General features: G+C 41.7%; 1 protein-coding gene across 2 annotated transcripts; it reads right to left on the bottom strand.

Annotated features, from left to right (window-relative positions):
* Positions 1–30121: 30121 nt before the first annotated feature.
* Positions 30122–140621, bottom strand: EEFSEC (eukaryotic elongation factor, selenocysteine-tRNA specific). Of its 2 annotated transcripts, none has more exons than XM_072347698.1 (7): positions 140483–140621; positions 113447–113654; positions 110580–110676; positions 107467–107631; positions 83236–83874; positions 71556–71712; positions 30122–33474 (listed from the first exon to the last, which is right to left on the bottom strand). In XM_072347698.1, exons 2-7 carry the CDS (start codon positions 113632–113634, stop codon positions 33290–33292), a joined length of 1431 nt encoding a protein of 476 aa, XP_072203799.1. In that variant the 5' UTR covers positions 113635–113654; positions 140483–140621; the 3' UTR covers positions 30122–33289. The 2 variants fall into 2 exon arrangements, with proteins under 2 accessions (XP_072203799.1, XP_072203797.1); XM_072347696.1 differs by lacking the exon at positions 140483–140621 and adding an exon at positions 139921–140333 and having other exon boundaries at positions 30124–33474.
* Positions 140622–144179: the final 3558 nt, after the last annotated feature.

Below are 144179 nucleotides of genomic sequence, written 5' to 3'. Positions count from 1 at the left end.
ATCCTCCCTCTTGCTGGAACGAGGACTGGAGAGGGGGAAAGCATCTTGGAGGGATGAAGGCTCATCCATAGAGGGGAGGGTTTCTTTTCTCTTGGTAGAGTCCACCCACCACATTCCCATCATACTGACTGCTGTAGCCCTGTCTGCTCTGCGGGCTGCATCAGATAAGAACTGCTCGCTCTATTTCCAAAGCTGCACTGCAGGGACCCCTCGCTGGCAGAGCCAGGCTCTTCCTCACCCGCCTTTTCCAGCTGCTGCTTCAATGGTTGCTGCACTGCTAGGGGTGATGCCAGAAAACCTGCTGCTTGAGAGAAGCAGACAGGAACCAAGACCAGCCAAAGGAAACTTTATCTTCCACTTTGCAGTTCTAAACACTCACTACCAAAACAAACAAACAAACAAACAAATGCAGCAGCAGCAAGAAATTCCGCTTTCTCAAAACCTACAAGCAAGCTGCCATCCAAAACAAGTTAAAGGTCTGCCTGATAGCCATTCTCTGACAGCAACCAAAGCTGTGCATCTCAGAAGATAACACAAATCCAGCTCATACCCATTTCTGCAACAAGACGCCCTCTGGACGGGAGAACACATCTCTCCTCAGCTAGCAACCAAGCCTGGGCTCTGCCAGCCTGGCTGCCAAGCCACTCCTTTGTTGACTGCCCATTTGCCATGACCTGGCTCTCCCTGCCTTTGTGCAGAGCTGGTTCATAATTATCCACACAATATATGCTTCGATCTGCCAGCCCAGTGAAGACCATTCAGGTCAGCAAAAACACTGATACTCCAACATTATATTCAGACTCAGCTTACAAGATAGCTACTCCAACCCAGAGGCCCCAGATGTGATCTGGGATATCCCATAACTCCTGAAGCTACAGACAGAGTTTGCAGGAGAAACTCAGCAAGACAAAACCCAGGTTATTTTGCCAGCACACCCAGTGTTTCAAGCTACCTGCAATTCAGTATGTTGGCACACACGGACACCCTTCCCACACTCATGGAACCTGCGATGATATGCTGGATAAAGTACTTAGCTGCTGCTGATCTATTACAGAAGGAGAGCAAGTAGTGGTGTCACAGTGCTCTGGCAGATGTGTGCTCACCAGATACTGACATACCGATGAGAGGAGTGAAAATAACAAACAGGATACATCCAGAGCTTCCACTGCTCCTCCTGCAAAGCAGCAGCCAAAGGTAATGTCAGTAGCAGTCCCCAGGGAGACTGCAGCCAAAAGGCTCAACCAGACAGTATCCTTCAACCTGCCTCACTCACGCTCCTGCTACAACCAAGCACAAGCAGGCTTACAGCCACTTCTCAACTAATCCACAAGCAAGTTGCACTGGGAAACTGCTGTCTGCTGCTGCTGCAACAAATAGGTTTCTACGCATTGTGCCCTTCGGGTTTACTGCTAAAGGTAAAAGAATAGCGTACTTGCTGTGCTGGAGCAGAACTGACTGCAGTTTCCAGCTCTGCATATATGACCTTGAAAAAGTCATTCAACTCTTCAATGGCTGGGCTGTTAACTGCAGAATGAGGCTCCTCCAGCTTTTGGCTGTCTTGTCTGTTTAGACTGTAAGCTCTTCAGGGCAGGGACTGTCTCCCATTAAGCGATCATAACTCTCTCTTAATTAAGGTCTTCTACACATCCAGGGCCCTCGCAAAAAATGTCATAAAACAAAAGCTTTCTAATAAATTGTGGGGAATTCCACATTCTGATCCAAAAGGGCTCAGTGGTTTTCCCTGCTGAATATGGTGCTGAATCCCTTGTTAGATTGTGTGTGGAGGGGGAGGAGGGAAGACTCCTTATAATTTAAAGAGACTGCATAAAAGACAGTTTAAGTCCTTGTGACTGTATATTTCTTTTAATTAGTTTATGCGCAGAGCATTTGCATGGGAAGATGCACAGCGTGTGGACGAACTTAATTAGGAGAACAATACGTTCCCTCTTAAGATAATGACTTGAGGATTATGAAAATTATTATTCGAGATCCATCCATGGGTCATTCGAGGTTCGGTATCCAGCGAACTTTTAAAATGCATTGAGGTCAGCAGTTTGGGTACTGTCAGTAAAAGTCACTTGATTTTAGTGCTGCTTAAATGATTAATTATGAACAGCGGCTGCATGCATCCCCCCAGTTACACAATAGCCCAAGGACTCACCGTGTTTTGCATGTGCCATCAGCTGGTCTGGAGAGACCAATGCGCTAAATGGGGCCCTGAGATTCGCTGTAGTCATCTGCCAGCAAAGTCTCCTTTGGAGCTCTCCCCTCGTCTTTCACAAGTCCTTTGCCTTTCTGTTCCTGGCTGGGGATGCAAGGAATTTCAGCCTTTGTTAAGGAATCTTTGTAGCTGAAGAACTAAGACAGTTAGGTGAGTGTTTAAGGACACAGCTCGGCAGCCCATGTGAAATGAGATACAACACATGCCATTTCACTACAAAGTACTCATGGGCAACCAAACTGGAGACATCACCTAAGTGTATCAGCTTTAACTCTGGCAGCTTGGTGGGTCTCCAGAAAGGTGTCTTTTCTCTCCTTCTCTCTGAATCACAATCTACTTCTTAAGGAATGAGCAAAAAATCTAAGAAGTGCTCCCACATCTTATCACACCAGACTGGGAAACAGCCCTCTTTGAAACAGCTTCCACAAGGGTTGTATTTCCCACAGTGAGGTCAGCTCAATGAATCCCAGGGCCCCATCCTGCCCTCCCTCTTCAAAGAGCAGCTGCCAATAGGTGAACACCCAGATGTGTCTTTCTCCTACCAGGCCTGCACGTACTGCACTGCCACTTCTGTTCTCACACTGCTGGAAGGGAAACTCTGTGCCTGGTGCCCAGACTTTTGAGAGTGGCTACCCCAGTGCAGGGTGCAGCACCACCAGCTGTTTCACAGTGCCCGTCACCAGCTATCTCTCAGCTGCTTTGCAGTACAACACCAGATGATGCACACAAGAGGCAGTGCTCAGCACTCAGCATTCCCTGCCCTCTTCTTTCTCACCGACACACGAGGCCAGAACTACACAGCAGAGCACCAAACCCTAGGCAATGGCATCCCAATCCACTTACAGTTAGAGAGCCCAGAAAAGTCAGACTGCTATGGAGATGGGGAGCAGAGGAAAGAAATCAAAACACACTATTAATTATAGGACAAAGAAAGAACAGCTCCTTGCTCTCTGCAGGGTCAGTAGATACAGTTTGTGAGCATCACTCATTACTCAGCCGCTGTTGTTGATAACGTGGCACCCAAAGCATGCTAGGCACTGTACAGGGCAAATAAAGATGTCCCTGCCCCAAAGAGATTAAAATCTAATTCAGATTTTACAGTCATATTTCAAAAGCATAGCAAGATCAAAGCCCTGCTCTCCTCCCCCAGGCTCTCATTCTCTCTAGTGGAATATATCTCGATTCATAAATCAGAGCAGCAGCACTCAGTGAATTCTGCCTCTGAGGACACAAAAGACGACACAGAGATGCCAAAAAGGTACTCCTACTATCACATTTGAGCTTGGGAGAGAAACTCCAGGAGACAGGAAAAGGGGGAAGCTTACAGTAGTTATTTTTGACCAAAGAGTAGCTTTGTCTGGGTGCCATGCCACCAGCAGTGACACCACTGAACAACGATGATGCTCTAGATCAGAAGATAAAAACAGAGATCACTCCAGAAACTCATTGAGACTTCAGAAAGCATCAGGTGAGATGGTCTGGAAATACTATCAAACTGGGACAAACAGGATACAGTAACATTTTATTTAGAAGAGGCCACCTTGAATTAGATTAGTAATTCCAAGGCAAATCCCAGCCCTCCTGTTTGTTGGTTCATTCACAGATAGCACTAGCAGCACCAGGGCACACTCAAGCATGCAGGAGTAAAGACAGGCACATCCCAAGCATTATCTCCACTACAACATCTATGGGCTTCCCCCTTAGAAAAATCTGCAATTCAAACACTAAATTTGCCCCGAACTGCTTAATCTGCAAGCTCCAGTGATCTGCCTGCAACGGGAGAAACAGGCAACAGATGTTCAGAAACCGAGCTGGCAGTTTGCATCACCTGAATGTGTGATTGGGAGCAAGACGGAAAGGATGCACATTGCCTGGGAACATCTGATAAGGCCGTGCCCTTCAGAGTTTGCACGTCGGTGAGGGGGCAAGAGCAGGGCTTAGAAATAACCAGAAGCTTCCTTCTCCTTCCATGAGTCACTCCTGCTTCAAGGAGCTGCAGCTTTGATTATTAACTGGGCTAGTCAGCTAGATATTTAAATGATTCCCAAAAGTCATTAAGAGCCCAATCAGATATGCAGTGCTTGACTCTAGCACAGGAATGCAGAGAGGGAATTATTTGCATAAACTATGCTTTAGAGAAAACCTCCATGTATTTTATATTTCAGGGTACTGGGGAATCTGATTTAACTGAGCCAAAGAAATGAAAAAGAAGCTTAAGCAATTTATGGGACCACATTAAACACAGAAGAGTTAAAAAATAAAAACATCAGCTAGTGCAATGGTTAGGAACAACAAAATATGATGTCAAAGCATTCTTCCCTCTATTCCCTAAGCAACAGGCAGCTCCTTTAGATTTCCCCTGACTCTTTAAAGAGAAAATTCAGCCTTAGAGTCAAACCACTGCCTGAAGACACGTGCCTGACCAGATCTCACTGACTTTCTGTCCTCTGCCCCAGCTCAAGATCACACAGCGCAGGGAAGTTATAGCAAGAAGAGGTGGGGAGGCTGGGCACAAAGTCCCCTTTTTGCTTAGAAGTAAGCTGACATTTACCCCTCTGCCCTGAGCTGAGACAGACTCATTCAAATCAGAAATTCAGTCACCCATGGATTTGTTTTTATGGGAAATATGGGATAGCAAGAAACCTACAGGGTTTAGTAGGTCGGAAGGCAACACCAGTAATATCAGTCTGCAGACCACCTTTTCAGGGACAGGCAGAGGGGTGCTTAGCATGGATTAGGAGCCTCCAGAAGAGCTAAAGCAGTCTCACACTGCGTTACCCACAGCAGCAGGCAGCTCCTGCTCCTGAACTGCATGGTCTCAGCTGTGATGGGCCTCGGGGCTTCTGCTCCAGGACAGGGCAGCAGCTCAGGCCCCTCTGTGTGGGGATCATACCCAGCACATGGCACCCTTCCCACCCTGGCTCAGAGCCATAACAAGCAAATCATCTCCATATCCGTAGCTCATTCAGAATTCATCCAAAACCAAGACTTGGGATGGCTGGAAAGCTGGGTTCAGCCTGGAATTTGTGACAAAACAAGTAGGGAGGGCAAAGCAGCTGTAACGACGCAATGTGGGCACCCATCTCTCCAGCAGCAGAGAGCAATCAGCTACTCGCACTAAAACCCTAATCCATGTTTCAGGCAGAAAACCAGCACTCCCATCAGCACCCTTCAGAGCCCACCTGTACAACAGGGCTGAGATATCCCACCTCCTGCCTCCCCTGCAGGATGGGAGCTGGCAGATTCAACACACTTGTGCCTGCAAAGCCTTCCCCAGAAACTGCCATGAAGAGCACAAAATTGTTATTGTTATTATGATTAGAAACCAAGGTCCTTCTGTGCAGTTATTTAATTAAACCATAAATACAAACGGATAAGTGTCTAATGAGCCAGCTCTACACTGTATGTTTATATTGCTCTGAAAAGAACAACGCTTAAACTAGTTGCAAATAATAGTGCTCTCCCCCAGCCTGCTATTCCCTGCAATCAGGAATCAGGCTGCACAGTAGTTTGCTGACAAATTGGTTCGTGTTATGAAGATAATGAAGGCATCAAATTACTTTGCTCTCTTTCCCCCTGGAAGCAGCGAGGCTCTTGCAGCGAGAGATTGCCAGGGCTTTATTTGTGCTTGCATGTGTGTGTCATCTGTGACAAGATGGGCTCTGAGGCCTGGCGGCCAAGGCAAGCCAGCTCCAGCCATGCTTCTGGCACAGACACGCTGCAGGCCCTGAGCTCCATCCATGGTGCATGGCGGGAGGACAGCCCCCCTGCTCCGGGGCTTTTCTTCCTGCAGGACCCACAGAAACACCCCCTGAGTGTTCTGGGGGAGCTTGTCGGGGTACCACGGGCTGCTGTGTTACATCAGGGCAGCTTTTCTCCACGTTTACAGAATCATGGAATTGTTTGAGTAGGAACAGACCCTTAAAGGCCATCTGGTCCAACCTCCTGCAATGAACAGGGACACCCACAGCTCCATCAGGTGCTCAGAGCCCATCCAGCCTGACCTTGGCTGTGACCAGGGATGGGCACCATCACCTGTCTGGGCAGCCCATGCCAATGCCTCACTGCCCTTAATGCAAACATCTTCTTCCTTACATGCAACCTGAATCACCCCTCCTTTAGACTGAAACTGTTTCCCCTTGTCCCAGCACAGCAGACCCTTGCTAAAGAACCTGTTACCTTCATGTTGATGCACTCTGCCTTCCAGGAACAGAGCCTGGAGCAGCAGATCCAGCACATTATTGGCCCAGGGGTTGGACAAGAAAACAGAGCTTCTCCAGAAACAGAGCACTCTGCACCATGGCTCGGGAAGCATTCCTGCCTTTCCTTGTCTGTCTGCTTGCTAATGGAAGGTTTAACTCCTCCTCTGGAGGTGGTTCCTGAAACTCAGAGCAGAGAGAAAAGCATTCCCACCCCAAGCTGTTATTAATAAATAATGTATTCTGAACAGGTAAGATTTCAGTAAAATGGATCCAAACAGCTTTTTAAAGCCCCTCCAGCCACTATGAGCATCAACAAGCCCAGCAAAGCTCTTTAGTGATCGTAACAAATGTGTCAGGCTTTACCCTGTGATTGATTCGCTTTTGGGAACATAAGTTAAGCTTTAAATCTATATTTCATATATAATCAAGCAGCCAAATCAGCCTTTTGATATAGAACCCAGACCAGCCTCTGTGTCTTTATCTCAGAAAGCAGGAGGGCCAACAAAGCTGCAGCCGGGGAAGTGACAGTTCTTCTTTATTATCCTCCCCGCTCGTGCCCATCTTCTCATCTCCCCTATCAAATTTCTGGGCCTTTTTGATAAAAAATAATATAAGAGCACGCTCCGCAGGAAGTGCACGAAGGTTACAGATTGAGCAACGCCTGGGAACCCCACTTTAAAAGGTGCAACCATAAAAAAAAAAGGCCTGAAACTGGAGCGGGATAACGTAGCCCCTTTTAGTGGCATGGAAAGGGACGTGGGGGTCAGACATTGCATAGGAAGGCTCTCCCCATACAGCCACAGACACCTGCTGCTGCTGTTAAACACAGATGAGGTTGGAGTCTCCCTGACTGCTCACTCACTTGTTGATGCTACAAGTTCAGCAGCAGTGGGGGAGCAGGGGATTGTGTTGCATCCATCTCTGCCCTGCAGCACACAATCCTCACCTGCAGCGCTGCTGCAGAGGTGCATGGCACCCACCCAGAGGGGAGCTGATGCACTTGTGCAAGAAACACACAAGGCTAAAGCAGGATTTCTCCCACTTCTGCAGGCAGATCAGTTCCCTGAGATGCTTTGTTGCACAGCCTCACAAACCCCTACAGTGTTGCCATCACGTGGGACATGTTGGGGGTGGGAAATCCTCCAAACCATGATGCCAATGAGTGGTTTTGCAGATGAAACTATGGCCTGCCTGTGACTCCCTTCATGCACTGTGATCAAATCTGAGCAGCATCTCCAAGTCCGCAATTACATCCAATTGTAAAAACAAGCAAACAAAAGCCCCTATAAACCAGACACTTCGGTGGCTAAGCCCCCAGTAAGAAGTCTCAGATTTGAGCTCCTCACAGATGCCAAGGGAATTTTAGGGTTTGCTGTAGATGCATTTCTCAGACAGCTACAGAAGTGAAGGAAAGGATTCCACTCATCTGTAACAGTCAACATGGGGTTTACGTTCAGAGTCACTGTTGAACCCCCTATGAATGCTGCTCAAATCAATGTGTTTTTCACTTGCATGAATATCCCACCAGTCAACACACAACAGGAAACTCAAAGCTGAGGCTGGCACCTCCATCCATAATTCTCACTGTCAAGGGGAAAGAATAGGAGGAAAAGGCCTAAGTGGCACATTTTGCACATCTGAAGAAAACTGGAAGGTTTCTGCCAGTCACCCACAGCCCTATCCTATCCGGACCACGTCTCTGTTACAGACCAACACGCTCCAGCACTCATTCTCAATGGGCTGCATTCACAAGTGCCAGCCCCTGAAAACCAGACCAGCAGAAAGACAAGGCTTCCCGAGCTTATCTCTCACACCCCATGCCAATTTCCCACCACTGCAATTTGCTTCCAAGCCAACACTTGGCATTTTATTACTTCAAACTTTTTACCTTAAAATAGTGCCATAGCCCTGGAGTTGGCATCTTGCCTTGAGGCGCCCAGTAACAGCACTCTGATGCCCTTCCCTCTGTGTTACAGCGTCCCACCACAAAAAACAGGAGAAAAGTTATTTTTCTCTACGGGGAAAAAAGGGATTTAATTCCAGATGAGTACATTGCGAAGGAGCTGTGTTACGGTTTGAGCTTTGCCAAATTCAGCTTGGATTCTTCACTTAAAATTATTTCACAAGACGCGACAATTTCAGCACTTCCTACGCCCCAAGCAAAACTTCTGAACCTGATATTCACAAGAGTGGAGTTGTCTGGCTGCTGCAGGTTTTAGAAGCCTTTTTTTTTCCCCTTCTCCCCCTCTAAGCATACCTTCAGTTTTGTCTGAGATCTCGGGAATGGGTAATTTGGATGACGGCTCACACCTGCAAGACGAGGCTGTTCTTGTGAGATTTTTCCAGTTCAGCTTAAGCTCCTAAGAGCCACGAGACATGGCAACCGCAGTTAGTAATGCACAGCTTGCAGAAGGTTGCTGGGATGAAGGGAACCTGTTTTAGGTAACTAACGTCAGATATTTTAGAAGAACTTCATTTCTTAGAAAGGGCCAATCTCTGAAAGGCACCTTAGGCCATAAACTGGGTAGCCAAAACCATCAGGCACTGCTTACAACGTCAAGTCTTTACAGACAGACAGATCACAAGGAAGATTGCTTTCCCTTTTGAACGCAGTAGTACTTATGGCCCGTATCTGTATTTCCTGTGACTCTCTGCACTCACCCAATGCACCCCAATCCTGTTCCTGCAGGATATTGCACTCTCCAAGCTCCAGCGACCTCCTCCCACTGCACCAGCACTCTTCCAGATCAGGTTTATGCATGCAAAAGTGAAATTTTGGGAGCAATGCACTGAGTTGGTTATTTTTGTTCGGTTTGATCACCCACCCCCCCTCACCTTCACCATACCCAGTAAGGTCCATTAGCATACAAGACTCTGAAATTCTCTTCAGCTGCAATTAAACAAGAGAAGTTTAACCCTGAGGCTTCTGACAGCAAAGCAGGCAGGGAAACAGAAACAACACAGGGGAAAATAAAACCAACCCTAAAAGCAAGAGACCCGCTTGTGCTCACTGTTACACATAACACACACAGGACCGCTCTGCCAGTGCCTTCTGCCAGACCTGTAAGAGCTGAGGACTCAGAATCATACAGTTGCATTTGGTCCAGTCCTAATTCCTCTCCCACGCAGATGATTAAAAGGTACAAAGAGCGATTAATTAGCACCTCATGTCACGCCTTTGTAACTTGTAGTCATCATCTAGCAGCAGCCACGAACACACACACGCAAGCAGGCACGGCATCCTCCCCCAGAACAGTCCCTCCTATGCAATTATAGCTGGGTGCCCCTAATTCTGATCTCTTGAGCATTTAATGCGTTGGCTCTGGGGTCTACACAATCCTGCTCTAATTTTGCCAGAGGCCTTTGTATCAAAGGCCTGAGCTGTGTGAAAGGTGATTTAGCAGAGATGGTGTCAGTGATTATTTTCAAAGGAACTGCTGCAGCCCCACCACGAGGGACACTGCAGCCTCCAGATAGGGGGCCCTTATCATATTTTCTATTCTCAGATAAGATTATGTTTCCTTTTTTCATCCTCCTTCCTGAATCTTCTTGATAACAATTGGGGGCCAGTTTAATCACGGAGGTTGAAATAACCAAAAGGGTTCCTATGGTGGCGGAGGGGAGGGCAGGGAATGGGGCCAGGTGGGTGGGGAGAAGGGAAGACGCTTACTGGTCAGAAAAGTTGGGTAAGAGCAACTCAGAAATAAAGCCAGCAGAAACAGGGTTATTTCAAAGGGAACAGCTGTTAAACTGCAACCAAAGGAAAAGCACATGCAGCCAATGTTCTTGTGGTCACCCATCAAAAACAAAAACAAAACGAGTTGTTCACACACCCATTCTGTGGTCTAAACAAATTAGAGTGAAAATGGGACCGGGACAGGGAGATGGATGACCTCAAAACAATAGGGACAGACCCTTTGTGAAACAGCCCTTTCTGCTGGTGGCGGTGGGGTTCTAAATGCTCACAGTGTCTTTGAGATAAGATGAATCGCTTAAGCATGATGTGAATTGGCTCCAGGGAGCCTACCCTAAGCCCTGGGGTTTGAATCCACTTGGGCTGAGAGTCAGAGACAGGAGGGAGCAGCAAATGCCCTGCCTTACTGCTCTCAGAAAGGGAATTCGGACCTGGAGCTGGAGATGTGCATGTGAAGGTGTAGCTCTGTCCAATTCCAGAACACAGTCACGTTCTAGCATGGTGGCTTCACTGCCACATTCTCAGCAGGTTAAAGGCCCAATTAGTGTCTGAATGAAAGATCTGCTAAGAAATGTCAGTCTAAGCTAGTCAGCAATGACACCGCGTCCTCTGAATCCATAGAGAATCTGCACCCTAAACGTTGCATCAGACAGCGCCAGGCTTCGAGAGTGGCAGTTAAGGGGCAGGAGGTGGGCTGAAGAGATAACGCCTTTCAGATGGGCTATAAATCAGAACTGCTCATCGCCCGTTATTGTTAAACACCCCCCTTCCATCTTTCCTGGTTGCAAAATAAAATAAAATATATATTGAAAAATCCCATTCTGCTTTGGCAGCACTGCCTCCAAACAAACCCTCAATCACCAGTGTGTGTGTTGTGTCAGTGTTAATGCTACCACATGCCAAACCACGGGGGACTGTTGATCCATCTCTGTGTAAAAGGAAACTGCTCTGCCCCAAAGGACTGTTAGCAGAGAGAAGCAAAGTGTATCTAAGACACCGAAGCAATTCCCGAGGCATGCCCTGATTTTCTGAGCTGGAAAACTTTCCCTAGGGGAAAGCCCAGAGAAGAGAAAGCCTTTATGATATTACCCCAGTATTCCACTGGCAGGGATTGGGCCAGCATAAGCCAGCCCTGCCATAGTCTCTAGTCAGAACTAGCAGAAAGGTCTGTATTTCCAACAGTAACATCCGGATGCACCCAAAGCTACCCAACTAATTAAGTCAGATGTGAGGCCCTCAAGGTGTCCATTCATTTTGGACATCCATGCTTTGCAGGTAGCCAGTGACCTGCTTTCGGTTACTAAAGGTCAGAACTACTTCCAGCCTACCTTTTGAGTCTGGAACATGACCAGGACCCAAATACTTCCACCAATGGAGCCATCAGAGCAGGGCACTTGTCCTCGAAGCCACTCGCATGTGGAGTTCAAAGCCAAGCCCGATGACTGGAAGGCAGCGGATGGCAGCTTACCACAGAGTTCTTGGTAATAAAGTCTATTTGAAGACTCTCAGTGAAAAGTGTGTTCCTAATAAAGGATAACATTTCATGGTCATTATGCGATACACTTAACTTTAAAAGGAACAAAAATGCTGAGAAAGTCATTTTCTGAAAAGGGCTCTCGGATTTCATTACTATGGGTCAAGTGCCTGGGGAGAAGAATTAAAGAAAAACACGAACTTGTGCACAAATTAATTAAAGATATTTCCACTAATAAATTGTCCCCATATCCCAAGGCGGAGCCTTCAGTTCGCAAAATGTGGTAATATTCAAGTTGTGGTTTTCTCCACCAGGCGAGAGGTTCAGCAACATTTAAAATCAAATGGACAGAGTTGGCCATGTGGAGTTTGGGAATGGGAGGGGATCACTTCCTCCTTCAGCCCATAGAAAATTTCTGTCATTTTTGCATATTTCTAAGAAAGAAAGAAAGAAAGAAGGAAAGAAAAAGCCTCGCTACCCCTCTGAGAGGCTAAAACCATGATGACCTTTTAACTTCTTATTTTTCCTTGATTCAGCCAATTTCCCCAAATAAGATCCCCTTCTCCACATTCTTTCACCAAAAAAAATAATAATAATGCAGAGGACTGCTCCCTTTGATGCAAAGACAGCGCCAATTGCTGTAAGAGGAGAAAACTGTACCACAAGGGGGAAAAAGCAAAACAAAAATCCCAGAAGGAGAAACAGAATCCACTGTCAGCAGCTTTTTGAATATCAAGCCTGGTCCAGCCCAATGGTAACGATACCCTTCCAACCACAGGAGCAGCTGACATGGCAGGGGCTGCATTTAAGCAACACTGGGATGACAGCTAAGAGCCCTGAGCTTTGACTGTTCCAACCTACGGCAAAAGATTTTTGGTCTTCTAGAGAGGCTTCCTATAGCCTATAAGGCCACTGCTGGCCAATGCACCTCCAGCTCTTAAGTCTGGCATTAGGATGCAGCCAGCAGGCAGCGGTGCACAGAAATTGCTGCTCGTCTGAGGTGCTCTGCACAAGGGGAAATGAGTTCACTCTCAGCCCCAATTTCTCATTGTTCTCAGCTACCACCAAAAACACCTTGAAGCTGAACTTGATTCTTTTGGATATTCCCCATTTAATTGCCTGCCTGTTGCATGCATTCAGAAGCATTTTTGGTGCTTTACATTGAGTAAAGGAAGGTGGGAAGATTTGCAAACCTGCAGAGATCAATGCTGCCTCACAGACTAGTTTACCCACAGAAGAGAGGAAGACCTCACTCCCCAAAGAACTGACAAATCAGAATGAACTTCCTCAACACAAATACAGCTAAACAGTCCTGCTCTTGGAGCGGGGATTGTTTGGTTTGTATTGACCTGATCCCATTTGAACATCCCTGTTCTCACACTGATCAGGGGCTGAAACGGAAGGAAACTGCTTCAAGCTTCTCTTTCCCTTTATTTTTTTTCCCCTCTACCCCCCACCACTTAAATTTCACAGGCACCTGAATCTGATCACAACTTCCTCTGTCCAGTGTAAAGTTTAGTCTGAGGGAGCGCACATACCACAACGCGTTGGGATAATATTAATGTATAGTATTCGAAGCCCCAGGGCCTGTATGTTTCATTAATTTCCTCCCCATTAAAGTAAAATGAGGATATCCTGTAGAGAATTGCAGTGAACCATTCGGACTGTGAAACTCGTCCTGACCCTGCTAAGAAAAACAGACAGAAGAGGAAAGAGCAGCTGATCGCAATGTACAGCCACCCAAACGAAACACACGGGCTCCTTGCTCAGCCCTCTTTGCACTACTACCGTGCAAATATTTAGCTTAACAGGATGTGAAGAGCTGGTCAGTAAGCGTTAAAAAAATACGCACTGATTTTTATTTGTTTAAAATGCGAAACATTTCCCGTACATTCTTTGCAGAGCATTAACCTCAGGCGCAATTTCCACTCTGGGATTGAGCAAGCCAAGGGACCTGGGTTGCACACGAAGAATTCAGATTACTGCATCTGTTTGTGTGTGGTTGGGATGTACATACCAATCCCTTCTCCCTAACCCAGTGCATTTGAGCTCTGCCAAACCCCAAAGGGCTGACATCCAAGAGAAACGGCCTCTTCCAACACAACTGGCTTTGGTGGTGCTCACTGCCAGCCTCTATAGAGTCATGAGGATTGGAAAAGACCTCAAAGATAACCAACTCCAACCACCCAATTATCGCCAATATTGTCTACTTAGCAGGCATCCCTCAGTGCCACATCTCCACAGTTCCTGAACACCTCTAGGTTTGGTGACTCCAGCACTCCCTGAGCAGTCTGCTCCAGTGTATCACTACTCTTTTGGATGTTTTTCCTAACATTCAACATCAACCTCCTCCCCTGGCATTCCCTCTTGTTCTGCTGCTGTTACCTGGGACTGACCCTCACCTCACCACTAGCTGTCAGGTTAAGGACAGATCCAGAAAAGCTCCAAGGCTTTTGGAAACACAATGCTGTATCTCTTTCTCCTTATCCTGGCATCTTGTCCTTGGTTTTGTTCCCTACCTCAACCCCACCGGCCTCCTCTGCCCACCCACCCACCCTGGTGTTGCAGCTCGTCTTCTGCCTGATTCATGCAGGCATTCACAGCTATGGCACCTGCACACAGCACTTCTGGGAAGCTGAGCACCCAAATTGGCCTAAATTGCCCTCTGCTGACATGAGACATGCTTCAAAAATGCAGCCAGGAAATGGATGTGCCCCCTCCAGTGCTAAAGGTCCCCTTTGAAGACTTAATTTTAGTTCCAAGTAATGGTTCCAAGTAATGGGATGGAAGCAGACATCATTAAATCTTGGCAGGACTGGGAAGGTATCCCCTGCCTTTTCCAAAAGGAATGAGGAAATGTGTTCAAGAAATGTTTAGATGTTGTACTGAGGGACACTGTCTTAGTGGGAAATGTTGGTGATAGGTGGATGGTTGGACAGGGTGATCTTGGAGGTCTCTTCCAACCTTGGCAATTCTATGATTCTACAAAAATCCCTCTATGCTCCTTTCCCAGAAGCTCCCCTCGAGCTGTGCATTCCTGGAGGAGTTTTGTGTGGGTGCTGAGAGCAGTGTTGGGATTCAGGTGCAGAGATAACGGAAGCGCAGCCTAACAGGTCTCTCCCAGACATCAGCCATTTAAAATAATCCCCAGCCTGAAACACTTGGAGATAAAGAACACCCCCCAGAATGGCTGGATAATTTAGCTATCCCCTAACATCTTTTTGCTCAGAGCCTCACATCACTGAATCTTCATAGAATCACTCAATCAATTGAGTTGGAAGCGACCCTTGAAGGTCATTCTAGCCCAGCTCCCCTGCAGTGAACAGGGACACCCTCCCCACAGAAGTCTAATTCACCATCTTTACTTCCAAAAGCTCTCATTGGTGCACTTTTCTGTCAGAGGTGCATAAGAATATCCACCCGCATCCGCTTGAGCCTAAAAATGTCACTCTCATTTCACACAAAGCCTTTACCTTCAAACTTCCATTTATTTCTTCTCAGCTACCTGCCAGCTCCTTCCACATAACCCCAGCACTCTCTCATTTGACATCACACCTCCCAGCAGCTTCCTACCTCAGAAGCACCTTCTATTACCTGCTCTCAGGTTCACAATTTAAACACATCCCATTAACCAGAGGCGGCCCTGAAGAGTGCAGGTTAAACACAGATCGGGCAATGTTTCCGTAGTGTTTGGTTCCAGGGCAGCAATTTGGGTCTGCCTCTGCTTCCAATGCCCACAACTGCTTGGAAAATTTACCTCTGGGCATTACAGGAACGCACACAGTAATTCATCACAAAAGGCTCCAAGCACCACAATGGGCCAGAAACGCCATTGCACCATTCGGATATAAAACAAGGACTTTCTGCTTGTATTTGCAAACTGCCAAGCCCCCATTGGAGGCAACATGCGTATCATTCCCTCATTCTGCACAGCCCTTTGCCAGTTCTCAGCAGAACCCGGTTGGGTGCAGAGGGGAGGACACACTCACGATGTAATATGCAACATCCTGATAATTGCTAATATTTCTTAATAAAAAAAAAAAAAAAGCACACCTATAAAAAAACAACAGCACCACCACAGCCCCCAGCTCGTGATTTGAATAAAGGGGAGGGGAGAAGGTGTGTGGGGGAAATTGTCTTAATTAAAATTCTCCCTTTCATCCTGGTAATTACATTCAAACGAGCGACAGCAGCAGCAGCATCGCCGCTTGTCACCGTGCCAAAAAAAAAAAACAAAAAAAAGAAATTGATTTGATCACCGGGACATCGTGTTGCGTTAAATAAAATCCTTAAAAATCTGCCAGGATTTCTTCTTTTTTTTTTCTTTTTTTCTTTTTTCTTTTTTTTTTTCCCCCCAATCTGTAATTGCTTCTGGAACGCCGCAACGAAGGGAGAAAACAGAGCAAAGAGGAGAAGAGGAGGAGGAATGGGACCCAGTGGCAGATAATACAGCAGTAATGATGGAAACACCTGTAAGCCAGCGCAGATCTCGCAGCTATCAGCTCTGGCTGCATTCCATATCCATTAGCTACAAGAGGCTGCGCGGGCTCCAGGAAAGGAGGGTGTTAGCTCTGACAACTGCTGAAAAGCTGATGAAAACATACCAAAGGGGCAGTCACGGCGCTGCCATTTGATAAAGAGGGAAAGAAAAAAAAATACAGAGAGGAAAGGGAGAAGGAAAAAAAGAACCAGGAGTAAATCAGTCTAATTAATGGCTTTGCTCATTTATCAGGGGCAAATGCTAATTATTCTTTTTAATCACTTTTCTGCCGCAGTTGCTCATTCTCTCTCTCTCTCTCTCTTTTTTTTTCCCTGCCAGCCCTGCTTAGTGAGAGAGGTTGGTAGGAAAGCAATCCAAACCTCAGGCTTATAATAAGGAAAGCAGAAAAGAAAATGAAAGAAGGGGTGAAATGATTCCATGCAATCCTACCAGACTTGGTGCAGCATCTCCCAGCACCCCGCCTGCTTTCCTGCCTTTGCGACCCACTGGCAGAAAACCAAAATGCAGAGAGAAAGCAGAGGCCAAAAGATCCTGCAAGACAGTTTTTCAAAAGATCTCTTCAACCTCTGAACTGCTCTCATAAACCACGTTTCTGTCCCTTATTATTCACTAACATCTGCATGAATGGCTTTTGTTCAACACCAGTCTATAGGAAACAGCTTTCTGCTGGTAAACCAAGAGCTGGCGTGAATCCGGGTGTTTAACTTTCCTGCCTGTCCTCAATGTGCAGGGTGAGGCTTTCAAAGGCAGCGAGTGATGTTGGTTGCACATCCCCACACACCTGAAGAGCTTGGCTGTGAGCAGGCAGCCAACGCACCGCTTTCTCAAGCCTCTTTAAGCTGGTTACCCGTAAAAACCACTAATTACCACCATAAATCTTGCTCTCATTCATCAAGTGGTAAGCAGAAACTTGGGTTTTGGTGACCAAGGAGACCATAAACACAGGGACTAAATCTGCAAACAAACCCACAGACTTAAAGAGATTCGACAAAACCACTCAAATTGTTAAAAGGACAAAGGAAAAAAAAGAAAGAAAGAAGCCTATAAATAGAAGCAGGAGCCAGTTTGCAAACAGATCTCAGCCGAAAAATAGGCTCCATTCATGGCAGTCTGTTTGGAGTAAGACGTGCTGAGCAGCAAAGAGATGAAACATCTGATGGGCTACAGACAGCACTGGGAGTGCATGGAGCAGAGCTGCTCCAACACAGCAGCACTGAGCACCTGTTTTTCCTTACCTTGAATCCAGCAATCCAGGAGGACACAGGCGAGCTGCTGGAAGAAACCCCAAATGCAGAGCATCTTCCTTCAGTCACAGTTGAAAGGTCTCCAGTAAGAATTTAATTCAACAATCCAGTTACTGCATAGTAAATCCCTTGAGTACTAGATGTGTGTCCTTGATAGCTGCTAAACCTCAGTAAACAAGTCTTTAATCATTCGTTGGTAATTAATTAGCAAACAAGAACTAATTGCAACTAGATAGCTTCTTAGATTCAAGACAGTTGTTTTACATTTATTAAATAGAGGTCCACAAGTTACACAAACACATTCTAGCCAACACAGACAGGGGTTTCTACAATGTGTTTAGGTCCCAATGGCAGAACTTCACCTTTGAAAACAGGTTACAGAAAGCTAAATTCAGGATGGTGCAAATACTGCTGGCTGTGAATGGTGCTCACAAGCACCAGTGGACACAGCAGAGAGCAGAAACATCTCCAGCATAACTACAGCCAGGGAAAAATGAGCACCAAGCCAGAACCAAGACATCAGCACTCACCGAAAGGCTGCAATATGCGGTGAATACATGAGGATACATGAGAGTTTTAGTGGGCAATATTGGTGGTAGGTGGATGTTTGGACGAGATCATCTTAGAGCTCTCTTCCAACCATAATGATTCTGTGAGGAATTTATACCCTACCACATTTGTATTCTGGTCCACAAACAGAGAGCTAAATTACTTCTTGAAAAATTATTTGCCTGGCTTTGATTCCAGCCCTGGCTGCATTACGTCTCATTTTTTGGAGATTAATTTATAACCTCTTAAAAACAAGCAAAACCTCAAACTGAGCTCAAGAAATCTTAGTGCAATAAGAGAAGTCTAAACCCTAATTTGGCACTGAAGACTTGGTGAAATCAAATGAAAGCTTGTCACTCTTGCTCTTCCAGGTTGACCTGAATTAGGCATTTTCAGGACCACTCCTCTCTGTCTCCAAAGATGTGGGAACCCTCCCTCTCAAATGCGCCCCTTACCTGCCAAGCCACATTCACAAGCAGTTAAGAATGGTGCTCCAGCAGCAATATATGGCCACATTTTGTCAGATTGGGTGGTGTTTGCAAGTATATCTGGAGAGGATGCGATCACTTACACTCACCTGGCTTTGTCCTGTGCCTTTCTCTAAAGCAGATCATTGATGTACTTCAGTTCAAGTTCATTGCATGACCACAGTGTCCAGCCTCATCCCTGGACAATAAAGCCAACAGAACTCAGCTGCCCAAACTCCTCCAAGGGGTGGCACATAGCTCCTTTCCAGGACAGGCAAAATCCACGCTGCATTGCAACCTCTTCCCTGCACCCATTTAGAAACATAAAATCATTAAGGTTGGAAAAGCCTTCTAAGACCATCTCTGCCAATGTCCAACCACTCCTTCGGGGAAGCGTTTCCTAATTTCCCACCTGAACCTTGCCTGGTGCAACTGGAGGCCATCACCTCTCATCCTATCTACCTGGCAAAGTCAGATGAACTTGAGGTAGAAGGAAAGAAAGATCTACTTTTGCATCTTATAGAAGGAATGTCCATTTATGGGCCAGAATGCACATTTACCAATACACCATTTATATATGTATGCCAAGCATATCAGGAGAAAGATTTCAAGGAAAAACACATCCTTCTCCACATACTGCAGGTTCCCCTGGTCTTTCCATTTTACTCTGCTTTATCTCAAAAATATATTAACCCCAAAGCCTGTTTCTATCAAAGTCTCGATTCCATGAACATTTAAAGATAAGGCTTATCTTATTACTGGTGTATTAACAACAGAAATCTAAAGGACTACCGCCAGTCATCTCCTTTTCTCTCTGTTTCTTTCACCCTTCTCAAAGCAGCTTTGCAGAAAGCACAACTGGGACCTTAGAGGTGTTCGGGAGAACCAAATGCATGCAAACAAGCACTGGAATGCCCTCTCCTCCCTCTCTGGTAATGGAGACACACACCTACTCAGAGGGTCTGGCCATGGCCTAGCATGAAACCAAATAAGGGTTGGATATTAGCAAAAACTTCTCCAAAAGAGTGATGATGCACTGGCACAGCCTGCCCAGAGAATGACAGAGACACCACCCCTGGAGGTGTTCAGGAATCGTGGAGATGTGGCACTAAGGGATGTGGTCAATGGGCCATATTTGGTGGTAGGTGCATAGCTGGACTAGATCATAAATTGTCTTGGGTTGGAAGAGGCCTCAAGGATCATCATGTTCCAACCCCCGATGATCTTAGATGTCTTTTCCTACCTTAATGATTCTATGATTCTATAAAGAGAAACTGAGCAGCATCAAGAAGCACTTACTCCAGACAGGAAGGAGCCCATTAGAACTTCCACAGAGATTCCTTCTTCCTTTACAGCACAGACCCTTTTGGTAGATGGTCTCCAAGCCATTTTCCCTATGTTGGCATGGGGGAAACAAAACATTGTAAAAATCCAAGACCCAGGGAGAATATCTAATCCAAAGTCAGAGAGGTCACCTTCATTCATATTTCCACTGCATCTGTCTATTATAACCTTTGCCTTGCCATTTGTAACTGCTGCTTTCTCCTGATATCTTGTTCTTTTCATATAATCTGTATAAATCTTAAATGGTTTTTACTAGGATGTTTGCATCAACTGAGGCAGTATCCAAGCATCTTGGCAGAGATGCTAGCTTGAGGTTTTGAAATTAAAAGGTTCTAGATTACATATGGAAAGCAGCAATCATTTTCTATATTGATCTTTTGCTGCAGAGCAAATCCTGCAGTGGACCTGAATTGCACATCACTGGGGCAATTAAAATATCCACCTTAATTCTGCAGCAACATGTTCTCCTTCCTTTGCATTTTTTTGGTTTTCTAATTAGAAGTTTTAATTCTGCAGCGACTGTCACTACGACCCGAAGCCAAAAATAACATCGCCTGTTCCAAAGGCCCTTTGAAAAGCTTTTCTTCTTAAAAACCAGAACAAGGCAGACGATCCAAGAGTGATAAATCTAAAGTTTTCTGAAAAGAGTCGAGGATAGCAGGAGGGCGAAGAGACGGCGAGGGCTGAACAGCACGCACTATGTGTCTCGTAGTAAAAACAAACTTCTTCTTATGGACATAACCATGAACTGTGCATGTCAGCCTCTAGTAGAGTTTTCACCAGGCTTTTCTACAGGCTAGAATGGTTGTCAGTACAGATCTTCAGGCTCAAAGCCTGACCCTTTCTAACATCAGCACCTCCCGAAACAGGCTTGCCATTTGCTTCCCCAGTGGTACAAGAAAGCAAAAGGTTTGAGGGACTTTGCCACGAGTTGTGACAGAAAGAGAAAGGATATCTCATGCAGGATTACCATCCTGGCTTTCCATACTATCGGTTAATGCCACAAGCAGCATCACAAAGTAGAAGTAAGAACAGGTTATATTTTATGGATGGTGGAGAAACAGAGGAATAAAATGCAAGTCTTAAAAGAAAAATACAGCATGGGGACATGAAACTTAACCAGGAGTACACATCAAATGTTTATACACGATAGGTGTTTATTTTTCAACCAAGTACATGTGCCCAGATCATGACAGGATGTTTGAACTATGCACATCAGGTCTTTTACCCACTGTTTATGTGAATGTCATTCACTATCTGGCCTTTGCGGAAGATAAACAGATAGAAGAGAGATGGGGACATATCTGAGTTTTGCATTGCTTCCGTCTCTAACTCTGCTCTTTGTGCACCATAAGACACGAAACCTCTTGAATGTCAGAAAAAACAGTGATGGGAGAAAGAGAACTGATCATGAAACAGGAGGCAGAGAACAGCACAAACCAAACACATCTTCCAAAACTCTCAAAGACAGGCAGTGCTAGAACAGAGTAACCCAGCTGGAAGGGACCTACAAAGACCAAGTCTGACAGCAAATCCAGCTTGGTACCATGAGGCACCCACTGCAACTTGATGTCTGCCATTCTCAAACCAGACCAAGTAGCTGAAGACAAAGAGAAGACATCCACTTACCCAACAGACAGCATTCAACATGCATGCCTGAAAAACAACTGCCTGGTCCTTGCTAACATTGAGGTCATTGGGCTTCTTCCCTACTCCAACATCTCTGATGTCTCAGAATCCACAAAGCCACGCAGTACACTTGGACCTATGCATGGTGCAGGGAGAGGGCTTAAAAGCTAATTACAAACCAACAAAAGCACCTGCATGGTTTTGCTGTACCCTATTCCTGCCACCCACTCCACCACCCCAAACCTTAATCTATATTTTCATTTCGACTTCCAGCAGATTATGGCTGAGGCGATTTGCTTCTGAAAATGCCACTCATGGGACACCACCTGGACCTTCAAACTGGAATTAGAGAAATGCTTCAATCTAGGTACCAATCTGGGTACCTAACACCTGGTGGGAAGATACAAACAAAAGGATATTACAGAGCTCATTTCCACATTCCATCTTTTAAAGCAATGTTGGTTGTTACCAAGAGGTCACAGAATAACTAAAGATGGACAAAAGGCAGTTGGGTAGAGGACCACTCCCTTTACACCCTGTTTCAATCCCAAGTATTATAAAATATAAGAGGATAGCAGGATTATGCACAAACCCTCAACAACTCCAGAACACTGGTGTCACTTCTGAATGGCTGACACACTCAGACTCCAAAAGAATACGGCATGTAATGAAAAAACATTAACAAAAGACAGCCTTGAGTTTGCAAGAAACAGCAAGTCACTGGCTGCACCAAACAGCTCTGCTGATGCAAACAGGAGATGGAACATGGGACAGACAGCAGCAAGGACAGGGTAGAGACATATGCACTGGCACAGGAAAACTGATGAACCTACCATTCAAATATCTGCAAACTCAGAGTGGAAAGACCACTTCCCTTGTGTTTGGGTTAGTACCATCCATTTCCCTTCACACTACGATACCATCGAAGCTCAGTGTACTTGCCATGGAGACATAGATACACACACACACGTTTTCTGCTTGGTGAGCAGCAAGAGCATCCAGACATCATTTTAGCAGCCCTGCTTACTGCAAGGTAATGCTGTAGGACATAGGCTTGGGCATCCTGGGGCAGAGAGGAGTATGTGGTTGCCTAAGGCATAAACCAATTGTTGAAAGGTGGATGCTTTATCAAATGGTTCCCATTGTATTCGAGCGGTCTCATGAAATCCCTGATGTTTCAGATGTGCAGTTCCTGGTTCACTATGTGGGGTACACATCAGCAATATGTACTCTCCATTCCTCTTAATACCTGCAGGTGAGCCACAGTCCTCACTTGTACTCGGCGTATTTCCCACATTGCCCCTGAAAACCAACCTTGTGTCACTACTCCTTGGTACAATGGCCACAGGGTAAGAGTAGAGTCCTAGTTTCAAAGCTTTTTGTTCCAGTCCCATCATTTCCCATCACCAGTTGGGTGTGGGGGGGGGATGAAGGCCGTCAGTCTGTCTGCAGAACAGGCCGGCTCTGTTTGCCCCGTGCCCCAGCAAACAGAGGTTGTCGACTTCTAATGGAGCACTCAGGTTTCTGCCGATGCCAGCTGCAGATAGAACAGCCCAGCGGCAAACAAATTCAGTTCCCTGGGGCTGCTCAGATTCCTCTTATTTGTTAGTTTACCTGTAAAATACAGTTGGGCTAATTCTTGCTTGCGTGGTTGCAAAGATACATTTCCCTCCTCTTTTTCAGTTTGTAGGGAAAAAAAAAAAAAGAGTGCAGTAAGGCTGATGGAGTGAAAGAGCATTTCCCAGAGCTCAGGCCATAGCAAACACGCTCCACCAGGAACTGTTTGTCTTACACTGAACATGGGTGAAGCCGGGCTGCTCTTCATCGTAACTCATTTGTTGCATGCAAAGGTGCAAAAGGTGTCCTAATAGCTACATGCTCAGATGGCCTGAAATCCAATAATTCCTCAGGACGTTAGCTAATTTATTATGTGCATATTACAAGGCCAGAAAAGGGGGGAAAACTTATCAAAGGACTTCTCTGATGATTAAATATTAAGAAAAAACATTTTAAGGTAATTTTAATATCATGCTATTGAAATGCGGCAAACACCCATTTAACGTGAAATCCCCCATTAATTCCTACATGAAAAAGACCCTTTTTAGGATTCATCTTTGCCACCAAACTATTTTTCAATTCATCTGCAAATTTTGCAGCTTCTCAGCCACAGTTTGCTGTGATTAAAACAAGAGAGCAAAGCTGCAGGGTTGGAACTGGACCCACACTGGGCCTGGACAGTGGGCACCTGGGTGTCTGAGGGCATCTCAGATATAGGGTTGTGCCTATAGCACAGGAGTCAATGCAGTGAAGGCAGTCTTGCAGGTCGGTTCAGAACTTTCAAATGCCTGAACCTGACACTGCAGGGAGAGCTTTAAGAGTAGTTATCACCAGTGCACTGCTTGGGAGGATATATTAAAAGCATGGTTCACAGAGGTCTGTCTTCAAGCTGAACTCATTCAGCACTTTCATTAACGATCTTGATGACTGGCTAGATCAGGTGTTAATGAGTATGCTGGAGGAAAGGACTGGGATTTAAGTCATCCTGACAAATTGGGTGAGTAGCCTGAAAAAATTGGAGGCTATTTAAGAGAGGACACAGTAATATATTGCACAGAAACGTGTAAGGGCAGAATGGAAAAACAAACACCTGTGCAACAGACCTGTAAAGCGGCATCACCACGGTGGCATCACCCTGGCTCTGCAAAACCAGCAGGCAGGGAAGCTGAAACTGGAAGACAGCCTGAGACAAAGCCAAAGTTAAAATCCTGCCGCCTTCAGTCAGTACTCACCAGTGGGGACAGGATGGCCTTTAGATCCCCTTCAAGCAGCGACAGCCCTGTCATTCTATATATCCAACATGTGACAACTCTGTACTGTAAAGGCACAAAGAGATACTTATCAATGACAGATTCAGAAGAGATCTTTACTAGCAGATAAAACAAGAGGATCTGCCTTCTTAAATTTTTTATATTGATCCTAAATCAGACACAATCCCCCACAACTCACAGAGTTGTTGGTTTAACATAACCGCTTCCCTTTTGAACACTGATGCACTCTAAGTTGGTGTGACGAAGCCATAAGATTCCAGCGACCAAAAAATGGGTTCCCTCTTCACACACAGAGCCACACATCAGGACGGCTCTGGCAGCACTGCACTAACTGCTGCACTAACTGCTGCACTAACTGCTGCACTAACTGCTGCACTAACTGCGTGCTGCTGCTCCCCATCCCTCCAGGAAAGGCTGCACACCTGCAGTTAAGTGAGGATTTTCTCCTCCCTCATAGTGCACAGTTCCTTACCTGGATTCGGTATTTGGAGTTTGGAGTGATTAGAAACTTTGATCCTGCAAGCACAAACAACTAGATTAGCTATAAAGACACACCTAATTTGCAAGCAAGGAGCCACAGGCTGTTTACATCAGTGTCCCAGCCATAAACGTTTAATTAAATCAGCCTTTTTTCAATCACGGCATATTTTCTACACCACTGCTCATTTTCTCCTTGGTGAAAAGCCTCTCCCGGTGTTCCTTTTCAAGGCACTGAAATGCTACATGGGGCAGAGGCCCAGAGCTGCCTGGTGCAGGAGGGGGTGCTGGCTGTGCTCAGCTGCCTGGCTCATTCCATGTGGTACCTACAGAAGTCTTTCCAGCAAAAAAACTCATTCATTCCGCTGTGCTTTCTGACAGTGCTAGCTTCAAGTTCGGACAAACAATGAACCCTTCAGTTTTCAAAGCACAAAACAGAAGTCGCTTTCACAACCAGGTGAAGAACACAGGAATTTGTGCTGATGCCTGAGCCAGCTATCTGAGGGCTAGCACTGCTCTGTTCAAAGGGGACAACCACGATGACATCCACTAATTACCAAGTGCTGATTCAGGTTCATCTAGCACTGTATGGCAAACAGAAAGGAGCACAATTTAAAACTATTCTAAGATTCTTTTTTCATCTCTGGTGGTTTTTGTTTGTTTTAAAAGCAGGCTGGGTACTTCATCCCATTTCTACCAATTGCCATAAAAATGGTTCACTGGGGAAGTGGACAATCATAAGACAACTGTTGCAATACTTAGCTGCATTACTGACTAAACTATTAAGACAGTGACATGCTAACAGAAATACCTACTTACACTATAGTCAGCTACCAAACACCACTGCTTTCTTCAAAGCTCAGGTTATGCATTCTCCTGGGATTACAGACTGATAAGCTTAGTTCTGCACCAGGTAAAACAATAAAACAAAAATCAAAACCATGTTGACTGAGATACAGCACCAAAAATGCAAAGAAGAATCAGGCACCTCTGAATATCTGCAAGACATTAAAGAAAATGCAGCAGCTCACACTGAGAAGTTGACCATACTCTTCTCCCCAGGTACCTGCAATAGGACAAGAGGTAATGGCTTTAAGTCTCATCAGGTGAAGCTCAGGTTGGATATTAACTTTTCTTCTTAGAAAGAAAGGTGATGTGCTGGCACTCACTGCCCAGGAAGTGCTGGGTCAACATCCCTAAAGGTGCTCCAGAGCCATGGAGATGTTGGCTCTGAGGGATGTGGTCACTGAGCAATATCAGTGGTAGATGGATGGTTGGACTCAATGACCTTAGAGGTCTCTACCAATCTTATTGATTCTGTATTATAAATCAGTAAAAGGACAGAAATAGAAGTCAGGCTTTAACCTAATGGAAGAATAACCTCCACACTAACCTCACCGCTGCTTAACTTCAATGACCTTCCACAAAAAGGGAAGAACACCATCTTAGTGAGATTTGCAAATAGCCCACAGCTAATTCAGCAGGGAGGAAGAGGAGGAAGATTTCAAGCACCACCAAAAGCTGGGCTGAAATTGAGTATTGACAAGTGAAAAGTAACCACAAAGAAAGAAAAAAAAACGGAACGACACCAATACATTAACACAAGCACCCGAGATAAAAGATCTGGGCATCACTGTGAACAGCTTAACAGAACATGGTCTCTCACAGCAGGACTCTGGGGGATGCAGGAATTAAGATGCTTTAGAAAAGAGACAGATATTACTGAAATTATTAAAATGCCACTGATCAATCTTCATTCTGAAGAGCACATTGATTTGATAAATCCATTTGAAGCACGGATAGCTTTCTATACCAACAGAGGCTGCAATGATTTGCACTTCTGAAGACAGATGAGTGAGATGAGATTTGGAAAAGGTAAACACGCCAGCAGAAAGGAATGAAAATCACATACTTCTGTTCCAACAGCACATAAAATTAACTGCAAACAGCAAATTAAAATTGCAGGTTCATAATTAGCTGGAGGATTAGAATGTCACAAGATAGCCTGGAAAATATGTTTCAGCAATTTTTTAAACGATTGGTTATTTGCCTGCAGAACAGAGAAACCCACACTTACATTATACAGAGCAAACACAGGAATCGTCAGGCTTAAAGGACATGAGATACCCACCAAGCGTGAGAGTCCGGGGAAACAGTTCCCTTACAAGTAGGTTATTCCATAATTACCCATGGCAGAAGTTTTTGTACTTTCTAAAAGTGTGATGCTGGAAACAGTAGATGCTTTAGAATCTATCCCTATCTTCCCATGAATCTGCTTTAAAGCGGGAGAGAGAAAAATGAAGGGAGCTTGAAGAACACAAAGCACATCTGCCCTCAAGGCTCCCTCATGTTCAGCAGCATGCTGTGCATGATGTGTTAGACAGCTGACATTAGCAGATCAAAGATGGTAAAAACTCTTTAGGCATCTCTCTTCTATGTTACTGGGCAGGACTGAAAATGAGAGCTCATAATAACTGATTTCCAAAGATGCAGACAGGGAATCTTCTCTGGCACAGCAAAGAAATGGGCAAGGCTGCTCCAGCGCCGTGGTGAAAGAGTCCAACAATTGACCTATTTGTCATTCAGTTTTGAGATTTTCTTTTCACCCTATCAATATATGATCAGCAAATCTCTAAATCTCCTCTAAACTCGTGTCCCTTGGAATGGACAAGACCTGATCAGGAAAATGAATGCTACCATGAAGAACATTTTCTGATGATTTGACTCAAGAAACAAAACACACCTGCAGGCAGAAGGGTGCAAGCTAATCCCTGCTGTGCTACAGCCCTACAGAGACAGCTGATCCTTCTGCAATTCCAAACTGCCAGTCAAAGCTTTAACATCTTAATACACAGCATGCAGTAATTAAAATTTCTAATTAAGGGGGGAAAAAAAACCACAACACTAACCACCAAAACTAATGTTGCAAATTAGCAAGCCTTATCCACAAACTGAAGGTGGTCTCTGTTGCTCTCTAACAGATCTTATTAGTATTTTAAGCAAACCGTTCTGGACAGAGCTACCCTTCTGCCCATTTTAGCTACCAGAGAAAGGCAATATTTGCTAGACAAGCAGGTGGGCACCAACGTGGAAAATCTTTGAGTAATCTGATGTTGTTTGGAAGAGCTGCTGAAAGACCTTGGCCTTTCCAGGCAATAAGACAGTGTTCTCACATGGAGGGTGCAGAGTCCAGCTGAAGCTTCTCTGTAATCAAATCTAAGAAAAACAAAATAACAGATTGCTTGTTTTGCTTAAAATAAAGAAATTTCAGCAAAAAAACACCATAGGGGACCTAAGTTTCAGCTTGGCCTTATGGAATGCTATTTTGGGGAATGAATTCATTGTGAGGACATGGATTTCTCCTAATTGTCAGGCTGAACCTAGGGGCACTAAAATATCAGTTTTCACAGAGAAGTGGTATAAAAGAACTGGTTCCTACACGTCTGTGAGGGCTATATAGAGCCTAATAAAAGCAGCTTTGCAGTCCAAGGAGGATGGAATCTGATTGACGTGAATGAGACCCTCGAGAAATCTAGGAATGAGCAACCAAAACAAGAAAACGACTGCAGGACTTTCAGTCAAAGATAAGGAGAAGAAATTGATCTAAACAGAACCTTCTAGAGCTAATGAACAGACAAGATTTCGAAGGGATTATGAATAATCACACCAGTTCAGCCAACACAACACTGCTAGTGGGCACCTCAGTCACTACCAGGTTTGTTTTGCAGCTTGCAAGGCAGACCTCAAATTATCTTTTGGTTAAGAAATGTGAACTGCAACAAATACAGGAATGTGCAAGTCCTCAACAGGCAAAAGAGAGTGAGATTGTTGAGAGAAAGCGGGACTGGGCTGAGATTTAGCAAGATCCTGCTGCTTTTTTCTGCTGATGTTTAATGAGCTCTTTTCAAAGCTGATCCTGAACATAAGCTCCAGAAAGAATGAGATGGGAGTCCCTCTCTGGCCTTCCATTACAAAAATTATATATATATTATATATACTACATATATATATATATATATATATAGTAGAAAGGTGCAGCAGTCTGGAACAAAGAGATCCCTTTATGAGTTCATCTTTTACAAGCAACAGTCATCTTAATGGGGGAAACCAAGGTTTCATTCTTGATCCTGGAAAAGCAGTCATTCACACAAAAATAAAAGAACTGTAACACCGAGAAATGGAAAACACATTCTATCCCAAACTCAAAGTCCACTAACAACTGGAAATAAAAACAGCTCTGCATGTAAGACAGATGTGGGACAGACCCTATTTTGGTACTGACCATAAAAAACAAGTGGAACCACCGTATTCATACTCTCCTCATACACAGTGTCTGTAGTGAAGCTACAGTCCTACTCAAACAGTGCCTCTAGCCTATTTTTGTGCAGAACAGTAGAACTGGTGGGGATTCCTGCTCCCCTTTCTTCAGTACCTTTCTTAAATCCAGCCTCCCAAGCCTTGAATTCTTTCTGGACGTCCACCATCTAGACTGGCTTCACTAGAATGTAATCCTACAGTTCTCCCCCTGCTCCCCACTCAGCAGGTGAGCTCCCTAAGCCAGGGTTTATTTTAAAATCATTCTGCTTATATACTCAGTTAATAAGTTAGTTAAAAGCTCGTGTGTTTGTAAATAAAGAACTCTTCAGCCCACTGGGGATGGCAACAGAAGGAAAACGCCAAAGGTTTTTAAAACTGCTAATAAGTATCACTCCTCTGCTGCCTTTCATCCTTCATTTCACAAGAACTCAGAGCTCTTTACAGATGTAACTACACAGCCTGCACACTCCCAGCAGTGAAATGCAACCTGTCCTGGGGTGAAGCATGGCTGCTGGAGGACACAGCATCACTGCTCTGCCACCCGATGGCTGCTCAGCCCTACGAGCACCCCAAACGCTTGCTGTATGCACCCTAAGAATCCTGCCAGAGCAGGTGGCTCATCATTGCTTCCATGGTCAGGCACTGCAATATATTGCCACACGTGGCAGGAAGCGAGGAAAAGACATTCCAACCACTTAATGGCTCTACCCCAGTAACCAGAAGCTCTGCAGCATTTAGTAGAAACTGCTCTTTGAGAGATGGCTTGCAAATTTTAATCTGAAATCTTCATTATCAATGGCAGCACATCCCCTGTTTCTTGGTGGGGAGATTCAGCTTTGGTCACAAGCAAAGGATGCCACCTACTGAATCTCAGCCACCACGACTGCATGCTCTGATCCTCTCAGTTCGAGACCTCTGGCAGGATCGCAAGGCAAGCTGCAGGACCAAAAGGAATCCTGAGGAAAAGCAGAAAACAGGCTTGGAAAAACAAAGCTTTTCTCACTGCTGCTCTCCCCACAACCCAGCGATGTATTACACACAGAACATCTGCACAGCCATCATAATTCCTAATTTTGCAGCACTGACAACCTTCGTAAAAGGAAAAAAAATAAAACAACCTCCTTACATCTTTATTCCATTTTGGATTCATTATAACGCAGTCTGACAATACGGTACATTCTGCAACATTTAACCCCTGTTCCCATTTGCCGTTCTTAACTTCACGGCTTAATGACACAGTGTCAGCAGATCACAATATGACCCTGTTAATATTTTTTTAATGCCATTTTTACAAATTACAGCATAATGTACTGATTACGAGGATGAAAGGTAAGTCTCTACGTCTGTCTGGAAACCAAATAAAAGAATGTTTGAACATCTGTTCATCCTACAAATGTCTTTAAAAGCTTTGATTTTCCCATAATCATTTTGTTCCACCATTTCACCCTTTTTCGAGTGTGTATCCAACAGCCTCAGGACAGCAGCCAGAGATCTGCAGTAACAGCACATTATAATCAAAGTTCTTAGGCACATATAAGTTCTCCTTTTAGAATTAAAGCTAGGGAAAAAAACAAAAACCAAACAGCCTCCACCAGATCCCTCTGCAGCACTCCATCCTACACAGATCTCTGCTGGGGGAGCAAAATGAGGGGCTTTTGTAGAGGAATACAAAGCACTGGGGCAGAAAATGGTGGCAGGTGAAGGTACTCACATGAAGTTTTTATGGTATATGTGCTGCCCGCATTTCTGCCTCCTTCTCCAGAGGCAGAAGTGGGAGATGCAAAATGCCTGGAAATAGGAGCAGCTGGGAGGAAGGCAGATCTTGGACTGAAGGGATGGAACAATGATGCCAAGTAAGTGTTCCAGACCAGAGATGATAGAAAAAGATTGGGGTACAGGTTAAAAAACATGCATTACAAAAGACTGGAGAAAGGGATGGAGGTACAGCTTTGTTAAAGGAGCGCCCCAAGCAAACAAACTGTGGGACGCTCCACACCAAATGACTGGTGAGGAGCCAAGCAGAGAGCTGCAGAGCTGTCAGCATGCAGCACTAAAGAGTTTTCAAACACATCAAGCTGTGTAACGATTGACTCACTGAGGCTGCTATGGACAGTCAGCAACAGAGAGGGAAAACAATCAGATAACGCCTTCTAAAAATACACGTGCCACTGGAACGCTGACATCAGGCCCCCTCTCCAGAACTGCTCAATAACACGCTTACAGGGTCTTGGTCTTTCTCATTTGTAAGGCAAGACCAGCAACCGCTGAGCAGCCAATGATATCCTACAGCAGGATACTTTTCAGGATGCGCATCCTTTTCTTTCCAAAACTCTAAGCTGAGTTAGAGGAATTTATTTACTCGTTTAAAATTTGGCAAGGACATTAATCTATACAGATAAAAACAAACTCCCCAATAATTCACTTTTGTTTTTTTTTTATTAGAGAGGCTTTTTAATACCCAGTAATTCTTAGGCTAACATAGTATGGCAATAATGGCATCCCTTCTGTCATCTGTTTCTCCAGCTTCCATCGCTGCAGTATCTTAAGCAGAAGCAACAGTGCAGGGTACAAAACAGGATTTGATAAAGGCTTAAATAGAAAGATAACAAAAAATATTCTTTCGAAAGACTGCCTTTAGGGGTGTCTGGGAAAAGAAGAGAAATAGGGAAGGAGAGGTGACAGAGGTGTGAAATGCATTTTTTTTTTCATTATAGAAGGACACATTTTCCAGCAAGGCTGGCAGCACAAGCCACGTTAAGCCATAGCTGAAGTTGTCTGCCTAATTCCTCTGGGATCACACTGAAAGCATACCCCATAATCTTATGGGATGTGCTAAAGCTTTGCTGGGACTCACTCAGCAGAAACTGTTTGGGATTATTCCACAAAGCACTAATTCTGTTCTGATTTAAAGGGGCACCATCAACCTAGTTTGAACACCTGACTTGCCTCGTCTCAGCACTATCCAGTTGTAAACACCTTCACACAATAGCTGAGATTTTTTGCCGTTTCTGCCCACTTTGGTTACCTGGATATTAAAAGGAAGTGAAAAAGGGAGAAAAATAGGATTATGTTAGTAAAATGGATTCATGCCCAACAATGGGTATTTGATTAATAACACTTTGATAAATAAGCAAAACGATCTGTTACCATTGCTTTATTCCACGTACATCTAACTCACACCATCGCCCATGGCTGGCTCCACTGAAGGTATCACGGGCTGCTATTTAACATCAACAGGTACTCGTTGTGTTGAGCATACAGGAGCTAGTACCTTCTGTGCTGCCAGACCCAGAATCCAATTTCTGTTCAAGACTTCCATCCCTGTGGAATTACTGTTAGTTTTTACATTACGGTGTTCTGTGATTTCTAAATAAGAAAGAAGGGATACTGCCAGTGCTCCCTCTCCTCCGCAGGACCCTAGGACATGAAATCCAGAGGAAGAACTAAAGCAGCCATGAAATCTCTATTAAACAACTAATGGTTTCTAAAGCATCTTGGAGATATTCATTTTACAAGCTTTATGCTGCAATCTTCTACCATTATTTTAATGAAAGAAAGCCCCCTGACTATTTCCAGAGGCAACTTCTTCTGTCAAACACAAAAAGGCATTTAGGTTACAAAAAAAAGAAGAAAATAAAAGAATTCCGGAGTAGGATTCAACACAGAAACAGCAGGAAATTCAAAAAAGCTACAGAAAAAACTCACCAAAAATAGGTTCTGAGCCTTTGGAACAGCAGACAGAACAATTAAGACTCTCAGTTATACGCATCATTATGTTTAATACGAAAAACATTTCTAGATAGAAATCATTTATAACAAAGATCCATACCAACTCTCAGATAACATCTTACATAGTTGCAGCTGAAGGAATCTGAAATATCCATTCTAGGTTCCACCTATTATATCACGTGCTTTTTGTCCTGCTCTTCACTTGGGGAAGAGAACCTAGGCAAATCAGCTTCACTTTGCAAGTCGCACGAAATTTACATCTTGACTGCATTTAGATCAACATTGATGGCAAACTTTCAGATTACGTGAAACCTTGAAACAACTCAGTAGAAAAGCACTGCTATTAGAATGCACACCCCAACGCTGCCATTTGGCAGGTGGCATTCTTCAAGAGGCCGTAAAGATTCACATCATCGAGATGACAAGATAAGCAGATCTTAACAGAATAAAAGCAGATTGAAGAGGTTTCAAAAGTGAACACAGAGTCACAGCAGGAGCTTCCAAGCTCTGCGAGGAAGGAACAGGTCTAACGCATTCAGGCAAGGAACACATTCCATCTGAATTCATTCCAGAGTCTGGTCTTTCTGGTGGGCTCGGAGGCCTCTTTGCTTCCTCAGGATTGAATCATTTTCTTCTGTGTGTCAAAGACGTATCTTTTAAAAAGAAGAGTGATGGTAACAGGTTGGGCCGAATCATTCTTGCTGCTTTCATCCTCTTTGTTTGCATCCCCCTTCCCTGCCTTAGATTTTTTCTTGGAGGCAGCGCTGAGAAGTGTCTTTGTCTCTGGCTTCAGCCCACCTGTTAAAAAACAAACAAGAACATACATGACCAAACAGCTCAACTACACATTGCAGCGTGTCTGGAAAAAATGAACAGGCAACTTTACTTCTGAAATCAACCAAGGAAAATATGAAAATGCATCTGATACATCAGGAAGGTAACATTCCTGTATCACACTCCTGGACTATGCTAAGTTACGTGACAAGAGAGGCATTCGAACACAGTTCACAACAGCTGTACCCCAAATCCAGTGCAAACTCCTCCATGATCACCCCCAGATCCATTCATTCCCACACCCACAACCTGACACACACCTCCCTAAACTGGCCAAGCTTTTCAAGTATTAAATACAGACCAAAATGTAACCAGGTCAGAATAACTTACCTGGCTGAGGTAAGCTTTTACCCAGCAGACCTTCCCTATTATTTGCATACAGTTCCCAGAGTTTCTTCTCATTACTGAGAGTATTTGTAGAAATACAGGTCACAAATGAGAAATAACAGCTAAAATACTGAAGTATACAGCCCTAAGACTAAGGTGCTTTAGTATCTTATTTCCCAGACCTGCCACTGGTTGGTTTTAGCAAACGATGCTCTCCTTTTTTGCTTGGCCTACAGAGCAGCTCAGGGTTACAGCTCACTTCTTAAGGGAACTGGAATTAACCTGCACATCTGGGGATCTGAACTCCAAACATCAGCCTTTCTCCAGCCACTCACGTGCAAACAAACATTTGTCTTTTCCCTCCTAGATGAGTCAGGTTGATTTAAATTTTTATCTTTTGACTCGATGGTGACGTTTTAAAGAAAAGCAAAATGCAAATATCCAAAGAAGCACCGTAAAATAGGAGATGCAGCTCCTACAAGACCACTCCTGAGGAACTACCTCTTTAAAGCAGAAGACAGCACCGCTCCTTGGGAGCACATTCAGCACCACCTGAGCACACCGAGACGTGGTTTTCAGGCATCAGGCCAAGTTCAGTTCAGGTATTTTTAACCCGCGGTGTCACATAACCTTATCTCAAACACTTAATCGGCTTCTCTCCCCTCATACTGAAATTCAGATGCGGATTCTCATATCGCAGCCTGACAAAAAGCTCGAGATGCTTATGATTTGCTGGAGACAGGAGGTCTACGCTCGCAGGTGATCAGCTCCGCTCCAGACATGCAGAGCACTTCCAGCTGGCTGCAGGGACACGGCTGCACAGCCCGGGCACTCACCCTGCAGGGCAGCAGTTAACTGCTCTGACAGCATCACCACCCACACAGAGAGAAGGTGGGAAGCAGGCAAGCACTGAAGCACCACCAGGGAGCTGCCCGTTTGCATTTCATAACCACGGCTTCTGAGAGCAGCCCTGCAGCACAGCCGTGTGGGGACCTGCAGAGTCTCTCAAAAAAAACAACAACAAACAACCCAAAAAACACAAAACGGCACAAAAGAGAAGCAACACGATGCAAGGGACTGAAAGTACACCTAGTACCAAGGCTGCAGAAGGCCTATGTTAGGCAGAACTGACATCGTCCTGTGGGGCCTTGTATCCTGCAGCCGAGTCAGCAGCAGATTTCTCTTTTCAGATGGTGCACAAAAAAGCAATGATTGTTTCATTGTGGAAATAATTGAGCCAGTTTTTCCTTGACGGTTGAGAACCCTGATAATGACCATTTTGCACGTGTAAGGTTCAATTAATCAAACTAGATAATATGATGTGGCTCGAGCACATTTATTATTTGGTTTTATTACATTGTATAGTCATGTTTGATGCAGCTGCTTCACTTATTTTTTTTAATCGGATGCTTTCATACAAATCCCATTAATATCATTAGCCTCACCATCACTCCATCTTCATTACGCAGAATTATTTATCATCACACGAAGAGTAACATCCTTCCTATTTGAAAAGCTCAAAGAACATCTCAGGTGCTGCTAGAAAAAACAGCAACAGTCGAAACAGAATCACAGAATTATCGAGGTTGGAAAAGACCTAAAAGATCATCCAGTCCAACCATCACCAAAACTTCTCAGCTAAATCATATGCCTATAAACCAAGCAAAAGAAAGCAAAAATGGCAAAAGGAGTGACCTCACACCGTCCCAATCTTTACCTTTGCAGGATTTATTTCCTACTGTACATTTTATACTGCTTTGACCAACCTTAACACAGTGCCCCTGAGCAGCATCTCCCTCCACTTTCCAAGATGCCCATTAACTTAAAAACACTGCATTTTGCTCGCTGGTTGGTTTCCCTTTCTGGCTCTTCTTATTGCTGCATTGCTGCTACTGGCACATTGCTGTTTAAGAAAGACATTTAACTCTAAAACCTCTCAGTGAGAGGCACTTTAAATTAACTTAAGGAAACAAATTCTAAAATGCTTCTATTTACATTAGAGGGCTTTGTGAGACTGATTTCTAAGATCACTAATTGATGGAAAGGAGAGAGGAAGGGAGAAGTTGAGACACTGACACGGCAGCCTGGGGTTTCTCTTTTGGGTGCATGGAGCAGAGTTCCTGCTGCTGAGATCCCCCCCAGGAGATGAGCATCTATGTCCCAGCACTGAGCACAGCCGCTCAGGTGGATAAATGAGGAATCCCACACTAGAAAATCCATTTTCAAGAACAACATACACTGTGTGTGGAACTGCACTGGGGAAAAACACGTTAAAACCAAGTGATCTCACCTCCTGCAAGACATCGCCTCAACTTCCAAATGTGGGGAAGTAAAAGTACCCCACCTGCAGCTGTTAACACCCAGCTGGATTTGAATACGGTATTCTGGGCAAGAAGTTTACAAAAAGAAATGGAAGAACGCAGTGGTTCCTATGAGCGAAATTATGGGCTGGCAGCCAAAGGCAGCTCAGGTATTATTAAATTCACAAGGTATCTAAATTACCTAATCAGATCCCACGGCCCACACTCTGCAAACAGATTAGGTGGCTGGCATCGTACCCTAACAAACGGCGTTTTCTGTTTCCCTGCTGCGGTGCCAGGAGGTCTCGGGGCTGGCGAGGCTCTGCGGCAGAGCGGCACAAAGGAGCAGGCAGTGGCAGACAGGCGCTGTAATCGCGGGCTCATCTACCTCCGCGCGTCTCTCGCGTTACACACAATGCACGCCTTGCGTTTTACAAAACCAAGGAAATGAAGGGAAATATATCTGTCACCAAAGAAGACATCAGACCTTTAATAGCTGAAATGACGGATATTTTTAGATGGAGGTCTAGTTTAACTTACTTACATTAAGGGTCTAATCTCTGCTGAACAATAGCTATGTTAGCTTGAATACATAGTGAGAAATCTGTTCCATTAATTAAGTGCTGCCTGTACTACTCGGATTTGTAGCAAATGTTAATAGATTTTTTTTTCTTCCTCTGTTGGACAATTACTTTATTTTGCCAAGTTGCTAATGGATTAAATTGAAAAGGTCCGCGTGTTAAGAAAGACTTCAGCTTCAAAGTCCTAAGAAATGCCTCGCATACAACTGTGGGAAATACCTATATATTAATATTATTAATGGGCAGTCCTCAGAGGCATAGAAAATATCTGAAAGCTTAGCAAATTCATTCCCACCCATCATAACCATGTCTGTAACAAGAAGCACCCAGGTCTTATGTAAAGTATACTCATAGCATCAGCTAACCCACGTTAGATACAGTATCTGGCAGGAAAATAGTTTAATGCAGCACGCTTTTAGTTTTAACTGTTACTAATAATTACTAATTAAGAACACAGACTCTGATCCTTTGTCTCAGCACAGCCCCAAAGATTACCCTAAACGGAGGCATTCACAAAACGTGCATTACTGAAACTCAAATGAAAAGCAATACCACACCAGGAAAATGCTTTCCAAGTTTAAGAACATTTCCACATGCAAAACATACGAGATAAAGACAATATTTTAAACAGGTTGAGCAAATAAAAGCCAACTTCCTAATGATTAGCAGTGTCTTACGTTCAAACGCTTCACTGTGATCCGGAGCTCTACTATCACTCATACAAGGAGTCGGATTGAGTTTGCAGGGAAACACAAAGATTTTAGCAATTTAGTGTCAATTTCACATTGTAGAACTCTTGTTTATAAATACTGGCTATCAATTTCTCACTTTTTTTTTCTTACATCTGAAGCAAAGACAGCCATATCTATGCAAGTTTTAAGGTTTCTCTAAAGTTTCATTTTCTCTTTATATGGAAGTTAACCAGACCTGTCTGCAATGGAGGATGTACAGTGACAACAACCCCACGCTGACCCCCAGGGTCCCCCACTCTGTGCCCAGGGGACCACCTCCACACCTGGCTGTTGGCAGCACCAGCCAGAATACAAATCACAGCCAGTGCATACGAAACATAAATAGCCACAGGCACCAAGATTTGCTTGTGCTTTGTTTTACCACCGCTGCTTCAGTTAAGTGGAAAGCTGGTGCATTCTCATTCCTTTTTCTAATCCAACTGCAGGATTGGATTAGATTATGGATTAAACCAATGCCATGCTTTTTCCCCTATGTATATTTTCATTTCATTGTTGCTTACAAGGTTAAGACTAGTTTCCTTTTGTGTTATTTCCTCACAACACATTCTCCTTCACTTCATGTTATCATTCCTTACAAAAGCCATCTTTTTTTTTCCCCTTTTGCCTCTTCTGCTCCTTGAAAGAATCATCAAGAGTGACCTGACTCCCAGTTCAGCATTTCAGCAGTTGTATCTCCTTCCTTTCTCAACTTTCATCTTCCAATTTCCCATTTCCAAGTTTCTACTTCCTACTTCCACATCTTCTCTCTTTGATAACCAGGAATAGCCCCACCTCCTTCAAAAACAATGAAATACTTGAATGGAAGATTTAGAAGGCAGAATACTAGACACACTGTGGATGAGAAGCCAGATAATAATATCTCCTTGTAGCCCAGCCAGAGACAGAAGTAATTTTTAAGCAACTGATAAACACATCATTGAAAACAGGTGCAATAATAGAGGTACTGGGCATGCTCTCCCACACAGCCAAGAATAATTTATTTCCCTGAACAGCTCCCTTCTCAGATGTACAGAGGCAGAAAAAAAAAGCTAAGTGCACTGGCCAGTGCTGAGGAACACAAAGGTATTAGCTAGCATGGATGACTGCAGTTTTCTTACAGAACTGAGAATTGTAATAGTAAAAATATATATATTTTTTCAAGATTTCAAGCCTCCTGAAAAGTTGGTTTCCATATGACAATAAAGAAACCCCCATTGACAGCAATAGAAAAATCAGTGAGTATATCTCAGTAAGTACCAGCAGTGGTACTTGCCATGGTTTGCTGGGAAGGTGTTGGCCCAGAGGAGTCATGATTCTTGCCACAGTGCAAGGAAAAAGATCGAATCTACATCAGTAGCTATCACTGGGATAGAAAACATTTCAGTTTGCATTCTCTGTTAAATGATTTCCTAGTCTGTTCTTGCTACTATTTCTAAACCTCCCCATCCATCCAGGAACAAGCGAGCCAACCTTGCTTCTCACTTCTGGGAATAAAATACCCTATTTCCTTCCTTCCACCACTGCAGCAGAAGACAAGAACTTGAAATTTCTTGTCTCCTGTCAACATCCAAATGTTAAAAACTGACAGAAACTCAGAGTTAGCAAAGCACACTTGAAGTCACAAATAACTTTCAGTCCAGGCAAACGTAACCTTCTATTATGACAGGCAGACATTTTTCTTTCTTCCTGAGAGAAGTAAAGAAAAGAGCAAAACTTGAAGCAGGCAAAGGTTTGGGGATAATCCTCCCTCACAATGGATTATTCGTAACAGACGGTCTTCACAATTTCAGGATTTCCTTAACTGGAACCCTCAGAGCCTGAGCCCTCATTACACAGTTAAGGAGTGTGTGACCGCACCAACGCTCCTGCTAACAGGGAGTACAAAACCCAGTTGACCTGAAAATCAGAAATGATCAGAGCCCCACGTAGGGGTCAGTCTGCTGTGCTTGGGACAGAACAGACTGGGCTCCTATCAAGCTTAGGGCAGTGACTGACCACTGAAAGGAAAACTTCTTGCTGGTACTGTGGGACTTCATAATCCAGCAGTTCAGTATAGCAGTTAAAAACAAACTGCTTGTGCAATTATCCCTAAAGTAATTACCCGGTGTTTTGAATAAAAAGGAAAAGGACCCCTCAAAAAAAAAAAAAAAAAAAAAAAAAAAAAAAATTAAAAAAAAAATAAAAAAAATCAGAGGATCTATTTAACCAAATTCTTCTGCTTAAACTTTTCTTTACGGTCAGATGGAAAAGATAACAGAAAACAGCACATCTCTTTGCATGAATTCTTTATATTACATTAGCAGAAAATCAGAGTTGCTACCCAGCAAAAATATCCAATACTCAAACTTCTCATTTTATTGCAAGCAAGGTGGCCATTTTTCTCCACTGATACTCAGCAAAGAAAACCTGAGCTGGTCAGGACATCTTTCTAGGCCTTCCATGAACAACACTAATATATTGCTCTGCCCATAAACCCTGTATTAGGAACATCAGATATGCCACATCACGACTAGTTACTGGCAATTGAGAGGCTGCTGGCCCTAACAGAAAGGACAAGCATCCCATCCACTTGTCATTAATATATGGTGCTTCAGAAAAAGCAGGGATGAAAACTGTGTCCTAAACTAATTAAGAGTCCAGGACCAGGCAGGAATTCTCTACCTGACGTCAGGGTCAGCAACCATCAGCCCAGCTAATCAAAAGGTTTGTGCACAATGCTCCTACTGGAGCTGGTCTGCCCTACTCCTAAGCATTAATCACCGTGATAACAACTGTAATTACAACCACCTAGTCAATTTTGATGCAATAGTTGACCATCACTCAAGAAACAAGGGATATTCCTGCTGCCACACTCAGGAGCTTGGAATTTAAGCCTCAGTTACTTCCACAGATCAGGCAACAAATTTTACTTGCATAAATATTCACAGTTCTCCAGTAATGCTCTTTTGAATTCACACCACCTTTTCCCACATCTCATCAGCTCTCTTCAGAAACATTTTGCTGGGGTTTCAAACTTCAGAATAGATCTATTTTTCTCCTTTGGCTGGTAAAAGATCTGCTATTATCATCTTGCCTGGCTTGTGGATATTAACACAACAACAACGTGAAGCTGGCCAGGGAGAGCATCAGCCTCCAAGGAAACCAGAAAGTGTACCCCCTTCTTCCAAAAGAGAATCACACTAATGCCTTGGGATCTACACAAAGTATCTGTATTCACTGTTTGAAGACAAAGATTGGAAAGAAAGTCTTACAGCCACTCCAAGCAGTAACTGCTCACCTACTGCCCAACCACTGCTGTGTCAGCCTGCAGAGCTGTCCCTGCAGGTTCAGCCTGGTGGGCTCTGGGTGGGAAATCCTCAACTACCAAAACGTTTTCCCATAAATTAGGGAACAGCTGCCCTGTGCCACATCCCAGATGGCTGCAGTTCAGTGCTGAACTGACCTGAGTCTTGTGTATCAATTTGTTAAGTTTATACAGGCTTTTGGACTGAGATACATGATTGTAAGAGGTGATAATCTAGAAATAACACGGATTTCATTATGGGCTCCTACTTAGTAGGGAAAGAGCTAATCTTCCTTGATGAGGAAGACAGAAGCTGTTTTAATTCAAGAGGCTGACCTAGGTGAAGCTGAGGCCAAAGCTGTATTTGGAAATCTCTCACGTCAGCTGGACACAGCCCTTTCAAGCTCAGTGCCAGCTCCACACAATGGCTTAAGCTGCGCTCTCCGGCAGCCCTTAAAGGCACATTTTGTATCTTGGCTTTTGCTGCAAGCAATCAAGAAAGAATGCAAGAAAACAAAACTGTTTCCCAAGCACTGTTTGCTGGTGCCATAATTAATATAATCAAACAATTCCACAAATTGCTTCCAATTGCTGGCGTCACTTTCATGTGCAGAGCCAAGCTTTCAAAGAAGGGCCCTTCTTGTCCTACATCCTTACACTGGTAACCCTTGCTTCACACAATAGTAAACAAGCCCTCGCTAAATAGTACAGGGTAATTTGTACTGTAATAGGTCCCCAAGGCACCATGGACACAATTTGAAACGCCATCTAATTTTTCTTTTTAATTAAAAAAGCAGTTACTATATTTAAGCAACAACACAAAAAAGTTCAGAGGGGACGGTCTGGAGTTTCCCACAGCTCTCTGGGACTTTTCTCAAGGTCAGGAAGAGTTTTATAGGCTCCATTGGTACAGCTTTTTTTCGTTAATTAGTCTGCCATACCCTCTGCATGAAGTCAGCGTATTGATTTTCAGTCTGATATTCTTTGTATTGCTAAACAGAGCCCAGGCTCCAGTGACACACAGAATCTATCAGCAGCCGAACGGTTATCAATATCACCCGTTCCTATACATGCCTTGCTTGTCTCTCCCTCTCCATCGTCCCACACTCGCTATCCAGATTGAGGACATTCAGTGTACCACAGTGCTGAGAGTGCGTGCCATTCATTTTGTCTTGTGCTTCCCCTTTTACAGCAAGATGCTCAGGGAATATTATTCATTCCCAAATCTACATCATGTAACTGTATTTTCACCTGGTGGTTCGTTTGTTTTTTTTTGTCAAAATTTATGACAAATAATTACTGTTACCTGAAGCCATCAAGTAGGACAGTTTTCTGTGCCCTACAAATACCCAGTCTATCATAGCCTTGCTATATGAGCACTTCATTAGATATGTAAACCCAGACACATTTTAGAAGCCTACCTGCAGTTCCCACTGTGGGCTTTCCAAAATACATCCTAACCCAACATACTCTTCAGCCCCAAAGCCCCAGAAAGTACCCCCAAAATGCAGTGACACTTGGGCTAGCTGGCCATACTGCAATGCACATCAGTCAAGAATATCAAACCTGACTTCGTCTTACAAGGTCAGCATGTATTTCAGTTGCAGTTCCATTGCATGACAACCAACATTTGTTGGCTACACCTTTCTGGGGCAACCTCCTAAAGAAGTCTTCACATTTTGCATACCTGGGACATAGCCCATGGTTTACATGCATCCTGCAATTTGTTGTTTCTGTTTGCCAAACATTAACACAGGTCACATCAGAGACTCCAGGGTGCTGCAATTACAAGGTCTTGGCTGTGCAATTTACATGTACACACACCACAAGAACTAACTGGCAGAGCTACAGAACAGCCACCATGGTAATCTTTTGATCTTCACACTGTCCCATTAGCCTTAGGGAGAGGATTTTCAAGGTAATATTTGCAGCGGCTATAGATGCGCTTTCAGAGCATTAACAAGGCTGCAATTATGTCAGTTAATTACTATACCAGCAATTATTCATAAGCTGTTTTCACTGGATGGTCACTCAAAGTCCATGCAGTCACTGAGGTCGTGCCCAAGTGCTACTCCAGTCATTGCCTCAGCATGCCAGCTGGAAGAGCTCTCCCAGAAAGAGGAAACAGGCAGAGCTGCTTATGTTGTTGATACTGTGCTTTTAGTCCACACATTCCTCAAACTCCCTGAAACAAAAAAGGCCAACTTGGGTGCATGGGAAATGCCCAGCACACAGCAAGAGCAGCTGAGAAAAAACTGAAGTAATAAGGACGTTAAATTATTAATACCAATATATGTAATAGGAATGTACACAGGCTCTTGGTACAAGTCAACCATTTGAAAATTACAGGTAGGTCAGCATTAACATCCATGACCATTCAAAACGCTCCAAGAGAGAAGTACCTTAAAATCACAGTTACTTGGACCAGGAGGAGAGGAAGTTTGCTTGTTTTTAGAACTGAACATTCTCTCTAGCAACAACAGGCATTTGGTGCTGTGCTGTTGTTGGGGATTCCTTTTTATCAAAGGGAACTCACCCTCTCTTTCAGAGAATCTCAGCTCCCCAGGATTACACAAGCACAATAAATATTGATGGTTAAGCAGCTATGCTGAGCTGTAACTTGCCCTTCATTGCTCACTATTCAGCACAGCTTACTTTTGTGCTCACATGCAGCTTTGTGATCCCTTCCATGAGTCCTGGCACAAATACTTAGTATAAAGTCACAAACTCCCATAGCACTTTTACATAGCCAGCTTGACAAGAAGTCTCTTTTTCATTGGACTCCATCACTAGTTTGACTCGCTGGATCTGGATATTCATGTATTCTGTTGTACATACAGCCACAACTGCGGCTCCAAGCTACTAGACCTAGGGCCCAGGCATATCCATGTCACTGGACCTCTATGAAGTATTAAGTCAGATGTGAGAGAGGGAAAGAAACACACAGACATCCACATGACAAGTAACTGGGCCACTGTTGTCCAAGACACTCCTTTACAAGTTTGGTCCTTGCTAATTAAATACTCAAGTGAAGGGGGAGAAAAATCACCCAGTGAGGAATGGGAGCTCTTGGGTCAGTCAGGCAGCAGTGCCCCAGAAGACATAGTTATCACCAGTACCCTTGTACCTATAAAACAGTAAATAAAAAGAACAACACCCATGCTCTGAAACAAAATATGTTCTGAATTCAACACAGGGGACTAAAATCCCATCCACCCAGTGAAAAAAGACGACAACTACAGTAAACACAACCAATACAGAATCTCCGAGAGCAGCCTTTCAAGAAGGCACACCGTATGCAAAAAGTTCAGGTTAGCAGATGTGACAGAATCAAAGGCAATTCATTACAAAGCAGCTTCAAACCGCAGTGCCGGATCCGCAGGCCGGGCTGTAATCCTCCCATCTTGATGTGCACGAGGCATCCGAGAAGCTCACTAAGCTGGACCAACTCTGCTGACTTATCCCAGGCATCTGCTGCTCGTACGGGTCCAGAGTTTAAGTTGGCGATATTCATCTTCCCCTGGGCTGCCTTTATAAAGCAATCCTAAACAATGGGACTTCAGAATAAAGAATAAAACATTTAATTTTTGTGGGCTTTTTTTTTTTTTCTCCTTCTTTTTTTTCAACTTCTAGGCAAGGGCCTTTAATGCGATTAGAAGGGGGAGGGGGATTGGATAGCTGCTTTTTTCTTTTTTTATGTTATGTATATTGTGTGTAAACAAATATGCAATTTGCTTTAAAAAGATAAGGTGATTAAATTTTTATCGGGCTTGTACTCTGTTGTCACCACAACAAAGAGAATTAGGAGGAGGAAAGAAAGGCCTTTTTATTTGAATTATGCTCTTACCAGAGGTTCTCTACAGCACAGCTGTAAAGCCACTCAATGTTCTCCAAACAGGCCCTTTGATTGCATTTTATTCAACTTGTTTGCATTTGGAGCAATCGAAAGGAAAAGAACGCTCCACATTTTGATGTCTTAATGTTCCTTAATACCTTCTTTAATTTATATTAAGCTTCTTAACTAGGGTGATGAATTCTTCAAAAACAATAAAGACCCAGCACAGAAATCTCTCACACACCATGAAAATTGAAATTATAATGTATTCATGGCTTTTCTTTTTTTTGTTATTTAAAAAAAAAAAAAAAATATTTAGAAGAAAGATTTTAAAGCAGAGAAAAAAATCCTGAAGTTGCACAAAAATTACTTGATCCACAGAAACAGATGAAAGTTCAAACCAATTATTACAAGGGAAATAAAACGTTGTCTGAGGTGGAATAGGAGACTTAGTATGAGAACATTGGGTTACTGTGAAGTTTTCGTTGTTTTAATAAGCTATAAACTCCTTCCCCACAACCTCCTACAAGAAAGGACTCTGGAAATGTGTTTAGTTTTGTTTGACCAAGACTGATTTGATGATTTTTCCTTTTCTTATTCCCAGTTTTCTTACCTAAAACAGCTCTTCAGGTTCACATCCATGGTTCATTTTCCCTCCTGCTGTCCTTCATGGTCTGCCAACACCAGCAGCTCACACCGAGACTGGTGATGGCCAACAGGGCACTGCAACACCCACAGACACAGCAGCTTCAGGGGGCACACTGAAGTCACTGGGTGAGGTTCCCAGAAATGCCATTCACAGGTGGATCATCCACCAAGGGAGCCCAGAGGAGGAGAGGTGATCACAGGTGGGAATTAGAAGCAGAGCCTGGTGCTGGGAGCCACACCACAGTGATGGGTGTGTGGGTACCACTGAGTGACAGAACGAACTTCCAAACAGGCATTCAAAATACCCTTGAAATAACACGTTACTGAAAGAAAACATATTTTCATCTGGATTTGCATTTGGTTATTTTCTGTTTAACATGAGCTGACTGCTCACCTCCTTTCACCAAGTCACAGTTTTAAGCAAGTCTCCAAATGCAAATCTTGTGATGAAGCCTGCCCCATTTACAAAATGCTTGTGAAAAAGCTCGCCTAGCTGTACCAGTAAACAACGGGCCACAACCATTAAAGCAATTTATAAAACAACACGGTGTGCTGCATCAACTACAAAGTAAAACAATACTGATCTTAATCTAATCCAACACCTCCCCATCCTGAGCAGGGTCACACCATGCAGGCACAGAAGCACCAAACCCAACCATTTAGGAGCGCATATGGATAACTACAGCAAAACTGAAGTACTGAGAAACTGTAGGCTGTCAAAGGCAGCACAGAAGAGCTTTGTAAGGTCGCTCTCTACCAAAGGGATGTACGTCACCACCCTCTAGCGCAGTATCAGGTCTTCTTCACATACGTCTGCCCTACAACTAATCCCTGCTTATGCAACAAATGGTGCTGAGACAAAGCAATGCTAAAATGGAAAATAAGCACAGCACAATATTAATCTTTTAACTGGCAATATCTAACGTGCCCCACCTATTCCAAAACTTCACATTTTCATAAGCGAGTACATAATTTGCATGTGCAACAACAGTATGTAACCACTTAGAAGCCTTAGTGGTTATATCTATGGAAGTTTGTGCCTTTAAGCAGAAATGATTCATGAATTTTAATTTGTTTTAAATGTTGAAAAATTCCATCCAAGTAAATTGAGTCAACAAGCCAACAAAGGATGAAGACATGGATCTGCTTTCTATTTAAAAGAAACTCAAGTCTATACGTTTCTTAGTCACCCACAAATCCTCCAGCGGTGAAAAAATAGTTTACAATAACTAAGTCTCCTGCATTTGTTCTAATTAAGACACTCTGCTTCTCCCCACTCAGCACATGCTAGTTGAGCACCACCGAGCCTTAACTGATTTTCTGTGTGTTATGGATCTACTACTATTTTCAAGTGTTCTTACAGAATTGAATCAGTCAGAGATCCTTTTTCTATGTGGCTGTGCCTTTTTGTAAGCTGCTTCAGCATCATGAATCTCAGAAACACAGGAAGTCATCTCCCTGCCCTCTAAATGAAGACATTTAAAACAAATATTAGTATTATTTTGAAAGGTATAACTGTTATTCGTATTTACTTTCGTAGTACCAAGAGTCTCAGTTCAACTTCTTAATGCTTTTTTTTCCCCTCAGTAATCACAAAGCCCAGAAATAAACCTTTGAATTCCAAATTATTTTTTTTTAAAGCTATTTTACAATACTCATGCTCCAAATAAACAGCAACATGAAGCCTTACACAGCCACACAGTGATATGTTTATGGCAAAGCAGACTTATCAAGTCAGACATTAACTGAGATAGCAGAAGTTGCAGAGATGGTGACAGATGGAGCACACAGTAACAATCGAATACATCCATCCATGCCACAGCAATACTGCCATTTTTCTAGGCAAGCACCCAAGGGCTGGGTTTCCTTCCTCAGCACACTCTTCCCAGGGCACAGACTGTTCTAAAAGCTAGAGAAATAAAACAAAATGCAGGTACAACTCCTGCCCAAGACCATGAGAAGCTGATTTAAAGCTTGGAGCAGATTAGTGCTCCTGAGCCATCCCCCAAAAAAGATTCTGCCCTTGCTTTTGAATTGTCCAGCTACTGATATTGCTTAGGCATAAGATATAGACAGTTTACAAAGCTCAAATGCAGAAATTATCAATTGTGACTGGTTAGAGAAGAAAAGTTACAGCAGCTTAACTCTGAAGACTCCCACCAGCAGTGCCAACCTGCTTCAGTGCCTGGATCCACAGCTGGCAGCGTGAGGGGAAAGGTTCACCACTTGTGTTTCAGTCAGTTCTGCAGACTGCTGACCTTCCCCAAGAGCCACTGCACGCCGCCAAAACACCAATTCATTTTGCACTGCAAACTTCCCCCAAAAACCTGGTGTTTGCAGGGAGCGCAGCACTGAAGGAAAGGAACGTTAAATTATAGAAGATGTGATACGACCAGCCAAAACACACAAACAAGTTAAAAATAAATTATCCCCATTACCAAAACCACAAAGACAGCATCTTGTATGATGAGTGCTGATTTCATTAAGTTTGGGTTCCAGTACAGTCCTTTTCAGGAGCAAGAGTTCCCACGCTTCAACATTTATTTTCCTTGACAAGTAACCGTTAAACATTTGCCTTATGCTAACATAACGTTTCTGATATACTATGTTACTCAATAACAACGCAAAGATATAGCTTAGCCTATTAACCTGAATTACCTGCAAATGACCCCAACAAAGCATGGAGCATCTTTCACCCACTTGTCCTGACAGAGGCTTTCCAGGATATTGGGATATTGAAGGGGAACAGAGCAGAGATGACACAAATTCACAACAAGTTTTCTCCAAAACCAATTCTGCATTTTCCCACAAGCTCCTCTTGCTCACTTTACAATACTACTCCAGTCAGCTCTGCACTTCACATCTACAAAGACACCCAATAAGAGGAAACAGGGTCCCTTTGAATACCCATCTGCAACTGTGTTCCCTATTCAGCCTCCTGCCTCAGGGTTACAACTCCATCCTCCCTGACTCTCCAGCTATAACCTCAGAGTTCCTGATGTCTCCACTTATGGTTGGGGGCAGAGCTGATCAACTGCAGGTTCTGCGAATGCAACCAAGAAGCCATTTGCGATTCCAACAGCTGGTACTGATTTTGCAGCAGCATCATGTCAAATCTGTGGTTCAAATTCACTCTCCTTATGCAGATGGGGAAAACAACCAACCAGTTAAAAAAAAAATAATAAAAAAAAAAAGAAATGGAAAATGTCATGGAAAAAACATCAGCAGCATAGGAACCATTGTAGCACCCTAAGCCAAGCCTGAGATTCTGTCTTACCCAGGTTCCTTCCTTAACAAGGGATGGCAGAGGAGGAACTGTGCAGTGCAAGACCACATCAAGCCACGTTCTCCTGTCAGAGATCTACACTCCATACAGACAGCACAAGGCAGAACTACCTTGGGTCATGCCCAGCAAGCAGGCACCTCAAGAAGTCCACCTCTGCATAGGTCAGCATGCCCACCCTGTGCTTTGTTAGGCTAGCTCAGCCTTCACAGGGCTAAACAGAAGCATCTAATATTCCCTCATCATCCATATTGAGGATGAGAGAACTCCAAGTGTTCACAAAGCGTTTGTTTTACATGCAGTTCATTGAGGCTGCTGGTCTACAGTAAGTTTACTTAAACGTTTACACTGCTGAAATTCAGGCCCTAGTAAAAACTATGTGAGGAAAGGAAAAGTTGAATCTCTGTAAAACATACCAGATGCGCCCCCTTCCAAACAGGCTCAAACAACGTGTCCTAGAGAGCTGTTCTCTATATGGCTGTCCTTTTTCCCTTTGCAGGAAGGTCTTCCCCATGGTCTCCTGTGCCAAGAGTCTGGCTCTGGAAGGAATGCAAATACCTCACCTGAAACTCACAAGTTGCTGGACTAAAGGCAGCACCTTAAGCCCCTCTCAAGCAGAAATCTGCCTTTGGGTCTTAAGTGAATGTATTTAAGACAACGTGGTATCCATGTCTACTGCAGGCACAATAAAAATCAGTTTGCAAACAGGAATTACTGAGTCTTCTTTCCCCATGTGGGCAAAAACATGAGCAAGGAGAGGCAAGTCAGAATTGAGAAGTACAAAGCAATGGTTACTTTCAGGGTTTGGTTTCACCTATACATGCATCTTCAATCTACCAACACCACTTTGCTAGAAGATACAGCAGAGGTTCTGAGTATCCAGATGAGAGCTGCTTGACTTCCAGCTCCAAAGTGTACTTTTAGCTAATTTCATGGGAACAAAAGAAAAATAGCCACAACATTAGAAGAAGGCTGTGCTGACTTCTAATGGAAGTTAGTTTGTACTTCGCAATCTAAAATTATAATGGACAGGCTGCTCTATTCCCACTTTTTATTCAGTCCTATTTTACTACTCCAAATATATACTACCTAAATTTGTATACTCTTTAACAGTAGTTAATCTTCAATTAAAATACCTAGAGCAGAAACTTCGATAACTGGTTTAAAAGGTAAAAGCTTATTGACAAAAACGTATTCTTCATATTGCCTTTTTTTAATTCTGCATATTAAAAATGTCATTTTTGTGACTTGAAAAAAAAAATCTTCAGGAATAATGAAGGCTAACAAAAGACTGAAGAGCAGTAATTTAAAAAGCTCCATATGTAGCATCCTGATTACTGTATCAGTCCCCTTTCCATAACGAAGGGAGAAGTCACCAAACTGCCGCCTGTCCTTTCCAGTGACAAGGAAGGGCGAAGCGGACAGAGTGTGTTCAAGGCATCACCCTTCAGGCTCTAAGAAAGAACAAGTCTCCTGCAGCACAGTATGTGGGTGTCAGCGTCCGGCACTCTTGGAATACGGTAACCCCGGCTCTGGTGGTCCCTTGCACATGTACTTAATTTGGGAGCAGCTGGGTTCAAAAGTTTATCCTCACTTTTTGACCCGCAAAGGTTTAGCATGTGGGCGTGCACATGAGTGTGCACATCATACCACACAAGCTGAAGATGTGCAGCCACAACATACACTGTGTTTACGTGTACCGCTTTGCACGCAGAACATATTGCACTTTTTAAAATACCATAATACTGTTCAGCTTACATTGGATCAGTGTGCACTACGTGCGCGGTCAGCATTCCCAACCCAAACACGGTGAGTTTGCATTTTACAATTCAGTAAGCTTCTGGAACGGTTTGGCATAATTTCAGGACACATTAATGACAGAATTTGCTAATTGCAACACTACCGACTTAGATTCAACATGCTGCTTAGAAAAATACAGTCACCAAACTTGCAAGCCCGACCAGATTAACGTCACTTACAAGCTCATCACTGGCATACCTGAGTAACAGATACAATGGCCAGAGAGTCATATTTATAGCTTTACATCACTGTCACAACAAGCTAAAGATGGGAGTGAAGCTGGGCTGCTCTAAGAGAAGCTGGGTGACCAGAAAGCACAACCTCTGAGAGCTTCTTGGTACTGGTGGAGGTTGTGAATTTATAGCACACTTGTGATAGGGTTTGAACATTCCAGCAGCCGCTATGACTGAGATAAACAGCAACTCATTAATCCACGGGAACGTGACAGTACAGCTGAGAGCAAGAGTTTTCACTGCACCTGTGTTACTCTGCAATCTTGAACTGATTGTTTACAGAAGCTCTTCACGTGTGCTGATAGCAGTCAGTGCTCTACATACCAGCAACTCTTCAATTCGCAACGTGCAGCATGTATGAAATAGTGGCTTGCTTTATTTGAAAGATAAAAGCAGCACACAATGGATAAATATTTCACAAATGGAAAAGAATTTCTCAAATGAAACAAGCGCTTTGTTGATAAAAGTTGTCATTTTCAGTCAGAATTACACAACGGTAACTTCATTACAAATCAGCTCCAAATACAACACGGGGAAAACACTGTGTGCAACACAAATCAACTGAAGTATGTAGGCATAATGGCATAGAAAATAAAAGTTTCTTAACAGAGGAGCCCATACATCAGCAACTGAAACTGCAAATTAAACCACAGGATGGTGCCCAGGGGGAAAAGCTTTGCACAAAGACACTACAGATGGCCAGTCTATGAAGACCAGACTACTTGGCCAATGCCAAAAAAATGCAAGTCTCCCTTCTAAGGTTGCAGGGACAAAAAGTGAAAAGTTAATGATCAGAGCCATTGTGCATTTCAGACTTTCTTACAACCCAAAAACCAGTACGGCTGTCCATGGACATTTTCAGTTTTCAACAGAAATGCTTTATGCAATGCTTTAACTTCAGATTCGATCCCTCAAAAGGTGAAAAATAATGGCAAAAGCTCTCCATGAAAATGACAATTGTGTTTCCATTGTCATACAGTAGTTGCATGTAGTGCAACAAAGGAAACACTTGTGAATGACTTTAATTCCAGCACAGAGGACCCAACTGCTTTTTCTTTTTAAACAATAAATAAATTGAATGTTTTTACTATAGAAGAGAAATAAAATTCATTGAGCAACTAAAGGACAATGAGAGAACAGGCTCTCCAATGCCATGCTAGCCCTCAGGCTGAGAGCTCTATGCAGGGAAGACCACCGCTTGCTGCTGCGCGTGGCAGGGACAGCACATCTATTCTCTTGTAAGTAAACTGGATTCTGCTAGCTTTTTAATGTGTAAATCTGGAGTGACTCTGGGCATTCAACGATTGAAATGAGAATACAATTGAACTAGTAACCGTTGGTTGTTTCAATGAAAGGCGAGGAACAAATACTGCCTTACAGATGACCCCAAAACTGCAATATAACAAGCTCTTGGGACATTAAAGCCTAATGGACAGACACTTGAGTTGAGAATTAAGAAACCTAGACCTAGTAAAAGTTTTGTGTAACTTATTAGCTCACAAGTTTTGAAGGTTCAAATTTTGTCTCAGTGTTCCCATGCACAAAAACGGGTTGAGAACACAGCAATTCTCTATGCAATATCTTGAAATATATGATCCTTTCTTGTTAAGTTACAAAATATCATTAAGCTTAGAGTACTGTTGTTGATAAAACTGCCAGTTCCTTTTAATTTCATGTTTAAACAACTCAACTGAGGTCTGAAGATTGTGATTTATTTCCGATTTTACAATTTTCTTTCCTAAAAGATTCTCCTTAGAAATGTAATTCATGAGTTCAGTGTTTCATCAAATATGCTTTTGTTAAGTGCTGTTGAACAGGCACATTACTCAAGGTCATAAACCTTAAGTCAAATCACAAGCAACTCCTGTCTGTTCTCTGTGGCTTCCATGCCTACCACAGAAGGCTAATTATTTTACAACAAAACTTGAGAAGTGTATTTTCTCCCCTAGAGCTGTGTTTGTTCATTGTTTCAGAAAGTTTTGTGCTCCCAGAGCATGAATACACGTCTGCAGTTCATATTTTCCCACCAAAACCACAGAGCCTGATCCATCCATACACCATCAAGAACAGTCACGCTGAAGGTAAATTACACACGTAAGCAGCATTAACTTAAGAGCAAAGCCAAATTTAAACCATGATGAAAGAAAACAAAGTTCAAAAATCAATTAAGAATCAGAAGCATCTCTTAACTTGCAGAGGCTGTAGGTCTTCCAAGGTTACTGGTTAAAAAAAAAAAAAATTAAAAAAAAAATCAACTCTCCAAATTCTTCATAATTCTTCAAGAAAATGCAAGTAATGCCTACTACCAATTTTGGTACCTGTAACCTTATTACAGCCAGTTTTGGACCATGGTGTCTCATGAAAATAATTCACCTCTCTGTATCATTGGAATATGGACAATACCTTCATTCACTGGGAAAATGGAGTGGAAGAACTCCCATCTGCTTGTGAAAAGTTCAGCTACTAGCAGGAGAAATAGCGCTACAAAATTACCTGGGAAAAGGACTTGAAACAATTGCTATCCATTACATTCGCACCTCCATAATGAATATAGCAATTATAAACTCACATACAAACGTGCAAAAATTCAAAGAACTCTACATTCAATTCCAGAATTTGACTTCTGCCAAAAGCCAACACCATGCTTTACCCCCTTTGGCTCATAGTGGGATAGTCACAGAGCCTGGCAAATTGAGTACTTAGTCTTCCCACACCTGTGGGTTTTTGTTGCGTCTTCTCCCCCCCCACCCCCCCATCATTTGTTTGTTTGTTTTTAATCTGTGTAACACTGGCAGAAAATCAGCTTCACAGTAGTTTCCTCATCCAAACAGATTAGATGGTGAGGAGCGGTGAGGATCTGAACCTCTAGAGAGCTGCGATGATTACGTCAGTTCCATTTTTAGCACAACTTCCAAAACATGCTGACAAAAATGACAGAAATCATGGAAATACAGGAACAAAAGCCTCGGGACATTGTTTCTAACCAAAATAGACATTTCTATTTTTAGGAATAAAAACAAACTAGAATACACATTGCTGTACAGTGACTGGTCTGGAAAGGGGAGTTTCCAGACTATACAAGACTTGTGAACCTCACCCAAAAGTAAAGAAAAATAGGTTCTGAAGTTCTTAAGATCAGTTGAAACCAAGTGACTCTGTTAAAGGAGTTAAAAGCTTGTTTTGAATTCCCACACTGCCCTGAATCACTGTTTTATCTTAGTCACTTACACAGTCTAGTCTTTCCCCAAGCCTCCGAAGCCCACTGTTACTTCCTACCACATGCTCTCTTCCACAAATACAAGTGTAGGGCCAGCGCACTGCACTGTGCAGAAAGAGCCCTGTCCCCTGAAAAACCTGGGATAAGAAAGAAGTTGCTACCAATAATCTCCTATGACAGAAACTTCTTGTTTGGGAAAAATCAGTGATCAAAAAGTAGCATCATTGTATACAGCTGAGTAAATGAAAAAATAAAGACTACATTTTGCTTTAGGCAATTACAAATGTGCCCAGTAAGAAAAACAGGGGATGTGAGCAAAAAGAGCCAGTAATGTGGAATACTGTGCCAGACGATAAAAAGTTATAAACATAATAAAAAGAAAAAATCCACTTTCCAAGATCTAGAAATGATGTGGATCATACGCAGCTCTCCCAGCAGCAGCCAAAAAAGTACACACAGTCTTGGGACAGTGTTTAGCAAAAGCCCACACTGAAATTCATGAAACCTCTTTGGACACAAAGCAGTGAAATCAAAAAGCATGGATGTTCAAATTGCAACTCTGTCTTCCTGCAAGCACTACACACAGCATTCCTTTGTATAACCTTGGCTGCAAGCCCACTGGTTTCACCACTGAATGCGGAGACGCACTGTAAAGCTTTTATATTTGTGGAAGCACGTTGAGAAACTGCCTGAGAAGTGCCAGCACGTCTGAAATGCCACCAGCCTGTACCATCTTAAAACCACACGCCACATAAAGGAGAGATTAATAATTAAGATGGGAATAAAACAGGTCTAACGAGCCCAACTTAATAAAGGAAATAAAATTATAACTACTGCAACCTCTCTCCTTTCACAATGACCAAATACGGTGCACTGGATCAGCTTTCAGCTCTGTGCAAGGATGGGGGAAGGGAAAAGGCTCATTTAACAGTTGGTCCCATTTAGTCATAGAGAGCTGGAAGGAGGCAAAAGGGTAGTAATTTAGTGATGAAGAAACTCCAAAGACCAGGAAAAGCATGGCAGCCTCCTGAGATGGGGTTTGCCAAAAGGCTATTTTGGGGACGGATAGGGGCTACAAAGCTGCTATTAAGCTTCAATCCTTAAAATAAGCCCATAAACTCAGAAAATATTTATCTGGAAGGGTGGCAGCCCAATAAAAGTTTTATGAATGTTTTAAAGCTGCCCTGTCAAGGGGCTAGCCACTCGGTCACCTCCCTCCCTCCCAAAAAACAACACATGCAAGAAAGCGGGCCCGTGTGTCAGGTTCCCAAGCAGGAATAACAGGACAGCCTGACAAACTGCCCTGGGCCTCCTGCAGTCCTGCACAGGGGCTCACAGCACACAAGCCTCACTGCCTCCACCATGGGGAGCAGGGCCACCACCCAAGCAGGGAATGGGATCCTCTGGGAGCCATCACCTTCCCCTCCTCTGTAGCTATTACTTGTTGGGGAAGTCAGTGTACATCAGTAAGGGACATCACAGAGAAACATGAAAAATCACTCAGAGAGGTGGGTAACAGGACAAAGGTGGAGGAACGAGGAAAGCCCACTCTGAACTTCCATGCATCTCATTATTGTTAACACTTAGGGCTGTACAGTGAAAAAGAAAAATCAAGCTGATGCCATGCCCGCAAAAACACTAACTTGGTTTAATAATACACAATTCATTTGTTAAATGGTACGTGAAGTCTGGCAGTTCCAGACAGAAGAGGGAGGCTGTTTCTCCCTCTTGCTACACATTTTCTCCTTTCCAACGTTCCCACAATTACCAAGTCAAAAATCCCATTCAGAGCTAGACTGGAGCAAACTTGGTACTTCCTCAAAATCCAAGGCAGACAGCCATCCAAAATGCCTCCTTTCATTTCTTCACATAAAATATACATGAACTTTAAAACACTGAGCAGAAATCACCCAACCAAGCCCTAACCACCCCAGGCTTGTGACAGAACGAGCCACCCGCCCTGAACCACATAATCATTAAGACTGGAAAAGACCTAAGATCACCTAGTCCAACTGTCCACCTACCACCAGTACTCCCAAATGTCCCTCAGCAATACATCTCCACATCTCTTGAACACCTCCAGGCTGGTAACACCACCACCTCCCTGGGCAGCCTGTGTCAGCGCCCAACCACCCTTTCAGAGAAGTTTTTCCTAATATTCAACCTGATCTTCCCTGGTGCAGTCAGAGGCTGAGGTGTGATGTCCTCATACACAACAGAGCACACGCAGACCTCCCTGGGCCACAGAGGAGATGTATGGCTATGGCCAGTCCAGGGGATGGTTGGTAAGACAGATGTTTCCTGTCACCAGTGTGATGTTTGCACTGTTACAGATATATTTCTTTATGTATTGTGTTACTCCAGCTATCTTAGCGAATTGCCCATCTTGTAAAATTCTTTTAATTATGTCATTTTCTTCTTATCTGCGTTATCTAAAATTATTTACAGTATTATCATCTTAGTTTCAAACACTGGTTATAAACACTGCTGCAGAAGTTATGAGATGAGGATCCATATACATACATACACACACCCACATACACACAGACATACAATTTACTTTACAACCGCTCTGAAATGCTGTAACATGATTTTGTTTTCTCAACTTTTCCACCACAAGGACTAGACCAAGAAGATCCAATCTGCCTTTCCCTGGGATCTCAAAGCAGCAGTCTTCCCCCGATGGCACAGCATTGTCCCGTATCTGAAGCCTTGTTGGCTGCTTCTTTCTGGGGGAGCAGCAGAGTCGCTGAGCCAGAGTTTGGCAGGAGTAAGTGCTCTGTTAGATTAAATTTCAGCATAATGTTCTCGATAGGAATCGGAGCACCATCCCTAAAGTGCAACGGGAGGGTAAAACGCCAACCTTCAAGACGGATGGTTTGTTTTTATTTTTATAGAGATTTTCTAAACCTCAACTTTCACCTCTTAGCCCCCACCCCCTCCTGTTCTCAGTCACCTCCAATCGCCCATCTGTCTGCTTCATTTAATAGAAACCTATATTTCCTCACTAATGGATGCATTTGGCTAAGAAGATAATCTCTTTGTGTTCGCTTCAGTTGTCACATTCCTGTTATCATATTAATACTGATTAAATACGAAACCCGACGTTTAAGTCAGACCCCACACATTATTCAAAAGCGACAAGACGTTCATATTTTGGCACTTTGAAAACCTCAGCCAGCATGGAAGTGGCCTCCCACTCCAAACACCTCCTCACCTTTGAGCCAGAATACCACCCATATGGATTTTTACAGGACAGGATACTTCAATAGTGACTTCCTATTTGAGATCAGTGAATAAAGTTCAGGTTTCCTGGAAAGCTCTAGGACTAATACAAACCTCTCCCAAGGAAAGTGGCACTGCAGGTCATGACTCTGGGGGTTACAAGATGGGGATGGTCAGCACAGATCTTAATGCCTGCTGAGGCATCCAGTGACAACTCGTAGCCCCCCATTTGTGCCTCAGTTTCCCCAAGTCATATGTTAGGATATTTCACAAGCACTGACGCTAGCTTTAATGTCTTTTTGGGTCTTCATAACTACATACTAGAAGCAAAGCAGAAAAATGAAGTACAAATTGACAGGCACCACATCAGCCAAAAGCAATTCAACAAAGTCAGGGATTTAAGACATCTCCATAACACATCACATGCGTAACAAAGCACATTTCTAACCCCGAGCAAAGTCATTCTCAAATTCCAGAACAGCTCTACGCATCAGAACTATGAGGGGTGCTCTGAAAGCAATGCCTCTTACTTTATTATGTTGGCCCACAATGTTGGTGGTATGGCAGCAGAGGCCAAATATTCCCATCAATATTCCATCATACTGTGTTGCTGTGCGGTAGAGGGCAGCAGAAGGGCAGACTGGTAAAATGGTGTTTGACAGTGAAATGCATATGAAGCAAATAGTGTTATTATGCTCTTTGGATCTGTCGTAGTTTCCATGGAAATAAATAGGAGGTACTACTTTCAGAGCAACCTACATTTTGTGTAGCAGAACCCAGTCAACCCAGTCCTTTCTCACTTCTCACACAAGTGAGCCATAGTGTCTAACTCATAGCACTGCTCAACATTTAACCATCACTCATTTTTAAATAAATCTAGTAGTATGGCTACTTATTTATTATTCAGGATTTATCTTATTTAATTTTAAGAACTACCATTGCCAAGTCAATAGAAGCAAAAACAAGCCAACTTCCAAGCTCTGGTGAAATGAGTTATATATTCTGCTGCTTTTCAAAACTGCAATTCACTAAGAGCCTAAGTTACACGTACTACTCATCTTTGTGTGCAAATGTCAAGTCTGAGTATGTAAGCGCATTAATTAGTTACATACACTACATGTGCAAAGTATTTATGAGTTACTGAAGACAGACTCACAGTGTTCCACCCCCTGCAGTTACATCACTTTTCCTAGAGACCAGGTACCAATTCCAGATGCTCCATTCAGCCCATACCCTTCTGAAGAAGGGACGCAACACCTCCTGACCAACTTTGGAGCAGATGAGGTTATACAATGGTCAGGAAAGCTCCCCTGAGATGTCAAGAAGGCTAACCTAACCTTCTGAGATCCGTACAAACAAACAACCGAACATGGAGAGCCTTGAACCGAGGGACTGCTGTTTACCTAACCCCTGAACTGCAAAAGACATCAATCCCTGCCTTATTAAAGAAATGCGTACGCTAGCCAGGCATGCCTGCTTGATCAGCTCTCTCCTGTTCACAGCTTCTCCAGGGTCGGAGGAAGTTCCAACAGGCCCTGTTCCATAAATAAAATCCTTCTGGCTGGCGATAACTAAATTGTATTAAGGCTGGCTCAGACAGCTTCAATTAGAAATAACTGACAGAGGTGGACCGAAATACCCTGTATCAATTTGCTTACAGCTGGTCTTCTCCTTTTCCATCTCCGCCAACCCATTCTAACTACCTGATTCAATGAAAGCAGCAGGGAATACATAACATGCTTCCACATACTATATATGTAATCCATATGCACGTGTCCTGAAATCAAAGGCACTTCCATCTCAAACAGGAGATTCCCAGCTATCAGCAAGGAGAACCTGGGCATTTCAGATTCTGTACACATATCCTTCCTCCACAAGCTTATACATTCCTCTTTACCTGAACCCTAAGAGTCATCATTCAAGTATAATACAACTCCCTCCTCCCTTTATGAACATTAGAGAAAGTTATTTAATCAAATTAATTCGCAACACAGAAAACTCTATAGCACAGTCTCCTTATGTATACCACTATTAAGATCTACAGCTTTATTAAAGACATTTAAGATCCGTTTTTAAGCTTCCTGCATTTTTCCCCCCAAATGTGAAATAAAGTTGATTTTTCCCCCACAATTTTAAGACACACGATCTAAATGAGAATCACTCCTGCTTATGTTCCAACATGTTTACTCTGAAACCTAGTAATATATTTAAAGGTACCAGCAAAATGTATGATGACCAACTGAATAGAAATAGTCAAGCTATTCTGTTTTCACAGGTGTAAGAAATTCATGAGATTTTGGCAAGTAGTAAAAAGATATAAATATCTTATTATTCACTCCAAAATCTTTTATTTCTATTTGGCCTTCGCCGTGGCTGAGTCAATGGAAAAGTGTTTTGAAAATATTCAACTTTTTAAGTAAGAAAAAGGGAAACAAAGGCAGAGGCTGAGTCATTAAACCTGCACTGAAATTTCACCCAAAGTAACAAATAAAACCAGCAGTAATTTACTGAATAAACTTTGTTTTTTCCAAGCTGCATGGTGTTGTCTCCATTATCTGAATGCTTACACAACCTGCACAGTTTTTCAGAGGCAAAATCCACGGATGTGGCTCAAGTTCTCCTTAAACTTCTCTTTTACAATAAGACATACTGAGGTCGCAAAACAAGAGCCATAACTCAGCATTCAGCCTCCAAAATGCACATAGCAAAGACCCAGAGCATGGAACACATGCTCTGTTGTGGGACAGAAAGCACAGCTGAGAAGAGCTGTGTCTATTTGAAATTGGTGCTTGTTGGAAAAGGCAGACTCCCCTTATGCATACTCCTTCAAAATTAATTATTCAATTCATGTGACAATCTTTTTCTTCTTCCCCCTCCTGTCTTTCTGAACAGTTCTGGAGCAACAGTTAATACCTTTTTTTTCCTCCCCCCACCAACCAGAACATCAGTCCTGCTCTGAATGTGAACAATCTCAATACAAAAAAACCCCACGGCATCACACGACTAAAACCAATTACATTATGTCCTCAAAATATTTACTTAGAGCATAACAAGGAAAACATGAAGAAAAACTATGAAAAAAAAAAGTCAGGGATCAAGGAACCAGGCATCCATTTCCACACAAACACCAGAGGGACTATAATCTCCATACATCTTCTCAGGAGGTACTTGTGAGAACAGTCGGTTGTAATGAGCCATGAAAAGAAAATCTCCAGTTCATGATATACAGCCTGCTTCTGTCAGGGGGAACTCTCATTTTTTAGCACATTTTCAGTCCTTGAAAATGTCTTCTTCCCCTCGTGCCAATACTGCTGCACCTGGCACACTCTGCTTGGCACAGCCCATGTTACCATTATGCTAGCTTGAAAAGATAATTCATTGCAATCAAAAAGTAAATGAGTATTCTTGATGCTGTATTCATATTGCAACACCCATCCTGATAAGCTGATACTTTACAATTGCACAAACGGTCCCCAGCCTAACGCATCCATACATTAACTGGGCAAAACAGAGAAAGGGAATGTTATTCTTACTTCACAGACTGAAAACTGAGAAAGTAAACAAATGCATTCAGAAGTAAATACGTAGCTGGCAGCAAAGCCATGTACTGAATTAAAAACCCTTAGGTGCACAGCAAAAGACTGTACCATACAAACAATGTTCTTCATTTATATACAAAGACAATTTTGGATGAAACAACAGAAAGTAATTGAGGGGCTGGCACAGCTCCATTTCCTTGGTTTAGGGTTCTATAGCTGTTAATATATTTATTTCATAACAACAAAAACCAGCTGAGGTTGCTCAGGGCTGTGTGGGCAAGGACAGCTGGCACAGGGAAGGACTGCTGGAGTCAGAAGAGTTACACGTCCAAATAAAGAGGGAATTGGGTGGGAAAGGGAATCAAGTACAGAGATACAAGGGTAGCATCAAAAAATGGAACTGTGTAGCTAATCAGCTGCAACAGCAATCAACAGGTTCTCCAAATTACCAAATTGTCTTGATTTCCTAACCTGGAAGAGTTAGAGAAACAAGGGGAAGAGGAGCAAAGGGGTTTGAGGGCTCAAGCTGTTAAGAAGCTGCTATGACAAGAAACCCAGTACAAACGCACACAACATGGAATTTTTGTGATTGAAGTTACAAGCTCAGATATTAGAAGAAAGACTTTCCTAGGCAGGATGATGGCTTTTCTTCTTTACGTGCACCTTTTATTACAGCTTTAAGGACTTTCCTCAGCTTTTTAATGGAATAATACTGTAGTTGGAGGCAGGAAATGCTTCTGTCGCTTATGCAGAGCATTACACAAAATCACGTTGCAGCAGACCCCCTATCAAAGCAGGTCTATTGAAGCTCCAGTTACTTCCTATTCTTTATTAAACACTGCAATCCCTTTGTGAAAACACAAACCAAAGACTGCTTTTACACAGACTTCCTTGAAATCAAGGCACACTATTAAGAAAAACTACTTCTTGTCCCCAGCCTCAAAACACAGATCAGCCTCATAAGGTTAGCGTCCTTGTCACATGCCATACCCACTAAACACCAGCCACTGTTCCAAGTCAATACTTCAAATAGCCTACAATCTGCAAACCACAAAGCTCTGTGCTTCCAGAAGTCCTCGTGGTGCATGTTTTTACCTGGACTTCAAAAAGATATTGGAATAAACACTTGCAAAAAGGAAAGGTGAAAGGCTGAAGGGATGAATGATCAAAATCAAGCAAATAAGCACAAACACCCTACAGAACAGTAGAGAAATTTCATTGTAAGAGAGCAATGTGACTGCATGATCTATCTTTGTAGAGATATTTAGCAGGATCAAAGTTAAGTTATGTAAACATTGGGAATATATGCATTTTCCAACCTAATACTGCAAAGCTATGAGTGAGGACTAACACCCAGAGATGCAGCATCCTAACTTGCACTTGAGAAAATAGAAAAAGACGTGGGAAATAATTCCCTCCTTAATAGTGTACAGACTACAGCACTGGGAACACCAGCTGGCTTTCATGGATTCTACAAGTGGAAGGACTCCTGGAGAAGCCTCACTTGAGGAAGGGCAGGAGGAGTTCCTCATGAGCAGCTTGTCAGGAAATCCCATGTGCTGCCTGGGCAAAGAGGGCTGTGCAGTTACCTCACTTGCACATGTAACCCTCCAAAACTAAACCCCATGTTAAGCATCTCAAAAAGCGGGGGCAGCAATTATAAAACGTGAAAGTCCCTGACATGTTTTGGGGGCATCATTTTGAAAGTCTTGGCATTTTGGCAGTCCTCTGTATGGAAATCAGCCCTGTAACTGGGATCCTCTGTATTGCTCACACTTAGCTGCGCTGACATCAGCTGAGTTCTAGGGAGATGGTGGAGTCCCCAGCCCTGAAAGTGTTCAAGAACTGAGAAGATGTGGCACTGAGGTGGGGGTGGGATGGGGTTGGAATTGGTGATCTTAGTGGTTTTCTCCAACCTTAAGGATACTATGATTCTCAGCGAGAAAAAGGGTTTTTTTTCCTTCCCACTGCTGCACTTACTTGAGCAGCAGTGAACTTCCATCAAAGCTAACAACAGAAATGCTAACTTCCCTTCCACCAGATGTACATGTTCAGTTACATTTTTGAAGAAAACATGTCTGGTCCCTTCAGTATGTCTTCTAAGGCATCCACTGAAGCATCCCAAATCTGTACTGCAAAGCAATAGGCTTTTTAAGCTGAACTAGATGAGAATTCAGTCAAAAATGGATACTTCCACTTGCTCTAGGAGATGATATAAGGTACCAGAGGATCCTTTATTATTATTTATTGATGCTCTAAGGTTGTCTAGCCAAGCTGTTCAGACACTTAATAAAAAGCAGATAGCTATTTTCTTAAGAGTAAAATGTTTTTACACTTGAAATTACAGTAAGAGTACTGAATCTACAAAATGAAACACCTAAAAAGGACAACAAAACCCAGAAAATAGCACACTACCAGCTCTTGTGCATCTAGCATAGCATTACTTTTAGTGGGGAAATAAAATTAAATATTCAAACGCAGGAACAACTTTGTCAGCCCCCAGCGTGATTATTTTCTCAACTTTCTTTCCTTGAAAAAAAATGTAACCTACTGCAAAAGAACTCCATGTAACAGAGGGTTTTCCTCAGTATACTGGGCAAGGCTCATGACAGTCAGATATTAGCATACATCAGCAATACAACGCAGAAAGATGGTAGATAATTTGGAAGAGTTCACTGGATAGATTAGTGGCGAAGTGGTGGCAAGCAGGAGCTCAGAACACAGCAGCTGGCTCAGCTACGTCAATCATGGATGCATCCTGCCAATGATCTAGACTATGCCATAGGGTCCAAGTAGCTTGCAGTTACTTTTGTAATTATTCAAGGATCAGCAAAGTAGCAGCCCTAAATACTCGCTTTTCTTCCAGGGAATGCGACTGTCCACAATAGCTACATCCCCCAAAATAACAAAGCCTGGATTAACTGGGAAGACTTGTGACCACAAGAGACCCTACAAAGAAGTAAGGTTATAATAAGCAGCAGCACTACCAGCTCTCAGTTTTACCACAAATCTCAAGATAAGTGCACTTCTTTTGAAATCCCAGATCCTAAACACATGCAACTGAGTGCAAATCTCAGTTTAAGTTAAGTATCAAGCTCTTGTGGCTTAGGAGAATCTCGTATATATGACTCGAGTTTATCTAAGAAAAGAAATAATCTTTACCTAATTTCTTTTTCTTTTTTTAATCACTCGTTGGAGGCTTACCAGTATGAGTACTTTGGACAGCTGACTGCCAGTGTCACTGCCAACTGAAATAACAACTGCTCAGTTTCAAAATACTTGTAAAACCTCACAGTGTGGGGAGTGCTTGGAAGACGACTATCTCATCTACATTTTATCCTCAAATTAAGATAAATGAATTCAACTACAGCGTCCTTCTGTTTTGTAATGGGATTTCTCCAGTAACAGCATTAGAGTATCTACAGGTCAGAAACAAATCCTCTCTCCCTTGCACATCACTACCACTGCATGAAACCGCTGGCAGAAATAGCAATAGATGGTGTTAGTGGCACAAGACCTCAGAGACCAAGCAAGATGGGCAAGGTGAACAATAGAAGTAAACTGGAATAAAGAACAGGAGGACGAGAGAGAAAGGGAAGAATATTACCAAAAAAAAAATCAAAAAGTAATTGGAGACTGGATGTAGATCAGCAGATAGTAAGAGAGAAAAACAAATGAATACAGGTAATCTTCAGGGATTAAAAGAAATATAGTAATTCCAAGTGGCACATGTTGCGTAAAGATAACCATCCTGTGGGCAAACAAATGCCATCTAGTGGAGGGGTTTTTTCTGATTAGGATTTTCCCACCCATCAATCACAGAAATTTTGTTCTTAGAGCAGGACTCCAATGAGGTGCAAAAAGTAAAGGCACTGATTACTCAGTGAGGAAAAACAGCACATGACTAAAGGTCAATTGCTAAGCACCACCCAAATACAGCAACATTTTACTTGTTTCTTTAGGTGTAGGGAATGCAATGGCGTAACCAGAGCTTGCATCAGAATGCCTGTGCACAGAGAGCAATGAAAACACTCTTAAAAAAAATAAATAAATCTATTTTATTTATTTTATTTATCTAGTTGCAAAATAAAGCATAAAATAATGCTGTCTTTTGAAAGCAATTTTCTTTGAGACAACACCTACGCCTGTACTGCTTTCAGAATACAAACCAAAGGGTCACAAACGTATGCTTTGCATGAATAACAACCTAAAAGCATAAGCACAAAAGCCAGCAAAGCCCAGAACTGAAGCTGGGTTTGCTCTGAGGCTAAGCTCACACCAGTGCAAGTATAAGATGCTTTGTCATGCAGGGCAGGAAACAAGATTCCAGGCATACTGCTCCTAAGCATTATTTCAGCATTGGTCACAGAGTAATGCTACTTTTTCCCCAAAGACCACTAACACTAATGGTCACTAATGTATGTGGTGAGTAGGGAGGAAACACAGGGTTTATCAAGTGGTATAGAACAGCTGGTGGTACCCCCATTATATCAGTGGCACCTTCCTACAGCTCCACTTACGTAGCCATAAATAGTGGAGAAGGCTGGGGGGGAAAATAGCTCCATTTCACTCTTTTCTGTTATGTTGCAAGACTAAGCCTATAGGATACTCAGTACAGGGACTTATACAGGAGTTGGACCTTCTTCTTTCCCAGTAGCCCTCATATTGATAACTTATCTGTACCTGATAATGTCATCAGCAGCAGGATCCCAGGAGATCAACCTGCTAAATATACACTCCAATGGCAATTTAATGTTCAAAGATGAGCCCTATTTATGCTAATGTACAATTAACCAGCTCCATCTCAAACCAGTACTGCAATCAACACATCACCTTTCAAAGCTCTATAAGACCTTGTCTCTAATGACTGAATTTTAAGACAAGACCAAGATCTACTGATATTGCCTTCAAAGAATCAGGCAGCTGGTTAATAAATTAATACTTCCTTGACTTACATTTTCATTCAAAAGGCATGTGTACAAATCTTGCCTTTGATACTGCAAAAACCACTGTAAGGTCAATAAAGCTGGACATCCAGCTCCAAAGGTCAATATGGGCTTACAGGCCATCACTGCTTACAAGGTAGGTTCGATTCCATCAGCCCAACCTCTTATACAAATGCAATGCAAACTCCCAGCTCCTGTGTGGACACCAAGACTTTTACATTGCTACAGTTTAATCCGCTCAAGAGAGGATCATGCAGGGAAGTGATGCTTCCCTGGCAGCAATCCTCTCCCAGCCTCTGCCCATGCTGCACCAGCCAACTCCCACAAAAAGGAAAGACAGAGATTTATGCTTGAAGTACCCCTTAAGGATTTTAGGTTTTGTTTGTTTTAGAGAGCAGGGGAAGAGAGACTGTGAAAGAACAAGCAGAGCTAATCTCCAGCTTTTAAATAAAACACAGCTACATAGATTCCTTTGCCCTTGGGCTTTTGTTTTTCCTCTTGACTGAAATCCTGCTCAGCCTCACCTGATACTGACAGGGATGGCAACCCACCAGACCCTTGCAGCCAACATTTTTTTTTTTCCTTTATTAAAAGAGAAGCCAGGCTGGGCAAGCGTGGACATTAAATGTACCTAAATTTCATTTGGCCTAAGAGAAGATTATCCTATTTTAGTGCAACACAAGCAAAGAATTCCAAATGTCAAGATCTTCCCCCCCGCCCCCCCCCAAAAAAAGTATGCTGCTTGGTGACAGGATGTTTAATTAATCTCAGTGCAAAGAAAAGGTTTAGCCTACTCCACTCCTGCTGATGTCAGTAAGGACTGGACTGCCCTCCACATCACAAAGCTGGGTAAGGACACTTACTTACAGCTGACTATTTAAAGCTTCTTTTAAACAGTTGTAGGAAAGAAGAAAGTACAATAACAAGGGCCAGGTGCATAGGTGTGCTGAGAGCTACCTGAAGAAAGTAAGAAAACACACCCATGAAAAAAATACATAAATAAAAACACATCACAATTTAGATATTTCTTACAGTGAAAATATGGGGAAATGCATTGTATGCATTGTTTTCCTATTGCATTTTTCCACCTTGGCATAATTCCCATTTCCCTAATATTATATAGCTAAAGCGATGCAGAACAGTGCTGCTGAGCTGCAGTTCTTACACCAAAACTTTCTGACATTGACATTAGCTACTTCAAAAGGTAGCATGGGATCCTACCCAGCATACTCAGCAAAATGGAAAGACACTAAACTACAAATACACATTATTCTCTGCAATACACCAAGGGGCAAACATTCAGCATTTCTGCCCTTACTTCCACATAAGGGTATGAAGGATTCCCAAGATAAGACACATTGGTTAATTCACACCAGCACTGCAGGATCCCAGAGCCATCGTGCCTCTGGAATTGAGAAACACTTCTGTACTATTACTGCAGAGAGGACACTGACCGCACATCTGACTCTTCCACCAAGGCTGACAGGAGACACAGTGGAAACAAACTCACTCTCTCATATACAACAACACTTACAAACGAAAGGCAGAAAAGTTATTGACAACAAAAGACACTGTCGCTAACAGGTTTGCCTTCACCTGTTATAAGAAACTTAAAGCCACTATTGTCACGTACAGGTAAGAACAGCAAAGTAAAAAACAAAAACCAAAAATTCTAATTTTCTCATTCATATCTCTTCATACGAAAAGTGTGCATTCTATTATATTTAAATTTGCTCGATTCAAAAACGCGTTCAGCTCTTATGAATTTCTTAGATATGCACTGCTTCTTTCACATTAAGAAATAACGTAGCTTAACTCATTTCGTGTATGGCAGTTTTCACTGCACTGAGACAGACAGAGACAAGAACTGCAGCCAAACACACTATGTACATCAGAAAGGAGAAATGGTTTATTAGCACCTAGACAGTAAGGACAGGCAGACAGTGAACTATGCCTGAGATACCACCTGCTCCAGTTAGACTCAATTCACTACCTTTTACAACAGTTAAACACGAGACAAACACAACATGTCAGGACCAACAAAACGAGCATATCTGCAGACAATCTTTTAAAAGACGTCGTGAGGCTTAGCAAACCACATTATGATTCTGCAGACCAAGCAGAGTTTTACAGGGTCAGTTCCTGGGTGAGAGACAGTTAAACAAAATCCACAACTAGCAAGAAGTTATTCAAACCACTCACTGAGCTCTCCTCAGAATTCATCTACCAGCATGACATTCCTGGGTGCAACGTATGTTGAAATAAGTGTTTTCCAAAGAATGTTTTTGCTAGCTTTTGTATTCCTTAGCATACCTAAGCATACAGCTCCTGCCTCCCCAAACTCGTTCTTGATCTCAAAGGTGAACAATACTTTTCACTCATTCACCTTGACTGTATAATGCAGGGTTCCCATTTACAAATAAAACAGCTGCCACGTATCACCCACCTCAGCAAGAACCTCATAAATAGCTCACTCGACCGCAAACACACGTACTGGCATTACTTACAAAGCATGGTACTTCAAATTTGCTTTTACATTCTGTTCGTTTTTTAAGTAGCTTGTTAAACTGGACAAAAATCTCTTGTTAGTTTAGAAATTATGTCTCCCTTTTTATGTACTTGATCACACAACCAGGCTGGAAAGCAAGTGTTGCCCTGTTGACTGACATGCCTTAGAAGTTATCTCGCAGTGGGAGCACCAACAGCCCCACAACCTAGCCCTACAGAACGGCAGGTCTGCCGGCAAATACAGGAGGGAGAAAAAAAAACAACCGAACAAACAAGCACTAAAAAACCCACAACACAACAAGGAACAACCAGATGCTGCTGGTAAGAGTCTTTACATTCAGGTAATAGAAGAACACAACATGAGTTATATCTTTTCACTGAGGGAACAGAAGTGCGGCCCAACATAAAACCAGAAACCAGCTGAAAAAAAAAACACATTGTACTACTACCCACCATCTTCTTTTTTGTGTTTTACCATGGAACAGGCACTAGCAAACATCCAGGCTTATCTACACAAGTGCTCTCCAAGTAAAACACTATTTTCCTCTGCTGAGATGATTTGGCAGCGCAAGAAACATCAGTCAAGTAACATCTCTCAATAGTCAAGTTACTCCGCGCTTTGCTTTATTTCTTGTTATTAGCTTCACTTCTACCTCCCTGGACCACCCTAAGGGATTTCTCTTCACTGTGTTCTTCAAATACTTGCAGATAATTGTATCTCCCACTTAGAAATCATTCAGCCAAGTTTCATGCGTTTCTTTTCATCTTCTTTCCCCCATAAATCAATCCCTTCAACCTCTTTCAGCATTTTTGCTGCTCTTCCCTGAACTTCTTCCAAACTGCTGACATCTTTCAGAGGCTGAGAAACTTCCAGTTGCATGCTGTACTCTAGATGTGCTTTCTGTGCTCTGAGGAAAGATAATTAAGCCTTTTCAAGAAATATTAATGCCTCGACTCTGGAATAAGTCTAAATCAGATTTCACAATATTTTAACAGTACAAATAGCAATTATCCCCATTTTACAGAAAAGCAGAGAAGTATCTTAATCACTGCTGCACATAAGCGGTGCCAGAATAAGAAACAGAGCCGTGCTCTGCCATTCCCAGCTGTGAGGTCTGCCAAGTTTCAGCCCACGGATGACGTAACACAGCGTTCCCAAGCTGTGATCCTCAAGCAAACATGAGTTGTTCCCAAGGGACAAGGAACAACACCGAGGGCCAATGTATCCCTCACAAGTGGGCACCAGTGGGACTGGAGCAGCACACCAAGGCACCTTGCTGTACCGCCACCTCAAGCCATCAGTGCACAGGTTTCTGATGCATTACCTGACTTTGACTGCTTTGTTTCTAAAAGCACCCCCAACTGCCATGAGGTTAACTCCCTGAACAAGCTATTCAATTCCAGAGGTTAAGGCTAGTTTTAAAGACAACAAGACAGACCGGGCTGCAGCAATTCAAGGCAGTTCCTAGCTTGCACGTTTCCTTCCCTTCCCTCCTGCTCCCCGATGCATTTGTGAAGGGATCACAGAGAAATAACTTCAGAGCAACTACAAGGAGCAATTCACAAAAGCAGTGTGTAACAGACTCCATGGAGGGAGGCACGGCCGAAGGATGAGGGAGAAGGGAGAAAAGAACTGGACCAGTTAAATTTAATAAAAGACTGGAAAACTCACAAACAGGATGCAGACACATTAAAAAAGCAACACTGACCTAACAATGGAATGTGAACTGCAGTTGACTTAAACAGCATCACAGCAATAGCCCTCCCCCTACACACATCCCTGCAACTCTTAAAGAAACAGTTATTCAAACCCTTCCAAATTTTGTTTTCTCCTGTTACACACTTACAGCTTGAGCTGATATTGAGCTATATTGCCTCTTTCCATATAGCAAAGTACCCATATTTGGCCCAGACTGCAGAAAAGCAAGTTACGTTGTATTATTCTGCCCATCTTACTGAGGCGTTAATTCTAGTATTGTCTACACATCCATGGTCTGCTGTTAAATGCCAGAAAAGTACAACCGTGTTTAGATACAAACACATTGGTAAAAGGTATCATTTCTTCCTACTCAGTCGGCAGAGCAATATTTTGTAAGGCTGTGTACAGTTTTCTTTACATGACTGCTGATTTTCGACTCCAGTTCCCGCTCACCATACACAAAGATGACAGCCACAAGAGCCCTTTTTAGGCTTCTCCCTTTCTAACGATAGAACAGTTTCACCAAAGTATAAAAATGCCACCATAAATGGCATCGTCCCATCCTTCTTCTCCTTCACCACATTTATGTCTCCAGGGGAGAAAAGTAACCAAGAACACCACTAGGTTTTTTTTAAACAAAACTTCAGCTTGAACCCCTGTCAGTGTTCAGGTCATTTGCACATCGTTTCACCACCTACCTGAAAGTAGAAAGCTCAGTGAATGCTTAAAAAGCTTTTCTATAATAGAAAATCCAAACCATACATATGCTGGTTGTAGCCTATTTCTTTAAACATGTGGTGTGCCTGTTAATTCAGCTTACAGAACTATTTGTTAAGTCCAGCACTTAGTGACAAAGCTACTATTACAGATAGGATAGAAAAGCAGAGTCTTTTTACCTAGTCAGAAATGCTGATTTCCAAGGCAAACGAAAGAAAATTCACTGGGAGTCAAAATGAATTCATTTGCATCAATCTGGTGTTAAACTTAAAATAGCCCATCTTTAGAAAGAAATCAGTTTTTTCTGTAGATCGGTTGTTATGTGACTGCTTGGTGCCACAGAACATCACAACCTCTTTTTTGTCCATCTCTCTAAAAAGGGTGGTAGATTAATAGTGACAAAGGGCTGCAAATTTGAGCGAAATTAAGTAATACTAGCATCCTTAAAACCATGCCCCATGATTTGAGTTAAATGTGGCACCTATTATTGCTTGTTGAAAAGGCTTGGAGCAACTTTTTCTGCTAAAAATTAGTAATGACACTTAAATTCCAGCACCCATCGTTTCTGATGCTCTAAGCTAAGGAGACATAAATCTTTGCTGCAACTCACCAAGGATGAAAAAATACAGTACTATATTATGCCATAAAACTAGAAGCAACAACAACAAAAAAAAACAACAAAACACCTTAAGATCTCTAAAAACTCATTTATCAAAGTGATTGTAGTTTTTGCTTGAAGGGAAGATAGATAATAACATGCAGAACCAAGACAAGTTAAGGAACTGGCATCCAGTACGCTCTATTTACTAAGTAGCTAGAGGTAAAAATGATTGCAGGTTTGTTTTCCTTTATTTGCTCAGAAGGGCTGTGAAGAAAATCATATTAAGAGAGATTTTCACAAAACCATTTTGGGCAGAGCATGATTTCCACGTTACTGACACTCAAAGAGTCATTTTGAGACCTGAGTTTATTCATACACAGATGTGCCTGCTGGCCACTGAGTCTCATAACACGGGTCACAGTCCCCAGCACTTAATTAGAAGTGGTACAATCCACCAAATAAACAGTGATCCACAACATTTCAAAGAACTATCGGAGACATTCAGACTTACAGTATGGAAAGATGCTCTATACTTCACATAGATTAGAGCATATCAGTTGATGAGCACCTACCTGGAATTCGAATTTTGAATTTACCGCTTTGTCCAAAACCTCCATCTATTATTCCTTCTTCTCCTGTAGATAGTTGGACTTTTAGACCCACAAAAATCTGGATGTTTGTTTCCTTTTTAAACAACGAACGACCAATCACGCTGTAATCATCCATCACCTGCAAAAGAAATAGAGCACTATGAATCTACAATCTGAAGCAACGAGAAAAATTAGTTTATGAGATACATTGGTGACTTCTATTGCTGTGCCATTGGAAAACCGTTTCTCCCCAAATGAATAAAAAACTCTTGATGACTCGTCTAAACTGCTGAGTTTAAGATAATGAGCATCCAAAAGTAGAGAAAGACTATGTGCATTCATATATTTCTGCTTTGACCTCCATCCCTTACATATAGGAAGACTAAAACACGCATCAGAACGTGCTGTAAAGGTCAGTCAATTAAAATCTTTCCTGCTTTAAAACCCTTCTGTAAAAGCCACTTAAGTACCTACGTTCACAAAAAGTTTCTTCCACTACTTATCCTACAGTTAAGTACATTATCTCCTACATAAACATTTCTCTCTCTTAGCTCCAGAACTGCACACTTTAAACGAAATGACAATTACTTAGAATTTCTAAATACAGCCTTTTAAATATTCACCTTTATGCACCCATTGATTTGTTAAAGTGAAAGCCTTAAAGTGAAAGCCTTATGACCATTGTATCCAATTTTAATTTCAAGGTTTGTAACCCAGTGGGAAGAACCATTCCAAGTCTGGATTCTTAATTAAGCTATCAGGAACAAGAAGCAGCAAGGTTGGCAGGTGAGGCAAGATAAACAGCCCTCCCTAAGGCATTACTAAGTATAAGGTGCAGCCAAGTGAGCCTAATCCCGTAGGTGTGAATATCCTTGTATACCTAATGTCTGGAGTTACTGTACCTCAGAGCAGCAGCAAGAACCTTTATTTACTTATCAAAAGAAATAAGAATATATTGCTTAAATCTCCCCATGATTATTTCTTTTTGGTCGCAATAGTTGCTGCTCTCCCTCAGATCCTAAGAGTAATTCCCATCCACAGGGTGGGCACAAGCCAGGAGTTGCCTGCAGCCCTTCTCTCACCCCGATAAGAGCAGCACAGATCTCTGCTTCCAGCAGCCAGAGCCGTTCAGTGCCTCAATGCCCACTGCCTGATGTGCACCAGGAGGTTCAGGTTCCGCTTCTTTTGGTATCTCCCCGCTCCAAACAAGCACTGTTCCAAAATACTTTGTGAACCCATAGCTGTACTATCACCGCTTGGCAACCTCTGGCTTAAATTTAAAACAGAACAATGTCTTTTACTAAAGCAACCAGAGGAGGTGGGGGGAGATAAGCTTGCAGGCATGCTGGCCTTTCTTTGGGTCTGAAGCAGCAGACTATCAGAAGCTGTTCATTCCAACCTGAAGCTGCACTTATATTCTCAAAACATTCATCCTTTTTCTATTGTATAAGTTGGTCCAATAAAAAAATACCGTTTCTTCCTATACTACTTTTATTCCTAAAACAAGGATTCAATACCAAAACACCTCCCCCTGCAGGCTGTGTGCTTCTTCCCTTGTGTTTCAGTCTTTTACTCCACCAGAGCTGTGCCACGTATCCACTATTCTGGTTCTTCTCCTTTGCAGTGACCTGGGAGGCCGACTTCAGACAGTATAAACATATTTTATTTGTCCAGGAGTGCTTCAAAGTTACTTTTAACTTAATTGAAACCTGAATTGGAGAACAATTCTACTCTGCCAGCATGGTTCAGTTCAGCCTCCCCACCAAAACTGTCCTAAGAACCGAGCAACCCCTATGAACACATGCTACAAGTATCAAGGACTTCCAAGTAAAGGAGCAAGGATAACCACAATCAACGCCTTTTCTTCCCCATAAGATGTGCTTTTTAAAGCACATACCCCTCCTTTGCCAATGGTTCATCTTCTGCTCATACTCCCATTATTCCCTGAACATCTACATACACCATCAGGAGAACAATCTCCTTAGCAGTGCTTAGCAGCTATTGGAATAAGACTCTCATGGGCTGAAGACAGCCCCATACATGAAGTACAACAGTGCCCCAGCCCCAAATCAGCCTGTCACCCATTTACCCCAGAAGACAACAAAGTGATAGGTCACCGACACAGGAGCTACGGTAACTAACTAGTCTTCGCAATAAAATACATCAGCCTGGAGGTAACTGCTGCAAAGGAAACCTCATTTACCCCAACTTTACAAAAACAACAGGAAAAAAAAAAAACACAACGCTTTTTAGTCTTTGTTTGTTAAAAGCCACAGAAACGTGTGCTGTTCTCTCCAATTGAAACTCACCACTTCCAATTATTTTACCAGCAATTTACCTCCCATCGCTGGATTTTAAGTTAATCCCCCCTGAGTTCTCAGAGCATCTACAACAGCAACCGCTCTGCCTGTTAGCTGAATGGCCTTTTGGGAGATCTCTGCCTCTCTCTCAAACACTTTTTTGTTATAAAATATTATTAACTTAAAAAGCCAAGCGCCGCAAAGACAGTAAGGGATATGCAGTCTGCTCCGAAGCAGCAGCAAGGGGCCTAGCAATGAGGGCAGACTAATTTTATTAACTTCAGGGAAACTTCAAAAAGCTTTAGGGCTTTAATGCCAGACAGAGACGACCCCAAAAGTCAGTTTAAGTGCTGCATAAACAAAGGATTAGGGCAAGAAAAAGCTGAAGGCTCCTTGCATTTCTTGTTTATATTGTCATATGACCTAGTGGGAGTGGGAGAGGGCTGCCTCTCTGACTTTAATCCCCCGTGGTGTACAGTGGCGTTTCAGTTCACTGACCTACATTACGATAATATTTTTATAAATTTATGGGCAGAGGTGCAGCATCAAACTCACTTAAGGACTTTAGAAAAAGAAAAGGGGTAGTGGGGGGGAAGAGAAATACCCTGAAGAGAACATTTTCTGGCTGGCGTAGTCTCCCCCTCTCCCTTAGGTTAGATCAGCAGCTTAGAGAGGGATTTCAAGTTCAAAGGGAACGTCTCTGTTACTCTTGTTTTATGGCTTAGACCAGAGGACACAATAGCACCGAGTTTATGAAATATCCCTTCCCACTTGGCTTTTGTGTTTGCAAGAAAAAAGTAAATAGTACTTTATAACCATCGGTGAAGTATGTGCATCTCTGGCATGTAACACTTCTGCTAATACCAAGAAGTGAGGCACCTCCTCACACTCCCCAACCATCAGTACTTACACTGCAGTGTATCACTTACAGAACTGCAGTTAACGTTACATCTGTCAGCACACGGTGTGAACCACAGCATAACAGCAAGGACGAATAACGATGGGAGTTCCCTTGGAGAGAGGTTAGCAAGCTGTATTGCCTACCCTGCTCAACCACCATTTTAAAGAAAACTAACTACTGTCATCTGAACTCCGTCTCAAACAACACATATTTTGTGTGCAAGTAATTCCACAACCAAGAAAAAATAAGTGGATCAGAACTGAAGCACACGCCTGCAAAGGGAACAGACCTGTGCCAGAGCGAGCTGAACAACGAAGATTTGAGACAGAAAAAGTAGAATATTATTTACATAATAGAAGCATGCAGAAATAGCTAGAAAAAGATGGAACAAGAATAAGCTGAAGTTAAATCAGAAAAAGATGATTATGTTGCTTTCAATCAGATAGCAAAAGAGAATTCTTTAAAAGTGATAAAGACAGGTCTGATGAAACTTAGCAAACTGAAAATATTATCCATTGAAATCAAAGCAGAGAACAGGACAGGAAAAAGAACATAGAATGCAAGATTAAATCCGAAAATACCAGGTAGTATTACAATTTGTTCTTCAAAAGAAGTACACTTGAGACATCATCATCATGATCAGTAACAGCTCGTTAGTTTCTACAACACTTTCAGAACACTTTCGTTCTGGGAACGTTTTGGAGGCTGCAAATTCCTGCTCTCCCTCCTTAAAATGTGGGTTTGTGCATTTACTGAACGGCTGTGCACATGAGGCTGCAAAAGGGCAAAGCTGAAAGGAACTGACAGGATTTCAGTGACGACTGAGTTTGCAGCTTTTTTAATTCTCCAAAGACTGTTCTTGCTTTTAGTTCATTACCAAGACCTAGGTGAAGGACTTGGCACAAATAAAGATTTGGTCAGCTACGTCGTTTTCGTTTCCTCAAGAGCTTACATCAGTGTGAAACTATTAAAGGCTTTTCTTTCTGGAATTCCCTCTGGCACCACAGGCCTGCAGTTGTGCACAGGGCTCCCTCTGAAGACCTTCTTCTCATCATCTTCCAAGCAAACAAACCAAATTTCTGCCTTTGAACATGCATCCAGGATGCATGAGAAGAACAGCTCATCTCCTCCAGCACTTCACGTCTCATTACTGCTGCTTTAACAGAGCAGGAACCCACCACAGGGTTATTAGCTTTGGCTTCAGATGTTTGCCCCCTTCTCTCCAAAGCCAATGCTTCTTGGATGCAAGAGATATCTTCTTTTATTTGCCTTTCTTTCTCTGTAAAAGTACAGCTGCATTTGAAATTTTCTAAGAGCTGAAAAAGAAGAACACATAGCATTTTCCCATCACTGCAACCTGGTTAAAAGCAGCACAGTAGTAAAAAGGATTCTTCATTATTGAACCATGTGAATAAGGCCTGACTGAACTTTAAAAGCTCTGTGCATACCAGTTCAAGTCTCCAGGCATGCACAGGTACAAAGAGAGCACTACCATCCTTCTGTACACCTTTACAGTGCAAATTGCATGCACCTCTATTTGGATTTCTGAAAGGCAGAATTCCAGCAAACCACAAGTGCTGAATTTTCAACATAGCCTAGTTAAGAACACATACATTTCACCATGAAAACAGTTGACAGCATGATTTTAATGTTCACAGCAACCTGCATTGTTCCCTTTATGCAAGAAAAGACATCATCAGAGCGGGAAAGAAGAGGTCTACACCACTCAGGACTTCCAGCCCCTTAGAAATCAGCTCAGTCTGGAAGTTACTAGAAGATTGAGAACCTGTAATGCTCACAGACCAAGCAGGGAAGGGATGAGCTGTTGTGCAGAATTCCTGACCCAAGCTTGTAGAAAGGACAAACGATATCATCACAACTGAAGAACCTCAAGAAGCTTTCTTCAACTATTTAGTAAAGCTCCGAGGTCTTAAACACTCGAAATACCAGAGAAGCACAGCAACGTTCACTTTGGACAATGCATTACTCTGGTGCACAGCAGCAGATCAACAGGCATAAAGACAGTAATTTGAATTGTTTGTAAAGGAAACTGCCTAGATGTGACTTGGGGAGGTTGAGAAAGGCAAAGAACAGAGGCTTACAAACTCCTCACTGGAAATGAAGCAGGACTGGACAGCAAAGGCCTGCACAGAGCAACCAGAGGCAAGGGAGAGGGCAGATATAACCCTGCAAAGACACCACACAGGTATATATGTGTCCCAATTCTCTCCTGATGCTCTCCAACCTGTGTGAGCCCTCTGCACAAGCCCAGCATCTGCCACTATCCTTGGAAAAGCTTCTTTCTGATGTCTGGCTAACAGTCTGCAGCAGTAAGCCGTACGAATCTATGCTATGCTGCTGACTTACTCCAGGCCTAATGAAGGCATACAGTAGAGGGATTGTTACAGTTCAGGAATACATGGGTTTAGTTTCACTTTACCTTTTTACTTTAAAAAATTCCCAGGAAATCACATTTATATAAAACTTAAGTTATTTAAGTTGCAAAATTGGGCACTTAAGAAGTTAAGAAATGCCAGATGTTCATACAGCCTTACCCCTGCCCCTCTTTGATATGCCCCACTATATAGTCTTCACATGACCGCATGCAAAAACCCCCGCCTTATTAAGAGCCCAGCATAGAGACACAGGGGAACAGAATTAATGTTGCATAGGCAACTGTAAATCTGGTATTTCCTAACTTTTAAGTACTTTCAAGTGATTTCGCAACCTAAGTAACAATCTTAATTTATTTTCGTATCCAATAAATAAAATGGTGCACTGGTTGCCTTGCTGACAAACTGATTCTCCCACAGGTGACTCTTACACAACCTCAGAAAAATCAAGACCAGCTGTCCATACACTTCCATGACCCAAAAGCATGTCTGCATTTTAAATTCAATAATATAAATAACAAGCATAGGTGTTACTCAAACCTTGCAAAATTATACTAGGCAGTCATGTGGAGCACGCCATTCTCTTTTTTGGTGAGCGAACAAAATAGCAAGGTTCTGTATAAGTAAGCAAGCAGATTCTATGACTTAGCTGGTACTCCTATGACAAATTTATTAAACTCTATTAATCCATACATTGTGTCAATCTAATACCAACACTTGGAGATGTTTAATGGAGACGGTAGAGATGGTACCTCTATTTAAAGAGCATACAGTCCTCCCTTCCCCCCCTCAGCTTCACAAAATCTCTTACTCAAAACCAGAACAAGAGCCAATAAATAAATGCATCTTTTATATCCCTATTTTACAGTGCATTTTAACTAGTGAATGTGCTGTGCACTTTTATTCACCTGATTGCCTTCATCTCTGTATTATTACTGTATTTAGCATACCATCAGCAGCCAAGCAGAACCAAACAAACTCATGTTCAGACTTCAAAGCAAGAAAAATATTAATTGTGGCGTCTGCATGTTTACAGTAGATGGAGTGGCATCCACCATCTCTCCCAGTTGGAGACACAGAGGTTCTGCAGCCAGCCCAGCTCACTGCCTGCAGGCAGCACCCAATTCATTTTCACTGTTCAGTTCGGTCTTTGCTACGCTGTGCTGGCAAGTATGGCACAGATAGATCAGTCACCCAGATTCTGTCTTTGCAAAGTGCCACTGCCTGACTGCTGGAGCATTTTACTTGCTATAGCACAGCTGTAAGTAAATAGCAGCTGAAGCATTAGCCCTAGTAAACCAAAGAAATGGCCTTTGTCTAGAAATAAGTCGGATATAAAGAATCAAAGTACCTGAGCAGATAAAATGTACTTCTCTTCATTCTGAGCAGCACTGAAACCATGCAACAGAAAATGCAAGGAGCTGTATTTTTGTGACAAAGCTTTACGTACAAGGTGTGGGCACAATTCTGTGAAACGTTCTGCTATTACTGATACACCTGCAAAGCACTCGGTGGAAAAAGCACTACAATTGCTCATACATGACCTCCTCCTTGGGAATCTTCCCTGACAGGCACACTCTGCTTTGCTCTCTCTAAGCAAAGACGTTCTCCCCAGTATGTGGCCTCATGCCCTCCAGCAACCCACGTCAGACATTCCCCCTTTGTTCATGGTCAAGTTCATTTTTCCTCCTTCAGCAGTCTAAGTGTGTGGCTGAGCTACTACAAACTTGACACGTACTTCGTAAATATTAAGTTGGTATTTCCACTCATAAAAAACCATATGGAATTAAGAGAAAATATTGCTGATAACTGCTAAAGCAAAGTTTAAAAATGCCATTTTCACAACTGCTCCACTTGAAGATGACTGCTTGGGAATACCAACTTGATAAATCATCTGGGTCATTGCTAGTAGTCAACAAACTTAAATGCTTCCTGCAGCTTCTCACCAGTACTCATCTCCACAGTCTCATCCATTCTTCACGAAGGCCAGAATATCTGTTAAGTGATGCTGATGAAACCTTCCGTATGACCACATGAATGTTCTCTGACACAGCTCTTGTTATTCTACTGTAAGAAGAGGAGAGATGCCAACACTTTTTAAAGATGCTGAAAGATAAGCTTTATATCTTCCATTCAGATGCTCTGTCACCCTGATAAAAATCTCAATAATTTACCCTGCTTTCACATCCCACTCTTGCAATGATGCTTTTCTCCCTGGGGACAGATGCTTAGATCACACCAATATTCAATTAGCAACATCTTGTTATGAAGCAATAAGTGATCTGTGTAGCCCATGAGAACAGGTTCAGTAAAGTCACTTATCCAGCAAGCACAAAATTTGGGACCACCACAGCTGTGAATAAAAACCTGGATGGCCCACAGCCGTGACACATGAAAGGGAACTGCTGAAGAAACAACTCTATTACTTTCATGTAAGCAAAGCCTGAAAGCAAGGCAAATAATAAGGAAAAGCACGTGACATTTTTTAAGTACACAGAATTCATTCTTCTTAATGTCAGATAATATAGAAAAGTTATCTTTAGGAAGGACAAGACCATTCTCAAAGAAAAACATGGTTATGCTCAAAATGGGAAACAATCACAGCCGAGTTATGCTTTTATTTTCCCTTACCAGGCTTAAAAGTGCAGTTCAAGCTCTGCAAACAAGGCAGAGTTTTCCTTCTCCTTTTGTTTCTTGCACAGAGCTACAGATTTACGAGCATCCTCCACAATAAGACCCTGTGACCGCCATCCTAAGATAAATCCTGCTTGTGCAAACACTTCTCAAAACAGGCAGAATTTCTGAGTCACGCAGGAAAGCAAGATGCACTTCTACAGTTCACCTTTCAACCGAAGCCCACTGCATTCAACCTTCATATCCAGGGAAGCCAGAGAGCAAATAACATGATAAACACAAAGGGTTTATCCCAGGAACTGAGTAACAGCTCCGTGACTCACGCTGGAATTTAGCTGTGATGCCACACAGAACAGAAGTTCAGAGAGGGAGATATTGCAGAGTTGGTTAGGATGAACACAAGCCTCCTTCTCCTGCAGAACTGAGCATCCAACCAGGGCCAGCAGTTGCTGTTAATCCTCACCATTTCCCTGTCTGCCTTTGAGGGCTGCTGGCCTGCCGCAGCTCCCCAAGCCCACCACAAAACCACTATTCCAAGGGACAAATTTTGACAACACGTCACCTGTTAATTTTCATTGCCAGGACTCTCACATCACCACCCCTAAAGTAAGGCTGCTATTTGCAATAGCACTCTCAGCCCCGTGTTTTACTTTAAATAAGTACAAGCCACCTGTTGCCAGCCTAGCACTTTTTCGTATTTAAAGTACATTTGTCAGCCAGCCAGTTTTAAAACTTGCCCATCGGGCAGGGCTCTGCCCCCACAGCCCTGCAAGCACTCGGTGCATCACAGTAAGAGCAAAAAGCTCAACCTCAGCTGCCTGACTGCTCCTGGGTCAATCAGCTGACTCCAATCCCAGCGAGCAGGGAGGTTGCGGAGCCCATGGGGCAGCTGGGGGGGCACTGCCCACTCCCCTCTCTCACAGCCTTGCAGGCAGCCATGCCACACCACCCCATTTCCCCCAGCAGCATTCTCTGGGAGGAGGAATTCACTTCTCGTGAAGGTAATGTGTACTTTTTAGTTTTACATTTTTAATGCCTCCCCGGGGACGCTGTGTGGGGAGGAAGGCTTCCTTACTTAACAGAGAGAATGAAATTTTCCTGCATCAGTGCCAAGAATAGACACCCTAAATTCAGCGATCCTAATCTCCAGCCATCTAGCAGCCATTCAGCAGCAGGGCGGGCCCAGCTGATTCAGACTTTCTATTAGCTAGTGACTTTGTGTACCAAAAATGTCACTGTACCACCCAATTGTTCCCGCTGCCCTCTGCTCCACGAAAGCACAGACATTAGAGGAGCTACCACAACAAGTGCTTCCCCAGCACGCCTTGCTAACTGGCACAGTCCTCTCCCCACCAGCCCTCCCCACTCCCTGCATGCCCCTGAATTTCCTGCACCAGTTTTGCTCCACTGCACTGCTGTGCAAGAGGAGAAACACCTCCAAGCTGCGCAGTAGCAAAGGAACCAGGACCTGAGAACAAACCCAACCCACAGACAGGCAGATGGCTTGGTGGCAGCTACCCCATACACAGAGCCTGTCAGTGTTCCTACAGACTGACTGGGACCCATAGGCAGGGAACACCATGCAACACTTAGGGAAAGGATAAGGTAACCTCCATAGCTCTTTAATTTAAAGGAAGATAGCAGGATTGTGCACTATACTCAGTAAATTACTGTGTTGGCAAAATATTCAACCTACATTCATTAGTTATTTTAACAACGTGAAATTCACATATGAGTAATCTGACTAATGTTATTCTACTATTTACATGCTAAAATCAATAGCAGAAGTAAACCGGTAAAGGATTTGAAGATTACACAGAAAACAAAACCCACTGAAAGCTTATGACCAAGGCTAAAAGTGCAAAGCCAGTTAATTCACATTCTCACAGCGCTCCCATATACAAGAGGGAGCAACAATAAAGAAAGAAGCTGAGACCGGTTCATTTTAGTCAAACAAAAACCAAACAGCATGTGTCTCCATGGGTCACACCAACTTCTGTTCCCATTCATATTCTTAACAGCCACAGAGAAACAACAGCACTTGGTAAGCCAGGTCTCTCTGGATTTTGGCAGCATGGTCTGGGCACAAGCAAGTACATTTTTAGTAGAGACGAAGGGAAATGTTTCATGAGTTCAGATTAGAACAATCAGAATAATAAAAAGGAAAATGAGCAGAACGGAGATCCAGACATTTACATTTGGTCTTTCTTCTCTGCAGCTTAGAGGACAGATTACCTGCAATTTGGTGTTCTAGTTCAGTATCACCAGCCAAAGAGAAAGGCAGCCAGCTATTTCAAACAAGGGAAACAATACACCTGACATGAACAGCGACTGCTGGTTCTGGCATCTCTTACAACCCATCTTAATAAAGAAAGGACTCTAGAAAGTAACCGATTCCCTCTTCTGCTAGCTACCTTTCTAGATACAAGATTAGCATCCAAAAAGAAACAGTTTAGGAATTCTGACAGTGAGGTCTCCTAGTTCATTTGAGAACGGCCTCTGGATTCAGAAGTGGAAACACGAAGGAGTAACTTTGCCCGAAAAAGCAAAAACATAAAATCCTCTGAGAGAAAGGGAGGGAAACATACATGGCCTATTTGATTAATATAGTAAAGCCTTTAGAAAAAGGAACCTCACTAACACAGAATCATGCCCTGAGAAGGAGCTTGATTTATTTTTAGTGTTGTATTAGTAAAGCAAACATAAAAGTATTCAAAGAAGTCTGTGCTATAAATTGCAAACATGATAAGCTATGTTGACAATTGTTTAGTCTCCTATAGCAAAGGAAGGAGGGACCTTATTCAATACTCAAAACAGTTGCAATGTTATTTTGAAAAGAAGCAGTGAGATTGCCCAATTATTTGAACAAAACATTTGATTTGGATAAGGAAAATAACAATAGTTTCTTACCCAGAAAGTTAATAAAACACCTGGAATACTAACTCATCAAGTAAACACTTGCTAAAACCTTCATCAGTTCTATTCATCAAGGGGTAAACAATTAAGTTATTTATATAGGTAGATGTATTTGCAGCTGGCATACATATTTGCAATATACTGCTAACTGTGTTAAACAAATCAGTGGAAAAGTGGGGGCTTTGTCAAGTGGGACAAGGACAGCTGACCCACTTAGGGAGACACACAAACAAGGCAAGTTTGCAGGAAGAACACAATGGCTAGAGCATCAAAAGGATCAATGAAAAACCAGTATCAAATTACTTGGTGCTGTACTGACCTAAATAAACTTGCCAGTCTTGAGGAATCATCTCCAACTCTTTGTCGACAGGAAATACATACTACACTAGGTATATAAATGTAAGAAACTGATATAATCTTGACTATAACAATGAAAACTTCAACAACACATCAATGTATGTTCTCACACAGAACAAAGATTCCCCTCTCCAATGTATAGCACTGAAAGGACAGCTTACCCTCTCCACTTGTCCTTCTTTGTGTTTTTGTTTGTACACTTTCAGCTTTGGAAGGAAAGTCTCTGCGTAGTTCTTGTCTTCCATGCCTTGGAGCAGAACCCCATGGAACGCCAGCCTACACGTATTTGCATGAATATCCGTGTCCAGCTTGGAGCCGATCACAAGGCACATCTTGGGGCAAGTGACGGGTTTTTCAAACTCTAGCAAAGCCCACTGTTGTTTTGGCAGCTGGACTTCTGATTGGCCATTTTCTTTATTCTCCTCTGAAGGCTTTGAGTCCTTGGACAAATACTCCTCTTGGTAAAGATAGTCTTTATCAAAATCAAAAACGTTTTCTTGAATTTCTCCATTGAAGTCAGCAGGAGCCGGGCTGAAAAACATCACTCTTCCCATGACTGTTTCATGACCAACTGTGATATGAAACTTGGCCTTTGTCTGAAGTGTTCCTCGAAAATACTGGATTTTCTTCAGGGAAATTATTGCAGCGTGGATGGTGTGAAGTGATTCTGGGGTACAAATCAGGCCTCGTTCCAGTAGTTTGGGATCAAACTGGGTCACACAGATACCTACTCTGTCACCCTGCATGGCGTATGTCACAGGAGTATGGAACATCTGCATAGACTTGACTTTCTTTGTCACCTGTTGATGAAAGAGCAAGAAGGAAAATGAAATAGAATTGCACAGGAGCACATCACAAGCACAAAGTCACATATCACACCGTTCTCACCTCTAAAGAGACTGCCCTTCTGGAAGAATCCAAAATTCCAAACTTAGAAAGAGAACAGATTGAGAATATGCCTCTATCAGTCACTTAAAAATACTAAGAATTTGAGCCTCTTTTATGAGTGTTTCTGCCCATCAAACTCTCCCCTTACAAAACATAGCAGTACAGCATCTAGCCACGTATCTGCCTCACTGCTTTCCCATTCCTTCCACAAAATCCTTTTCAGTCACTTTTTTGACTTGGTTAAAAACCATCAAGTGCTCAGAAAGAATTTATTTCGCTCAGTGTTTGCACAACAGTGAGCGCCATTACATGTTGGAAAGAATCACATCAGAATAATTAGTAAGACAAAAATCTAAGACTGCATCTCTCCATAGGAATGCTCTGTCCCAGAGATCATTTCTGTAGTGTTTTTGTCAATACGCAACAGATTTCTCTGTGAATGTGCACAGAAAAAAAATTGGTAGCAGATCTCCACTCTCAGTATCGTTTTCTTTTCTGCTCTCTTCCCTTTTGACAGCTGTGGAATTGGTAGTAAGAGAAGCTTCACGCCAAATGCTACTGTGCAATTCTCAGCATTCAAGCCATAATTGTGTCTTGCTCAGCTGTAACTATTCTCAAATCATTCTCAACCACTGTGTGCCCCTTAGCAATCCATCTTTTAATCCTTACCCATTCCTTTATTTTCTATTCCTGAAAGTCAGAGTCCAAAATACACGAGCAGCAATGAAGAGGGTTCCAAATTAAGGATTTAAGGATAAAACACAGCAGATCTGGGCTTCATTCTCAGTATACCGCACAAATTTGAGGACCTCATCTAGCTTAGACTACTCAGAACAGTCTAGAAAAGTTAACCTTATTAATCACAGAATTATTTACTAGCAGGATGATTCTGAAATTCCCCTCTTCTTCTCTTCTGTGTCTTGGATGCCATGCCTCACTAGAAATGAAACTGTCTTTCACCTTTTCCTTTTTCTACAAAGTCTGCCAACTCTGAAAGACCCAAATCTTTGGCCTCCCAACATCACCACAATAAGCAACATTAAAAGAAGACTGTAGAACAGAAGGAAGAAAAAGTGTCATTGGGGAGCTAATTGCAGGAGCTTAGGTCAAAATAGAGTAGACCAAAAGTTTATTGGCTGATCTTTAGTAGCTGGAATATAAAAGTTTTCCAAAGAAGCCAGGAAAAAGCGATCAAAAGCAACACACAAAGTTTGGTTTGATTTTTAATATAATCTAGTGCAAGTCCTACAGTACTGAAAGTTCCATATGAAAAACACCAGACCAAACAATAGGGAAAGACCATGTCATATGTGATAGTGCAGGTGATTAAACTTTCTATCTTTAGCAACCATGGACAGAGTGAATAAACAACAAAGCAATGCAAACTACAGAAGCTTCTATCCCTCTAAAACGAATTGAAACACTCATAGAATCACCAAGGTTGGAAAGACCTAAAAGATCATCCAGTCCAACCATGCACTTGTTACCAATAGCTTCCACTAAACCACATCCCTCAACACAACATCACCAGAGACCTACACAGCCTTCTAGCTTGAATGTGGAGACAAAGATTCTTCTTCATTGCAAACATTCTGCTTTATAATACTGCTATTTAGAAACACTTCAACACTTCAGCAAGTAGCTAAGTTAAAATGTTATAGAAAACATTTGCTTTTACATATCCATAATATCTTTCATTGATGTCTAATGACATGAATAGCACCACTTGTGTTTAAAACCAACCCACAGATGTACATATAAACTCAGAACATATCCTAGCTTTAAATTAAAAGAACAGCAGGCGTCTATGGAACATTCCTCAAACATGTTATGCCTACACACTTCCTTACATTAATGCCAATTATTAGGATAGATGCACTTGATATGCAGCTTAAAAATAACAACCACAGTTAATAAGTAACCTTAGAATATTCATTTCATGTGATTAAGCCTTTACAGAAAGTTGCAATTCTCAGCTATGGCATAGAAAGCAGCACAGAAGCAGCAGCAAAGTGAATCACTGAGTTGATCTGCACCCACTGGATCAAATCACAAGAGCTGAAGCAGCTCTGCATCACCAACTTCCTATTTTCTGTGAACATCATGAACAAAATCAAGCATAACTTCATAATAGACCTCACTGGATGCAAGCAATGTAGGTAAACATGGAATCGATTACATCTCATCACATAAATCAAAAGCCACGTGTTAAAATCTTACAATGTGCAAATTTAGTCTACCTTTCATTTTTGTTGTTATTTTAAATTTGTATAATCACTTTAATGTTTTAAAACATGACGTAAAGGACCATTGAAAAGGATGAGAGAAAGAAGTTCATGTGTTCAAATGCAGTCAAAAAAAAAAAAAAGCAAAATAAAACAAGACTACCCAAGGTTCAGCCCTTGAGATAAACATTCAGTGTAAGAGCATCTGGTATTTGAAGACCAAAGTAAAAGACCACTAAGATATTCAAAGCAGTTCAGCAGGCTAATAGAAAACAAGATACAGAAAAAGTCCACTAATGACTTTTCTGCAATATATATTCTTTTCCTTCATTTATTTAACTTGCATTAAGTTATCTGCCATATGCCGTTGCTCATAGCTTTTTCAGATAAGAACCTAACCCATCCTGCTGCCTCTCAGTGCTGCAAGTGCATCTTTCTGATACGAAAGATACAGCAACCATACTTCCCTGAAATACTGATGAGAAAGTGCAAAGTTGCAATAATTAGCATTAATATTCTAGTAGAGCAAAGACAAGATTAGAAAGCAGTGTTTATAAAAAGAGTATTATGTCCATATCACAAAAAGGAACCCTACCTCAAGAGCAGAGAACTCCAACTCATTTCTGTATAAATGAAGGATGGCCATCTACAAGCAGAATCCTACCAATGGGTGTACAGTGTTTTAGGTAAGGCAAGCCACTCCTGCTTGAGAAGTGCCAAAAGGACTCCTAGGCTATGAGCACAGGGCAGCAACAACAAGCATTCAGAAATCACAATTCAAGGCCCTTACACACATTCTCCATCCAAATCAACACAAAATATTTCCTTAATGTTCTGAGTCTTTGGGGTTCATGTCACAAACTGACGAGCACCAGGAGTTTCATGGACTTTCAGCCAGGACTTCAGAAAAACATAAGACAGGTATTAAGAGTTGTCAATAGCACATCACTGAACAGCAATAACAGACACTGCCCCGTGATCAGGCTGTGGAAAGCCATCTCTTCCAAGTCAACATCCCCATGGCAGCTAGGAACAACTGCAAAGAGCAGCAGCCTTGGTAGGAAATAACTCCATGACATACAGATGTCACCCAGATGCTGTGACTCAGTAACAACTCTCTGAAAGGTCTGGAATATTTCTAGAACCTACTCTTTGTCCATCACCTCACTTTGGCTCCAAGAAAGAAATATCTTTTTCTTCCACATGCTCTATATTTCACAGGGAATGGTTCTTTTACCTAAATTCTTAACTGAAGTTTTAAGTGCATCACTAAATGATAGCTGTGGTACTTATGTGATGCCACACACACGCTATCAGATTTTACTTGATATACTCCACAGCCTGAACAGCCAGCACTGCAGTATAGGAATAAAACAGTATAAAAAGAGGATAGGAAGATCTCCTTAGCTTAATTTCTTTCACAGCATCTAAAATATGTCCGTGCACTCAGTAAATAAAGAAGCGGGTCAATGATCATACTCTCACGCTGCTCTGCTTTAATGTTATATTTTTAAATTAAATTACATGCGTATTATACTCATTCAGACAATCACAAATCAAAAATTAGCACGTGCCAAGATTAAGATTTGGCACGCGATGTTAAGCGACCTTTAGTGCGTAGGCATTCTCCTGGAGCTTTTGAGTATATAACCTCAAACTTTTTCAAAGCCTGATCTACCCAATGCACAGGCTGAATGGAGCTCACTGAGTAAGAAATAGTCCTCCTTTCCTTCTGACTGGGCTGCCCTGAATTTGTTATTTGCTACAAACCATCAAATCCAAACTGTGCTGTATGTATTTCATCTTACTGCAATATTTCATCAATTAGTAAAGTTCAGTCAGTACTTCACCCTTGTGATATAACATGGCATTGCCTCTCACCTGCAAATAGAAAATTTCACTACATCATTTGTTACGGTCTCAATTCTCAAGAAAAAACACAGTGTGCAGCTTTTGAAAGCTAAAGGCTGATTTTTCAGTGCATTTCATGTTTCATAGCATTTTCAGCGCCAAAAGAGCATCTGCCATACAGGATGCACAGGACCTTAGGCAGAGAAGCGATCCCCATGCTCCATGGATGTGGTGAAGGAAGAAGCAGTCAGATGTCTAACATACATCCTCTCACCTAAAGAAGACTAAGATCTCTCAAAGGATGTAACAACAAAAAAAGGAATATTAAGATGCCAAGTAACCTTAAGTGTAAGCAGTATTGCGTGTGCAGTCCATCACTCAGCAAGGTATGTACTTTAAAAGCATGTACAATGCTATTGAATTTAGCCATTAAGTATCTACACACAGAACATCAGACCCATAGTACAACTGGGCCACGGAATAAGCTTAAAATTTACATACCAATTAAAATTTCTGCAACTTATCAAAATATATTTCAATAAGTATTTTTCAAAGAAAAGAAAAATCCAAGAAGAACTCAAGAACAGAACAAAATGATAGGTTAAAAAAAGACTGCTTGGAATTTTCTTCCAACAAAATGAACTGAATTCTTTTTTCCCCTCCAAATAGATTTTGGTTTAGAACAATAATAATACTTTTATCTGAAGACTTCAAAGTCACATGCAAAAGAATACATCACAGTAAACACAGGGTTGAAGGTTTTATAGAAGAACTTCTGCTGGGATTTTTTTTCCCTTCTTCTTTAAAAGAAATTTGTTTACTGTTGGTCTTTGAAAAGCATAAAAGGGGGAAACTATAGGCTAAAGAAGTAAAACTTTTACATGTAATGAACATTTGGAGCTTTGTGAAAAGGCTGATTTTGGTAGAATGTGTGACATGTAGCCCTGTGTGAGTAATATTATATCTCAAATAAAAATCAGCCCATGAATATACATAATCCAAAAGGTAATTCTCCCAATCTCTGAAATGTAATGGAGCCACTCTAGATCACTGAGGCATGAATATTTACCGTATTCAGGCTTTACTGCTCTCGATCTGGGTTCAATTTTGCAAATTAAAATGAAGGCTCTGTGGATAGAGAGATTAAAGAAGAGCATCCCAAAGCCTGCCCGTTTCCTTGGTGTGGTAGCAGTGATCTGGTTACCCTTCTGTTAGGTTATTTCTTTTTACTTAATGGAGTAGGTCAAAAGCAATTGCGAGTGGAAAGAGGAGGTCATTATTAGGTCACAACCTTGGAGTTAAAGGCTCACTAAAGAAAACAAACACGGAGTGAACATAAAGCTGAATTTAAAAATAAAACCTGTAATGAAAAATAATATTTTCAGGTCTTTTCACTTCTATTTTGACAGGTCAAGAGGAAAAAAAAAAAAAAAAAAAAAAAAGTAGAATAAAGTAATTTTTTGTGAACAAAATTCTCCTGTTCCTCCTCTAAAATAATCTTGCTTATAGAAAATGTGATCTACAGAAAATGAAACGAAAGCGATGAATAATTACCTAAGAGATCTGGTAGGATTCATTAATGATGGCAAACATTAGTACTAATCATTACAGTTAGTGCATTTTCTCAGAACTACTTGGAAATGAAACAACAGCGCTCTTGGTGCAATGCACCAACAGACGAGCAACACAAGTATGCAGATCTGAACAAATCAAATGACATGGTACTACTCCTAGCGAATTCCTTGCACTAATTACAATCAAAACAAAGGCTACCTCTTGTGCGAGTTAGTTTGTGAAATAAAAAACAATTGGTATACAAAGATCTTTAAGCTTTTCCTCGAGGAAGGTATTTTTTGGTGGTAAATTTTCAAGAGCTGGATTGTAGATCAGTTTCTAATCCAAGACAGTAACAGTGATTAAGATTAGATGAGTACACTTATATCACATATTTTATATTTTCAAAGTCTGAGCATTTGAGTCTCCAGTAAAAAACAAACAATTTAAATTCTGAGCTATTAAAGGAAGAAAGCAGTGCAAAGTTTGGCACAGCAAAATCAAATCCTAATGCACAGTTACACGGTAAAAACAAAGGTCAGGTTTACAGCAGTGATTTTGATGAACCCATTCATATGCAGCTGCAGGAATAAAGGGGACAGAAGGACAGAGAAATAGAGGAGGAAAATGGCATGGAGGAGATAAAGTGACCATCTTATGACATTGGAAATAAAGCCAAAACACGGTGGTCCTTTCCTAGCAAAACCAGCACCAAACCATATGAGGTGCCATGCAGTTAGAAAATAATAAGTTCACACTTTTTTGCACTTCTGAGCTACGTTCTGGTACCAAAGGGTTACTGTACTTCAAAATCTCTACCAATGGCCTTACTAAACGTTTAATATTTTTCTTTCTGCTTTCTTAAAGGCCCCAGATGTGTTCTTGCAGATCAAAAGAGACCAACTTATAAAGTTAAACGAAATCAAGGGCTTTTGTTCCTAGGCATCGTTGCTGAACTAATTATTCCTAGATGTTGTTTAATGAAATAGTGGTGCTATATATTAAAACAGTTAACAGGATGAGTTGCATGAGTTATAGGAAAGGTCTGATCTGGGATTATAAATTTAAGTTTTTCTTCAAAGGAGATGAAACAAACTACTCACAACTCCCCAGTACTTTCTGTCACAGGAAGACTGAAATAAAGGAACCCGAAAATGTATGAAAGCTGAAATATCATTCTACATATTTACTCTTCCTTGAATGATAGAGAGCAAAAGATGGGGGAGTTGAAAAAAAACCCTGAGATTCTTTGAGGTGGGGAAATGAAGATCTAAGTTATCCTGTCTATTCCCTGAATGCTGCAAAGCACGAGTTAAAGTAAATATTGGTAAGGTCTTGAAAGCAGCTTCATTTCAGAAATATGTAGGCAAAACAAGAAAGGACCCCCATCTTAAACTCCCATGTTCAAAGCAAAGAGCTACAGAGCAATTAAGCATTTTTATTAACAGGGAAAAAAAAAAAAAGGCAGAGAGGGGAGGCAAAGGACTATCCTAACAACTAACTATTAGAACTGGATGTTACACTGCACAATTATTATTAGAACTGGATCTTTTTACAGCACCCAACCATGCCATATCTTTGGCAAAACGTTTATTTAATCCTCCATTTACCTGAGAGAAGCAAGAGACTCTAGAGATCCCTAAGGACATCTCAGGCTAAGAAGGCAACTTTGCAGAACCTATTGCTCGTATACATTCAGACAATAAACACTTCACTTTCCTACTGATAGTCTCTCCTTGTTTGTGTTTTACAGCCTGACACCGGCCAGCCCAACACTTGACACCTAATTAACAGGCCTAGGAGCTGGAGGTCCCTATATTGATCACACTAAATGGGATTAGTGTGAAATAAAAAGTTCAAAGGGTCTTGACCAAACTTCACCACAGCCCAGCTGTGACAGCTGCTACGAATTTGTGCATCCAGAGCCCCACATTTTTATTAAGGGGTCTGGCCCACGAGAGCACACCGCAGCCTACGAGATCACGAAGGTTCACCAAACAATGTCAGGCTCTGTACTGAGGACAAAAATCCCCTTGCTTGTTTGCATAGATCTTTTTGATTAACTCCTGAAAAAGGGTCCCTCACCTCTGATACAACAAGCTTTTACAACAGATGTAGAGTTGCGACTTCTTTGCCTCTGAAGGATTTGTTAGCTTGCTACAGGAAAGCTGTCCAACTTCAGTAAATCTACATTTGAGCATAAAAGAAGTAATTCCTTGTACCTGCTGCAAAGCACACTTGGGATATTCTGACAGTGACAGCCAGGGGGCTGTCAAATGTATGTAAGTGACAGAACTCCAAACTGTTGTCTTTTTAAACACACTTTCTGGTCACCTGGGCCTTTCAGTTGCCATCAGGTAAATAAATATTCCTGTGTTTCACACCCTCCCAGCAAAAGCAGGGACTGGGAAGCACACCTCAGCATGGCGTAACAAGCAGATGTGCAGTGCCACCAAGGCACAGTCAACATACAGCAGGACACTCTGGGATAGCGTCCTGTTTACTATTCGGGGTGAATAAACAAAATGATTTTCCTTTTCTTGCCAATTTTATGGTTTCATAGAGTCACTGTGTCAAGATCTTGTTATATATTGTTTTAAACCTCAAGGAATAAGTACTCATTGGGCTCACATACCAAGGAAATAGCAACACGAGAGCCAGCACACAAGGGCTTCTGACAGGAGACCACTGCCAAAGACAGAAGCTCGGTGAAATTAAAGGGGGAACTAAAGCCTATGAGAGAGGGGACTTAACAAGTAATGGTATTCACACTTGCACAGCAAATAAACCTTTTAGCACTTTATGCAGTCCTAGCGCACACCAAAACCACCTTTTCTTGCTTCTCTTCTCTGTGCATGCACATCTCTTCTACTACATTTCTTTCCTTCAACCACTTCTTGCTTCCATCTTTGGGTTTTGCACTCACTCCACATCCTGCTGAGAAAGCCTTCTGTGAAATGGCCAATGGCATTTTGATGCCCTGCAACCAGGCCACAGAGTTAACACTGCAAGAATTGGGGAAGGCTATACCACATCCCTACCTGCAGAGCCGGGGCTGTAACACTGCAACTATCACTCCTTCAATCTCAAAAGCTGGACCTTTTCTTTTTACATTAAAGCTGAAGTTACACATAATCCAAGAGGTACAAGCCACAAGAAGTTCTTTGAGATGACTGGATGCAATCCAAAGGAAGCTTATCAAACTCACCAGTTCTTTTACTTTTTCCCCTTCCATATTCACTATAATTTTAAGATACATATATATTTAAAGCACAGTATTTTTAAATGTTCCAGATTTTAGTACTATTTCTCCACAATCTGATCTCCTCCAGTTTTTTCCACAGTAGTTACCAAATTCCAAAGCCCCCCATCACCCAAAATTCTGGGACTAAGTGCTTCCTAAATAGCACAAAACCTCATAACCACTTTCTCTCCTGATGCATTACGTGTTGTACCTTCCCAATTTTAAATGATTGAGAAATGCATAAGAACAACTCCCCCTCATACACTATAGATACCTCTGGAAAAAAAGTACAAATTACAAGTACCCCATTAGGTCTGCTCTCTGCTAAGTCTGGGCAAGATAACTGGTATCAGAGAAGTATTTTCAAAGAAGACAAAAGCAAGAATTATCAACTGAAAATGTGCCTTGCTGTAACACCAGAAGTCACTGCTGCCTTTCACAGTGTCCCTGCTAAGCAGACCTCGCTGCACCAGCCTCTACATTTACCAACTGGTCTTCATTAGCCAAAGCATTCTTCTCTCAAAAATCAAAACAGCATTTGCTCTTATCTTTGACAGCAACGTGACACAGAGGATATCAGCCTTTATCTCAGCACAAATCAATGCTAACGTTGGACTGTATATCCAGAAGGCTCGCTTAAATACAGCAAATACACACTGTCTTACTAGGTCATGAATTTATATGGTCTTTATTTCAAGAACACATTGAAATTCTTCCACAGTATATACGGACATAAAAGATACCCATCACAGTGAGATCTGGTGACTTGCAATTTTAGGACAATGGACTAAGATAAAATATGGAACTATATGGTGCATCCCTGAGCTGAATGACTTCTTTTGCACAACTGATATGGCTTGAAAAAGATACGATTTCATTTGAAGTGCTGTTCTCCCTAAATAAAGGTACCTGATGTATTACTAGAAAGGCCCACAGTAAGTCAGGAGTGAATCCAAAACCAAGAGCTGATCACAACACTCAAAAGAAGAACTTCTATATCAGAAACTCCTACCATAACCAGCAGCAATCAGAGAAAACTAAGTACCAGCTTGCCAGTACAACTGGTTGAAGGTTTATCCCTATGTCTCAACAGGAGGAGTGGGATAAGGATAATTTAAGCACAAGAGAGAAATAAGAAACGCCTTTTAACTGGGTCAATAAGCCAAGTTTCCAAAGTTCCTGGTTGCTCTACTAGAAGGACTAAGAGGACTAAAGGACTAGGACTAAAGAGACCTAGCCTCAAGGATCATCAGTGCAAACATGAGGAAAAAAGTCTGTGCAATATTTAACTATACGATTATATACTATTTATGCTGTATTCTATGTAGCATTTATACCTCCCATATTCTTTCAGACCTACAGATGGAGTGTACAACTTTTAAAAATGAAATTTAGTAGTTTGATGAAACTGCCACCATGAATCACTAAAACTTTTTTTTCCATCTTTACTAAGAAAGCAAATCAATGCTGAGCCACCACAGTACTTAGCCCAGTTCCACTGTTTCTTGCATATCCCTCGGATATCATTTTATAACTATAGCAGATTTTTTTTCTGCTCTTCTCCAGCAAAAGGCAGGTCCCACTCAGTGCTCTGGGTTTTTATTTTAGGTAAGTGGGATACATGACATACTGTTTGGAAAACAGTTCAACCCCCTTACTTTCCTAAACATACTATGCAAAACCCCAACAGGATGTTAATATTTTCCAAAAGCATTGGGTTAGCCTATTAGAATATCAAGTCTGACACGTTATCTAAGGCAACAGCTTATTTCAGTTGCTTCAGAGGAAAAACATGAAACCTCAATACCTTACCAACTCCACAATAATGAAAATGATGTTGTCATGAATTCCAACCTAACCCTCAATAGTGGGTTCCAATTACTGCACTCAGAGGAAAAGTAGAAATATTGACAAAATATAACACGGTTTCTCTGATTAAGTGGTGAACAATGCTTCAGAAAACCTTTACACAGACATAACTCCACAAAGAAAATCGGGTTCCCACTTATCTTTTTAAGCTTTTTCAGTTCCCAGCATACAAAGGAGTGAGCTTTCCCTCTTGCACAGAGGCAAGGCTCTGAAAAGGGGATGCTGCTATGAGGTTTAGCAGTGCTGCTGTATGTTTCAGTAGAAGCATTATTAAACTTAGCGGGCTTTGTGGTTTAATATATATCAGGACAAGTAATTTTTCTACAAGCCTTTGGCTCCATCTGCTGACTTTTAATATTAAAAAATAATTGATGATGCTGAAGACATTCATGCTTTCAAAACACAAAGTCTACATTTTGGTAAGTGCAGTTCTAAAGGTATAACACAGAAAAGCTCAAGTGTTTGGCCCAGAAATTTTATCAGTTAAAAAGATCTAGAAACAATGAGGAACCAGCTCTGAAAAGGTACCTGAGCAAGCCGAGGATACACAAGAGGTAAGCAAATGTTTGCTTGGAAGGCCGATGAGATTGGATCTATGCAACAGGTACACATCTGGATATTTGTGACTGAATTGCCCAGCAATTAAGTCCAAAAAGAATAAAGATGTTTACCACAGCCAGAGTGAGAGCTCACTGGAGACATTTGCTCAACACCTGCCTGGGCTGATTTGGGCTTCTCCTGTTTTCATCGAGCCATCTGCTTCACAGAAACTAAAGCTTGCTGTATTTACGAATAAAAATATGATAAATTCCTCTGAAGGTTCAAAAGCCCCAATACTTGAATGTTCCAGCACTGATGCATTTTTCATTATTGCCGAATTCTGATTGTTATCAGAGTGTTACGAACTCCAGCTAGATAGAATTTCCACACACGCACACGACGTACATGAGAAATAGATTTAATATGCTTTTAAATCTAGCAGAGAGAAGTCAGACTTAACTTTAACTGGATGAGGGGAGGTGGAAGGGGGGGGAGTAAAAGCTTTCACAAGTATCAAAAAGAGTCACACATACAAAGCTTCAACATTCTGTACACTTCTTATCAATAAATAAAAGCTTCCTGATTGACATGAACACTGGAGCTCTGGTGGTGGCTGCAAACGGTACCAGGTGGTACCAAGGATAACCAGCAGCTATAGAAATGTGTTTCTCCCATTTCAATCCTAACTGTAATAACACAAACCAACACTCACAACTTGCAAGACCTCCTATGCCCTCTGCAAAGTGCTTCCCTCTTATTATTAGTGAGGCAGCCATGTCAGCCCCTCACACAAAATTCTGCTAAACTTACTAGATATGATGAAAGTTTTTATTATGCCATTCATACCTTCTGAGTCCAGCAACTAAAATCTTAGTATTTCAGCTACAGGCACATTAAACACAACAGATAAAATCCAATGTTGTTGCTAAAAGGAGAGGCGGGAGGGGAGTTAACACAAAATGAAGCTAACTCTGTTGAAGCAGAACCTGAACCAAAACCTAAAGCTGATTATCACGAAGGGGTGAAGGAAACTCACATTTATAACTTTTTCTATATAAAGGGGCACATGTCTATATTTTTATATACATGTATTTTATTTATCTACACATATATGAATGTATGTATATATTAAAATACATATATTAAGTCTTTTCTGAAAATATTAGAAGAAAACACCTCTCACATAGCATACACACCACAGGTACTGCAGTGTCCAACAAGCTTTTTTAAACGCTATTAAATTCTTACAGTTTTCCCCACCAGAGCTAGGACTAAAGCTACACAATCCATCACAAGTGCCCGTGTTTAAAAACTGAAAGCAAAACAGGTGAGTTAAAAATCCAAGTAAAGGCTCCCAGGAAACGTCCACAGCACGTGAAACATTAGGAAGATTCAAGAATCATTTTTATGTGGTCATGTTTAAATACAGGCATAGGACCAACAAGTTCCAAAATCTACCTGCGCTAAGGTTCACTTCAGGGAAATAATCACATCACACACCTGGAGATTTAAACATATTAATGAATACTCAAAAACAGTCACGTTTAAACTTAAAACTAACATTCTTTCATTTTCTACATGCAGGGAAACAGAAAGAAAACAAGCATGCATACTGTAAAGCACTGAGCATAATTATAAGTAAATTAAATCACACCACTGCATTCTGCTGAAGCCCAGCCATGTTCTGACTCAAGTAAAAAGCACCAACTGGTGACACTGCAGCTACATGAAACTGAATAAAGAAAAGGCAGGTTTAAAACTTCACTGCTGAACTAATCACCTTGCCCAGCACAGAATGAATGCAGAACAGAACGCAGTACTGATTTGTGGAGTTAACTCAGCATGCCAGATAACTCCAACATCACAGACTTTAACTCAGTCCACCACAGGCTGCAAATATCTAATGCCTGTTTTTACAACTGTTTATAATGTATACGTCAGCTGAACTTTCTGCTGTGAATTACACCATAACCAGAAAGCTATGCTTAGATGTGACCATCTTACTTCTTTTCCCTTCTTTTCAATATGACATAAAGACACTTTGCTCACCTCTTCTTATATCTGAACCTTTAAAACATAAGCAATATTAAAGTACATGCAACCCGATGGATGAAAATTGGAATTTCCCTTATAAAAAAAAACTGATCATGCTTCTGGTTCTTTCATAATCAAATTAAAACAGGAAGCTCATATGCAGCAGGGGGAACAACCCCAAAACAAATTAAATCCCAAACTAAAACAATTCTACCCCATGGATAAAACCCCTACCTTCACATTCTCACTCTTATGTTTTAAACAGTGCTATTACAAAGCTCTTTAGCTTCCTCCCAGTAACAGCTGTCCTTTAATGAAAAAAACAATAACACAGGAAGCCACACTGATGAAAACAGCATTAATTTTTGTAGGAATCCACAAAGTGAAAAACATTCAGCTTTGACACGTTTTAAAGATAATATGTAAGCTGAGACAACTGAAGACAACGGTCTTCCTTAAATATTTTCTTCCTAATCCCATTAGCTCTAATGGATTTCTACCATTCCAAAAGCAAATTGGAAGCTTGCAGCAAAGATATTTTTTTCAGAGTGATGTCACAGAAGACTACTATTTATCTGCATACAGTACAATGCATTTGGATGTAGAAGCATAATACCACAAGCAACAAGTCTGGGTGGGAAGTATAAGTGAAGAAGAAAATAGAGATGGCGTACAAATGGTAAGAAGGACTTGAAAGCAATTGGAGCTTCACTAATTCCTAACACTTGGTGCAAGGAGGAAGAACAGACATCTTAACTTCTACCATCTTGGACATTGCCATCATTTTCCCACTATTTAGGGAACTGCATGCCTGAGAAATATTAATACATCAGAACAAATTACATTAAACTTCAGTCTAAGGTAGCATCTCAAGGTCACATTAAGCCTCTTGGGAGAGCTCCGAGCAAAGTAGGAACCCACTACATCAGAGAACTTCCTTCACCCATAAGAGATTAAAGACAACCCAAGTTACCCAAGGCAAATACAAATTCTTAATAGGCTCCTCTAGAGCCCCGGCAATCAAGGAGCATTTCATAACACTGGAATGAAAGATAATTGGATACATTCAGTAGAAACAACTGTTTCTCCTCAAACAAGGGCACCGAGTCAACAACAGAAAATCTGAGATAGCAGCACTGGTACCTTGTGCAAAGCACTGCTCTTTGTCAATCACTGCACGCCTTCAGTTCTCTTCTAAAACACAGGGACAAACACCTCAGGTTGGGATTTTGTGTTTTAGTGCTGTGCAAAGACTTGTGTGCTACTTTGCATTTGCACTAAACTACCAATTGTAATTTTGTGCTGATTGAAGGGCAAACTGTGCTTGTATTGTAGCCTTATTGGGCGTCTAGTCCAATCTTGCATAAAAATTCATATTTTCAATATACCTTTTAAAATCCTCTTTCCTGTGGTTCCACTTGTGATTGTGGTATACCTGCATATTCCTCGTTCACTAAAGACTTCACATTATTGTCAGGTAATCTTTACAAGTAGGATCAATGTCTTCTAGACAAAGCAAACAGCACATGAATAATACCCACCTTTCAAAACTGAACTGAGTTTTAATAGTATATTTGCTTCCCAAGCTATCATTTAACTTGTTGCAGTTCCACATACTAGGACATGTAAGACAAAAACAGCTCTTCCAGGAATGATCAGAATAGAAGCTTATTGAAATTGCTTACATAGTGAATATGATATTAAGAAAAAGCAAACAGAACATATTGATTGAAATGAAAAAAACCAACAAAACAAAGCTGTGTGGTCACATGAATATTGATGAAAGGGCAGAGAAACTTCAAAAAGTGTTGAAGGCTTACACTGATTTTAAGTGACAAAAAAACCCACCAAAACTGTGGCATAATTTTCAGTACTTCTATCCCTTTTTCACTGAAGATATTGATGCCTCCACACATAACAGGATCCTTGTTTCCAATGAGTTCTAATTGCAGATTTCTACTACCTGAACTAAACAAACAGCAACACCAGGCAGGAAAAATAAATAGAACAAGTGAACTACATAGAAAACAGGTCAACTACTGGGGCTAAGAACAAAGGCTTTCATAAGGGCCTTCTAGTTTATGTTCCCAGGTTAGGCATCTGGAGATGTACTAGTTACTGTGACCCCTTACCAAAACGCTATTTGACCTTTTCATTATGATTTCTTAAGAGTGAAACACTTATATTTGATCATTTATTCATTTAGAAGAGGAAGAGAAACCAACTAAGTTTTACAGCACATGCTTTCAAGCTAATCTTTATAACCATGAAGGATCCTGAGAGTTTGTAGTTTTCATTCCAGCAAGCTGCAAATGAAAATCTGTATCAAGGCATTTGTATCGTGTTCATCACAGTACTATCTGGGCAGTGCACATAATTATATTACTCCAGCAGATACTGGAAATATTGGCTTTCTCCAGTATTACTTTTTCCTTTCATCAAAGTGCACGGACTATTACAATATAGTATTATGAGAATGCCACAGAGATGTCTTACATTTATTTCCAACAATACGTGTTATTGTCACAGGCACAGGACAACAGATTCATCTGATGAGCTGAACAAACGTTTAAAGAGCAAAGTCAATTCTCATGCAATTTTCACAGCAATATCAGAATATTATTTACTCTTCTGAAGGAGGAGGAAACCTGCTATCTCAGGAAGACAGTACAAGGCAAGAAAGCCATAGGACATCCTATAATGTAATAACATTTCATGTTATGTTTTCGGCTGGGATAGAGTTAATTTTTTTTCCATAGAGACTCATATGCTTCTGTGCTGTGGATTTCTGATGAAAATAGTGGTGATAACACCGATGGTTCAGTTGCTGCAGAGCAGTGCTTACACAGAGCCAAGGACTCTGCAGCTTCTCACAGTGCCACAACAGCAAGGAACTGGGAGGGGACACAGTCAGGACAGCTGATCCAAATGGGCAATAGGGATGTTTCATATCGTGTGGCATCATGCTCAGCAAGAAGAACTGGGGGAAAGTAGGAGGAAGGGGGAACATTTAGAGTGATGGTGATTGATTCCCCAAGAAAATACTTTGCATGATGAGCCCTGCTTACCTCATGTGGCTGAACACCTCCCTGTAAACAGGAAGGAGTGAATTAATCCTTTGCTTTGCTTGGACTCACAGCTTTATCTCAACCCATGAATCCTTACATTTATACCCTACTGATTCTCTCCCCCATCCCACCTGGGGAGTGTGGGCAATGCTGAGTGGTGCTGAGCTGCCAACTGGATTACATCATGCTTCATCAAGAAAACACTGATGATAGGCATGTTAGATTCCTGGGTACTAAAACCCCAACCCATACTGTTCTACCTTTAGGTCAAATCTAGCAGAAGTTCAACTTCAAGGACACTGGTTAAGTAAGATTTTCAAAACTCAAATCCACTTTTTTTTTTGTCACTGCTCAGATCCGATCAGAACTTTGCAATGCACAGAGCATGATTACTCAACACAGCACTGCCGAATAGCTCTACTTCTTAACAACCTGATCAAATGAGGAATTGCACCGTATATAGATGACCGAGGAAGAACAAAAAGTGACATTCCTTCCTTCAATTCTGGTTACTGAAATTTTGCCAAGGCCTCCAGCATTGGAACTTAAAAATTTGAAACATGAAAGTTGTTCATTGCTTTTACTAAGCCTACTCCAACTAAAATTACATTTGCAGCAGGAAGTCCAGGTGAAAGCTATGTTTCCCATTCAGGAGGTTACCTTTCCCACTACTACTCAAGCATTCCAATAATACTTCTGCTCAAACGAAATATGTACATGCATGTGGGTCTGTTTTCAATTAAATTGCACAGAGAACAATTCTACCCAACAAATTAAGAGAAATAAAGTTAACGACCCAGTAGAAGCAATACTTAAGCAAAGAAATATGCAAACAGAACAACCATCCCTTGCTTTAAAAAGTTACTAAAAACTTGAAACAAAAAGGCATTTGGATGTTGGTTTGTGATTACTAGCATTATGTCCATTAACTTATTTTCAAACTAACCTCGAACTCCCATGTACACAAACACCAGAACACAGCAACTGATCACTGGGCTAACAACTGTTACATAGGAAACATCCTACAAAGTCCCACAGTAAAAGCAGGTTTTTATTAGTTGCATCCCAGACTGAAGCCATCTTAAGGCCCTTCTCCTGTACGCAACTTAAAGGACGTTGCTTGGAGCACATGCTTTGGACAGCTGCAGGGCTTCTTTTTAACAGAAAATAAAAGACTTTAGTCTTAGGATGAATATCTGGCAGATCCTTTAGAGGAAATACTGGAACCTACTCGTTCATCAACAGAAACTGCTCTTTAAAAAAATAATAATAAAAATAAAGTTCACTATTTATTCATGTCTCATCACATTCCACCAACTAACAGGTGAGAAACCTCAGGACAGCGTGTTCAAACTCGTTTCCATCTACCTTGCTTGGTACTGGCTTCAAAAGGATGGGGGAAAAAAAAAAAATATGGGGAAAAAGCCTGTGTGTTTCCTCTTATTCAGTTCAGTTTCTTTCCTGTCTTGTATTTCTATAACAACATTTTTAAGCCTCTTTTTTGAGTTTTTAAAAAATTTTATGAGACAAATGTCCTGCTAAAATTTGAACAGAAGAAACAAGATTTGATTTCCCCAAGAAAATGAGTCATGGTACCCAAGGACAAACATAAGGTTCACGTACTCAGACACAGCCAAGACAAACCTGTATTTCCTTTTCATTTTGAATCCCACTGAAGGGAATACCAATTCTACCCAACAGTACATCTCCACACTTTCCAACTGCTAAGGTAAAATTATCTGTGTGGTAACACCATAAGCACCATACTTAAAATCATGTCATCAGTTAACCACAGCCAGTCAACATTGCAGATATTCCTTAACAAGCAATTAACATCAGAGAAATACTGCAGAACTTCTATCTCAGAGAACAGCACAGTTTCATCAAGGCTGCACTTTCTTGTGAATCCCAGTCACTTACGGACATTGTAAGTGGACAGATGCAACAAGTTCATTCCTTTTCAGCTCCATCGTAGGAAGAAACACACAAAAAAAATAAACTTCCTGGATAATTTTTCCTTATACATTAGAAGGCAACCTGCAGCCAAACTGCATTTCCCTGGCAAGGAACACAGGGAACAATCTAGACCCTCCTCCAAATAAAACTGCACTGAAAATGAATTTCAGTACTTGAAGAGTTAATTGGCCAACAATGACCAGGCCACTTTTCTGCTTACAGAGATCACATTAGACACACAAGCTCCAAAAATACAGTGCGTGGTTTGGATTAGCGCTGCTCAGGTTGGCTGCTCTCCCTCTGGCTGCCTTCCCTTCTGCTCTGACAAACTAAAAAAATAAGAATTAAACCCCATGATATGCACCCAGCTCCCTCTCTTTCATGTCTTATCCCTGGTCCTGAATAGAATATGCCTAACATAAAGTCCTGATCTTATTCTCTCTTTTTACTATACACATACTATTCTCAATAAAAATCACAAGAGATACGAGCTACTGTACTTCACTATTGAGTACTTAAAGAATAGAAGCATACAAGTCTCTTTTTAAGCCTTTTCAAAGCCTGAGGTTCATTACGAACCTTTCTTTCACAATGAAAATGCATCCCTTTCTTTTATGGTGTTATCCCTTTCCTTCTGTTTGCTGTTTTTATTTTATTATTATTTTTTTTAAGTTTAAATAATGATAAACAGCAAAACATTATAAAACCATACATTGAAAATGAGGGAACTGATCTTTAGAAGAGCTCAGCATCTGCTCTTTCTGTTCTCTCAAGAGATCAAGCCAAGAAGATTTGAGAAGTTTTTATTGCCAGATCTAAATTTTATTCCACAGGCACCGGATCAGGTCTTTAATCCTTTACTTAACCACAAAGAACTGTGCTGAGGAGTTTAATTCTTCCAAAACAACTGATAATATCCTTAAACGTCAAAAGAATACTTTCTAATATAAGCCAAATCCCGCATGTTTTGCTTTTAAGTAAATGCCACAGCAGATGCAAAACCAGTAGGATTCACTCTGATCTTTTCTAGGAAAGGAGAAAATCTCCAACAAACACAATCCATGCTTTAGAAGTGCCAGACAATTAAAGAAACAGTTCAATACTTGTACTGAATTAAATTGCGTGTATAACATCGCGTATGTTTAATTTATTGATTTAGGATTTGAGATTCTTATATTTTATTACCCACATATTTTAATATGTATTACGAACTGCCTTCTCACCAGGAAGCGATTTTACTGGTTACATTTCATTCTTTCCCCCCAGACACTTGCAGATTTTTCTGAACTGCCCTTCCTCACAGCATTTTAATGAGAAGGAAAGTTGGCTGAGAAGTTCCACAGAACAAAAATAAGTTATAGCCAAGTTTCAAGGGAAAAAGCAGAATCGAAGTTTAGACATTTCATGCCATCAGAGAAACTCCGTTCTAGAACAGGTTCCCAAGAACAGTGAAAGAAAACAATCAGTCTGAAGTAGATCTCACTAACTTTTTGCAATATTATTTGACACAGCTGCTACGTAGTTAGTGAATTGCATTCAGTGATGAGGTATTTTTCTATCACAAACCTCTAGGAAGGGGAATGGAAGAGATTTCACAAACAAGCCACGTCCAAGGTGAGCGAGGCTTCTTGCCTAGCATCTTAAAGACCAGTTCTGACCTCACTGTGTAGGGAAAATCCCAGAAGCCTCAGAAGAAGCAGGAATAGAAACAGAAGTCATATATATTTAACAGAAAATACAGCAACGTCTCCTACTTGCAGTAGTAAACAACATACAATCAAGACATCATGAACTTTGGACTAGGCATGCTTTGAGGGCTGCAGAACAGAAGATGAAAGTAGCAAACAGATACCTAAAATGTTATCATGAAATTCTATATACATGCATCTTTGTGATATCAACCTCATTTTCTGAGATTTAATTATTGAAATGTGTTCTCTGACAAGACTTCAGTAGGACAACTCTGTATGACCTTGCAAAAAAAAAAAAAAAAAAAAAAAAAAAAGTCCTTAAATATATTGACATCAGAAAACCCCTACTCATTGAGCTTTAACATATAGATGTAGTAAGAACTAGTTTCAGTTAGGCTGAAGTAATCATGCAAGAAAAAGCTGAATTATCTGTTACAGTCTGAATAACTACAGCAGCTTAGCTATTTGAGTTACTTTAGCAGACATGGGAGAATTTCTTTATTGGTTGAGCCATAAAGCTACAGAATGTCTGCCTGAAATTGGACCAATGTTACTTAGCCAACAAAGAAGCTTGAAAAGATCTCTTCATATCATAGAAGCATATGAATCCATGAAGTTATGCCAAGTATCGCACTTGGAAAATGAAACATCTTACAAGTTCATAAAGTCAGTACAATCTGACAACAAACAGGACCTTGTCAAGACAAGATCTACTACTGGCTTCAACTGATATTCATTTACTACAAGATTTGACTAGAAAACAGAAACAAGCTTCTTATTTTGTTCATACTTGATATCTCAGATGACCTCTCAAAAGTATATCAAAGTACCAAAACACCTGGATGAGTGCTCTCCAGCTACAGAGGAGCACTTCATAAACAGTCTTGCCACTTTGAAGAAATACTACAGCAATGGTGCAAACATCAGGGTATGTGAAGGTTGGACTCAGCGTGAACATTCCTCTTTCTGTTAATGGTAGCTGCTCAGTCACACCTAGCAGATCAGAAATCAGACATCAAAGGCGCACCTCCGAGATGCACCTCCCAAGGAGGGTCCATTACTAGTGGCCCACAATTCTATTACACAAGAAATAACCTTGTATTCTATTAAACCAGACACATTATTCAGCTCCAGTGCACAGCAAAAATCCACAAATGATCCCCTAGAGATAGGCACCAATCATTTACCAATAACTCAGCTCCTTAGTCATCAAATCACTCACAAACTTCTGACAAAATGCATTACAAAATGGCAGCACACTTTATTTTTATACGTGTTCCAGTGAAGCTGTTAACATTCACCAGGCACGCAGCGTGGATCAACTTGCAATAACATTAAACAGCAATTACACTGAACAGAACAAATGGGAACTTGAATATAAAGTAGAAAGCAAGTTTCTACTACTTAGAATTTCTGGGAGAAAAAAAATAGTGGCCTTTGTACCTAGCTCCCACATATACGTTTTGTGAGCACTACATACCCATGGTGGCCAATCACAGCTGAGATAATACTGGATTAATGCTTTCAGGACGTTACCAACTGATCAAGAGGCAACTCTCCTGATTTAAGTAAGCAAAAGTCTCAGGTTTTGTCACTCGCATTTTTTTTGTGTTGGCCTTCTATGTGATTCCTGTTCTAAAGCTTCTATCATTCTCTTCAGCTGTAAGGAAGACAAAGATACTTCCCACCATTGAAAAAAACATCTTCCTTTCTCAATTAATGAATGCTACAGAAAGACACAAACTCACAAACTACATTCACTAAACACAATATACATCGCTCAACATTTTGAAATCATGAGGGCCAAATCTATCAGTAAAATAAAATGAATTTGCATTGCAAAAAAATAAAAATCCTTCCTTTTTAACTCCAGGAAGTTTTATAAAGGAGAAATAAAAATGTCACAACTTGTTACAGTTTATATACTGAAAGACTATAGAGATTGAAAGACCACTGAAGTAATCTTAACGGACATTCAGAGCTCTGCCAACACTATGTTTTTGCTGTAGAAACCCTGGGTTCATGCTCTTCAAGGTGGATTTCAAGCACTAGTGAGCAAATACTACTAACTCAATCGGATAGCGAACTGTTTGCTGTGTCAAAGCTTTTTGCCAAACACACATATATAATTTTTCTTTTTGCTGTATGGATAATCAACCCCAGATGGCAATTTACATAGGCAACAGCATAAAGGAATCCATGCACTGCTGGTGCTCTCAGCCTCAATCAGAGCAAGCACGGGCGTTTGAGAATGTCACTGTTTATTTTTAATTGCTGTGTCCCTCCTTTGTGCAGGTTCAAGCGGTCAAAGATGTCGAAGTCCATTAGTAGAACTGGAAGATGATGCCACTTCATTTGGTGAGAGGGTTCCTCAAATTTAAAAAGCAGATGGTTTGTAATGTCCCTAAATGCCCAGTGGGCACCAGCTGTCAATCTCAGTTACCATAGGGTCAGGGCAAAAAAGGGTCAGAGAGAGTCATAAACCACAATGTGTTGTGAAATGTGCTTCCTCCATTATGTTGTAGGCCTGAGAAAGGTTTGACCTTTCATAGGTATCCTAACCCAACTCCACATGATGCTAGCAGGGGTAAGTACAACACGCAATTCAAACTTACAAAAGTTGCTTCCTTCAACTGTGCCTTGGTTACCTGCACACCGTGAACAGTCACATTCACAAACTGCTCACAGCAAAAAGTAAAATCCTGCTCGCCACTATTATAGCTGAGATGTATGGCATGACCGCTATTTCACACAAGGCTGTGGAAGGATAAGTTCATCTACAGCAACTGAAAATAGCAAACTTTGAGGCAAACTGCTAACGCTATGAGACTCAAATGAATCTGACCTCTCTGTGTCAAAGACTCATTTATCTCCAATCTTAGTCTTTCACTTCTCTAGAAATAAACAACCCACCTGTTGTTACTAAGCCCATTGAAAGACCTCAGCTTTCTATAGGATCTCTTATAAATCCCAACTACAGCAAGAAGCAACTCTTCCAGAACATGCTGACACCAATTAAACTCCCCAGCAAAGAAAGAGAATGTGCATCAAGCATTTCACTGCGGCCTTCTTGCCATTTCCTTCGCTTCCAGACATCTCAGGGAGCCCACCCAGTCAGACTCCTTTGCAAGCCTTCTCACTGATGCACAATGTCTCAAATTAAAGTAACCTCACTTAAACATTTTTTTAAGTCCTTCAGTACATCCCATCTTAGAAATAGACTCACTTTGCTTTCCTGAAGTTGAAAATCTAAACACTACGTCAGTCTTCTTTCTTCTTCATTTAACTAAAATAGAGCAGGTGACTTCACTGGCTATGTTAACTAAAAAAATCTCCAAGTCACTCACTATTATTAGCTTAGATTATATTTGAGTATCAGAAAAATAATGGAATAATTTCAGATTGGAGAACACTCTCTTCTTTGTCAAGCACCTCTTTCTATTAGGAAAATTGAGAGGAGTGAGAGACTCACCTTCAGGGCAGGAATCTCCACATTGTCACCAAGGCTAACGGAGCCAGAAAGAATAGTCCCTGTCATCACCGTGCCTTGACCCTTGATAGAGAAGCAATGGTCAACTGCCATAAGGAAATGACCCGAGGGGTCTCTCGATGGCAGGTAAGCCTGAGACTTCAGGACCTGAATAAAAGATAAAAGCAGAACCATGCCAGGGTGAAAAGTCATGACAGCCATACAGCGAAAGGAAGGCAAGCGGATGATTGATTGAACAGCCTTGCAGCTTTACTGACTTCAAGCATCTCCCAATGAGCTCAGAACGCACCAATGTCAAATTAACTGTGCGTGCCATAGAGTAGATGTACAATTAGCAGCAGGAACAGTTCGATTTTCTGCCTTAGAAAGATTTGGTGCTGCACATTTAGCTTGGTTAGCAAAACTGCGCTGGCAATGAAGTTGCTGCCAAACTCAATTTAGACACTGCAGCAAAGTAAACGAAAAAAAAACAACCCTGTATCCTTGTCTTCCCCCTTCCCACCTGTCCCAAAGTACAGTTTCATAGCGTATTTTGCTACTTCAGCTTTTTTGATCTAGTGCAAATTAAATTACATAAAGGTATTAGCACCCCATCCCTGCCTCCCTCCCAGAAAAACTATTATATTCAGGTAAGTTCTCTCAGTCAACTTCCCTTTCAGATTTATGTTAACGCTTGATGGAGGATCAAGACACTAAGAAAAATAGCGGAACATTTTTTAGAGAAATTCTCCAAGTTTGGGATTTCTGTTTTGCTGACAAATAACTTTCTTCAAATCCATCATCACTGACATCAGGCTTTAATGATAAAAATGCAGTCACACACTAACAGTGGTTCAGAGGAGCTGGTTCACCTCTGTCTCCAATCACTTTTGATCTCTGCCTGTTACAGTATCTGCATATAAATGTAGCACTGCTTTTAGTGTCTGTTTTTAAGGCCAAAAACTGTAGGTTAAGTCAAAGTCTTAATGGCAGAACAATGGAGAGGAAGCCTCATCAACAAGAAAAAGGGCAATTCCTTGAAGCTCAATGGCAGGGCTCACAGAGCATTTACCAGCTCTACTAATACCTCTTAATATTTATTCACAGAAGAGATGACAAGACTGGTACAAGCCAAACCCCTCATCTACCTCTAACAGCACTCCTAAGCATCCTGCCCTTCACTGCATAAGCTACGTGTCAAATAATTTACCATATAATCCATTTTTCCTTAAAGCCTCAAGAATTATTCTCACAAAAAATACAAATTCAGCACTGCTAGAACTAATGATACCTCTGAAGCATTAGCTTGCATTACAACCGTCTCTTGTTCACATGCATTTGATATAGTGCTAGTTATACCATTAAACAGCTTTTTCCACGCTCTACCTCATTCGGTTACAAGACAAACACAAGCCATGCACATTATCATTTGCAGAAGCGCAAGGCATGTAGTAAACAAGTCACAGTATCACAGAGAAAGAGTTTCATTCTAAGGGCAGGTGGGGCTGCTCTAGAGAATGGATTCTACACTTACTAGCTCCAGAACCCCCACATATCATCATGACCACAGGTGATCATTGGTTGTATACCTCAGATTGTTCAAATGGAAACCTCAGACCTTGGTAAACTGTATGGGAAACTGTTGATCACAGCTTGAACCTCTGATCGACCACCTGAAGCAAGCAATGAGTCAGCTGCATAAGCACAGGTAAAGGTAATTCAGCTGTGCTACTGGAAGGAGTGGAGCCTGGCTGCACCTCTCCTAGATCCTATTTAAGGGCTGACTGCCACTGAGATAACTCCTTTGGGGAGTTTACTGTGAGCCTTCAACATCAGTGAGCATTTCTATTTATTACAGATTATCTTTCCATCACAATAATCTTTCTTAAAGAAACATCTGTTTAAACCTTTGTTTACTTATTGACTGTACAGTAAGCAGAGCACTAAGCACTCACAATTGCAATCAAAACTGGCAAGTACATTCCAGAAGTGGTCTTTACTGCTTTAAATTTGGCAAGCAGTGTTAGTAAACTCATTGGACTTAACTCCTCTGTCCCCCAGCATCCCAATCTAAATACAGGATCAGTCACCTCTACACTTCCTATAGGTCTTTTCAAAGTAAATTTACTATTTGCCAAGTGTTCAAATAATCACTGATGAGTGCCAAAGAAAAGACCAGAAGGAAATTAAATATTCTAACAGCAGAGCAGTATTTGATCGGAGGTAAGAGGCCACACAGAGGATAACGAGAATTAAAACAAAATGCTGACTGTCTCCTCAGTAGCTCAGCTCTGTCCACCCTCCACAACGAGGCATAGGTGATTTAGAAGAAAGAATCATAGACTTAAACCCTATCATAGCACCCCTTTGAAGGAAGGAGACATTTACCTATGTTCAATTTCTGAGTGCATGAATTCACCGCTTCACTGTTCTCCTAACTGAGGTGCACAGGGAAGGAGATCGCAGATCACCACTATTAAATTACCCAAAAAAGGGTGATAGTCATAATCCAGTTAAAGAACAAAAGATTTGCTTAATCATCCCAAGGATCAGGGCTTACCAAATACTCCAAAAGGAGGAATAGTCCAGCTAGAGAACCTTCCCTTGAGGCAGCCAGCCCTTAAATGAGGCTTAGGGAGCATGTAGAACCTTGTTCCGCCCTTTTCAGTTGCACAGGTGAATTGCTTTCATCTGTGCTCTCAGAGCTGGCTGTGTCCTTTCCCCAGGTGCTCAATCACTGGTTCAGGTCATGACTTAGCAATTCCCATTTGTGATGTAATTCTAAAGTAACACCTAGCAATGATTTGGCAGGATTTTAAAGCAATTTTTATTTATTATGCTTTGTAATTCCTGACAACTTTAAAACATTTCAACATGTTTGATAGTGGCTTCCTAAGACAGGTATTCAAAGAATGTGAAGTTGGAATAGGAGATCCACTTTTGGGGCACAGATCTACAAGTCCTCCACCCACTGAAAGGAATCCCTGATCAATTAGGTCCTATCAAACTGAATTAAGGCAGTAGTTCTTCAGTCCTGGATACTAATATAGCGTGACTCTAACAAGACTTAAAGATGCTCAAGCACATTTTACAGCATTAAGTTCTTCAGCAAGTACCTCAATTAATTCAGAAACACCAAGTGGATTCTCAGACTCTGGAGCTTCCGGTCCACCAGGCTTTGCTGCAACAGCAACAATAGGACACCCACAGAACCTGAAAGAGAGGAGGGACTCCCACCATTAGACCACAGATCTCCCACATGTGTAAACCAGACTGTGAAGGCAAAGAAACTGTCTCAGAACCTGATGTATCTGTTCTTCCCTCTTAGTGAATAACAGACAATTTATATATATATATATATATATATACACACATATATATATACACACACACGTATAGGACGTATATATACACATGTATATATATATATTTTTTTACTTATTTATTTAATTACTGGAATTTGTGCTACTGAACTTCACCATGAAATCTTTAACTCTGTTCAGCATCAGGACACATTACCCAGTTTTATCAGAGTAGCTCTGAATTCAAGCTAACTTACCTGAAGACTAACTCAGTTTTCAACTTTCAGTAGAACAATTACAGTCCTGGCTGTACAGCCATAACCTTCCAAACAGGAGCCAAATGCAAGATGACACGATATCTACCTGAGTGTGCAGACAGCGTGCAAGGTTTGCAGACAGTGGGTCTAATTCTACTGAAATGAAAATTTATATAACAATCTCAAACATGCAAAGCTTCTGAAAAGAGCAGAACTGCTGACCCTGCTTCAGCTTTTCTCTTGCAATGAATTCTATTCTTCAAGTCCTTAATATTCAGCAGCTGCTTTGTTATTTTTTAGAGTCCGCTGATTGAATTTGTGACTTTTGCTCCCTAGAACACAACCTATAGTTCAGCTGATCTGCAAGCTTGCTTTGCCTACATTTTGGAAATGGAAATCAGATTGTAAGTCAGGTTATTACTGCATTTTTTCAAAATTCAGGATTAACCATGTTAAATACACATATTTGTTAAAGTAATGCAACAATAATCAACAGTAAAAAAAAATAATTAAAAAATGGCTTGGCTCTGAAAGATAAATGACTCTTATTTAATAGATTCAGACCAAAAGTCGTGAGTGCTGTCAGCCTCGTGATTCTTCCTTCACCTCAAATCATAGATTTCATCTCAAAAAGGGAATGAACTACAGTAAAGAAAAAACACTAAGTTCTGTACAGTGAGCTCAATGAGTAGCAAAAAGAGAAACCAGTATATTTTCCTCCAAAGCATCTGGGAACAGAGGGTGAAAAAACGTGCACTGAAAATTTTTGTGATTTACCAATGAGACTTTCAGAACTTTTATTTTCATAGAAACTCTTTAGGACAACATATTACAATAAGATCTATGCATCACTCCATTTCCCCTATGCCAGAATAAGCTGTAGTAACTATATACTGATGTTAGAGGCACTTCCAAATATGATTAAGACCTACTAAAATTGTCACTCCACAACCTGGATGTGCTGTCAGCAGTGTTTAGATCCTGTTCAACAAAGACACAAGGTAGCATGTGCCAGAAGTTACAATTAAATAGAAATTCCATTCATAGGAACAGTTTGCATTTACTTATGGCACCACAAATTTTCAAACTACTACATGTTACTTTCCTCTGCCTATAATAATAATCAGCAAGTAAACTAGTCCTGGAAAACACCCCATTGACAAGTGTCTGAGGCCTGAGGCAACTGTCAGATGGTCTCAGCATGTGCCCTGCTGTCCAAAGTAGTTTAGAAATACAAAAACAGTTAAGCATGTATTTGGAAGTTTAAAGTTGAGTGGAAAAGAGGCTGTCAAGAAACATGTGCCCAGCATACAATGGGATGGGCACTTTGCAATCAGCCCGGGGTAGCAAAGCTTTCAATGCATCATAAAGGGCAGGCTATTCTTACAGAAAAGGAATGTTAGTTATGAGAACAATACACAGGCATGTCCGATAAAAGAGCATTCCTAGGATCCGGAGTTCAAATGAATAATTAAAACATTACGACAGACCGTTTTTCTCCATGTGGAATCACAGCTGTTGTTATCAACTGATGCACATCCTTGTTTTTAAAGAGAGCTGGCAGAAAGGACCTCCCAGTTAACATGTCCCATGCTTCAAAAACTCACTTCCCCCCCAGTTCTGACAGTCTGCTCGTTTTCAAGACATACCTGTGGGACTCAACTGTACTTGATTCTCTCAGTTCTCAAAATCAAAATGTGACCTTCATGCTGTAAACCTTGGAGTCTTACAGACCCCCAAGACCCTGGACAAAGTAAGCTCTGCTTCTATTTGTGTAAACCACTAAACTGCATAACAGCTATAAGAGTTTCTGCTTTATTGTCCCACCTCATAACAGCTGCATTTTCCATCACAAATTTCCCTGCACGTTATTATTTTCCTCAATTATTTTATGCAAAACAAGACTGAAACACCAGCCCAGTCAGTCAAGCTGCATTATAGGAAACTTCAGGAACATTGTCAATCAGATTCTTGCCCATACTGATCTGTGGCAGATGAATATCACCAGAAGCTGCCTTTATCTCCCTAGTTCAGGCAATCACATCTTTCACCCTGGGTTAAGGAAAAGGTCTAACTCTTTCTTTTCATTAGAGTAGAAAAGGAACTCTGGAAAACAAGAAAATTTACAAGCTCACAAACTAGCAGTTCTCCTTCACCCAGCCTTTCTGGCTTTGTTTTATCCAATCTGAATTCGAAGCAGCCCTTTAAACTGAAAAGTTTAATCACACTAAGATATTTCTATGTACATGATACTTCCAAATCCAGGGCTGAGTTGGAATTTCTGGTAATGTTTCCGCTCTTCTGGTCTACATCTATGACTCATTTAGCAGGGGCCAGACAGATGAATTCAGCAGAATACTGAAAGTGAAAAGTGCTTAAAGTATTTATGTTACAATTCAACTGTTAATGTTACTGTTAACTTACTTTGTATTTTCCAAGGTCTTCTGCATCTTCTTAGTCATCTTCTCAATGGCACTTTGTCTCTTTGCCTCTGGAAGGAGATCTATTTTGTTCAGAACTACCACCATCTTCTGGCAGGCAATCTGCCCGATCACCAAGCACTCTGCTGACTGCGTCTGCATCCCCTTTGTCACGTCGATGACAAGCATCATCAAATCAATAATCTGGGCACCTGGAGAAGAATTCACAGTCAGTACAGCAGCAGCATAAAGAGGCTCAGGATCAGTTTCTCAAATAGCTTCCATAAAAACTCTCTGCATATGTACACGTGCCCAGAATTGTGAACAAAGTACAAATCAATGCAAGCAACGAATGCCTGGCTCTGTTTGAAAATAGGAATTTAAGCCCTTATATAGTACTCTCAGATTATAAAAATATACTAACCTATGATTGTTTACATGCTCCCCCACATTAACAGTGCAAGGACACTATCACTGCATTTAAAAATAAGGGTGAGATTCATTACAAATCAAAGGAAATTCACAAAAGCTTTCAGTATGAAGAAGAGCTGATTTAAACCCTTCAATACATCAGCATTCACTTCCAGTTCATTTCTACATCAGTGATAAGCATAGTTCATATCAGTCATAAACAACAGATTTTTAGATCTGCTCTACCTGAAAAAAAACTCCTAAATTTTAGGCTACAGTTACCAATTGCGCCTGTGGGTTATTCTGTAAACAGTGTTTTCATGAGCTCTTTAACCTCTGACTGAAGCAACTCAAATTTCATGAATTCAGCTTCATTTTCAAGGAGGTTTTGGCGAATGTTGGGCCTTCCACTAACAGCATTCAGGAACTGCTTTACTCCAGGGAACTGAAATAGTCTGAACAACCAAAGCAAGGCTGCAACAACATCAACATAACAATGTTTAAATACGAAGCAAGAAAAGAAACGTAAAGCTCAACTATCAGGAAGGCAAAAACACCCAACACATTAAGAGATGTAATAGAAGAAATCGTGTAAAACTGCAGCATTTGGAACATAAGTGCTTTTAATATTTGTCTCAAGCTTTTGATCAGAAGAACATGAAATTGATGCGACGGTTCCTTGTTCTTTTGCCCTCTCCAACCCACTTCATTTTTTTCCCAGTCTTTATAATGGCAGTTACAACAGCCACCCTTGTTCCCAGTTCCCATGAACTCTTGGGATAGGAAATCATTCCGAGGCTGAAGTGCATGGGTGAACGAGTGGGTGGGAACGGCGACAAGAAAAAGGTTATGGTTACAAATGACTATTTTCAACCTACCAAAGCTTTCATCTTGGAATAATGAATGCTAAATGTAAATAATGGATGCCTCGGAGGGCTGGCTGGCTTACGACGACATCTGCAATGCTCCTGCACAACTTTTCAGCAGCCATTTCAAAATACTCTCCAAGACAAACTCAAGATAAAGTTTATCTCTTTGAAAGTATTTTTATTTGTATTGCTTCAAGAACGCTATTAATTTAGAACTCGCCTAAATTCTAACAGCTCTCATCAGGGCTGCACGAAAGGCTGGGATGTTCCAGGCCACGCTGAAGCACAGAGCTGGAGAACAGCAAACAAGGGGAAACAACAGCATGAAAATTGTTCAAGTGGAACAAAACAGCAAACAATCAGCGTGCAGGCACTGTTGTGAGTGTATCCAGCAGGGGTTGGGTTTTTTGCATGTAAAACTTAATGCCCGTGTTTTGTATTAAACTACTCCGCATGGTAATTCTCCCTGCACAGATGACACCTTTAAAAATGAAAGGGAATTAGAAACTAAAATCAAACCATGAAGTTAAATAACATTAATTCCATAAAAAGCCCGCTCATTCGTTCAGTGAAATAACAATATTGCAGCTTAAGTTTTAGCTAAGCCTTGTGACTGCTAGGGTATGGCACTCTGTGCTCCGTAATGAAGTCAAAGCAACCAGATCTGATTCTGGTCCTGCAAAGGGTGGCTCGTGTGATGCATTATGTATGGTGCAATATCTCTTCCCTCCAACAGGAGACAAAATCTGCGCTGAAGCTGTTACATGCAGTTTCAGTACAAGGGCCCCTTTATCTTGAAACACTAAATTAACTGCTTTGAACACATTTGTTACAAAGCAAATACTTGTAATTGCTGTATTTATGAATCTATTAGTAACACTTGAAAAGAGCGACTAAACTCATCAGCCCAGTTGCTAGAGGGTCAAGAATGTCTACCTCAGGGCATTTCACAGCAAAGAAAAGATGAACACAGGAAAAATAACTGTACAGCCCATGGAAAAACTCCAAAACCACCAGAAAATGAATCAAGACACACTGCATTACAGCCAAGGAAACTGCAATATAGCCAAACTAGCAAGTATTCGGCTTAGTACAGCTATCATGAATTTTGTTTTACTCTATTAACCATTTCCTTAGTTGCCCTTCATCCATGTGTAATAGTTCATTAAACACTTAAAAGTGAAGTAACCCAGGGAGATCAAAGCAAAGTATACAGGGATAATAGTAAAAGTTAACAAATCACTTATAGGAAGGTGACTAAACCACAGCCTCAGCACACACATAACCTCTCCAGAGCCTCTAACACCCCATTCAGAACGGCTCTTCTTTTAGTATGTAAATAATCATAGGAAATGCCTACAATATGCTTTAATTAAATTGCAAATATGAAGCTCTCTTTCAGATTATTAAATCAACTTACCACCATGTTGGATTTTGGTCAACAAAAGGAACAATGCTCCTGAAGAATATTTCTACAGTGGAACAAGATTTAACTAAGAAAAGCTACAGTAAGAAAGGATTGTATAAACATGTTCTTGTGTATATATGTGACCTGGAATGACCTTTTAATCAATGCTTAAAAATATTACAGCCATACCAAGTAGAGGCTCCACAACCAAGAATAAAAAAACAAGGTGATGATATCACACTGTAAATCTGCACTGTGACCACAGAAGGCCTGCCATGGGTCCTGCAACAAATGGAACTAGAAGGAAATGAAGAACTTTTTCTCTCAAAGCAGGACAGAACATCATCCTACACAGTCAATACGATGTACAGTCATTGCTTCCATACCAAGCCCTTGAAGCAGACAAGCAGGATGGGAAACAAACCTGAATGAAGGAGAGATGCATGCAAAGGATGGGTTTGCATACAAGGAAGCACAGCAATAAGAAAAACTTCACTGCACCAAAGTAGGTGACATAGAATCTAGAATACAGCTGAATTAAGGTATTCAAATGACCTCCCACACGTTTCATCTACGAAAGTGGTGTTGAAGAACATTAAAGAAGACAGTTCTCATTGAAACCTATCCACTATCAGGGTATCCTTCTCATGATCACAGCGCTCAACTACAGCCCTGCAAGAAGGAAGTGAAACAAACTAGTTGTCACCAGACAACACAAGGGAGTGGGAAAGATGGGAATTATATTGCACAGTAAGAGGCTAAACCACAGTGGAAAAACAAAGTAAAGAAGTAAATGGTCTGCTGAGTGAAGGAAAACAAACACAAAGATAACACAAACAGAGGGAGTCTGGGTGACAGCCAGATATGGGGACAAGCAAGAAGGCTGGCAGCACTGCATCAGAGAACAGCCTGCAAGAGCTGTGGCAGCTGGGACTCGGGGGCACCAGCACTCATCTGTACCGCAACACTGACAAGAATCACAGAACTAAGACGTTAACAAGATATTTCCAGAGAAGAAAAAGTCTACCCTAGCTATACTCTACTCTGGCTTCTGAATTCTGGGGAATATCTGACAGCGATCATCATCAAGGAAGTAACTCCTCACTGCCACTGCTTGCACATTAAATAGGATCCACGCTGTCAGTGGGACTGCAGGCCAGCCCCCACATCAGGCTGTGTTCCCATCAGGCACAGTGGGCTCCTGAGAAGGCTTTCACAATGTGAATGGCTTATTGTTTCAGAAAGCCAAAACCAAAAAAGTATTAAAACCAGATCTGTCATACCGTATCCATAGGGAAACATCACAGGAGTACCCAAACCATAGACTGTACTTTTTATAAACTGCAAAGCACTGTAATTGCTGTGTTTATTTTGGCACAGAATATCACATCTTACATGGCAAATCCCTTTCAGCCTCTGTCATCAAAGCCACAGCAACTCTGCAAGTTCAGGAACTTAAAAACCTTCCTGTTTGTACAACCTGCTGCACACACCTGCACATTACCTCTATACCTGAGCTCCAGTATTGAGCTGCATGGAGATGGAATCCTACAGCACATCCCCAGCAAATTAATGAAGGCATTTTTAAGCCTAAGAAGAAGGGGGGGGGGATGGGAACAGAATATATAAGTACAACACTCTCAATTACCACCTCTATATGTAACATATGTATACACCCACATTTAGTTATAAACCACAAGTACTAAACTCACCAGCAATTTCACTATTGCTGAAAAAGACAAACCTGAAGACATTTTGGACAGTTTGAATGGTTTTTTCCTCCACAAATGCAAATTAAGAATATTAGAGTGTTTAAAACCACTACAACTTCAGCAAGCGGAAGCTCAGCACTACATTAGATTCCCCATAATCTAACCCTACAAAGCCAAACAGGCTGCAGTCAGACCCTGGTAGTGCGGAGCAGGACAGAAGGGGTCCCAATGTGAGCCAGCACAGAGGTCCCACATGCACATGGGCACCAAACCTGAGCACAGCAGATTCTGGGCTTCTTTAAGCTACTGTGTCCTTCTCCATTTGTCATCTCTTTAGCTCACTTTGCACCATCAGCCCAACTCCCATTTGCCAGCACCAAAAGGAAGCAGAAAGCAGAATTTGAAATGTAAAAATAAAATAACTGTTGGCCACGGGCTATAATTTGATTTCATGGCTTTACAAGGAAAAGAAAGAGGACTTCCTTCAACTTTTCCCCCCCCCTCCCCCAATATGCTTTTACCATGTTAGGATTTCCTCTAGTGCTGAAGAGAAAATCGGATTGTAGAAAATGTGCTGTTCTCAAGTATCATTGCTACTCAGGGGCAAAGCTCTGTTCTAATGTGCACTTCCCATTCTGGGGAAGAGGAAATTCTTCAATTAATAAACCGGGTGGACTGAGGCGAGTCTTTAAGGTTTAATCGATTTCATCTGCACAGAGGATAAAAAGAGCAACTATTCTACCATTTTTGCCTCCCTTATTCCCCTGAAAAAAAGTGAAAAAGATCAATGTTTTATTTTAAATTCTTTGAGGTTAGTATCTCCTGTCTCAGGAAATATTGTCTATATCATGCAGCCAGTATGAAACTTCCCCTTTCCCAGCCCCCCTCCTTGTAAGGAATCTATTTCAGAAAGGACTACATTCTTCTGTGCTTTCACACACAGCGACACCTCAGGAGATGCCACGAGTTGGGCAGGATTTCGCTGGGTGCCGTGGGGGGGAGGAGGCCCTGTACTGAATAAGGAAGATGTTTTGTGGGATATGAAATCTTCCAAACTTTAAGCAGAAAAAAGGAGGTAGGGAGAGACGCGCACACAACCGGAGGATGTGAATTATACATGAAGCGATCCTCTGCAAAGCAATGCAAATTGTGGATCAAAACTGATACACCAACTTGCATTAGGAACTGCTTTGAAAAGAACAGGAGCTTGTGGAGCTCGAGCATCCCACCACCCTATCCCAGGTACGCTGTTCCTGAAGGCTTCAGCAGCTGGAAACACAAAATGACCGCACAGCTTCTATCTCTGGATAGCTTGGCGCGTCTCCGATAGCAAGGGTCAGACTGGCAACCCACAGCCTTCTTTCTGAATACACAGCAAAGCTTAGAATTATACGCATATTTGATTTTATTTTATTTTTTCCTAACAATAAAGAAACCTCTGGTTGCACAAAATCCCCTTAAATGAAAACCAGGCACCAAGCTCCTTCCTAATCCGAGAGCTACAAAGAGGAAGCAGGATAGCCACAAGAGCACACTCCTAGGAATAACTTTTCTGATACGCCAAATAACCTCTTGGTTATTTACTTGTAATCTCAAATTCAACTCAAAAATGAATAGTAAGTGATGGAAAGAGATAATTGCTAATGAGGAATAGAAGGATTCTCTTGGAGAAGAAAAAAACATCACACAAGAATACATTTCATCTTCCAAATAAACCAGAGTGCAGCACTGTCCTGAAGATGTTAAAGGACCTGGGTCCTTACCCTTCCTTTTGTCTAGCATGTCAGAGACAAGTCTGTGTTCTTCAAAGGGACAAATAACACGATTAGAATACATCAATAAGCTCGATTGTCCATGCGGAGGAAGCACAAAAGAGATAATGTCTCCGTGAAGGTTATGATGAGAAACACTGAGGGATGTCATCTAATAATTAATGATATATGCAGATCCTGCTGTGGCAGTACTGTCCATATGAGTTTAAGCTTAAACAGATTACTTTTGCTGCAAAACTAAACCTGAAAGTAAAGACCACCCCCAAAAAGCATTAGAATACAGGTAAAAGGAAGGCCATCATGAGATCTTTAGCAAGACTTCACAGAGAAAGTAAGGAGCCCCACATTGCTGCCAGCCTCTTTGGAGAAGTAGTGGATGCTGGGCTGACCATGGAGCCATGGATCACACTTCCCAAGACCAAGATGCGCACTTGCAGACAAGCAAAGGCCCAACTGCTCAGGACGGCTGACTGAAGCTCAGTTGGCGGTCAGCGTGTTGCTACGAAGTGTTGGATGACATTCGTCACTCAGTACGCAAGTATTTACAGTGAATAAATGCTATTCTTTTTAAAATCTGTAGACACAATTATGTTCAATGCAAAACTGTTGTTTTTAGAAGTAGCGACAAAAGGTAAAGTAGTAGATTGCACAAGGGGTGTAATATTCAGTGCTACTCTTAGATCTAAGCATGTTGAAAAAGGAATCTGGAAGATAAGTGGCCTCAAAAACAGGAAACAAAGTCAAATGCAGTAGGTACGTCATGTTCAAGTTTTGATAGAGAAACATCCGTGTAACAACATATGATGACAGAAGCATATAAAGTTAGGCAAGAGAAAGAAAACAAAATCTCTCTAAAAAGAGGACAATGAGGCACATAATGGGGACATGCCAGCCTCTAAATTAGTGCTGATTGGTACCACTTTAGTATATAGTACGCCCTATAGTATATAACACATGTAAAAAGAGGTAAATAGTAACATGAGAGAAGACATCATCTTTCTTCTATACACTGTGATGCCCTTTTCTGTGATACAACACATAAATAGATTAATAGACCTGAATCTCTATATGGACAAACACAGCACAAACCAGCCAGAATCAAATCCTTAATTTAAGGCTGAAAACATTAACTATGAAAGGGGTTAAAAGCGCCTACATATCTTCAACATTCAACAGTCATCCTGAGTAGACACAGATGACTGCTACAGAAAGAGTGAACGTTCACTGAATTGCACAACACCTTGGTATTTCAGCCGCATTAATTTCTTTCTTGGCTTGAAAAAGAGAGTGCATAAATTGTGAATTAGTTAGCAAGCATTAACTTTTTAAAGTGTCATTCATACATATGCATATGCAAATGCAGACAACCAATAAAGCTGGGAAGTTAAATATTCAGAATATTGCATAAAACTAAAGCGAAAGTTAGCTAACATTTCAGCCTGAATGTCATTATATGGCTCATCATTCTTGAAGTACAATCTATGACATATAATACAAAAAAAAAGAGGGGAGGGGGGGAAAGGCTATTTCATACACTTGAAAGCAAAACAAAGCACAAGAGAAGAAAACAATCGGGTTATTACCATTTGCAATGCCACTTTTTTTGGCACTACGTGTTTGCATTACACAGAGTACGGAAAGGTTTGGTCCCTTCATTTGGCATTCGAACTACAAGCAAAAGTCATGTCAGATTTCTGGGTCCTCATACGGCATAGGAAAATGGCACCTATAATGCACTGATATTCTCACAGGCTCAAGTACAGGTTAGCAATGAAGTGCCCACTGCTGTGTAGAGTTGCGCTCATGAAAGAAGGTTCTTGAAACAATGTGGTAATAAGCTGTACAGCACATCTACCAACATTACGGCTACGATTTGGAAAGAAAGGAAGGGACAAAAAAAAAAGAATCAAGACAAAAATAAGACACATCTGAAACCCTGCTGTAACCTCCTCAGTTGGCACTACATGCCCAACATCCTACTAAGCCTTCCTGGGACCTGAGGAGCAATTAATTAAGATTTCAGTCGTACAAGATTGCCAATCACATGGCAGATAAAAATGATAAATATATTTGACTATCAAAGCTAAATATATATTGTACACTAAATAAAATGCAAAGAAAAAAACAACACAACAAGTATAAGGTGTCATCATTCTACTCCCTCTTTCCAAGAGGGCAGACTGGAAGTATTTGAAGATACTTCTTAAACCAAAAAGCAGCAGCTAAAAAGCAGAAAATTCATCAGGCATCCCAAAGAGTTACTAATCATGAGGCTGCCTGAACAAGGACACAGCTCCATCCCCAGCTCCGCCAGGCTTGCACACAGCCTCCAGTCTTCTGCCCTATCTATAAAGAGTCAGTTCTCATCAAGCAGAAATGAACAGACAACCTCGAGCTTTAGGAATGTTACATGTGAGGTTTATGAGATGCTTCACTAATAATATAAACACTGAAGTGGAGAGAAGACAATGTGAGAACCCCTGCAGTACCTCCAGCCCTGGAAATGCCCATATTTTTAGAGGTATGTGAATAAATTATTATATACAGGGACTCCAAGTGGAGAAGAAGATATCTGCACAATACTCGAACATTTTTTTGTATACGGTATTCTGTATCAGCAATATTTCAATCAGCTCTTCATCTTTTCAAGTTCTTTTTCATAAGATTATATAGTTGCATTAGCATATCTAGGATTCAATCACATCTGTGCCTGTGTTTCAAGGCGAGAAATAGCATACTTCATAAATCCTTACAGAAGCAATCCGCAACTGAAGTACTTGGTTATCTCAGGATACAGAGAATGTACCGTGGTTAATGAACAACTCTTCTTTTCCCCTAAGGACTGGAGAGTCATTACTGAAGAGTACCTGTAAGCACCCAGAGGGAGGCAACAGGTATTACTGAATTGCAATAACTTGGAATGTCTGTTAGAATCTTTAAACTTACTTTAATCACTGTTAATGAAGACTTACTCTCAATATTAGATTACAGTAACATTAAAGGCAGCAAAAAGTCTCAACTTCTTAAAGACCCACCTGGCCAAAGGATGCTCTCTTCTTGAATATCTTTAAGTGGTATCTTTAAAAGAACACTCTAACAAGAAGCTCTGGGCAGCAATCATGAAGGAAGAACTGCTGTCATACACTACCTGGAGCTAGAGAGACCAACCCGAATACACATTTACATGAGTAACTCTGAACCTGCACAATGCATAAATAGCAATCTGCATGTACTGGGAAAGCAGATACAGGTATGAAAGCTGTGTCTCTGAGATTCTGAGGAAGAACCCAGAAAGTCATAATCCCATTAAGCTATTCTCCACTTAAATTCAAGGCTTTAGGTCAAGTACCTGAGAGATCGTGAAATGCACAGAGATCCCCAAGGAAAGTGCAAAGCTAACACCTCAGATTTGCTACTCAGTCTCTCTAACTCTATCAGTCCTACGACATACAGCCTACCATGCACCTGCAGCTTTAGGAAGCTCCAATAAGAAATAGATTTTAAACCTCTTAGAGATGAAGAGCATATCTCTACAAAGTCCTACGAGACCAATAAAAATAACCCTCCTTGAACAATTCTGCAAGTCACCAATCCAAGACTAAAACATTAATTCAGCAGATTCTAAATCATTCCTCTATTAAAAACAAAACAACACAATCTGGTTTCCATGCAGAGCTAGAAATGAATTAGCATGATCCCAACTCCAAGTGTTTTGAGCCTTACGCTGTCTTGTTTCTGTCTTAGAAATAAAGTACTGCAGAGGTCATGGACCCCACAGCAAGGAGCTCGTTCTGTGCTACAGCCCAGCATGAGATACGTTTCACAACACCACGTGAAACACGCTGTCCCTACAGAAGAGTTATGGTTGGCTACTGGAATGCTCACACACAGCTCTCAAGAATTTTTCATCCAAGGTCAACAAACAAGATTTTCTTAAATACCAGCAATTAAAAAGTACACAATTTATTCCCCTCCTCCAAAAAAAAAAAAAAAATATTTTAAAAAAGAAAAACATTTTTGCAGCATTTTTAATTCTTTTCTTCACCCTCACAATACTGAAATAACATCAGTCAGGGTTACAAACATCTGCAATTGCCAAGGGAATGTACAATACATTCAGAAAGTGCTGGCCCACGTATCCTGTAGCCCTGCACTTCACAAACAAAAGGTTGGGGAAAGAAAGAGGGGGTGGGGTACGGGGAATAAAGGCTTAAAGATTAAAGTCACAGGCAGAGACAGACGGCTCCGTTTTTTAATAACTGAAAACACGAGTTGTGCCTGAATGTGTTCATTGTTTTATGGAGGGGGGAGCGTCTACGCGTGCTGGACTGGCTGGCGACAGAACTGCCCTTGCATCAAAAATAAGATTTACCAAAAGCAGGGAAGAAAAAAAAAAATAAAGAATAAGACACCAACCCCATGGCCTAATTTCCCCTCTTGTAATGCTTAATGATGCATTCAGGTAGAAATCAAGACACCAGCCCAACTTCCCTTAATTATATCGGGAACTTCGTGCTGAGTAGGAGTACCTGACTGTAGCAGCCAAGCACAAGACTGAAGGGCTCCAAAGGCTTTCTGCTCGGAAGGAACACATACCTAACAAACAAGCATGTCCACGAAGCACTGCTAGATTATAAAGCAATTTCTGGTAGTTTATTTGCACAGTAAAAACAACCCCACAAGGCTAAATGTTATGACCTAAGCAGATTTTCGTGTGGATTCAAGGAGTTCAGATGTAAGGTCTTGAGCCCATCTGAAAACAGGGTCTAGCAGCCACACCATTAGTGAGCAAACTGTGTCCTGAGCTGCCTTCTCTTCAGACACTTCCCAAACTAACCAGTAACTTCAAGTGCTTCACCAGAGTATTAAAATAAGTTGAAGACATTCCTACTTTAGGATTTAAAAACTAGTTTCAAAAAAAATCTAGCTTCTCAAGATAGAAGATCCTGATGGCTCCTCCAGATCCATGACCGTACGTTTAAATCATCTTAAAATTCCATTGTGTTCCATTCCCAAAGACATTCCTAACATCTAAGGAAAATGCATTTTATGATGTATTTATTTCGGTGGACAGCCTTCTGTGCAGGAAACTCCTCTGAGTCAACTTCTGCTGTCAGGTGGGCAACACACAACAGGCCTAGAACTAAATAAAATACAAAGTTTCATTCTAATCTAGCTTAGGATGTTACTATAACAGCTTTTGTTCTGTTGTTTCATATTTTACCTGCCAGCTTTGCTTAAGTATAGACAGGACAGAGATAATTCAACAAGACAACAGGCTCTTTCATCTCAAACCGTACGACTCCAGCCAGGACTTTTTGGGGAAGCCCGCAGTAAGGCGAGGGGAGGCACACAACAGGAGTCAATGGAACACAGCCGCCTGCTCACAGCTCACACGCTGTGCTGGGAGGAACCAGTGGTCACAAGAGATGGATCCGCGGCCAAAAACATCCAACGTGGAATGCTGCAGCCATCATCTTGCCTTTGTTGGTGCAACACTTGCGCATCATCAGCTGCTGGATGTCTTGTTGAGATTAAAAATATTGTGGAGAGCTACTGTCTGTTCAGCAAAGGGGAAGAAAAAAAGACAGAGCCCATGGCAGAAAGGGAGGGGAAAGGAAAAGCCGAAACATGAGCTCATAAGCCTGCTATGGAGGATAAAGGCTGGCTTTGTTTTACTTTACTCAAACCAAGTATTAACAAGAGGCTCATCACTGCTTGGAGCTTCAACTGCAAGACTGGTTTTATATGCAGTCACTACTACCAACTTTTTACCCCTCACAGAACTAAACTACTCCTCTTTCTCCAAACTAGCTGCAGCTGATGCTCCTTCTACCCTTCCAAGAAATAATGACATTTCCGAAGCACATAGAAACATATTCACATAGAGTAGGAACAAACCTTGGTAACAGCTGACTCTGTCCTGAAACAAACAAGCAAATTAAGTATTTTTTACAAAAGTATCACTTGGAAGACACACTGGATATCCAGCCACACTAGGGCAGAGTTAGGCAACAGATACTAAATTGGAGATGTTTATTTGGACAAGATGCGACAATCCCATTTCCACTTCCAAGTGCAAAAGCCCATCCAAAAAACACAACGATAAAAGACAGTCTGTGAGATTAGAGGAAAAATACCAGTTACAAGGTCTGTCCTCCAGCAGAAACACTACGTATCAGCGCTGCCTCCTCTGAAAGACCTCAGGGGCAACAGTAAAAGGCAGCAAGGGGAAGCGCAGCCTGGATTGTAGTTTCTTGCTCTTCGGAAAAGGCGAAGAGGGTGGTAATTTACCGTGTACGACGAAATTGTACATGAAAGTTTAAAACCAGCCAATTAAAGCTAACATTATGGAATGGAACGACGGGCCCAAGTGGAACACGTTAGCTACGCATTCCAAACATGGGTTGGAGCCCGCCTGCAAGGCGGATACTGTATGTTAAGTACAAAGGGTCAAGGAGTGCTTCTCCAGGGAAGCCCAGCACTGCCCGGAGGAGCAAGTTGAGTCGCCCACGCTCCCACAACAGGGGACAGCGCCAAGGCTGCAGGGCCCCTAAATCACCGCTGGCACAGAACAGTACGGGCAGACACCGTGTGAGGAACGTGTTGGCCAAGGAAGGGCAGATCTCGGTAAGAATCAAGTTCACCACCTCCAAATGCCAACAAAAGAAATCTCTCTCTTACAGTGCTGTACCAAGGAATGAAAATAAATCCATACAGAAGTGGCCCTCAAGACTGTTCACTGTAACCCAGGTTTTCAACAATCACAAATGCTCCAAAGCCTATTTGTTTTAGCATATAGATTTGATTCAAAACTCAAATTCTAAAGAAGATTCATTCGGTACACTGGCCTCCGGTCCATGGCAAGCGATGCACTACAGCCCATTATCACATCAGGAACACACAGGTGCTCTCCGTGGCTCAGCATTCCATCAAGCCACACCACATTGCACCAGGGGATCTTCTCTTGGGAAGCCTTCATCAGATATATGGAACTATTTCATGCTTTCTGCCAGGGCGTTGGAAGGGCTTTTGACAGTGCATTTGTTTGCCTTAAAATCTTGCTGAGTAGGATTGCTCAAAACATACAGCTCTTTTCAGAAGAGTCCCAAGGGGGTCAACACTCAGGTAAATCTCACTTCCCAGTACTTCAGGATGAAACAAACTCTCATGCCAGATACTTATCCAAACTGACATAGTAATCCAGATGCTGTGGGTACTGTGCTATTTGCTTCACATTAACACATTTTTCATATAATTAATAAAAACCAATGGCAATGAAGACTGTTATGCAAAGGAACAAAGCAGTTAAGAGCTTAACTACTAAACAAACTGGACTATAATTGTCAAGTTTTGAACTGATGTTGGATTAGAGAACCTGAAGTTTAATGACCTGTAACCACAGAAAGAATGTAACAGCTCTTTAACTTTTTCAAGAGCAGCTCAGGAGGAAAGGTAAAACTGCTTTCATTAATTGGGAAAGCTAACACATTCTGTCTATTTAAAGATGTCTAAACTGACAGCAGAATAAGCATCCTAAGAAGATATCCATGTTTTCACTGCCTGAGCATTAAATTAAGTATTCTTTTCAAATTATTTGAATGACCTACCTGACTATTTTAAAAGACTTCCTGGTGCAAGTGACCCAGTCTAAGTCCAAACTGCTCTGGACCCCAGTGTTGCAGGGCTTCCTTCTGGCTGCAGGGCTGCATGAGTGTGAATGGCCCAGGTGGGCTCTGAACAGTTGCTTCTATACAAAGCCGTAAGTGTGCATGACACCTCACAGATACACACAGAACAAGGATCCCTGCTTTAGAAAGCTCACAGGCTGAGCTACCACTTGCCCCCCTACCAACAAGGAAAGCAGTTTAATCCTGGACACAACCAGGACCAGGTCTCTCTATTGCTTCAAGTTTTATGCATAAAAAAAGCATGCATCTCGTAAGGTGAACATGCAGAACCCTACTTACAGAAAAGGTCCTTTCAGTTCACAAATTCCTAATTGAAAAGGTTTTCTTTCAGGTATTTTGAACAATCTTGAGAGGTGCTGCACTTCAGCACAGCCCTGCAAAGTAATCTCATAGTAGAATTGAAATCCTATATAAAGCAGGACATGCTGAGATTATCACAGATATGTCAGAATAATTCAGAACAAGTCCCCTAGCATTTTCTCTATAACTGAGTAAAACAAAGTTAGTGCCTTGGGGGGGCAGGCACTGCACAAGTAGTAATGGCACTTTGTGTAAACAAAGTTTGTAAGCTGCCACATCTGTTGGTTAAGTAAAGTACCACTCAAGATGAAAACTTTCACTGAGGCCAGAGCTGGGCTTCTGTCACCAAGAAGAGCCAACAGAAGAGAAAGCACAACAGGTCTCCCCTCCCAGCAATTCATCCCACACACATTCACTTTCCTATGTTTCACTTGGTAATTAAGGACTGCTCTCCCAAAACTCCATTCTAGAGCTAGAACAGAGGCTGAAAACATCCCCAGGGAAGTGGGAAGCAAGCCTCCAGCAAACAAAGTCTGCTCAGAACGCATGCTGCTCTGTCAAGCTCATGTGACCACCCTTCAGGAATGCTGGCACTGCTGAAGTTATTTAATGGAAATATGGACAGAATGCTAGATAAACAAGAAAGTAACATCGACTGCAAAGCAGTAATTTTTCTAGCATACATGTAAATTTACATTTTCATTGCTAAGGAAAGGAATGAGGTAACCAGGACACTAAAAGACACCACAGGTCATTGTAAAACTCACCGAGCAGCAAGTACTTGCACTGAGACCCCCCCCAGCCAGCTTAGATGCTACAAGTGCCATGCCTGATGTCCACCTATATCCTCTGCACTTGCTAAGCTGTCCTCTGTGATACAGCTCCTCAGGTAACCAAGGGAAGCAACTCCTAAGCACAGTTTGGTACAAACCAGTGTCAGAAGCACATCAAGAATATCCAAAGATTACATAAACCTTTTCAGGACACTGTTCTCAGATGCTTTTGCCTTGTACAAGTTTCTGTATATTCTTACCTGTTACCTTCTACACATTGTTAGGTCTTGTTTCGCATTCAAGTCTTCTGTGCTCAAAACAATAGATTACAAATTAAACAACAGAAACTAGATTGACAGAACAAGGGATGGAAGACTCAGCATGTAAACTTCACTATAAGTGGACTCCAGCAAATATGCTTCATTTGTTATCTACCCACTTTGGTCATCATATAAATGATGGAGACAAGTGTTGTTGAAGAACCACATGGAAGATGAGAAATACAAAGGAAATTCATTAAATACATTCTTACTGGAGGTTGGAGGAGTTCACAAAAGTATTCACAATAAACTAATTTTATTAATTATCTTTAAAATGCCACAGCTGATCTGCTTTCGAGGTAAAAATTACCTCACTGTACTGTAAAAATATGAAGTTAAAACAGTATAAAAGAGGGAAAAAAGCAAGTAATTCAGGTAAAGAAAGTGAAATTGTCTCTAATGACTGGTTTGCATGGAAGTAAAAATAAATAAAAATAGATAAGGATCTCATAAATTGGGATTTAGATTTTTTTTCCTCTCCATTAATAAAGTAATGCTAGCACACGTTTATGGGCAGAGAAGCCTACTGCATTTCAGGACTATCATTGAAGTAGAATTTAAGCTTCTATACTGCTAAATCTGGAAGCAAATGGAATACATAATAATTTTAAAACATCCAAACAGACAACATCAAATAAACGGAAGAGTAGCAGGATACCAGCAACCCTGCACCCCCGCAAAAAACCATTCTAAATCACAGACCACCAGGGCTCCCCTTAACTTTAATTCCTACCCCATCATGAGAAAACAACCAAGGTGAACTTTTAATGGCACGGATGTCCCTTTTCTCATCTCTTCCTCTTACACAGGAAAGTAGGGGTTAGTAAAGAAACTACCTTTTCAGCTGTTTCCCACTGCACTGTCCCCCTCCTAATTCCCCCTCTCCTCACTGCTTTCAAAGAAAAAATACTTATTCATATGCAGAACTGCCTTGCTTATGAATATCAAGAAATAAAGCATTCTAGCTCCAAGCTATTAGATCAGCCTGCTGAGTGGTTCATTCCCAAACATCCAAGAGGTGCACAGGGGAAAAAGGTCTCACAACTTCCACCTTCCTCCAAAAAACAATTAAGTCCAACACTAAATGCAAAGCCAAGGCTATGAACGCCTCTCTATTGCCAGCTTCAACATTCTGGCACAGGAAGAAAATAAAACCTGCTGCAATTGCCAGGCATCAGCCGATTTCAATAAGCCAACAATGCATCACTAAGATAAACTAACGCATAATGAAAGAGTACTAATCACTGCCTAATTCAATGCTGAAAGCAATGAGAAAGAATACATGATGACTAAACCTCAATGTTTTGGTCCCCCAGAACAAACAGAGCAGAGATAGCACAACTCAGGCACTCTGAATATTTGGTAGTGATCACTATTACCACTTAGCAGCAAACTACCTTTCCCAGAACATGTAATTTTGGAAAACTTTCCCAATGGGCTGTTTTGCTGGCTGAGTACAAAGCTGCTGCTTCCTTGCTACTGTCCAACCAGCCCTCATTTCAGCAAGGACTGATGCTACGCAATGCTCTGCTTCTTATGACAAATTCTACTCAGAGCAGCATTTCAACCAAGCTGACCCGGGCTACTTTTACTGTGTCTACACAGTATTACCTTAATGCTCAGTAACAGATTGCAAAAGCACTTCAAACAGTATGTGAAAGCTTTGGAAGGGATATGATCAACTAATTTAAATGTCACATTAACCGATTCCGTATTTACCCCGGGTTGACTCAATTATACACAAGAAAACAGGAAGAAGATTCCATCCACCTGACATCACTTTACATGTGGTCTACAGTTTTCCTAGCTAAGGTCTACGGTTTTCTTAACGGGGCAAAACTAAAAATCTTGAGTGTGTAAAGGAAAAAGAAGCAAACAACAGAGTTCAACCACTGCATCAGTTTGAATAATGCATTCTTTTAAAATAAACAAATGTGCTCATTTCTTGGTACGGGAGTGGGTAGAGAAACGGACAGCAGGGCTTCTGTTTGAGAACAAATATTACATATATATAAATACATACACACACATACTCCTAGAGATATGTAATGAAAAAACACACAATGTTCCCTCCCCCTCCAAACCTTTGGTGAATACAGTTCTGTGATGAAAACATCCGGAGATGAAATTACAGTAAAAATGGGACTCTCAGCCACTGAGCAAATGAAAAATAAACAGATCAGGCAATTTCAGTTCAGAACTTTTTGCTGCTCTTAACCATAAGAGTATTTTCCCTGAGAAAAGTTCGGTACAGCTCTATTTTGTCAAAATGTATTTTTCCAATTTCCCTTGGATGGAATAAGTAGAACCACAAAGACAGAAGGGAACCTCATCCCACAAGAGATCCCACAGAAATACCAATTTTGGATGGGATGAGACAGCATTACCAGAAATCCTAATACACAGTAGAGAGCAAAGGGCGAGCTCAATGACAAACACATCACCAAGCATCACAGCTTCAGCAGAAAGCCTGGAAAAATAAAAAAGGGAGGATCACAGTTGCTGGTCAAGTGACATCAAACAATGCAAAATGCTGATAGGCATTTTTCCATCACACAGTGACACAGACATACATATCCTAACCCTGCAGCACGGGGCAAGCAATCCGCATGCAATATCTTCACATCCACATTCAGACTTGAAGCCTGCACACACAGCCCTACTGCAGTGCCTGACACTGTCACCAGCACCCAGGCAAACAGCAACAGCCAGCGCACTCTGAGCACTCTCCAGCTGGGAAGCCAAACCCAGCACCACCTTATGGCTGTAGTATGCTGGGTATTGGCTCTGGTACATCACTCAGACACCTACCCTGTGCCACATTCACTGCTTTCCACAACCAAGACACCAGAGCAGCTCCCCACTCTACACAGTAGCAGCAGCCCAGCTGGATGTGATGGGCAAAGGACTGGGACGCGCCACTGCTACCTTACACATGTACCTTTATGTGTATACCCTAAGTCGCTCTTTAAATCATTTCACATACTAGAATGTCAGTGCGGATAACCACTGCCAGAACACAACACAGAATCCCCAAAGTCAACCACAGGTTCAGGTAATCGTGACCTCCCTTTTTACAACATAAATGCATAATTTCCGCACCACTCTTTGATGAAGGGACCACAGACTTGAAAAGAGGAAACAATTACAGTCATTAGAATTTCATCCAAGCATGAGATTTAATCTCAGGCCATAGCCTTGCCAATGGCTGTGGGGGTCTCAATGGAGACAAAATTGCTCTGTGGGAGAAAAAAAATGCCTCGATGATGACATTAGTCAGCAAGAGAGACCAAGCTTTGTCTTCCATCCAATAGTACGGTTAAATACAAGGAAACCATTTTCCCTCTCCCTCTTGATCCCAAAAAAGAAAAATACAACTATTTTGCTTCCTTCTCTGAAATGCAGCTTTTGCATACTTTGGAAACTTTCTTCTCCGAAGCAGCAATGCTGGAAGGGAAGTGTTTAATGTAACAAGAGGAGTTTTAAGCATGAATAAACGTCTGCAACAAAAGACATTTTCCCTTGCTGACCCTGGTTAATGTAAGCGGACAGTCCTACCAGTAGTTACCAAGTATTCCTATAGCTTTCCTTGCCCAGCAGGTTCCCAAAGACTGCTTCCAGTTTTACAGATACAGGAATCGCTTGCAGAACATGCTCACCCATTCTACAACACACACACTGGAAATAAAAGAAACATGAAATGGCACTACAGATTGAGGCAACATTCCTCAATTAACAAGATCAACTAAGACCTGAGAGTACCAGCTGCCATTATATGCCAACCACACGTTGCATCCCAAATAAGAAGTAAAAGCAAAAGAAAACTTCAGCACAGAAGATGAGAAAGCACTGCAGGGGACTGCATTAAATTTGCTTTTATGGCACTGTAGAAAAAGCAGATCTACAGTCAACTAAACAACACTTTCACGATCCTTCTATGGCAAGAACTGAAAGAAAACGGCTTTTTAAACAAACAAGTTTTGTTTAAACTCTGCTTCATTTCCTTTTTTCCTTCTCTGCTGTCATATTCCACATATATATTGGCTACTTGAAGCCACCCCTAGTGCTGGTAATGCTGATAATTACAATCTAATGTAGAATTAATCAGCTTAAGTTTGAAACAGAGCTCATAATTCAAATTGGAAGCCAACACTACCCATTTCATGTACACTTGAAGAGATTAGATAGGCTGTGCAAGAACATTTTGGTAGAATAACTGATAAGGAGATGGGAAATAAGAACTATTGGTATTTACTTAGCCTGCAACACTTGTGGAAGCAAACAGTTTAAAGGAAGCACTTCAGAATGGCTATTTAATCTGAATTTTACAGATAGCACTGAGAACATTTCCTCAGTGAATGCACAGTATCTTTACAATCAGTTACCACACAAGCCGTTCAACTCTTTCTTTGTGGGAGTTCTCACTCAATTTTGCTCTGTTAGGAGCTGTGACCCAAAGAACACAATGCATTCAACCAACCAGCTGGAAGTTACCCCCACTGAAGACATGCCCTCTCTCCTCAGCTTGCTATGCCAGCCTTAGGGTTACAGAGAGAAAACGGCACTTTACCACACCAAAGGAACAACTTCATATTCTACTCATGGACTTTAGCAATGACTTCAGTGTGCATCTTTGGTTTGCTTCCTTAGCTGGAAGATTTCCATCTGCATTTTGGTTTTGTAAAACAGTACATAAGCAACGCATCATTCAACTTGTATCTACCATCTACCATTTAAAGACAGCTTCTAAACCAAGCCGTACAACAAATGGAGTAGAACCTAACCAACAAGCTGGTTTAATAAGTCATCCAATGTGAACTGCTAAATTGAACTATTTAGCAAGGAAATGTATCCATCATCAGTAAAAATACTGCTTTGAAAAAATATGCTTTAAATTCACGTTGACAACGGCAACTTTAATTACAAACATGCCTCATATCCTACAGTAAGTTGAAATAGTTTTTATGCAGGTATTTCTAAGACTTCATGAGGATAGCTTATATTTTAAAACTTCTGCAAAAGGATTAATAACGCTTGATGACTGTCTCAAACAGCTCACAGAAACTCAAGCTTGAATGAGGGAAAAATGAAATGAAAGGGCACGTAGTTATTTGATGAATGCTAGCACACAGCATGATGGAACAAAGAAATTCTGTTTTTAAATCAATAGGGAAAACGATCAAACAGAACCAGTCAGCACCATTACAGGACTTGGTTATTATGTTTTCCTGAGAAGCTGTCAAAGTTTTGTGTCAAACACTGAAGTGTGAATTAGCCCAATTTTGTTGTATATAAGCAACTGTGTGCACAACCACTCAACAGCTTTGTAGAAAAGTTGCCCTATATTAGGAAAAGAATTTGGACATTCAAACAAGTTTCAGTAAAGCCACTCCTTTACAATCTACATTTAAGGCGAAGAATGAAACTATAAATCACATTTTCAGAACAAGATAGGCAGCTTCTTAAAACAGAATACAACTGAATAGTACGTCTCATGGAATTCTAAAGAGAAGTAGAAGAGAATACAATTAATATACCTTTTAGGATCAGAAGGTGATGGCTTTCTTTTAAACTTTTCAACCCATAAGACAAAAAGGAAGACTGCTTTTTCCTCTACTACTACTTAACAGTTGATAAAAGTTGACAGACAGTTTAGAAGGGCACTGAATCTATTGTAAATAATAGGGAAGTCAGCTCCAAGCTGAAAATGCAGAAGAGAGCATTAACACAGAAATCACAGCATATCATAGTAGGTTAGACTCACTGTTGCCTCACTCAGAAACAGTACTATGGACAGAAATGAGAAATAATGTATCATCAGCAGAAAAGTAGAATAATTAAAGTTATGACACTGATTAAAATTCCACGTGCAGACCACTATCCTGGTACATGCAGGCAAAACCAAATTTGCTTCGACTCCTGATCTCACACAAGCCATAGACAGCACAGAAACAATTCAAAGTAGATTTAGTACAGCCACCTTGCTTTTGCTGAGTTAAATAACATGGGAAATCAGAGAAGAAAAAGTAGCTGTGTACACTGAATTTTGCAGCTCCTACATCCTCAACTGCTTTACAAGTTCAACTGGGTAACAGCCATCCCCCTTCACATTCAACTTCTGTGAAACCCAGCTGTTTTGTCTCGTCTGTGCTACACGCTTTGGTCACGTAATGTAAGACAACACTCTGTGTATTTTTATTGCTTAAGGTATAAAAAAAGCTATCCGAGTTGTAAATGAAGTAAGACTAACCTTCCTTAAAACACAGAGGGCATTTTCTTTAGGAAGGGGAAAATTAAGCCCTAGTTGAGTTACGAATCTTCTACTTAATGTTGGTTCGTTTCAAAGTAAGGTCACTTCATCCACGCTGACCTGTTACCCTACCTACTTACCATCAGGATCCCACATTGTAAGCAAATGCTGCCCTCTTGTGCACTGTGATATCCTGTAGAAAAAGTTGCGTTTTGGGGGGTTGGGGAGAGGGCACTGTGGGGCAGTCCTGTTTTTTATACTGGCTGCCTCTTCTTTACACATAGCTCCATAATGGGGAAATAAAAGAGCTTTTATTTAAGAAATTTCAATGAAAATAGTCCTTTAATTTGTCAGATGAGTATTGGGCTCCAAATACATTCCTGAAAGCGAGTTAAAAAAATGGACACTGCTTCAGTTTCAAGAGAAAGGCTTTTCATTCACAGAAATAAAGTGAATTTGCATTTCTAACACAAGGTGAGCAGTTTACAAGCACCACAAATCCAACAAACTTCACAGGGTTTAGAGAGCATTCACATCAAAGCCAGTTCCAAACGCTGAACAAAATATGTTACGTGGGACCGATAGCTTAATTTCAACCAGGTTGCTTATTGCACTGTTCTCAGTTCAAGCTGGCAGGCCAGCCCTCAAATGGCCTCACTGACCTTTCTGACTACAACCGCATCCACTGAACAACACAAAGCAACCTGCCCTCATGGAACAAGTTTCCACTCCACGTTGTTAATCAAGAGTCCTCCACACAAGTTTGCAGTCATTCTTACATGCAAACACCTTGAAACTATGAAATCCTTTTTTCTTTTTCATTCTGTGTGAGCAAATGAAGACCTGAGGTATCTTCACACAGGTGCCAACAAGCAAAAGTTCACACTGGTGGCAGTGCATTTTCTTGACAACAACACAAGAACAACGCTGAGTTTGCAAATCCTCTTACAAGCTTACAACCAACCCATCAAAACAACAGATCTGTTATAAAAGTACTTTCCTTTGCCACCGTGTTAATCTTACAAATAATCTGCATCTGACTGAATGTGAATGCCGGTAGCAAGCCCGCGTTTCCCTTGATCTCCCAAGACTGTTTTCATTGTACTCATTTGCATCAGCAAGACATGCTTTCGCTATGCTCATTTCCCCGTCCCCAAGCTCTTGGGCAAGTTCAAAAGTCTTGGCCCCTCCGATGTATCAGGTATGAATTAATACCCTTCCTTAACAGAACACAGCAGCAAAGTGGAAACAGACACTTGTGAGGCAGTTTTCTTTGAAAGGAACTGCGGGGACAAATGGTGACAATGAAGCTCTAGTTATAAAGTAAAAAGGTCAAAGGTTCAGCCAGGCATAAGGATTACAAAACTACAAGTTTGCCAGAATTCCTCCCACAGGTTTAGACAACCAGGGTCAAGCAGTAGCTTTCCAATTAAAGCCTGCTTTAAGGCTGCTCCGTCCTTTGAACTTCATAGGGTAAAAAAAAAAGATAACTTTCTTTTGTAGAAGTTCTTTTGAGAGCCCATCTCAAAACTGAACAGAAAGGGCACCCGGCAACAGCTCCCCCAAAACAAACACTGCAAGATCCCCTCGCTGCGTGCGTGTGGGGGAAGCTGGGGTGAAGTAATCATGTTCTTCTGTATTAGTGTGCTGACCCTTTGTAGGGCATGAAATTAACCATCAGCAAGTGAAAAATCTGCTACTGGTTAAACTACTTTGCTACGCAAAGTGGTCTTAAAATGAAATATGGGGATTGAATTTCTCCTGGAAGATTAACTTGTGTAACCTCTCTGCAGGCATCCCCTACTGCTGAACTCATTTGAGACCCTTCTGGATGCACGGGTCTGCAGCAAGCAAATGTTAAAGCAAATCTCCTTTTACTACAATGAACATCAGCTTTGGGGAATGCTGGAGAGCTGAGATTCAACACAAGAACAGAAGCTTTAAAATCACACACCAAACCCATAGCACTGCAACAGAAACAACCTAATTTCAGTGCGAAATTCTGTGAAAACATCACTTAGATCTCTATAGCAATAGAGGAAAAACAGCCCTGATAGAAAATGCAGGGTTGCATTTTGCAGTTGTTCCTTCAGGGCAGAAGGCAAGCGTAAGACTAATGCTAATGCAGATGCTTTGTGTCACTAGCGACAAGCCAAGGAACTGACCATTAAAATTCAGTTATTCAGATTTGTTTTCTGTTAAGCAAACAATAAATACAAACATTTTGCTTGTTGGTGGCTTATTATGTGTAAGATAATCCTCTGCTGCAACCTTGAAATTACCATAAACTACCTGAAAAGAAGTTGTGTTCCTGCTGTTCAGAAGAACAGTGTGAATAAATCAAGTGCTGCCCAAACCACACAGCTATCCACAGTACACCTTCCTGCAGCATCAAACCAATAAAAGTTGAGGAATAAACCAGCATGGCTTAAATACAAGTGAAAACTACAACATAGTGAGTCAAGTATCACTTACTTCATTCCAGCCTTTGACTATCATCTTTCAGATAACATGAAAGCACCTTGGGTGGAACTGTCTGCAGCATTTCCAATTCCTAGCATGCAGGTTAACAAATAAAAAGGAAAAAGAAACCCCCCAAAACCCCACTCTTGATTTAACATTTGATATGGTTTTGTGTTTTGTTATTTATTTTTTTTTCAAGGGCAGGCTTTATAAGAAAAATGCAGCCACAGAGAATGAAATATGACTTCCATTTTCCATTCCATCTGCTTACTGCTCAAACAGTCTGCACTCTGAATCCTAAGGTACCGTCTGTACATAAGCATCCTGTGAATGACTGTGAGAAGTATTTGCAAGGTCAAGTGCTACCTAGTGCAACATGACCAAAATGCAATACTAGATTCAGCCATGAAAAACGCCCTTCAAGAATTAGCTAGAGAGAAAAATACGTTAAAGAAGAGTAAATAATTTCAGTGAGTCTGTACCACGATCTGGGCAGCCTGGCTTTCAGTTTCAGACAAGGTGGTAATATTGAAATAGTGATGCCTAAATGCTGAAGGATATATCCTGTTACACATGACATGCTATACTTCAGTTTGAATTTCACCAAAACATACTAAAATTGCAAGTGTTCTGAATAGCTCCCACCAGCACAGATCAGGTTTTAACAACAGGGTCTCACTTTTTAAACCCGGTAGTAAAAATAAAGGAGCATCCAATATCAAGATTTATGTGTATGCTACCGAGCAAGCAGCTGAAACTTCTAGCTCCAAGAGTACAATACTGCTTTTTCTTTGCCATTCTGTTTCTTAACACTTAGAACTGCATTAAGTCATACTAATCAAATAATCAACTATAACATGTAGCCTGCTATAATTGGAACTATGCAAGTTTGACATGCTTTGTATCTGAATTGCTACCTGCACAGAATCACTTTTGCTGGGAAGAAAACCATCATTCAACTAGTTTAGCCCACATCCCTTCCCAACACAGCCTTACGGTGACATAAATTGAATAGGTTACTCTACCAGCGTGGGTAGCAGCGACTAAATGCTCTAACATCTTCATATAAATAATTAATAGGAATCAATTAAAAAATAGATATCTATGTATTAAACAACCACCCCAAACAAGCGGTAACAAAAGCTATTTTTCCCCAAGCTTTCAGAGACCTCTTCACAAAGAAAGTTCAGCCCTCAGAGCAGCGGTTTCCTGGAGAAAGGAATGCCTATCTACCAGTCACTCTGTCAGTCCGTCCAAGAAAAGCTACTATTTGCCAAAATACACTTTGTTCTTCAGAAGATAATCAGGTGCTTACAAGCACTTAAGATCGGTAACTGATTGTAAAGCACAAAAGACGACCACACATCTCTGGAATTCGGCACCGAGCCACTCCTCCCTTGCAGCCACAGAGCACACATGAATGACACCGCTGCAGAAATCAAGAACTGAGTGAAATGTTTATTGTTCTATCCAAAAGAAATGCAAATAGCACCGCGTTATCACCGCTAACACCACTCACACGTCTGCTCGTACAGGGCTGGCTCATACACCAAGAGGAGAGAATTAGTCTAAACCTCAGTCCAGCTGCCAATAAACACACACTGCACTGCAGATCTACCACCTCCTTAGTACCAAGGGGACACTAGCATAGAAAATGCATGGGAAATAAGTTTTCAGAACTTCTTATACTTTAACTGATCAACCTGTGGCTACTTCACATTGCACGTGGCTGCAGTTCCTGATATACCTTTGGGCATTAACTCATTAAGGTTGGAAAAGACCACTAAGATCACCAAGTCCAACTGTCAGCCCACCTTAACCTCCCAAAGGGCACCTAGAGGCCACCCATTCATTACCACTTGTCCTACTGCTAGTTACCTGGAAGGCTCATACCCGACGCTAAAGAGACACTAACACAGAAGATGCATGGGAAATGACTTTTCAGAAGTCTCTGCACTTCAGCTGACCAACCCGCACCTACTTTTTGTAGCCATTGTGCCCTTAGCCACCTCCCAGCTTTGGGTAAGACACTGAGGAGCAGGTCCTACTTTTCACAGAACAATGTGAACTTGCCTAAAACCAGCTCTAAAGCAAGCCAGAATCAACTCCATGCATCATATACAAAGCCTGGAATAGAAAAGGAGCAAACTCCACTTAATGCTTCTAATGCTGCTGTGCTAGAGCTCTCACCAGAAGAGCTCACCATGTGCATGTCCAACAGGTGCAGCACAGCTCCAGCCACGGGGCACATCGCACCGGCTGCTGCAGCACGGGGACAACAGCAGCTGTGCTGCCCTTACGAACTGCAGGCGGGGTCTCACGGGCAGGAAAACTTTCATGGGCCGACCCGAAGGAAGCCGCGCTTGCAGAGCTCATCAGCGAGCGCAGGGTTAACCCAAGGGACAACGGGGACCGCGGCAGAGCCAAGCAGCGGGGACGGCAGCGGGGACAGCCCCGAGTCCCACCCGGAGTCCCGGGCCCCGAGCGGCAGCAGCGGGGAGCCCCTTACCGCCGATGATGGTGCGGATGAGGGAGGCGTGCCCCGGGCAGTCGACCAACGTGAACTGCAGCTCTCCGGGCCCCGGGCCCAGCTGCGGCGGCAGCGCGGTGCGCAGGCAGGAGAAGCCCAGGTCCAGCGTGATGCCCCGCGCCCGGCTCTGCGGCGCCCGGTCGAAGGCGGCGGTGGAGCCGGTGGTGCTCAGCGCCCGCGCCAGAGCCGTCTTGCCGCTGTCGATGTGGCCCAGCACTCCCACGTTCACGTTGAGAACGCGGGGAGGCGCGGAGCCGGCGGCCATGGCGGCGCTGCACCCGAGCGGTCCGTCCGCACAGCGCCCCTGCGGCAACGCGCGCCCCGCCGCCGCCGTTCCGCGTTGCCCCGGCCCCAGCCTTTAGCTTCAGCCCGAGCCGGCCCAAGTCCGTCTCTGCCTGCAGTAATTGCCATTCACAGGTGTCCCTCGAGCTGCGATTTGGCTTTAAAGTTGCAGAGACATTGCGAAGTCAAACGCAAAAAGCAAGAGCTGCGTAACTCTCCCTCTCACTCTTTTTATTTTATTTTTTTTTAACTTGCTTACCAATTTCTGGATTTGTGTAGTTCCTCTCCCCGTCAGTGTACTGTGTAGGGTGCTCCCTGAAACGCACACTTTGATGGGATTAAGAATGATCAAGATGAGTAATTGCACCGAACAGCTCTCCTGCAAACCACCGCCACCAGTAACACAACCCACCAACGAGTCTGATGAGCATCTGAGGACTAAAAGCATTAAAATTGAGCCACAACAGGCAGCCCAGGGAGGTGGTTGGAGTCACTGTCCCTGGGAGCACTGAGGGACGTGGTTCTGGGCATGGTGGGGTGGGTTGGCATTGGACTTGGTGATCTTGGGGGTCTTTTCCAACCTTGATTCTATGATCCTGTGGCTTTCCTAAGGTTATTCTCAGCATCGTGGACTTAGTGGAAGCTTTAAACTGGCTTTCCTACAAAGAAAATTCCTCCATATAACAACACTTTTGTTATGGAAGGGTCTGCAGAGCTTTAAATCCAGGTACAAGTTAGCCCTCCTTGCCAAGCACACTGAAGTCTCGATGCTAGTCAACGAGCCAATGATGGGGAAAGAAATAAAAACCAATAATAATAAAAAGCAGACATTCCTATTGCACAGTGCTATTTGAAAGACAACTATCTCCCTTAAGGAAAGACATGAACTCAAAAGGAGGGCTGCCAATATACTGAGCTAACCAGGTTAATCGGTTTTGTTAGCAGAATAGTTCAGCTTGATGGGAGCTCTGTCATGGGAACTGAATCAAGTATAATGTCACTTTTTAGACTGAGTTCCCAGGCTTTGAATAGTTTCCTGTTAATCATAAGGCTTCTAAGCTTATGTACATTTCGCTGCCCTAAAAGTCTCAAGCTGTTATATCAATACATACTTGTGAAGTTAATGGAAAGTATACTTCTATTCCCACAAGAAAAGGCCCTGCACAGTCATAATCCACACAGATATCCCTATATAATATTACATGCAATTTAATTCCTTTTTAACATTAACTATTGGATAAGTTGAGAAGAAAAAGGTGCAAAGAGGCCCATTTCCCAACCAGAAGAGACATTATCCAGAATAGCATTATCCAGCATTCCTCCCAACACATTCAAATACCAGCTATTTTTCAACAAGCTTTGACAAAGCACAAAAGTCTTAGAAGTTCCTACAATTCCTGTAAAATCTGGGAGTGAGGTAAAGGAAATGCCCATTTCAATGGCCCACACAACCTAACAGGCTACAGCAAGAGCTCAGGTACGACCATTTTGCTTGGACTGCCAACTTACCAATAAAACAAAGAGCTTTTGCTTTTGGTTTTGCTTTTACAGTAACTAAAGGGCTACTAGACAAAACTCATGGGGAAAACATTGGTTTTGCTATGATGTAATGAGGAAAGATAAAAAAAAATCTGACCTGCAAGTAAGAGGGATATCAGGCAGGAACTGTGGCTTATTCTTACTTTTCCTTCCTTTAGATACAGACAAGACTTGTAACTCACTAGACAGAGAAGGCGTTTGTCCTTGTATAGAAGGGAAATACTGTGTAAAGCACGTGCACTTCAGTGGCAAAAAAAAAAAGATCAGTTTGCTCCAGTGTCCACAGTTTTGTTATCACTCAGAACATGCCTCTGTCTCCAGGAATTTAGAGTCTGTAGTTCAGATTTGGCTCTATATCACCTGAAAGCGCAGCTTTTTGCAAGATCGTGGTGCACATGGTACCTGTAAAATACACCAACAGCAAGGAGGAGGTATGAAGAGATATGAACAATTTTATTCAGTGGTAAGAACCATCCATCCTAGTTGTTTATAAAGTCTGAGGAATTAATTAAGGATTTGGGAATTGAGAGGTGTCATTTGTTAAGAGTCATCACTGCTTTTGCTTTGATGACAGGTAGGAAAAACCTTTCAGCTTCATATGCAGGAAAGCAAGTAAAATACACACAGAGATTTTGATCTTACTAAGACAGAAAGATAATGGCAAAATTAAAGGATCTCCACTTCTTCATGTTTTTCAGTATCATCACGAAGCAACCAGTTTACAGCATTTCTCTGTTCTTCTTGTTTTCTCCTCCATACTCCGTTCCCCTTTCCAGTTCTTCCCTTCTGCACTGAATTTCTTCCTTAAAAAGTGTTCACTTTAATTGCTAATGTTTGTGGACTCGTGGGAGAAAGGGCAGGAAGTCAGACTTTTGGGATAGGGTAAAAATGTAAAGGTCATTCACACACTTACATACACGTACTCTCTCTCACTCCAAAAATAATACACTATTTGACAGTTTCAGGATTCGGCATGTCCCACTGAAATTTGAAAGCTGATGTGAAACTAGGCCACGTCCTGTAACCTCAAACATTTAGACTAGGAAAACAGCTCTCCAGTCTCCAGCTCCCACATCGAGTATCACATGACGTCTGTGCCAAACAGGAGACCTGAAACAGAGGGGGAAAAGAAACGTTGGTAAAATGAGTTGATTAAACCTGGGGAATAACAGTTCAGACCTTTAGTGACAGGTATTATTTTTTCTGGTTAACTGGCTAGTGAAATATTAAATTATACTCCAAGCGCTCATAGCATGAGAGGGGCAGAATGGTCTAACAACCAACTTATGTTCCACCTGGTGGCATGAGCAAAGGAGAAAAGTGACTCAAGCTTTGCAGCAAAATGTTACCCTCCCCCTGTAACAGATGTGTTAACTATTCAAAATCACAAAAATCATCTTGAGGTTCAGTATTTCCTCATACTGACGCATCATAACACATCAGACATCAATTATCACACATCATTTAAGCTATTTAAGTTCAGTCCCAAACTTTCCAGTAGTCCTACTTCACTCTTTCTGACAAATAAACAATTGATCCTGTGTGGTCTAAAGGATTGTTGTTTATTTTCCTTCACCCAAACGTACTTTCCTCCCTGCAACTGCAATTTCAGAACAGTGTTCAAAGAACATTTGGAATGAGTAAAACAGTCAATACAATGAGATGTGCCAAAGCATTCAGAGTTTATGAATAGTGATACTAATTTGAGCAAGCAAGAGGGAGAAGACAGCTTTGCATCTGTCATGTAAACAATTGTTTACTTTTTAACACGTATATATTGACAGAGAGAGAGAAATACACACTTCTACTGCAAATACAAAGCCAACCCATTTTCACAATGATTTCTGCATATCAGTGCTAAAATTGTACCTTCATCACGGCAGCAGATGATGAGCAAAGACAGCTCCTACCAGGCGGAGGTTTTAGGCTCCAGTTCTATCTTTAAGACACCATATTGCTGTAGAGAAACAATTGGACACTTAGAAAAGCTTCCAGTTTTGTCTCCTCTCAGATAAGTGCTACTCACTTTCATCACAAAACCTCTAAATAAAGCAGTGTTTCTCATGTAGCATATCTGACCTTTACATCTTCTCTAAATTATAATGACCGCTAAATTATAACGACCATAATTTTGTATTTCTGCCATCCGTATTCCTTTACACCAAAGAGAAGTAAGACTTACTGCTATAACTATATCGCTGCCCTCGCAGCTCCTCCAAGCCTTGCTAATTATTCTTCCAGAACTGGCAGAAACTTGAACTCTGACCAGACATACCCACAGCACTTGTGGCAGCGCAATGCACTAGAGAAATCAAAGTTGTATATTTGCTCTTTTACAGAAAAAAGAAATGTCTGCAGCTCAGTACATATTAAGCGTTTGTATTCTGTGACTAATATGACCCTGGAAGGATGTATAG

Source organism: Excalfactoria chinensis, chromosome 12, assembly GCF_039878825.1.
Source record: "Excalfactoria chinensis isolate bCotChi1 chromosome 12, bCotChi1.hap2, whole genome shotgun sequence".
Lineage (NCBI taxonomy): Eukaryota > Metazoa > Chordata > Aves > Galliformes > Phasianidae > Excalfactoria > Excalfactoria chinensis.
This window is presented reverse-complemented; position numbering and strand designations above follow the sequence as displayed.

Bases quoted from the DNA above. Each gene is read 5' to 3' on its own strand.
- EEFSEC (XM_072347696.1), bottom strand. From the start codon at position 140,206: ATGGCCGCCGGCTCCGCGCCTCCCCGCGTTCTCAACGTGAACGTGGGA. The intron at 113,655-139,920 runs GTAAGGGGCTCC...ATTCTTCTCCAG, and splicing joins CATCCGCACCATCATCGGCG to GTGCCCAGATTATTGATTTG. The intron at 71,713-83,235 runs GTAAGCTGTCCT...TTTCTTTTGCAG, and splicing joins AAGAAGGACAAGTGGAGAGG to GTGATGGATGATTACAGCGT.